The sequence below is a fragment of the Bubalus bubalis genome, chromosome 5, assembly GCF_019923935.1.
Source record: "Bubalus bubalis isolate 160015118507 breed Murrah chromosome 5, NDDB_SH_1, whole genome shotgun sequence".
Classification (NCBI taxonomy): domain Eukaryota; kingdom Metazoa; phylum Chordata; class Mammalia; order Artiodactyla; family Bovidae; genus Bubalus; species Bubalus bubalis.
The window spans coordinates 85190936-85335114 of record NC_059161.1 but is presented as its reverse complement, the minus strand read 5'-3'; the positions used below and the strand labels follow the sequence as shown (position 1 = coordinate 85335114).

General features: G+C 37.5%; 1 long non-coding RNA gene across 1 annotated transcript; it reads right to left on the bottom strand.

Moving 5' to 3' along the window:
* Nucleotides 1-25850: 25850 nt before the first annotated feature.
* LOC112584985 lies at nucleotides 25851-113955 on the bottom strand. The gene is made up of 3 exons (XR_003109277.3): nucleotides 113651-113955; nucleotides 98417-98577; nucleotides 25851-28685 (listed from the first exon to the last, which is right to left on the bottom strand). It is a non-coding gene; the product is annotated as an uncharacterized LOC112584985 (long non-coding RNA).
* Between the last annotated feature and the right edge of the window lie 30224 nt (nucleotides 113956-144179).

Here is a 144179-nt window from a genome sequence, read left to right as displayed (position 1 = left end):
TGAAGATCATGATCTTCATTGATCATTACTGGTGTGAAGCTGATATCAATTTATATTGAGCTCAAATCAGTCACAGAAGCTTCCTACTAGTTGAGTGACCATATAATAAATTTTTTGAGGGTAAAACTGGTGCTGTTAATAAAGATATCAGGGCAGCAGAATTAACTGGGATTGTCCTAAGCCAACAAAAGTGCTTGGTTAGATTTCAAGTGTCCTGAGAACATGACCATTGGCTTTCATGCATGACCTTGCTCCTTGTAAGAAAAACAGATGGTCATTCCAGGGCAAATTAATGATAAACATCTTACACTAATGGAAGCAAGACACTCCCTGGTAAGTTTCATCATACCAGCTTTGTTTACAAAGGGAGCAGGCTTCATATTTTAATCACAAGTGCTTCCATTCATCATTAATCCCCTGAAGAACAGAAAGCTCCTGAAATGTGTTTTAATAATAAATATTTTCATTGTAGCTTCAATCTCCTCACTGCCCTATTTATCTGGTCAGTGGAATCATGATGTTTCCCTTGTTAAGACTTTGAATAGATTCTTCTAGCCTGTCACCAGCTATGTGCTTGCTAATTTCCCCTTGCTAGATGGCCTGCAGAGTGGAGCCCAGATTTCAAACACTAGCTCCAAACAGAATGGCAGCGGGAAGCCAAAGGAATCTACCAAGGAAAGCATATCTGAAGGATGTTTTAAAAAATTATAATGGCTTGTCTTGATTTTGATGCTAATCTCATATTAAACCCCAGAGCGTTCTTAAAAATAATGGTATGAAAATGACTTCAAGGAATTTTACTCTCCCCAGGACCTTCTCTTCCTGGTTAATGTATTTATTAATGCTGCACGTTTAGGATTTATTAAACTGTTTTAAAATATTAAACTGAAAAGATTGGTCTGTCAATTAATAGAATGATAGAACAGCAGGCAACTTTTATTGTAATGTTTATATCACTGTTTCTTTTGTTCAAGTTTAGCCTTAAGCAAAGTAATAGACTCAGCTAGACTTTTCTTTCATACACATGTGACCTTTTCCAGTTTCTGCTTCTCCAATTTTGTGTCTTCTAGGTCACTTTACTTTTACCTGTTACTCCTAGGTCACGGTCTCTCTGCACTGTCTGGAGGTACTTTCCTTAGTTCTAATTAATGTAAGTCTAAGGGACTCCTCTTCCTAAGATTTCACACTTTTATCCTAGGCTCTTAAAGTGTCCCCTTTTCTTTTTTTTTTTTTTTATATTCAGCTTTTTTTTAAATTTTATTTTTAAACTTTACATAATTGTATTAGTTTTGCCAAACATCAAAATGAATCAGTGAGATTTATCTGTGATAGTGTAGCTTTAGGTGATACGGTGGGCAATGCCAATAATCTCAGGAAAGCTCCTGGAAACTATCATATCATACCATCCATAGAAGTGATAATTGCTTCTTAAACAGATTTATGTAGTTTGAGAGCACTGATGATTTGCAGATCAGAGGAGAAATTGTAGAGGGAACTGAGATAGCTTTCCACTTAGGGACAAATATGTACCACTTTTCTCCAAAATATTTACCAAAAGCACATCAACAGACACAAATCAGAGATAAGCCAATATACTATGAGACTTATTGATGGGCATAGGTGACATTTTATATTCATTTTCTATTTGTCTTTGCAAGTGGCCTAACGGCAAGCATATCTAATTTACTCAGGCTTGTTTACTCACGTGTGTGTGTATGTGCATGGATATGTCCAAAGAAGAAAGAAAGGAAGAAAAATGGAAGCGCTGGGATTTGAACCAAAGTCTAAGAATCTGCCTGCCAATGCAGGAGTTGCAGGAGGTGTGGGTTCTATCCTTGGGTGAGAAAGATCCCCTGGAGGAGGAAACTCGCTCTAGTGTTCTTGCCTGGACAAACCCATGGACAGAGGAGCCTGGTGGGCTACAGTCCATGAAGTCACAAAGAGTTGGACACAACTGAGCCACTGAGCACACATGCACACACTATGCTTTTTATCTTGAAATTTCCTTGAAAATTGAATCTTGAGGGCTGATTGCTACTGCAATTTCCCTCCTCTTTCCCACTTTCTTTTATACTTATAAAAGAAACCAGAATGAAACCTGGTTACTGAAAGAAGATGATGATTAATAAAAAAGAGTGTGTTCTTTTTACCCAGAGCTATTCTGGTAGATAACCTAAAGATTAGAAAATCTGAAGTCTCTGTGTTGAGTATAAGTTTGAATCATGAAAATTTGGGTTTTGAGTATCACTTGTTCAGTGAGAGAAGTCTAAAACTTATAAAGATGTGAGAGAATGAATTTCTGATATACAAACATCAATTTCATTAAGGGGTACATGTAGTTAATTCTTTATTATTGGCTGAATGAGTGGATGAATAAATAACATGATGGATTTTTATCAAAGAATATCATAGTCATTCTTTCTGTTAACTGATATTTATGACTTTACTCCTTACAGTTCTGTGTTAGGATGTCTTTTTCCACCTCCTTGAAGATGTGGTCAGATGGCTTACTTTGGCCAATGAAATGGAGCTGAACTAATGCATCACTGTGACATATGCACTTTTATTTTTATTTTTTTTTAATTTTATTATTATTATTATTATTTTACTTTACAATATTGTATTGGTTTTGCCATACATCAACATGCATCTGCCACGGGTATACACGTGTTCCCCCTCCTGAACCCACCTCCCTCCCCATACCATCCCTCTGGGTCATCCCAGTGCACCAGCCCCAAGCTTCCTGTATCCTATATTGAACCTGGACTGGTGATTCATTTCTTATATGATATTATACATGTTTTAATGCCATTCTCCCAAATCATCCCACCCCCCTCCCTCTCCCACAGAGTCCAAAAAACTGTTCTATACACTTTTAGATTCATTATGCTGTTTTCATTATTACTGTCAGTTCAAAGTTATATTTCCTTTTATTTTATTTTTTAATTTAAACTTATTTATTTTAATTGGAGGCTAATTACTTTACAATATTGTATTAGTTCAGTTCAGTTCAGTCACTCAGTCATGTCTGACTCTTTGTGACCCCATGAATCACAACACACCAGGCCTCCCTGTCTATCATCAACTCCCGGAGTTCACTCAAACTCATGTCCATCAAGTCGGTGATGCCATCCAGCATTTCATCCTCTGTCGTCCCCTTCTCCTCCTGCCCCCAATCCCTCCCAGCATCTGAGTCTTTTCCAATGAGTCAACTCTTCGCATGAAGAGTACTGGAGTTTCAGCTTTATCATCATTCTTTCCAAAGAACACCCAGGACTGATCTCCTTTAGGATGGACTGGTTGGATCTCCTTGCAGTTCAAAGGACTCTCAAGAGTCTTGTCCAACACCACAGTTCAAAAGCATCAATTCTTTGGTGCTCAGCTTTCTTCACAGTCCAACTTTCATATCCATACATGACTACTGGAAAAACCATAGCCTTGACTAGACGGACCTTGGTTGGCAAAGTAATGTCTCTGCTTTTTAATATGCTCTCTAGGTTGGTCATAACTTCCCTTCCAAGGATTAAGTGTCTTTTAATTTCCTGGCTGCAGTCACCATCTGCAGTGATTTTGGAGCCCCCCAAAATGAAGTCTGACACTGTTTCCACTGTTTCCCCATCTATTTCCCATGAAGTGATGGGACCAGATGCCATGAGCTTCGTTTTCTGAATGTTGAGCTTTAAGCCAACGTTTTCACTCTCCACTTTCACTTTCATCAAGAGGCTTTTTATTTCCTCTTCACTTTCTGCCCTGAGGGTGGTGTCATCTGCATATCTGAGGTTATTGATATTTCTCCCGGCAATCTTGATTCCAGCTTGTGCTTCTTCCAGCCCAGTGTTTCTCATGATGTACTCTGCGTATAAGTTAAATAAGCAGGGTGACAATATACAGCCTTGATGTACTCTTTTTCCTATTTGGAATCAGTCTGTTGTTCCATGTCCAGTTCTAGCTGTTACTTCATTATCACTGTGCTAGATTATAAAAATGGTGAGATGCCAGTTGGTTGGAGAAGGCAATGGCACCCCACTCCAACACTCTTGCCCGGAAAATCCCATGGACAGAGGAGCCTGGTGGGCCACAGTCCATGAGGTCGCCAAGAGTCAGACACGACTGAGTGACTTCACTTTCTCTTTTCACTTTCATGCATTGGAGAAGGAAATGGCAACCCACTCCAGTGTTCTTGCCTGGAGAATCCCAGGGACGGGGGAGCCTGGTGGGCTGCCGTCTATGGGGTCGCACAGAGTCGGACACGACTGAAGCGACTTAGCAGCAGCAGCAGCAGCCAGTTGGTGGAGAATCTATCAGCTCATATTTCTGAATAAGGATGATGTGGAATAAACTAATGAAAATGAAAGAAAGGAGCTATTACCAACTGATGTCTCTGAGATTTGAAAAACATTTGTTATTGTAACATATATGAGTCTATTCCAAGCAAAGTATAGATTAAAGAGAATCAGGAGTTGACACTACCTGTAATGTGACCACCAAGTATCTTTATATGAGTCCAAGAGGGAGAGAAGTTAATGACATAGTGGGATTTAGCAGTTTAATTCCAATTTTCTTAAAGTATCTCCTGCATTATCTCCCTGTATGGCAATTAAAAAATAGTGCCAATTTGCATTTAACCTTATATATTTACCACATTGACCTTATTTGAATTTATAAGAACCATGATGATTTTACTTGGTAGGTATTTCTTAAATAAACATTTTATTTGAGAAGAGTTTTAGATTTACAGAAAACCTGCAGAATCACTTTATATTAGTATTATTAATTTGTTTTTATGATGAAACATTACTGATACATTATTCTTTTTTATTTAGATTTCCTTAGTTTTTACTTAATGTCAGTTTTCTTCTCTAGGATTGCATCCAGGATACCCTATTACATTTAGCTGCAATATCTCCTTGTGTGCTTTAGTCACTCAGTCATGTCGGACTCTGTGATCTTTTGGACTGTAATCCCCCAGGCTCCTCTGTCCATGGAATTTTTCAGGCAAGAATACTGGAATGGGTTGTCATTTCCTCCTCCAGGGAATCTTCCCAACTCAGGCACTGAACTTGTATCTCCTGCATTGCAGGTAGATTCTTTACCCACCAACCCATTGGGAAAGCTTGTGATTATCTCCTTAGACTCCTCTTAAAATCAGTTTTTCAGACTTTTCTTATTTCAATGATCTTGACAGCTTTGGGGAGTACTGGTTAGATATTTCATAGAAAGCTTCTCAACTGGAATTTTCTTGATGGCCTGATTTTTTTTTTTTCTCTCATGACTAGACTGGAGTTGTAAATTTTGGAGTGAAAGATCACAAAAGTAAAGTGATATTTTTATCACATCATATCAAAGTACATTCTACAGCATGACATCACTACTGATGTTGCCTTTAGTCACCCTGATATTTGCCAGATTTCTCCACTATAAAGTTACTTTTTTCTTCCCTTTTCACATTGTACTTTCAGGAAGAATGTCATTATGCACATCCCACACTTAATACTTCGGTGCTTAATGATAGAGTATCTACATAAATTATTTGTGATTTTTCACATGGGAAATTGGTCTATTCTTTTTAAATTATTTGTTTATCAAATATTTTATTTGTACCAGTAAAATACATGAGGGTAATATTGGAATAATAATTCAATATTACTATGTTTTATTGTGAAATCATCCCAGTATTGCCCATTGGAAACTCTTTCAATTCGCTCCTATGTCCTGTTACATCCATCCATCATTGGGGGTTGTTTTTAGTACATTCTGGCAACTACTAGATCATCTAGGCTCATATTATACATTTCTTGCCCTAGTCCTATAATTGGTTATTTCTCCAAGGAGCTCTGGTTCCTTTTATTGGAGAATGGTATTAGAAATTAAGATCTGAGTGGTAGATGTGCTTATTCCTACTGGATGTCATTGATTCTTGGTCATCTCAGAGCAAAGAAATTTATGTTTGTATAGGAACTTCTATAAACCCACCTGTCTACAAATATAACCAGCTTTATCTTTATTAAGCTAACATAAATTTGTACTGATTTCTCCAACTCTAATCTATTACAAATGCATCATTCTAGACATTTTTACTTTCTTTAATCTGTACTATCTCAATCCAATAGTGAGAATGAGTCCCAACCTAATAAGATTGTTTTGTGTGTCGTAGTATAGATATGAATACTGAAGATTAGAGAGATGTTATGAATTATTGAACATCTATAACTAATAGGTACCAACAACCAACCCCAAATGCAGTCAAAGTTTTTAGTTTAAATTCAAAGCAGAAAAAAAAATGCCCTCATTTTCAGTTACACAGTATTTTCTACATTGGGATGTGCTAAAGAGCAAATGAGCCAGGATGGATTTATTATGAATTATATTAAACTGTTTTATCATTAGAATTTTTGAGTTAGCTAAAAAATGCTACCTGGTTAGTACTAATTTTTTATGTTTTAGTTGCCAGTTTTCTAATAATATTCATGAAACCAGGCCCTTGGTTAATTTTTTATGCATTGGGAATTTTTTTTTTTGATATCTCACCTTTAAAGGCTGACATATGCTGTTTACACATATCCATAAGAGAAACGGACATTTCAGTTTTATTTTCCCTAGAAGAGTGTCAGAGATCTTTGTTTCAGTTTTTATGGGGTACAGTTAAGTTTTCCTGTGATAATAGTCTCCTTTACATTCTAGTGGCATCCTTGTATAAATTTCAGGTTATCTTTAAATTGTCATGTACACAGCTATCTCATGGCTTGAAAGCAATTCTGGCAAGAGGCAGGGAGACTAACCTTTGGACATCTCTTCAAGCTCTGGGTTAATATTCGGAAAGAATGTTTTTCTAGTAGAATGTTTTTAAGAGGTAGTAAATCTCCTTTCAAAGTTTAGCAGGACCAACTGAGGGACTTAAGCCTATGCTTTGATTGAATGATACGGGAAGATGAAGGGACTATTCTATTAACTTCTACTTCTCTTTTCAGTTAGTCTGTGAGCAGGCTCCAGTGCAAATGTATTTGGCCTGATTTGCTCTCACATTCCAATAGGTGGGTTATTCCAGTCTTTCTGCCAGTCTCCTGGCATCTCATCACTCCATCAGATTGCATTCACATATCAGGTTAGTCTTCCTAAAATGTGACCTTCATCATATCACATTTCCATTTTGAAAATCTCTATAGCTCTTCATTCCCAAAATCTTGATCTCACTTCACTTCACAGTAGGATTTTTGCTTCTTTTCCCATAACTTTTCAAGAGATTCTTTGAAACCATTTAAACGATCTCTTCACTGTCCCCAAATTTTCCATGTAGGAATCTTCCTACACTCTTCCCAAAACGTGTACATTTTTTACAAGCCCTATGCCTTCTGATTCTTGATATTGTCTTGTGAAGTGTTGATAGCATAACAAATACTCAACACAGATGGTTCCCAATTAAAAAGCACTTGATGTACAAATGATCTGTACATATTAGCAAGTGTCATTCATTTCACCTTCATTTTCAATAGACTGTTGAATTGCTTCTGTGGCTGAGAAGGTTGCTGTGGAAAAACCAATTTAGAGTTTTGGGAAATACATTAATCAGAAATTTAGGATACAGATAAATGGTTTCAAGTTATGACATAATATCATAAGAGATTCCTACACTGGACTACCTGTATGGTAGTCTCACACTTTCTGGTTTTTTTTTTTTTCATTTTACTTAGTAAAAAATAGTATGAATTTTATTGCTTTTTGTGATATTGACCTTGACTTCAATGTTGTTTCAGAGTAGTTTCTGTTATTGAAACCAGGAATTTCATTTAAATAATGGAATACATATTGGACTGCATTGAGAGAACAAGATACAAGCATTTGAGCAAATAAAGAGGCTATTGTTACAACTGTCTTGAAGAACCTTCACCTTACAGATGATTTTTAGAATAAATTTCATAGCTGAAAGGAGTTACTTCCATATTTTTGTTTTCTTTAATTGACAATATCTGGGATACTAAATTGTGTTGGCATGAACTGAAGGTATGAAGTCTTTTGTCAATCAGCTATCTTTTCTGCAAAAGTATTTAGAGAGGGTTTTCCTAACAGTTTCTTCATAGGAAGTAAAGCTATTTCAAAGGAGTAGCAGAGTTATGAACTAAATCATGGAGAAGGAAATTGATTTTTAAAAAAGAGTTCATCTGGGATTAGTGTGATGGAAACCATAGATGCCATGTACACTGGGGCCAGGACTGCTGTGAAATCTGTTTCTTAGATTTTATGTAGAGGTACCTCTAGTGATGGTGAAAGTGGAGCTCAGGCATTGGTGTTTTAATGTTCTGGTTAGCTGCAGCCATGAAATTAAAAGGCGCTTACTCCTTGGAAGGAAAGTTATGACCAACCTAGATAGCATATTCAAAAGCAGAGACATTACTTTGCCAACAAAGGTTCGTCTAGTCAAGGCTATGGTTTTTCCTGTGGTCATGTATGGATGTGAGAGTTGGATTGTGAAGAAGGCTGAGCGCCGAAGAATTGATGCTTTTGAACTGTGATGTTGGAGAAGACTCTTAAGAGTCCCTTGGACTGCAAGGAGAGCCAACCAGTCCATTCTGAAGGAGATCAGACCTGGGTGTTCTTTGGAAGGAATGATGCTAAAGCTGAAACTCCAGTACTTTGGCCACCTCATGCGAAGAGTTGACTCATTGGAAAAGACGCTGATGCTGGGAGGGATTGGGGGCAAGAGGAGAAGGGGATGACAGAGGATGAGATGGCTGGATGGCATCACTGACTCGATGGACGTGAGTCTGAGTGAACTCTGGCAGTTGGTGATGGACAGGGAGGCCTGGCATGCTGCGATTCATGAGGTTGCCAAGAGTCGGACATGACTGAGTGACTGATCTGATCTGATCTAGTGTCACCTTATTTCCTGGAACACCTTATTGTCTTCTTAATTGATCAGTAGAGAATATTTATATTCTGAATATAGCCTTTCATAGGCTATGTTGCCAATAACTATTCCATTCTGTGGCTTGAACTTTTACTAAGTAAATGATGTATTTTAATAGAAAAAAGTCTTAATTATAATGTCCATTTTATTAATTTATTTCTTTCAGAGTTAATATTTTTTGTGTCTTGTTTAATAAATCATGTTTCACTCAAAAGGTATGGAACTTTATTCCTCTACTATCTTCTAAAACATTCATTGTTTTCTTTGCACATTTAAGGCTATTGTCTATCTGGCTTTTATTTTTATATGTTTATCCATTTGGCTCCAGTAGTCCTAGTTTCTTCTGTTAAGAATACTATGATTTTCTACCACTCTGTAGTGCCAGTTTGGTCATAAATTAAATGTTCATAAATGTTTATTTCATTTTCAGGATTGCTATTCAGCTTCTTTGGTATATTTTCTATCCTTTCCCCAATGCAGTGTTTCACCGCAGCTTTTTTCTGTTAACAGAGCAAGTGCTCTCCCTTTGCTTTTTGTTGAGTCTTTGCTGTTTTTGTTCCTTTCACTTTATATATGATGACAGAGGATGAGATGGTTGGATGGCATCACTGACTTAGTGGACATGGGTTTGGGTAGACTCTGGCAGTTGTTGGTGGACAGGGAGGCCTGGCGTGTTCCGGTTCATGGGGTTGCAAAGAGTCGGACATGACTGAGCGACTGAACTGAACTTACTGTTTTTGTTCCTTTAACTTTATATATGCATTTAAGAATACTTATTAATTTTGACTGTAAGATACCTGGTGGGATTTTCACTGAGTTCATATTGAATCTATAGATCAATTTAGAGACAACTGACATTGTATAATATTGAGTCTTCCTATTCATAAGCATGCATATCTTTTAATTTTTTTATAGATTATTCCAGTGATGATTCATGGCGTCTCAAAGAGTTGGACACAACTGAGCGACTGAACTGAATTGAACTGAACTGCATAAATGTGTGTTTATACCTATATATGTGTGTTATCTGTACCTCTATGCTTGTGTGTGTGTATTCAGTAAATATCATTAAACAGAATTAAAAGGTTCTTGTCTATTCCTGGTTGGTTAAGAGATATTTTGTCTTTGTTTATTTTTGTTCTAATAATGAATGGTTGTTGATTTTGTCAAAACTTCTGCATATATTGAGATAATAATTTAATTTCTCCCTTTGCTATTAATGTGTGAAACTATTCTATCTTATTTTCTAATGCTAAGCCAATTTGGTTTTTTTGATATAGACTCAGTATAGGTGTGATAATATCATCTATTTATATTGTGCTAGCATTGAGTGCAGATATATACATATATGTATGCATGTGTATATACATATATATGTATGGATATATATATATATATATGTATCTATATATATAAAGAAAAGCCAGCCAAATTGTAGGGTTTCATATGTTTTTATTACTTACTTCCTTTTATCTTCTGGAGATTATTATGCTTTTATTTTTCTAACATATTACACTGGAGGCTTGCTTCATTAATTTTTAAACCTTATTCTATTCGACTACATTATTTCACCTTATGTTTTCCTTTGAGAACTGACTTAATGGTATCTCATAGTTTTGATATACAGTATTTACATTATTATTTACTTTAAATATTTTGCAACTTCTATTATGCTTCTATTTAGCAATAATAAATACATAATAAATAATCTCTGAGTACATGAGGATTGCTTATTTATATTTTTTATTAGTTTATAGCATAAATACAATATTAACAGAGAATTATTCTCTAAAGAGTTCCATCTAAGGAATTTTTCTTGGATTTTCTCTTAATCAATACATTATCATTAATCTAAGAGCTTGGAGAAGCTGTGAATTCAAAGTCGATATCCTGGAACCCTTGCAGACTCAAACTCTGAATCTGATGTTAATCCTCTACAAGATCTTAGCTACAAGAGATGAGAGATTTACTTTGTCAGTCATAAAAAATTGACTATCCCTTGAAGTGAACCATGAGGTCTCATGGCATTTGTAGCTGGTTTGCCTACATTGAAAAATTTAAGGATGACCTCAAGAAGCTACCTGTGCAAGGAGCTATCAGTTGTCAGAAGCCTCAGCCATAGAATCCCTTATTGCCTCTAGATCCATAAATGGAGTTAGATTCCATCAGACTCCAGGGAAGGCAGATTAAAAGTCAAAATAAGGTGGGTGTGTTTTATATTTTGTGAAGAAGATACGTTAATTATATTGAGGAAACATGCTGCTGTGCTATAACATCATGTTAATTATAAGAGGAAATATGCTGTTAATTATGAGTAAGCACATTGTTCCCTCTCCTGCTTTTTATTCCCAGAAGTATACAGAAATACAATTATTTATCTCATCTCTATATTCCACTCCTCCTCCACTTAATTTTTTCTACTACCATTTATTGAAAAATCCTGAAAAGAATTATGCATACTCAGTCCCTAATTCTTCTCTTCCCGAATCTCTTTTGTTCTTAACAGAAGTATAGTTGATTGACAATGTTATATTAGTCTCAGGTAAACAGCAAAATGATCCAAATACATATGTATACATATATACACATATACATATATATTCTTTTTCAGATCCTTTCCTGTTACATCTTATTATAAGATATTGAATATAGTTCCCTGTGCTATACAGTAGGTCCTTGTTTATCTATTTTATATATAGCAGTGTGTCTCTTTTATTCCCAAACTCTTAATTTATCCCTCCCCTTCCTTTGCCCTTTGGTAACCAACCATAAGTTTGTTTTCAGTGTCTGTGGGTGAATTTCTGTTTTGTATCATTTGTATCATTGTTCATTTGTATCATTGTTTAGGTTCCACATATAAATGATTTCCTATGATATTTATCTTTCTTTGTTGGACTTACTTCACTTATTATTATCATCTCTATATCCATCTATGTTGCTACAAGTGGCCTTATTGCACTCTTTTTATGGCTGAGTAGTATTCCATTGTATGTATATATATACATACACACACACACACACACACACACATATATATATAATATTTCCTTAAGTTATTCATCTGTTGATGTAGATTTAGGTTGCTTTCATGTCCTGACTATTGTAAATAGTGCTGCAGTGAACATTGAGGTGCATGTATATTTTTGAAGTATGGTTTTCTCTGGATATATGTCCAGGAGTGGGATTACTAGATCATTTGGTAACTATTTTAAAGTACATATAGCTAAACTTACACCAAGTTCCTACCCACTACTTGAAATTGCCCTCACTAAGGAGTCTAATGATTTCTGTGGTTATTAAATAAACAAATTTACATCTCAGTCTTCACCAGTCTTGAACTTTCAGCATTATTGGGAAAAATTTGTCACTCCCACCTCCTTAAACACTTTTAACTTCAGGATCAGTTCAGTCACTCTGTCGTGTCGGACTCTTTGCAACTCCATGGCCTGCAGCACACCAGGCAGCCCTGTCCATCACCAATTCCCGGATCTCGCTCAAACTCATGTCCTTCAAGTTGGTGATGCCATCCAACCATCTCATCCTCTGTTGTCCCCTTCTCCTGCCTTAATTAATCTTTTCTAGCATCAGAATCTTTTCCAATGAGTCAGTGCTTTGCATTAGGTGGCCAAAGTATTGGAGCTTCAGCTTCATACCTTCCAATTAATATTCAGGACTGATTTCTTTTAGGATTGACTGGTTTGATCTCCTTGCAGTCCAAGGGACTCTCAAGAGTCTTCTCCAATACTGCAGTTCAAAATCATCAATTCTTTGGCACTCAACTTTCTTTATGGTCTAACTCTCACAACTATAAATGACTACTGGCAAAGCTGTTTAGGTTGGTCATAGATTTTCTTCCAAGGAGCAAGCGTCTTTTAATTTCATAGCTGCAGTCACCATTTGCAGTGATTTTGTAGCTCAAGAAAATAAAGTCTGTCACTGTTTCTCTTGTTTCCCCATCTATTTGCCATGAACTGATGGGACCAGATGCCATGATCTTAGTTTTCTGAATGTTGAGTTTTAAGCCAACTTTTTCACTTTCTTCTTTCACTTTCATCAAGAGCCTCTTTAGTTTTTTGCTTTCTGCCATAAGGATGGTGTTATCTGCATATCTGAGGTTATGGCAGGTTATGCCAGGTTACCTGGCAACCTTGATTCCAGCTTGTGCTTCACCCAACTTGGGATTTCACATGATGTACTCTGCATATAAGTTAAATAATCAAGGTGACAATATACAGCCTTGACCTACTCCTTTCCCAATTTGGAAACAGTTCGTTGTCCCATGTCTGGTTCCTCTGCCATTTCTAAAACCAGCTTGAACATCCTGAAGTTCACAGTTCACTTCTGTTGAAGCCTAGCTTGGAGAATTTTGAGCATTACTTTACTAGCATGTGAGATGAGTGTATTTGTGCAGTAGTTTGAGCACTCTTTGGCATTGCCTTTCTTTGGGATTAGAATGAAAACTGACCTTTTCCAGTCCTGTGGCCACTGCTGAGTTTTCCAAGTTTGCTGGCATATTGAGTGCCACACTTTCACAGCATCATTTTTTAGGATTTAAAATAGCTCAACTAGAATTCTATCACCTCCACTAGTTTTGTTCCTAGCGATGCTTCCTGAGGTCCATTTGACTTCACATTCCAGGATGTCTGGATATAGGTGAGTGATCACACCATTGTGGTTATCTGGGTCATTAAGATATTTTTTGTATGCTGCTGCTGCTAAGTCGCTTCAGTCATGTCCGACTCTGTGCGACCCCACAGACAGCAGCCCATCAGGCTCCCCCGTCCCTGGGATTCTCCAGGCAAGAACACTGGAGTGGGTTGCCATTTCCTTCTCCAATGCATGAAAGTAAAAAGTGAAAGTGAAGTCGCTCAGTCGTGTCTGACTCTTAGCGACGCCATGGACTGCAGCCTACCAGGCTCCTCCGTCCATGGGATTTTCCAGGCAAGAGTACTGGAGTGGGGTGCCATTGCCACCTCTTCTTAACAACTTCTGCTTCTGTTAGGTCCATACCATTCTGTCATTTATTGTGTCCATCTTTGCATGAAATATTCCCTTGGTAACTCTAATTTTCTTGAAGAGATCTCTAGTCTTTCCCATTCTGTTGTTTTCCTCTATTTCTTTGCATTGGTCACTGAGGAAGGCTTTCTTATCTCTCCTTGCTATTCTTTTTAACTCTGCATTCAGAGTGCTTTATATTTCCTTTTCTCCTTTGCCTTTCACTTCTCTTCTTTTCTAAGCTATTTGTAAGGCCTCCTCAGACATTGCCTTTCTGCATTTCTTTTTCTTGGGGATGGTCTCCATCACTGCCTCCTCTAACATGTCATGAACCTCCATCCATAGTTCTTCAGGCACTCTGTCTATCAGATCTAATCCCTTGAATCTATTTGTCACTTCTATTGTATAATTGTAGGGATTTGATGTAGATCATACCTGAATGGTCTAGTGGTTTTCCCTACTTCCTTCAATTTAAGCCTGAATTTTGCAATAAGGTGTCCTTATTTTTACTTGGTGTCCTCAAAACATTCATGTCCATCTTCAACCTCAAGGGTATGACCTTGTTTGGAAACTGGATCTTGGTGGATGGAATTAGTGCAAGAGGAAACAGATACAGAGACACACAGAGAAGATGGCCATGTTAAAATGTAGACAGAAGGCAGAAGTTGGAGTAATGCAAGGCTAGGAAGCCAGGGATTGCTGGCAACCACCAGAGGATGAAATAAACATGCTAGGATTCTCCCCAGAGCCTCCAGAGCAGGCATGGCCCTGCCAATACTTGATTTCATGCTTCTGATCTTCAGAACTGTGAGAGAGTCATCTTTTGTTGTCTTAAGTCAACTGGTTTCTGATACTTTAATAGGGAAGCCTCAGGAAATGAATACATTTGACTTTTAGAGCCTCATACATCCCTGGTGTATCAGCATCCCATTGGCCTTTTTTTTTTTCTTTGTCTCCTTGGCAGGTCCTCTTTCAAAATTGTTGTGCTCTAGGCCTGTTTCACTACCTCTTATTTTAACCTACTTAGTGATTTTCCCCAGTCCCATGGCTTTAAAAACCCTGTATTCATGAAAACTCTCAAATGTGCATTTCCAGCATGGATTCTCCTCTGATCTCAAGTCTTCTAAGCGATCAGCTGCCTTTTGACTTCTCCACTTGTATTTACAGATAATGAAATATATTCTAGCTAATTTTGATTCCATTACAAATCAAACACTGCCACAAGTGTATCTGACTGGTAAAATTTAACTTTATTGAATCAGTTATTCATTAATTTGTCTGTCAAATATTATGGGCCAGTCATATTTTAGGTGTTTCATTTTTAGCAACTTCTGAGCCTAATTTTCTGGTATTCCCATCCACTGATTATATATATATATATATATATATATATATATCCTCTTACCAAGTTATTACTATCATTATTAAGTTAAATTAGCCACGTGCATGCTCAATTGCTCAATCGTGGCGATTTTTGGACTCATGGACTGTAGACTCCCAGACTCCTCTGTCCATGTAATTTTCCCAGCAAGAATATAGAGTGGGTTGCCATTTCCTCTTCCAGGGAAACTTCTTGACCAGGAAATGAACCCAAGTATCTTGAGTCTCCTGCACTGGCAGGCAGATTCTTTACCACTGAGCCACCTGGGAATCCCCTAAAGAAACCATACCCGTTGCACTTTTGTTAATGGGAATTCAGATACAAAATCCCTTGAAACATATTTAAATCTTACATAGATTTCCTCCAAATGACCTTTCAGCAGCAATAATTAAGACAGAACTAAGTTTTATCCATAAATATGTTAGAAAGGTAATTTTTCTAAAACTGCTATGAACAGGAATGACTTTGTTTCCATAAGCCACCACTAAGAATAAAAAATAATTTTATTTAAGTAAGAGTGGACAATGATTTAAGTTTCAGGGCATGAAATATTAATAGTTCACAAATTTATTCTACTTCTGAGCAAGCATCTTTATTGATCATAAGCATTACAATAAGAGAGGGTATAAAAAATGCATGTAGTCAGAGAAATGGTGTGCTTAGGGACACTTAAATTATTGTAGACCTTTTCAGCAGTCATGTGGCTTTGTATTAAATGGGAATTCAATGATAAATGTTGTGATCAAGAATTTAACCTGGCAATATTATATGAACTGTACACAAATAAAGAAAAAATATTGGTTGCAAAATATTTTAAGAATAAATGTATAGATTAGAAATAGCTATTTAAGTAGAGAATCCTTATCGTATTTTTTAAAGAATGTAGGGTGCTGAAAAAAAGGTTTTAACTATTGTTTATATAGACTGAAAGAAGTTTTGGTGCTCTTATTCTCTTATCTATATTTTGAGGCCATAGTTTCTTTGTATATTTTCTGAAACGTATAAACACCATTGAATTCATGGCTGGCATGCTGACTTAGCTCTAGTTTTGTAGCAAGATCAGATAATCTTGGTGTTTGCAGAGAAGTGGTTAAAGATTATTTTTTATGATTTACATAAGACTGAACAGTCTCATTTTACTGACTAGTCATAATCAGCTCTAATATCTTTCTGCCAGTAAAAAACTTGTGTTTATTGTCTGGCTGTAATGTTACCAACCTAAAGAGAAAATGCAATAATTAATGGTTGTATGCACATATATGGGGCATCCCAGGTGGCTCAGTAGTAAGGAATTCATCTGCCAATGCAGGAGACGCAGGAGACACGGGTTTGATCCCTGGGTCAGGAGGAAATGGCAACCCACTCCAGTATTCTTGCCTGGAAAATCCCATGGACAGAGGAGCCTGGCACGCTGCAGTCCATGGGGTTGCAAAAGAGTCAGTCACGACTTAGCTGCTAAACAACAACAACATACACATATACATCGATTATTGGATGGCGTGTGCACAACAGAGTAAAATCAGAAAGCAGCCTATTTCCTTTTTCAGTCCACTGTCTTTGGGCTTCCGGGTGGCTCAGATGGTAAAGAATTGCCTGCAATGCAGGAGACCTGGGTTTGATCCCTGGGTTGGGACGATCCCCTAGAGGAGGTCATGGCAACCCACTCCAGTATTCTTGCCTGGAGAATCCCATGAACAGAAGAGCCTGGTGGGCTACAGTCCATCGGGTCACAAAAAGACAGACACGACTGAGCGACTAAGCACAGCACAGTCTTTCAGTTGTGAGAACATACCTCCATCACATGTTGTAGTGTCTACCACAATTTAAACAAATATTTTAAACTTGATTTTTCCTTCTCTCCAGCTAATTCTTGGTCTAGAGGGGAGGAGGGTGTCTGGACTTGTTCTTTTATTGTCCACGTTCTACTTCCTCTTAGGCCTCCCTTTTGGTCTCTAGTGTTGCATGGGGTTGTGAGGGGGAGGAAAGGAAGGCCAGCCCCCTCAGCTGCTGCTGCTTTTGGCAGGCAAACGTCTGTCACTGCAGACTTCAAGTTAGATCCATGGTGATGTTTTCGGAACTCTTCCTGTAAGGAATAGCTCTTGGCTTTGTTTCTTCACAGGTTTTGGGAAAAACTCTCCAGTTGTTCCTTGTTAATGCTTATGTGTGTGCATGCATGCTGTCATTTCGTGTCTGACTCTGACTCTGTGGACTGTAGCCCATCAGGCCCCTCTGTCTGTGGAATTCTCCAGGCAAGAATGCTGGAGTTGGTTGCCATGCTCTCTCCTTCAGGGGACCTTCCTGACCCAGGGATCGAACCTGCATCTCCTAAGTCCCCTGGGTTGGCAGGCAGATTCCTTACCACTAATGCCACCTTCATGCTCCTTGTTAATTCCTTTCTGCCAAGCAGTGCCCTATGGCGTCTTTTTGTTGAGAAGCCCATGAGTAGCAACCAGAACTTTGGGGACAGCTTCAAGCTCTGTTCAGTCCCACATAGCCTACAGGAAAACCACCACAGACATGTGGTTATCCAGCTACTGCTAATGAAGTCTCTTGCAATCAAAAGTTCTTAGGGACACATGTCAGATTTTTCCAAAAACACATTCATGCTTAGTCAGTTTAGGTGCCTAGACATGTCATACAAATTTCTGCAGTTCAGTATGTAGCCCCTAGAAATTGAAATGTCCATTTTCTCTCTGTAATTTTCAATAGTTATGATCTAATTTCTGGAAGCTTCTCTACTTAGATAGGATTAGGAAAGACGATTACTCCTTTTCCCCCTACAGTAATTTGCTCACTATTTTCTAGTAATAGTTCTGAGTGTATTGCATGTATGTTGGGATCTCAAAAATACTCAACAAAAAGTGTCTTTCTTCTCATAATGAGCTATGAATCAATTGAAAAATATGACACAAAAGCAAGAAAATGAACATTAAAATTAAACCTTTATTTTATGATAGACCGAGGTTGGATGATATAGCTTAAATGTGAAGGCAAAATGGGTCCTCCTAATGCCTAGCACCGAACCTAGAACCAGGCATGTGTGCTAACCTGATCAAGGAGCTCAGAACTGGACTGTAAACATACTCTTCCCTGGAGCAGCAGAAGAGGATGTGTTCTCTGAGAGCGCATTTACCTTTCCAGGAGGAACAACGTGGGAACTGGGCTCAGTATCCTGAGTCCAGTAATGTGGTATCGAACGGCCAGGACTGAGGCAACAACTGAGTGTCTTCTTTGAAGGAATCCTCAGAGGAGGAAAGAAGCATTCTGCTTAATGATGAAGTAATTCCTTTGTGCCAAATAATGACAAGAAAAACTAAAACATTAATATACAGTATAGTAAATGGTGTTATAGGAGTATGAACAAGATATCATGTTAGTGCAGAGCATCTATTCTAAACTGGGAGTTAAGATAACAAGGATATAATCACACAATATTTAACTATAAGATAACATCTCATTACCTAAATATTAAATATTTACTTTATGCCAGGCCTGTTTTGGGAATTCCCTGGTAGCAAAGCTGGTAAAAAAAAAAATCTACCTGCAATGCAGGAGACCCCAGTTCCATCCCTGGGTCAGGAAGATCTACTGGAGAAGGGATAGGCTACCCATTCCAGTATTCTTGGGCTTCCCTGGTGGCTCAGCTGGTAAAGAATCTGCCCACAATGTAGGGACCTGGGTTCAAATATCCCCTGGAGGAGGGAATGGCTACCCACTCCAGTATTCTGGCCAGGAGAATTCCATGGACTGTGTAGTCCAAGGGGTCACAAAGAGTTGGACATGACTGAGCAACTTTCACTTTTTAGGGCTTCCCAGCTGGTGCTGGTGGTAAAGAATCCATCTCTCAATGCAGGAGACCCAAGAGATATGAGCTTGATCCCTGGGTCAGGAAGATCCCCTGGAGGAGGACATGGCAACCTACTCTAGTATTCTTGCCTGGAAAATCTCCTGTACAAAGGAGTCTGGAGGGCTACAGTCCATGGGGTCACAAAGAGTCAGACACAACTGAGCACACACAGGCCTGTTTTGTAGATGGAATAAAGTAAAGCTCAAGACAGGATAACTTTCCCAAATCTCAAACATGTATATAGTATGTGGTAGAATTAAGACTCAAATTTGGATCAGTCTGATTCCAAAACCAATGCATTAAGACTTTCTGAAAAGGTGCTTCTACTGAATTCTAAAGGCCAAGTTGGAGTAGTTAACTATGTTGGGAAGGTGAGAAAAGAAACTACAATAAAATAAGTGTCTCTTTTAGCTTTGCTATGTAACAAACCACCTTAAATCTTACTGGTTTAAAACAGGGGTCAGAAAACTAATGTGATGAACTTTTACTGGAGCTATAAATTAAGTCTAAGTGAAGTTTAATTGATACACAGCTGTATTCATTCAATTGTCTGTTGTCTATGACTGCTCTCTTGCTATAACTTTAGAACTGAATAATTGAGAAAGGGAGAAAATGATTTACAAAATTAAAAAAAAATTCCTATACTCTTTACAGAAAAAGTTTCCGAACCCCTTGTTTAAAACAACACATCTCTATTACTTCTCATAGTTCGCTGGGTTGACTGGGTGATTTTCTGGTCTGATTCAGTAGGGCCACATGGATAATAATAATCTTGTGCAAAGGGTTCAGTAGTGGACAGAATGGTTGACCATGGACAGACTTCAGCTGGGTAAGCTAGTCTCTACTCTGTGGGGTTGTGCAGTCTCATCCTCTAGTAGACATATCTATTTTTTTCCACCCACCAATGTGAGGGCTCCAAAGACTTGTAAGAGAGAGTAAGCCCCAATGTACAAGAACATTTCAAACCTTCCCTCACAGCCTGTTTACTAATGACCATTTACTGAAGCAAGGCACAGAGTTATAAATATTTGCCTCCATTTATCCTGTTCTGTGGGCTTCCCAGGTGATGCAGTGGTAAAGAATCCACCTGCAAATCCAGGAGACACAAACGATGTAGGTTCAATCCCTGAATTGGGAAGATCCCTGGAGTAAAAATGACAGAAACCTACTCCAATATTCTTGCCTGGAAAACTTCTTGGGCAGAGGAGGCTGATGGGCTACAGTCTGAATAGTCAGAAAGATTTGGACATGGCTGAGCAGACACACAGTTACTCACAACTTTTTCTGTATTAAAGTGTTCAGAAATAGTTTTAACTACTTGATAGACATTACTTCAAACTCATAGTGTGTAGGGGACATGCATAAATGGACGGGATGAATGTATGGCCCTTTTTGCAACTGACCATAATGGGATTTTGGGAAATGCATGAAGTATTCATAAATGGAGTTTTCTGGGCTTGGGCTATGTGTTTGATGGCACAAAAATATTAGATGATATGTATAAAAACCTTGAGAAGATTTCTAAAGTAAGGTATGTATGAAGAAGAGGAAGAAATGAAATCCTTCCTTATAGAATAAGAAACTGATAAACTGCTTTACACTTACCTACTAGCATTTACAAAGTGGTGTTCCAAGGAGTATTATCAATTTCACAGGGTGATTCATGAGAAAGTAGTCTTTCAGTGGAGCTGAGGAGCTTCGCAACATTCCTGTGGTCACATTGGCATCTGAGAGAGGCTGTGCAGAAATGAGCGTTTGTACTGAACTGGCTTTAGGGGTAGTTGTACGTATGTTTTCCAGGTGGCAAGGAGCAGGAATAAACTATGTTTGGTACATAGTTGGAAGACAAGGAAGAAGACTTAATTCTCTGAAAATGGGCCCTCAGCCTGCATGGAAACAGCATGGCCTTTCAGAGGTCAGGATTCTTTTTGTGGTCTGAGGGCAGTTCTGTGACTCAGAGCAGAGACTTTTACTAACTGGTGCCTTAGAAGGAAGAGAGATCATTTCCTTCTCAGGAAAATGCATTACATCCCTAACTTAACATGTCCTTTTCTGATTTTTTTCTATTCATGTGTTTTTCCTATTCAGCTTTTGATATTTCTTTCTCTCTTTCTCCCTTTGTCGTTTTCTTACCCATGTTTTCTGTTCCCTTGTAAATCTTATTGCTGTATTCTTAAAGACTTTCCATTTAAAAAAAAATCTTTTTTTGTATTTTTGTATTTTTTGAAAGTCTTACTTACATCAGGCCCTATAGAATGGTTGTAATTTAGTCAGCCAGAAAGAGTGCAGTTTAAGATACTTCTTTTTGTCAGAGTTCTCATGCTAAATCAATTCATAGTTGTGAATGTGCCTCTAGATTGCTGCCTTTAGGTCAGATGATGTAATCTCACAGTAAAAACACAAAATGAAACAACAAAAAACTTATCTCTTTGGAAGGAGTGCCCCATAAAGGTATTGTTTTATAAACTGAAAATTTCCAACAGACACATGCCATTGAAATATAGCTTTGGGCTTCCCAGGTGGAAGAGCGGGTTAAAGAATCTGCCTGCAGTGTGGGAGGCATGGGTTCAATCCCTGGGTTGGGAAGATCCCCTTGGGGAGCGTATGGTTATCTACTCCATTATTCCTGCCTGGAGAACCCCATGGACAGAGGAGCTTAGCAGGATACAGTCCTTAGGGTCTCAAAGAATTGGACACAACTGAAGTGACTGAGCGCACAAACACAGCTTTAAGTGTGCTAAGATGGACACCCTCAGGAAGGTACCCAGGCAGGGCCTGGAATAATTAGATCCCTTGACTGGTTACTTCTGACCCATTAACTGTTTCTCAGTTTGCCCTAGTGAGTTTATAAATATTATGTGTGTGCCATATCATGAAAAAGAATTGAAAACACTGAATGAACTGACTTTGCAGTTTTCCCTGCTTAGCCTGTTCAATTTAGTGTCTGATGGCTGTAAATCTTTCCAATTCAGACTTTTTGGTGGGTAATTATCACATTATTTTCTTCCAGGTTTTTGTAATATTTTTAATATTTAGCATTTTCTTCAAAGCTATTGTGTGTGTGTGTGTGTGTGTGTGTGTGTTCCTTAAGTGTCTCACTTACTCATATATTTTACTGCTATATTTCAGCCAAATTATGTGCTTTTTCCTCAAGGAAAATGAAAACATTGAGAAAACAAGAGCATTTCTTCTACTTCCCTTTGTATCTCTCATGGTGCTTAAAATGCCACAGTACGAAAATATCAGGACAAGGCTGAGTACAGCTGCAGATGCATTTGCGTGGGGATGAGGGCTTTTGTGGCAAAGATCTCCCTGGGCGCTGGCAGGAAGCTCACCTGTGAGGGGCACAGGTGAGAAGGGAGGCAAGACTGCTGCCTGTGGGAGGTGTTGCCTTTTGAATAGAATTAGAAGTTTGAAAATAGGATGGCGGACTACAAATTTTACAGACAATGTGGGAGTTTCAGTAAAGAAAACAGTATACAATTGCTTTAATAATTTTAGTAATTGTACTTTGCCGACAATCGTGTATCTATGTTAAAAATGTATGAATATCAAAGCAAAAAAAGAAAAATTCTGCAAGTCTTCATTCTAGGACATGATGGCTATTCAAACCATCTGAGACTTCTCAGATTTAAGTTTAACAAGATGATGTTCAAAGAGTATGTTCTTCATGCAGAAAATCCCTTCACAAGGCTAGGTCTCAGCTTGATTTCCAGTTCATTATGGAATGACTCCTTATTTAGAGGTTACATGGTGATATGGGAGGTGTTGCATCTAATCATGATCAAATAATCGTCAGCTCATTCACTGTCAATAATTTCATTTTTCTGCCATTATCAATCAAGTTTCTCTGGGGTCTGCTCATGCTTTAATAATTCATATTTTACAGTTGTTACTTTATGGCTATGAAATAAAATCCCCAGATTCTAGGACCATGGATCTCGAAGTTTCAAGTGGGGTATACAAAATTGTTCACATCTGTTGTTAGGTCTACATTATTTTTCTTAAAAAAAAAAAAATCACACATGCAAACTTTTTTATAAATTGGAGTATAGTTGATTTACAATATTGTATTAGTTTCAGGTGTGCAACATAGTAATTTGCTATTTTTATAGATTATGCTCCATATGAAGTTATTATAAAATATGGACTATATTCCCTGGGCTGAAAAATATGCCCATGTAACTTATTTATTTTTTACCTTTATCCCTTCATCTATTAATATTTTGCTCCTCCCCCTAGACCTGTCCTCTCAGTTAACCACTAGTTTGTTTTTTTGGTCTGTGAGTATATTTTTGTTATATTTATTTATCTGCTTTAATGTTTAGATTCCAACTATAAATGAAAACATACAGTATTTGTCTTTCTCTGTCTGACATTTTATTAAGCATTATACCTTATAGGTTCATACATATTGTCTCAAATGGAAAAAAAAAATCATTCTTTTTTATGGCTGAGTAATACTGCACACAACTTTAAATAATGAAGAAGACAAAAAAGTATTTACTCCCAGGAGCTTCACTTAAGTTAGATGGATACAGATACTGGGTAGAAAAAATAGTTGGTGACGAAGAGAAGAAAAGATTACTGTGGGAGATGTCAGAATTCTGAATTCTTTATTTGTTTACTACTTTGTTCCCACTTTTTATCTTGGCCCAGAAGCCCAGTGAAATCCCAGGGCAGAAGTACTCACTTCTCCATGCTCCCAAATGACATGACTGGCATTAAGATAGTTAACATTTCCTGATAGAGATTTTTCACTGGGCCCAGAGATGGTTTCCAAAATAATAGAGAGAAACTTAGACTGTATTCATCCTTTTGTTTGTGGGAGCAGTTATACAGTTTCACTGAGAAAGAGTCTATAGTTCACACTAGTCTCTGGACTAAGTGTATTAAAAATGCTATCCAATTCAAAATATAATGTGAACCACAAATGAAAGCCACACATGCATTTTTATATTTTCTAGTAGCCACACTATGTAAGTGAAAAACAGGTGATAAAATTAACTCCAATAATGATTGTATTTAGCTCAAATACACCCCAAATATAATTTCAATATGTGGTTAATATGAATTATTATCAAATTTTTTCATTAAAGCCTTCAAAACCTGGTAATGTGTTTTATACTTGTGGCACATTCTTTTGTGACAAGTAAAATAAGCATGTTGTAAGTGTAAAATATATACTATTTATTAGCTATTGTAAGTGTAAAATATATACCAGATTTAATTAGCTATTATCAGGCTGATAACTAGCCATTGCCTGGCTGGGTCTACCATATTGGATAGTGCCTCACTGTAGTCCCTCTTTTGTGCTATCTTTCCATATGTCATGGTTTCCCGGTTTACAACCCACCCACAGGCTTTCAGTTACTCCTGATACTATTCTCTCTCTCTCTCTCTCTCTCTGTCTCTCTCTCCCCCTGGTTTGCTCTCACTCCAAACCTGGAGAAGTCACAATTGCTTCAAAGTTGTTGCTTCAGAAAATCACTCCACAAGAAAAGACTTGATGCAGTACATAACAGCCTGGATGCTCAATATTAAGCTATTGTAACAAAAATGTTACAATCTATTATTCTAAAGCTATTCTGAGTTTCCTTCAGACTTCACTGCAATTATTCCAGATTTTTAAAATTCATTTAAAAAATGCACTGGGATTTCTACCTCTGGCCACATTGGAAGAATAGGAGACAGATCAATGCAATCAGTTGAAACAATCAAAAATTAAATTGTTTGCAAGACATTGGGTAGGTAGCAAAAAAGAAAAGTAATTCCTTAAAGATAAGAAACAAATGAGTTCTGCAGTTTCTCCAGCTTAATGTCATGAGTTTTCAGGTAAAGACACAGAGAATAAGCATCCAGGTGGTACTCATTAACGCTTTGAGTCAAGTGGGTAGAGCCAAGAGTCCGGAAAGATAAAGATGGCCAGACTATCAGGAAGAAGAAGACAGCTGCACAAAGGACTCTGGAAATCTGCAGAGGGTTCTCAAGTATTCAGCTGAGTGACATTATGCATGTGAGGAAACACACGAGGCCTGAGAAGGACCCACATCAGACTCTGTTATTAGAGGGAGCAGTGTCTAGTCCTTAAACAGATCTGTGAACAGGCCTGTTTCCAACAGACTGAAAAATGTCATGATTCATGGAGCATTGAATAGAAAACACAGTTCTTGCCTCAGAATGAGGATATAAACCTAGGCTAAATGTTGCATTACTACTGCCACAGGAAGATTAAAAACAATACCTATGAGGATCAAACCCCTTCCCCAGTGACTTAAGTGAGTCCTCTCAAAATAGCTTGAATATTTATAAGAATTCAAAATATCTCTCTCCCCAAAAGACAAATTTCTTAAAGTCTGGTGCCTGATCAAAAATTGCTCAGCAAGGTTTACTGAATTAATGTACTAGTTCTAAATTTTTTTTCCCCTGAATCTTTAGGATTTTCTACATATGTGATCATGTCATCAGCGAATAGGAACAATTTTACTTTTTTAGCCTTCATTTAAATGTCTTTATTATTTTTTCTTGCTATATTGCTCTGACCAGGATTTCTAGTACTATGTTGAATAGAAGTGGTGAAGTGATCATTTTTGCCCTGTTCTTGATCTTAGAAGAAAAGCATTTAGGTTTTCACCACTGCATATGGTGTTGTCTATGAGCTTTTCATAGATAAAGTGCTTTCCTTTTATTCCTAGCTAGTTGAGAGTTTTTACCATTGAGTGTTTTTTGTCAAATTCTTTTTGTAAATCTGTTGAGACAGTCATGCCATTTTAATGCTTTATGCTAATTTTTTGCTTTGTATTATTAATGTGGTATGTTATATTAATTGATTTTCATATGTTAACTATCCTTGCAGCCCAGGGTAAATCCCACTTGGTCATGGGTGTGACCTTGATATGATCCTTTTCATGTTCTGTTGGATTCAGATTGTTAGTATTTCACTGAGGATTTTTGCACCAGTAGTCATTAGGGATATTGGCCTGTAGTTTTCTTTGTGGTGTCTTATCTGACTTTGGTATCTGGAGAAATAGAGAAACATATACACATGAAAATTGGAGGAAAATGAATGTGATAAAAAATAATATTTTAATAAGGATCTTCTCAAATGGGATTCTTTGAGTGTGATTTTCAAGAGGTAAATCAGTCTTTAAAGATATTCAGTGCAACTAAGGGATGCCAATTTCTCATGCATTATTTTATGATGCAATATTTAATTTGGAATAAATGACATATTGTAAGTATGTCATTTCACCCTAATTAAAAATTGATATTTAAAAAAAAAGAAAGAAAAAAAATTGATATTTAGAGTAATTAAAACACACATGGAATGCATTCTTGTATTTGTATAAACTCGTTTACGTTTTATTAATTTTTATAAGAAATTCATAATACTAAGCATCATACTCATTTTTAAAAGAATTTATTCATTCTTTCCGATTACTTTTACTAATTGTAAAGACTATAAAGTTCTTAATTTTGATCCTAATACAGAGCACTGGAACCTGTGATAAGTCACTTCATCAAAACAAGCCTCAGTTTCCTTTTAAGTACATACGAGAGACAATGCTATCATCTCTAAGATTCCTTCTGGGACTTAGACTCATTTGATAATATATGAAGACATGGCTTCACATTAAAGTGCTCTAGGGCTTCCCCAGTAGCTCAGTGGCTTCCCCGATGCAGAATGCATGGGTTCAATCCCTGATCCAGAAATACCCCAAAATAATAAAGTGCTCTAGAACTTTCTGATTTGGAATCTACAATAAAATTAAAACCCACCACAAACTACAACAGAATCATTCACCAGGATTCATAGGTGACCAGACCATCAGAGATGGGGCAATTCTTGTCTCATAGCTTTTTTGTGCTTTTTTTTTTAATATGCTCATCAATGAGTATCATTTTGTAGGTGATGGATGAAATAACTTTTTACATTGTTCAAAGTAGATTCCAATAATTCTGTACAGTATTACAAAATAAAGCACCATTTTTTCATTAAAACCGTACTCAGTAAGGAAACAAACAAAAAAGAAAACAGAACCCACAATGAGAGCAATCGATCAGTCAACACCACTCCAGAAGTAACTTAGATGTTAGAATTAGAAGATCAGGATATTAAAAGTTATAATTGTATTAAGTACTGTGAGAAAGTTAACCAAAGACATAGATATGAAAACACATTTGAGGGATAAAGACCAAAATTGTGAACTGAAAAATATACTAATAGAAATAATGGTAAGAATTAACATCATAGAAATGAACTATTAGGAAGTTAAAAGACATAACAATAGAAATAACCCAAAATGAAATACCAAAAAAAAAAAAAAAAAAAAAAAGAAATTAGAAAACAGAATTAAAGAAAGGCGCATCAGTGAGAGGGAAGACATGTGCACTTCAGTGGCCTAATATATGTGAAGTTGGAGTCCCATAAGGGAAGGCTAGAGATGAGATGGGGGCCAATAAGCTATTTTTAAAATAATAGATATTTTTTCTAAATTCAATGAAAACTATAAGCCAACAGATCTAAGGAACTCAGTAAAATCTCATCAAAAGAAATATGCCAAAGTGTCATTCAGGCATATTGTAATCAGAATGTTCAAAAAAACAAAGAAAAAAAATCTTAAAAGCAGCCAGAGAAAAATGTTACATACATGATCATAAAATATAACTTACAAAATCTGAGAGAAGGAAAATCTAGTGCCGATACCCTATTTATTATTTATTTCACTATTTTCATTGTTATTTCTAATGTTCCAAGTTTCCTTCTTTTGCTATATTCTTTCTGTTTAGAAAACTTCCTTTAGTTATTCTGATGGTAGATATGTTGTAACATAATCTCTTATTATTTCTTTTCATCTGTAAATGTCTTGATTTCTACAGAAGAATTTCTTTTTCTGGAGATAAATTTGGATTAACAGCACTTGAAAAATGTATGATGTCATAGGTTTAACTTGTAATTCTTTCATATCTTCTTAGAAGTTTAGGCCACTGGTTTTATACTTTTCTTCTTTACTAATATAGGCATTTGGAACTACAAATATCTCTCAAACACTATCATAGCTGCCAACTCTAAAGTTTAATAGGTTCTGTTTCCTTGAATTCATAATTAAAAATAGTTCTTATTTACTCTGTGATTTCTTCTTTGATCTGTATATTTTATAGGGTTTAATTTCCACATGCTTGGGATTTTCTAAATATCCTAAGAGTTTCTAACTATTGATCTAACACCACTGTGGTCAGAAAACATACTCCATGTTATCTTTATCCTTTCAACATTTTTGAGATATTTTATTACCTAGTACATGGTCTACTTGTGAATGTTCTAAAGTATAATGGAAAAGAATGTGTATCACCTAATTTCTCTGAATTACAGGACTCTAGTATCATTGCTTTACATTGTTTGAGGTCTGAAATATTGCAGGAGCATTCTTTGAGATCCCCTTTCTTGCCCCTAGTCTTCAACTGGTTTCCGCCTGAAACTTGTCTCAGAGGGAAGCTCCTTCAGTTCTTGCTTTGGTCTCAGTCTTCAGTGTGCTTCTTCCATGCACTCAGTAAAGCACCTGTAAAGAAAAAAAAAATGTTTTTCTGTGTAAAAGAATTAGTAGGTGAGTATGGATTTATTTTGTGGTTTGAGCTCATTCAGTTCAGTTCAGCGGAGAAGGCAATGACACCCCACTCCAGTACTCTTGCCTGGAAAATCCCATGGACGGAGGAACCTGGTAGGCTGCAGTCCATGGGGTCGCTAAGAGTCAGGCACTACTGAGCAACTTCACTTACCCTTTTCACTTTCATGCATTGGAGAAGGAAATGGCAACCCACTCCAGTATTCTTGCCTGGAGAATCCCAGGGACAGAGGAGCCTAGTGGGCTGCCATCTATGGGGTTGCACAGAGTCAGACACGACTGAAGCAACTTAGCAGCAGCAGTAACAGCAGTTCAGTTCAGTTGCTCAGTTGTGTCCGACTCTTTGCGACCCCGTGAACTGCAGCTCGCCAGGCCTCCCTGTCCATCACCTACTCTAGGAGTTTACTCAAACTCATGCCCATTGAGTTGGTGATATCATCAAGCCATCGCATCCTCTTTCCGCCTTCAATCTTTCTCTGCATCAGGTCTTTTCCAAGGAGTCAGTTCTTCGCATTAGGTGGCCAAAGTATTGGAGTTTCAGCTTCAGCATCAGTCCTTCCAATTAATATTCAGGATTGATTTCCTCAGTGTTCTACAATTTCATTTCTCATTTCACTTGTTCTCTTGATTAGTGATGGAGAGATATTCTATTCAATGTTTCTAGATTTTATTCGTAAGTGAAAGTTCTCTACTTGAATATCATTTACAATTTCATTTCAATTTATAATTTCTAAGAAGCTATCTGTCTTTCAGATATAGTCAATTGCTCCTTACTCTATCTCTATGGTAACATTTGGAAATGTGATTTAATGATTTAGTCACATGTTTGTCTCCTTCACTTAACTGTTATGCTCATTCAGGTTGTTTTGTTTTTATTGTTTTTTTTTTTTTAATTTTATTTTATTTTTTAAACTTTACATAATTGTATTAGTTTTGCCAAATATAAAAATGTCTAACAGTGTATGGAGCATCTATAAAATTTTAAAATTTTTCTTGGCCAAATTGGTATTGAGAAAATAGCAGCGTCACTGCCAGTGTCCTAGAAAACTGTGGTACTTTGATTGAATTTGGAAAATACTGACATTCAATAATTTGCCTGTGTATGAGAGAAATAATTAACTACTTTATGCTAATATTGGATTATCAGGCAAAAGATTTCTTAATAGCTCAAGTTTTTTTAGGTATTACTTTAAAAAAGTATCATTATGAGATTTTGAAACACTGATCCATTTTGAATGAACTTTTCCTGAGGGGTTCATATATTGATGGCTGTTCAGTATGGCCATCAAACCCTATGTTAACTTACCATATGAGTTCCTAATTAAATGTAGTTCTTGGTGGAAGCAATTTATCATCAACCAATTTTTCTTGTTTCCCAACTGTAGAGATACTAATCCTATCTACGAGTGGAAAACATTTACCAACTAATTTTAGTCTAATCTTTTACCCCAGTTTTACTTATTATAAATCTTCTCGATTTGCATGATCAACTCTCAACTACATTCTTATGTTCCAGGAAATCTATTTCTGCCCTACTCCTTTGATTGTCATTATACTGTTTTATTCTGAGTAGTAATTCTTTCAAAATGAATACTAATTTTGACGCGGTGCCTCATGAACAAAATCTTGCCTTGGAACCGTAACTGCAAGTTTTTGGATTCAACATGCCTTGCGAGATGTCTGAGACTTCCAAATTGGAGAAATTTATTTATTTATTTTTTAATGATTCAGAAAGAACATTTAAAAGTGAGTCACTAGGCAGAAGACAAGATATTTCTTTTAGTTTTTTCAACTATTATGTATTTGTGGAAAGGGTTTCTTTGAGTTAAAAAAAATAAGCAAAACAAAACACAATAACAAAATGTAACTTTATGAGGGTAATTGAAAATGTATAAACATTTTGATGGCTTAGAAAACTATGTCTGTGAGATGGGCTTATACATACAATATCATTTGCTAACTTTCATAAAGGGGCATGTTAACTTTTCTATTTGATAGTCTGGTTCTCAGATACTATGAACTACTTTGATCCTTATTGAAAGACATTTATTTCAAACATATTAAAATTCTCTAACTCTCTAAAAATTCATAAGCTGTGTACATTTTCTCCAAGAGAAATACTAGCAGAAACACAAATGGAATGTACTTTTTGCAAAATATCTTTAAAATGAAGCAAAGTTTGCCAGGTCTCCTTTGCAGTCATTCCTAGTTTCCAAGTATAGAATTTAGAAAACACACATTTAAAAATGGCACATAACATTTGAATAGTGATTTAAAGTTTACAGATTGCCTTTCTTAATGTATTAACCATTGAGCTTTTATGCCATGAATGAGAAAATAATTAGAAATTTTATTTTATTTTTTTTCCTTTTTTTTAAATTTTATTTTTAAACTTTACATAACTGTATTAGTTTTGCCAAATATCAAAATGAATTCGCCACAGGTATACATGTGTTCCCCATCCCAAACCCCCCCTCCCACCTCCCTCCCCATTCCATCCCTCTGGGTCGTCCCAGTGCACCAGCCCCAAACATCCAGTATCGTGCATCGAACCTAGACTGGCAACTCGTTTCATACATGATATTTTACATGTTTCAATGCCATTCTCCCAAATCTTCCCACCCTCTCCCTCTCTCACAGAGTCCATAAGACTGTTCTATACATCAGTGTCTCTTTTGCTGTCTCATACACAGGGTTATTGTTACCATCTTTCTAAATTCCATATATATGCGTTAGTATACTGTATTGGTGTTTTTCTTTCTGGCTTACTTCACTCTGTATAATAGGCTCCAGTTTCATCCACCTCATTAGAACTGATTCAAATGTATTCTTTTTAATGGCTGAATAATACTCCATTGTGTAAATTACTTTAAGGAACAATTAAGTCAATAGCAACGATCTTAATTTACAATGGATGTAATAGAGATCTCATCTAAAAAGGTTAAATGAAATAGTAACCATATTAAAAAAACAATCAAAACATATTACTTATAATATTGGTAATTTCCAATTGACACCCAAAGAGAATGATGTACCAAGAGGAACCTTTACTTTTACAATGAATGAGATTGTTCAAGCTCAAAAAAAATCCTTCAATAGAAAATCATTGTATAATATTAGTAATCAGATCAGATCAGTCGCTCCGTCGTGTCCGACTCTTTGCGACCCCACGAATCGCAGCACGCCAGGCCTTCCGGTCCATCACCAACTCCCGGAGTTCACTCAGACTCACGTCCATCGAGTCAGTGATGCCATCCAGCCATCTCATCCTCTGCCGTCCCCTTCTCCTCCTGCCCCCAATCCCTCCCAGCATCAGAGTCTTTTCAAAAATAATGAAATAATAAGAAATATGACAAATATATAAAGGAAATGAAATATCTGAAACAAGATTGGATAAAAGATAAAATGTAATTAAAATGGATAGTATATGTTTTTAAATATATATTTCATTGGAGATACAGTTGAATCCAGTCTGGATCTTCAGACAAACTTTAGAGGCCATTAATACAGCAATGCCAATATTTGTATTCTTAGAGCAAGCAGACTTATCCTCATGATAACTATATTTTTCCCATGGCAATTTATGCTGCCAGAAGTAAGGAATCCAATACATTGCATATTTTAATGGATATTCAGTTGTACATTCAATATTGTAATGATTTATAATATTAACTCCAATATTGAGGTTTAGATATTTGTTCCCTTTAATAGATTTTTGGTGCTGCAAAGATAAGCTCAGAATCAGGTTTTTTTTTTTTTAGTAAAAATCTAAGTTTTAATTTGGACCCAGACAATACGGTATAATGGTTTCTTCCCAGATAATATAGTACAAGGGCTTTGGTGGTAAAGAATCCACCTGCAATGCAGGGGATTTAGGTTCAATCCCTAGATCAGAAAGATCCCCTGGAGAAAGGAGTGGCAACCTGCTTCAGTATTCTTGCCAGGAAAATTCCATGGATAGAGGAGGCTAGTGAGCTATAATCCATGGGGTTGCAAAGAGTCCTGTGCAACTGAACACACACACACATGGCTTAATTAATCTTCTATTCTTTTCTTAAAGGGTGAAAACACAGTTTTCCAAGTTTATATTGCTTCTTTACATAATCATAACATGATCATACTTGCATCTCAGTTTGAATTGGTAGTAGAATTCCTTTGATTTGAAAACTTTATTAATAATATAGGGCATTAAACATTCAAGTTGTGACAGGGCCCACCTACTGGTTTATCTTGAGATCAAAATAGATTTTGCTTGAAATTCTCCACACAATCACTTTTGTTTATATATTTTACACTCTCTCATTCTTGATCCTGCCTTTCTCTTTCTTTATCTCTCTCCCCAACCAAGACAAGAAGATATTACAGGAGTTCTCTTATTTGTATGTTTCTTATACTGGAGGCTATGAAGCCTAAATAAAAATTATCTATTACTTTTTCCTTTCCTAGGAATGCATTCCTAATTTTACTTCATTTCACTGAGATCCACGTGGTTGATTTTATCTGTCCTTTTTAATCACTTCAGGCCTAAAAATACTATTCTGTAAATTAAGAGATTTCAAGCACCGGAAGAGAGTGGTAAGAACAGGATTAAAAAAATCCTATATTGAAATCACTATGTAGGGCATCTAGTATTGCTCTCGACACACAGTCAGCATCCAATAATGTGAGTTTCCTTCCTTTCCTTACCTTTAAAGAAAACATTTTGGAAAGTGACAGTGGAATGCATTTGTATTCATGTAATCATATCTCCTCAATTTCCTGCATTAGTAAGGATTTGCTCAATAGCAATTAGCCTTAGAAATAGGTCAGGCAATAGAAATATGGTTGATGAGCTGCTGTGGTTAAGTCACAATATGTGGTGCTGAACTTTATGTAATTGAGGAGAGTGAAACTCAGATATTGCCATGTAAGAGATGAGGGCAAGATGAGTTTCTGGACAAAGGAAGCCAGAGAAGAAAGAAGACTGAGCAAAACAGAGGAGCCTCCCTGTCATCAGCCAGGGAACCATATTATCAATCTAAAATGAAACCCAATATTCAAGGGAACCAAATTAAGGACAAAGGTTTACAATTGCAGGATTTCTAGGTGTGGGGGGCAGTGTTTCTCAAAAATGGGTATTTTAAGTATAGATAGAAGATGAATCCCAGTGAATACCAGAGATTCTAAGTGTGAGATGATTTAGTAGGGTGAGGGGGGGATCTGGCATTGAACTAGTCTTGTTTCAACTGGAAACTAGTTTGGAAACCAGAAATCAGGGGCATAGGTAAAACCTTATTAAGGGAGAATTGTTCCTCACAGCTAAGGAACCTAAATCTCAGTGATGGAGGAGGGGGCGTGGTGGTGGTGGTCATATTTGGCACACCAGTCATTTCAGACTCTCTTTCACTTTAGACTCATTTTACTATTGATGCTACAAAAATTACACTAATTGCACCACCAGATTGAGACTTATTAATTCAGCGACTTGGCAAGAATGAGTCTACTGGTAGCTCGTGAAAGAAGGACCGGATTGGGAGCAGCATCAAGATTGCTGGCTAAGAGATTCATAACACCCTGGAGCAGTGCACTCGTCACGTGCACTCAAACTTCAGTGCACATCCAAGCAACAGAATTCTTAAAAACAGAAACTTCTGCACTCCAGCCCTAGAACACCTCATTCAGTGGTTTTGGGGAATGACCTGAGAATCCACTGCATGTTTCACAAATTCTCAAATAGTGCTAACAGATTCAGCAACTAAAAACACAGTTAAAATTAAAATTTTTATGTTTCATGCAATATTTAGGACTCATTTGTACTAAAATATTGCTATCTATCTGAGTACAATTTTAATTACTTATTGTGCATTTTATCTGCAATCCTATTCCCATACCATATTGTTGCCACTGCTCTTGGGATTACAGTTTGAGAACCACTGTTGTAGTGAATAGGCACTTGTAGATTCTAGAACCCATCACAGATTTATTCTTGTAAGATATTTTAGAATAACACACACACACACACACATATATATATAACAAGATATTAGTGGGTAAGTTTTTGTTGAGGTATCAGTGGACAGTAAGTATTACATTTCAAAAGAGCACTGGAACATATGATGTAATTACAAAGAAAATTCTTGAAGCATAGTTCTTTATTATTTACTGCTCTGTAATAATCACATATAAAGAAAGCTGAGCACTGAAGAATTGATGCTTTTGAATTATGGTGTTGGAGAAGACTCTTGAGAGTCCCTTGGACTGCAAGGAGACCCAACCAGTCCATCCTAAAGGAAATCAGTCCTGAATATTCATTGAAAGAACTGATGCTGAAGCTGAAACTCAAATATTTTGGCCACCTGATGTGAAGAACTGACTCATTTGAAAAGACCCTGATGCTGGAAAAGATTGAAGGCAGGAGAAGGGGACGATGGAGGATGAGATGATTGGATGGTATCACTGACTAAATGGACATGAGTTTGAGTAAACTCTGGGAGTTGGTGATGGACAGGGAGGCCTGGCGTGCTGCAGTCCATGGGGTCGCAAAGAGTCAGATATAGATATGACTGAGTGACTGAACTGAACTGAACTGAATAATCACATGGACTGTAAAAAAAAGACAGTATTGAAAATCTGGTGACAATTTTTAAAAAAGTTTTCTTTGGCAACAGCTTTTTATGAATCCAACTAAGAGGGAAAGATAAAGCATTATATCTCCAATCTAAAGGTATGATAAGAAGACTTTTAAGATAAAGGATTCAAGGGTGTAATGGGGTAGAAATCTGGGGTATGCCCAAGTGTAGTTGGCTTATTATGTGCATAATACAAGTAATAAATTTAAACTGTAAACTTGAAGTGATGATAGTGTGTTTTATTCTATAAGATGAACCAGACAAGTCATGGGACTGCCAAAATATTTATCTGGAATCAATGAAAGAAATAGTTATCCTAAATTAATAAATTTAAATAAGAGTAATAGATAAAAATAAAGCTGATTTTGGTGTGAAATCTCAAGCATTACTATTGTATAATGCAATATATATATGCTTCCATGGTGGCTCAGTAGTAAAGAGTCCACCTGTCAATGCAGGAGACGTGAGTTCGATCCCTGAGTTGGGAAAATCCCCTGCAGAAGGAAACGGCAACCCATTTTCAGTATTCTATCCTGGAAAATCCCATGAACAGAGAAGCCTGGTGGGCTGCAGTCCATTTGGTTACAAAAGAGTCGGACAAGACTTAGCAATTAAGCAAAAACAACAATATATATATGCATGTATATGTATATATATATCAGATCAGATCAGATCAGTTGCTCAGTCGTGTCGACTCTTTGCGACCCCATAAATCGCAGCACGCCAGGCCTCCCTGTCCTACTCAACTTACATTTCCAATAGAACTGATCTTGTTTATTCTATAATGTGGACCAGAACATTGTCAAATAACTATTTTCTGTTGGCATTAAGAAATCTTGAGCTGACTTAGCCTTTCTCAGCACTGTTAATGTTGACCTTCATCTCCTGTCTGAGGCAGTGTTTGTTGGGTTTCTCCTCTGTAGAGTTCCTTTTTTTCCTCTCCTTCCATGCTGTATGTTCCTGTCTTAGCCAGTTAATATTTATGTAGGGTTTCTGGTGAATACAGATGAAGGTCTGTGGTGACTAGTGCTTCTTTTATAAACCCAATTGTACGTGAAAGAGATTGAGCCTGACATAGGTATTAAAAGATTCATTAACTTAAATCCATCATGGCTTCAAAAAATCCTTTTAAAATCCTTGCATTCCAAGGGTGGGATTTTCCAAGGTGAGGAGCCTTTCTTTGTAGTGTGACAGAAGCATTCTCATATTCTGTGAAAATGTGCTCTAGACTATATCCTATGATCTAGTCCCCATCATTCAAACTGAGGACTTTAACAGTGGCTTTGCTTATATAGTAGAGTTTTTCTGTTTTCTGTATTTTCTCTTAGCAATTCTATATTGCTAAGAGTTTTTCTGTATTTAAAAGTAAAATTGATCTTCTGATAATAATTGCTACCCTAGGGAATGTTTAATAATTAGCATTGCTTTTAGCAATGTATGGCTCTGGCCCACTGTTCACATGTTTCCAATTCTTACCTCTAAATATTTAAAACAGCATCCTGAATGTTGAGCTTTAAAGCATATTAGCCACTGTTATTGTTAATGAGTCAACTTTAGGATACTTCATATTACCAAAACTGCTCCGTCACATTTCTTGAGTTACCAATAACAATCAGTTTATTTTTGAAACCTTTCTAATTTTTTTCCTATGCCATCTCACTCTGAAAACAGGCAGAAAATTTATACATTATTAGAATTGTCAATAGGAGTCAGGGACAAAATACCAGCTAGCAGTGAAAGGGAAACAGCAAAGTTTGTTAGAAATGGACGAGTATTTAAAGCCCGAGCTCAAATCCAAAAGATAGAAGCCCACAAAATTAAAGCAGATCAATTTCTGAGTGGACTGAAGTGCATCCCAGAATGTCCATAGTCTAGGAATTTATTATAGTGATTTTTACACTGGTAGCACTGGTGTCAAAGAATCTTACGAGTTTCAGGATTAGAATGCCAAGTTCTTTATAAAGGCGGTTTAACCTTGCGAAGTCCTTCTGCAGATTGTCCACAAAGCACGTGCTTATTGAGTTGGTCTGCCAATTTTCTCCCTAGGTTTAGCAATTTTGGGTTTAGGAGTTATCTTTAGAGTAGAAGAAAAAGCCATTTAACAATATCAGATTTAGCCTCTTTGCCTAAGGTCAGGATGTTTTATAATCATCCCTAATTAAGAGTGAGAAAAATGCTGAAATAGATAAAGCAGAATTTAAAGACGCTAAATAGATTTAAAGATGCTTATTTCTTTCTTACACTACATTAAATCCTGTAGTTTCTTTTTTCCTTTTTTTTTTTTTAAGGATAAAATGAAAATAGTAGAATAGGGGAACAAAATGTGGTATAAATCATGAATATAAAATGTGAACCACAGTGAAACAAAATGGGGATGTTCACTAAACAGGTTTACCCATTTAATGGGTTTTTTAAATGGGTTTCTAATAAGTAACTCCTCAAAATTACAATATATTGCTCATCAATTATTAGTCACCTTATAGATGATGCTTTCCTGTCTGTAATTACACATTTGCCCATTACTAAAGGCTGCAATAATTATCTACCCCCAAATACATATGTAATACTTTTCTGTACATCTATGTGTAATGTGTATAGGACAGAGAAAGAGAGAGAGAGCCACTTCTCCTGGTTATAAATGTCCTGAAAATGTATGTCTAATCTCTGAGTACTTCACTTGAAATAAATTATGATTCTAATTGTGGCCTTGATTATTTATCATAGATCCTTTAATTATCAAACACTGGATAGTACACTGATGTTAAATTAAAATAACATTGATGATCCTAGAATTATCTTTTCTATATGTAAAAAATTCAACATCCATAAACACTCAACAGATATTTACTGACCCTTCTTATACAGTAAGCACTACTCTAGATGTGGGGGAGTAACATGGAGTATTCTAAAACAGTGTCTGTAGGAATATCCAATGATTGGGAGGTGACACTAAGCAAGAAATTACAAGCATACGTTAATTGCGATTATAATAAATGTCCAGCACATATGGGCGGATGAAGAAAGTGTAAATAGGATAAAACACAGTTTGCTGTGAGGCCTGTGACAGAGGGGTTAAGTTTATTTAGATACTGAGGTGTGTCAATAGGGAAATGATCCTTGAGGAAGTAACATTACACTGAGAAAGTAACAATAAAAATAATTAGCCAGGAGAGAAAATGAGTGGAATATGGTGGCAGTTGAGAGTCAGGCAGAAGACATAGTTCTCTGAAGCAAGAAGATACACATACTGTTCAAAACAAAAGTGGCTATTTGGAAATGAAGAATATTAACTCAGAGGAATTGTCCTAAAAGTCGTTACCTAAAATCTTGGCAATCTCTACAACAGTAGAGGACTGAACAAAGAAAAGATAACATTTTTTACTGTTTCCCCAACTATGTAGTCTGTGCTCTGTAATGTGTGATGTGGTAATAGTTTTAGTCTTCAAAGACCTTAATAAGTCATTAGATACATTATTAAGTGGAGAAATTGGAGACAAAAAAAATTCCTTTCCAGGATCACTCAGATGGCAGGCTGGGCATACATACCCAGATCTCTCTGATTCTACTATTTATATTCTTCCCATTCTCTCGCTCTTCTCCTGACACCTCCCACCTTTAGTCTTTAATTCAATATAGCTATTTTCTGCTTTTTGTCTCATGAAGTCAATATTCCTGACTCTCTAGATTGCTGAGTCAATATCTCCTTCCTTCCAGCTTTCAACTCACCTTTCCCTCAAAACAAAGAAAGGATGGTATGAGAAGTCTCCTGGCTGCTTCCTTTTAACTGAAATGCTTTACAAACGGTTCATGCCATAGATTAAGGAACAGCAGAACAAGCATTAAAATAGTTTTGTAAGTGAAGGCAGAGGACATTTCCAGAGCCCCTGTCTGTGGTTATTTGATTTGTTACAACCCAAAGGGATAGCTTCATATTAGATGATCTTAAGGATCAAGGATTTATCTCAGTCTTTTGATTTGTCCCATAGTCACTTTAATTCTTTTAGGAGAAAAATTGCATAAATAAATATCACAGATCAAGCAATTTTCAATTGCTTGTGTATGATTTTAGCTTACCAGAGTGCTAGAGGATATGTTCTTTGGTTGTGAAAGAGTGGAATCTCCTTTATCTCAGTAAGACTTGTCTACCAAAACCTAGACAGCATACTAAAAGGCAGAGACAGCACTTTGCTGATAAAAGTCCGTATAGTCAAAGCTATGGTTTTTCCAGAAGTCATGTACAAATTGTGATAGTTGGACCATAAAGAAGACTGAGTGCCAAAGAACTGATGCTTTTGAATTGTGGTGCAAGAGAAGACTTTTGTGAGTCCCTTGGACAGCAAGGAGATCAAACCAGTCAACTCTAAAGGAAATCAACCCTGAATATTCATTGGAAGGACTGATGCTGAACCTGAAGCTCCAATTCTTTTGCCACCTGATGCAAAAAGCCAACTCAGTTGAAAAGACCCTGATGCTGGGAAAGAGTGAAGGCAGAAGGAGAAGGGGATGACAGAGGATGAGATGGTTGGATGGCATCACTGACTCAACGGACATGAGTTTGAGCAAAGTCTGGGAGATAGTGATGGACAGGAAAGTCTGGCATGCTTCAGTCCATGGGGTTGCAAAGAGTTAGACATGACTGAGTGACTGAACAACAACCAAAACATAATGTTATTGATGTAAATGCTGTCTGCCCATTAAGTATTCCACTTGTAATCAAAATGAGATCCACTAAGAATGACTAGATAATTATACTTTTCTGTGGGAAAAAATGTAAAGAAAATCATCTCACATTCTTCACTGTATAATTTAGAAGTGATGGATATTCTATAGACTCCAGGATGAAATGAAGTTTTAATTGCTCAGTTGTGTTTGACTTTTTGTGACCCCATGGGCTGCAGCCAGCCAGGCTTCTCTGTCCATGGAATTTTCTAGGCAAAAATGCTGAAGCAAGTTGCCATCCCCTTCTCTAGGGGATCTTCCTGACCCAGGGACTGAACCCGGGTCTCCTGCATTGTAGGCGGATTTTTTACCATTGGAGCCACCAGGGAAGCCTAAGGTTTTTCTCTCTGAAATGTCACCTGCCGGGAGCCAGCATGGGAGTCCCCACCCATGACAAGGCCATGTGGGAGAGTTCTGGTGGGCAAGGCGAGCCAGAACTCGAGGGGTGCCCCTCAGGGCCTACCTGAGCGTCTACCCCCAAACCAAAATCTGTCTGTTTTACTATTTCACGACTTTCACCAACTCATCTGACATTAACGGGGGGGCTATCCCCGACCACCTTTCTCTGTAAGAAAATCAGCTTAAAACTCTATTAATAATTCTCCTGGGCATAATAGGGGTGTTTCAATTCAAACCCCTCTGATGACTTTCTAGCTTGCCTGACAGATTTGTTCAGATTCACAGCCTCCCAACTACGAAAGGCACAGGAAGCTTAAGATATTCTAACAATGCAGAGCTTCTCAGAGAGTTAAAATTGTTAAAATAGAACTAGTAAAGGATTTCTTTGTTGAGCTAATGCTTGCTGCCAAGTTTCCATATCCCTTACCAACTGTGTCCCTGTGAGTGTATTGATTAATATAGTTGATGTATAGAAATGTAAGTAGTAGCTTTAATGTTTGTAACCTTAGACCCTTGAGTTAATTCTTTTCTTGTTATAGCCCACCACTTTTTGCCCTATAGGTATGCAACTTTATCTAATGCTTTTGGAGGGTGACGCCTGAGTTTAGAATAATCACCTTTAGAGAAAAATAAGTATTCTGAGGAAAAGGGTCATAAAATGTTAACAGGTTTCCTGGCCAGAAGATGATGTAAATCACCTAAAACTTTTGCATATGATAAGTTTGCAGGAAGAAAGCCTGGCTTCGATAAGGATCAAGGACTGCTGACCTTGCATGACTACCCCTTCCCCCATTATCTCTATGCACAACTTAATGTATAAAAACTACTTTGGAAAATAAAGTGCGGGCCTTGCTCACCAAAGTTCGGTCTCCACGTGTTGTTCTTTCTTGCTTTCCTTTCTCTCCTTTTGTCTCTACTCTTCCTTTGAGCCAAAATAATTGGAGCGTGGGGGCCTCTGGGACCACTTACTTGCCTGGGCTTCTAAGACCCACTCGAGAAGGTGCCTAAGGTGGGGCACCTTCTGCGATTTGAGAGAGCGCCTGTGGCCTATGTGGTCAGTGCAAGTCCCGTGCTGGGGCTTTATTGATTTCTCGTGTATACCAGTTATAATGAGCCTCTAATAAATCTCTCTATTCTAATCGCCAATGCAGTCCTTCTGAGGGAATTCCTGGATCCAACCAGGGCTGGACCCCAGTTGTCACCTTTCTGTAAGTTATTGCTTTTTACGTATGAAGAGAACATGTACTAGGGGTCATAAACTTACTGAGGGCAGGATGTGGGTCTCATGTCACCATTGTTTTTCTGTTTTGGGGCACGTCTTCAAAATGACCAGCATATAATTAAGAATCCTAATTATTAATATTTAGAGCATTTATATTTATTCCATTTGAGGTTACCCATTGCTTGTGGAATATAGGGATTTTTTCAATATTTTATATTAGGCTTCATAAATAAGCAAGCTCTACCATCTGCGACAACATGAATGAACTTTGAGAATATTTTACTAAGTAAAATAAGCGGGTCACAGAAGAACAAATACTGCATGGTTCCATTTACATGAGATATCTGAAGTAGTCAAAGTCAAAATGTAGAACGGCGCTTGCCAAGGGCTGGAGAAAGGAGAAATGGGACGTTGTTCTGTGAATATAATGTTTCAGTAATGTAAGATGAATAATTTCTAAAACAGAATGCCTACAGTTAGCAGTACTGTATTATACAGCTAAAATTTTGTTATAAAGGTAGATCTCATGTTAAGCATGATTACTGCAATAAAATATCTTATATATTCAATCTGTTATTGAATTTTCTTTAATCAAGACTGCAAAAAAGTCAAATTATGTTGCACTTTGAAACTAAGGAGAAAGAATGGAGATGAGTTCTTGTTAAAAGTTTCCTCAACCTGGACAGGGTGCTCAGGGCCAATGCACTGGGATGACCCTGAAGGATGGGGAGGCAGGTGGGCAGGGGGTTCAGGATGGGGACACATGTACACCTATGGCTGATTCATATCAGTGCATGGCAAAACCCACTATGATGTTGTAAAGTAATTAGCCTCCAATTAAAATAAATTAATTAATTTTTAAAAAAGTTTCCTCAACCTGTACATGTAAAGAAAGTTCTGGGTTCAGGCTAGTTCTGTCATTACATAGCATTCAAGTCTTTTAATTTAATACTTTAAATAAAATTTCTATACTGAATAGAAATAGAAAAACTTCTCTGTATAATAGCTTAATTTAAGTTTGTACATTTAAGACGCGAAGTTCATTCTCTGAATCAGTTTACTAGTAATTATAAGTAACTTTTTCAAAAACATACAATTCAAAAAAAATAAAGAATGTCAGTTTCCACGTAGCAGAAACAAAAAATATTTTAAACTCTCTCCCACTGGACTCCTCTGAAGGGACAGATTATAAACAATTTTTTTTCTGTTTTCTGATCAGGAGAGAATCAAATAACTGTATATGAAAATGCCTGTTGCTGTTAAGTCGCTTCAGTCGTTTCCGACTCTGTGCGACCCCATAGACAGCAGTCCACCAGGCTCCCCCGTCCCTGGGATTCTCCAGGCAAGAACACTGGAGTGGGTTGCCATTTCCTTCTCCAATGCATGAAAGTGAAAAGTGAAGTTGCTCAGTCGTGTACGACTCTAGCGACCCCATGGACTGCAGCCCACCAGGCTCCTCTGTCCATGGGATTTTCCAGGCAAAAGTACTGGAGTGGGGTGCCATTGCCTTCTTCTGAAAATGCCTAATTGTTACTATCCAAACTTATACTGCTGGCTGCATGACAGGCCAGTAATTCTTGAGACAAGTTGTTGGGGCAATAGATATTTTATTCAGAAAGTCAGCAGACTGAGAAGGTGGTAGACCAGTGCCTCAAAGAATCATCTTACCTAAGTCAGAATTCAAGCTCTTTTTATGCAAAAAGGGATAAGGGTGCAGTTGTTGGTTGCAAACTTCTTGGTACCAGAATCCTTTATTCTTAAAACTATCTACATAGGTCTGGTCAGAGTATTTCTATAAACTTCCAACAAGACAAATGTTTTCCTCTGTTCTGCAACTTTTTATTTCTATTGTAATGGATAAGTTTTATGCCTTTGATCATCAGATCTTTGGGAATGGGCTATCCTGTGTATTTCAAACTATAGGCAACATTCTTTTAGTGATTAACTTACAGCAAAATCAATAGAGTACAAAGGCTACAGCAAAAGAAACAGACCCAATATTAGAGTCAGATTTGTACTTCCCCATTACACTACCATGGTGCTAGTTTTCCATATGTATTGACAATATTATAATCCTAAAATCAGAGTATATGATCAGATAATTAAAAAATTATAAACTAATTTGTTTTTTTAAAGTCTTAAAATTTGTAGAAATGAATTCACCTTGTTATGCTTTAAGAGAATGGTTTAATTGAAAATAATAAAATGACAGGAAAGACTGTCCTGTAGAAGCCAATACTTATGGTTACCATTGCTTTTATTAAATGATCCCCTGAAGAATAACTTACAGCCCTTTGCTCAATTTCAGTTTAATTTTGTTAGGCAATGGGCCTTGCATCCCTTCCCTTGGGAGAAACAGCTTAAATAGACTCTTGCCATTAGAAGGTTTTCTGTAATGCGATTCCTCCTATCAAGTGGATTCCCACTGTATTCTAATCCTATCTTAGTCACTGCTACCTAAATAGTGAGAGATGTGATTTTTTAGAAGAGATGATTTAGGTATGGTTAGAGGGAAAAAGAAAAATTGCCAAATAGCATATTCAATAGCAGTTCTCATGAAATTTTTAGAGGAGGCAATTCCAGTCACCGGACACTTCAATGGCAGTGAGACCCTGATACCCTGAGTGGTGTTTTGAAACCATGGAAATACTTAAAACCTTTTCTTCTGCTGTAACAATAGTTCCATTTCTATTGTTATTTATGCAATGCTGCTTACTGCCATTCTCTGAATTTACATCTATGTGTAGTCCTCGCCTTTTAAAATAGCTATTAATCGGTAACATTTCTACTGGATGAACATCTGTTTATGAAACAAGCCAGCCAGTCTGTCTTGGGTTTTCACACTCTTCCTGGAAGCTTTTATAATTTCTTTGAGGCTTTCCCATAAATTATGGCCAACCTTAGAACAAAAGCACAGATAAATAAAATGATTAAAAATTCAAACTAGCTTCCATTGGCCAAGCACTTTCTATAGGATAAGAATATTTTATAATTGACCTTGAATTGTTTACTGCAATAATAGGAGAAAAATATCAATCCTTTCAATTTTCTTAAGGAAACTGATTTTTGACAAGGTTAGCAAACGCATCCAGGAGTACACAGTCAGGGCATGAGTGAGCTGAGATCAGACTCTAAAATCTGCAGTCTTTCCATTAGTCACAAGATCTCTTTTTAATGATAAATTGCTACTTGGTGGCAGCAGGAAACACATAGAGGGCAATCAATTATTTAATTATAGTTAATCAGTTATCAGAAACAAATAATCGTGAAAAGGCATTCTTTTTCTTTAAGAATGCAGTATGAACAGAATAAGCCACTAAAACTGTATTAAACCACCAGAGTTTGGGGCTTTCTTTTCTAAGCCTTTCTTTTCTAAGTTTCTCATCAGTAAGATAGAGATAAATGCCTCATTCACAGGGATGTTACAAGGTGGACAGTTGTACTTGCTTAGATCAGTGCCTGGCACACAAAAATTAACTCCTGTATTTGAGATGTGCTCTAGTCTAGTGGTTAACAGTATAGTACTTCTTGGGATGACTATTCACAAGCTATTGGCTGAATGTACGTATGCAACTTGTTTGACTTTTCTGTATCTCAGCTTTCTTATTTGTAAAATAGATTCAATAGCAGTGACTGGGGTTTGGTGATGAGAAGAAAATGAATTTGTAAATGTATATTTCTCGGAAGAGTTCCAAGTCCACATTGCTGCTGCTGCTACTGCTAAGTCACATCAGTTGTGTCTGATTCTGTGCGACCCCATAGGCGGCAGCCCGCCAGGCTCTTCCGTCCATGGGATTTCCCAGGTAAGAGTACTGGAGTGGGGTGCCATTGCCTTCTCCATCCAAGCCCATATTAAGGAAGGGTTAAAGAGGTCAGTTGTTAATAAATAATCACTGTCATTAAGTCTAGATTTTATTTCTGCCCCTTTTCAATGTTAAGCACCTGGTTTTGAACTGTGGTGGTGAAGACTCTTGAGAGTCCCTTGGACTGCAAGGAGATCCAACCAGTCCATCCTGAAGGAAATCAGTCCTGGGTGTTCATTGGAAGGACTGAGGCAGCAGCTGAAGCTCCAATACTTTGGCCACCTGATATGAAGAACTGGCTCACTGGAAAAGACCCTAATGTTGGGAAAGATTGAAGGCGGGAGGAGAAGGGAACGACAGAGGATGAGATGGTTGGATGGCATCACTGACTCGATAGACATGAGTTTGAGTAAACTCCAGGAGTTGCTGATGGACAGGGAGGCCTGGTGTGCAGCGGTCCATGGGGGTCGCAGAGTCAGACAATGAACTGAACTGATGCTTTTCTAAAAAAATAATCTTTGTTTATTTATTAGTTTTGGTGGTGCTGGATCTTCGTTGCTACACAGGCTTTTCTCTAGTTGTGGCACGTAGGGGCTGCCCTCCAGTTGCAGTGTGTGGGCTTCTGCCCTGGAGCACAGGCTGTAGGGAAAGCAGGCTTCAGCAGCACGGATCCCAGGCTCCAGAGCGCAGGTTCACTAGCTGTGGCCCATGCACAGGCTTAGTTGCTCGCAGCTTGTGGGATCTTTCCAGATTAGGGGTCTAACATGTATCTCCTACATTGGCAGGTAAATTCTTTACCGTGGAGCCACCAAAGAAGCCCCTCCTCTGCTTTTTATTTTTGGCATAGGGTTTATATATGATGTATTTGGTGGTTTGTTTTCTTTCCCTTGTCTTTGGCCCCCTCCATTTCCTTTCAAATGCTAGTTTATTTGTTTATTCCCAGGGTATTCTATTTCTCATCTGTGCAGACTGGCTTTGAAATTCTTCACTAACAGGTCAAGGTAAAGAACTGGCCTCACTGGAAAGACATACCGTCTTGTTCTTCAGACAGCACACGTCTTCAAGAGCCACTTTTGGAGTCTGGAATCACTGTCTGGTCTCATTGCCTACTTTTTTCCTAAGATAACTTGAGATAAGCTTTTTCCTCTCCAAAGAAATTCTTAGCATTTGGCAAATTCGTAAAAAAAAGAAAACTGTCCCCCACCCCACCCCGTGTAAACTTTCATTTGGATTTGTTACATTTCCATAAAAAAAATGGAGACAGGAATAGACTTGTTTTTTAATATAGTATATATATATTTTAAAATTAAAGTATAATTGACTTACATTATATTACATTAGTTTCAGGTATAGTCATTCAATATTGTCATACATTACAAAATGTTCACCATGATATTTCAAATTGCCATCTGTGACCATATAAAGTCAATACAATATTATTGATTATGTCATACATTACATCCCTGTGATATTTATAAGTGGAGGTTTTTACTTAACCCCCTTCCCTAATTTTGCCCACCTTCTCATACTCCTCCTCTCTGGAAGCCACTAGTTTCTTCTCCATACCTGGGTTGGTGGCTACTGTTTTCAGATTCCATGTGTAAGTGAAATTATATAATATTTGTCTTTCTTTGTACGACTTGTTTCACTTAGCATAATATGCCCTATGTCTGTCCATGTTGTCACAAATGACAATTTCATTCTTCATAAGCTGGAATAATATTCCACTGTATATCACATGTTCTTTATCATTCATTCATTCATCAGTGGACACTTAGGCTGTTTCCATGCTTTAGCTATTTTGAATAATGTTGCAATAATGAGTATGGGTTTACAGATATATTTTTGAGTTAGTGTTTTTGTTTTCTTCAGATAAATACCCAGAATTGCAGGATCATATGACAGTTGTATTTTCACTTTTTAAGGAACCTCCACACTGTTTTCCATAGTGGCTGCAGTAATTTAAATTCCTACCGACAGTACACGAGAGTTTCCTAGTCTCCAAATGCTTGCCAACATTTATTTTTTGTCTTAGCCATTCTAACAGGGATGAGGTGACATCTCATTGTGGTTTTGATTTGCATTTCTTCTGATGATTAGTGATGCTGAGCTCCTTTTCCTGTACCTGTTGGCCATCTATATGTCTTTTTCTGAAAAATGTCTATTCAAGTCCTCTGCTGTATTTTAATCAGATTTTTTTTTATATTGAGTTATAGGCATTTTTTTTATAGCTTGGATATTAACCCCTTATTGACCATATCATTTGCAAATATCTTCTCCCATTCAGTAGGGTGGCTTTTTGTTTTGTTAATAGTTTCCTTCACTATGCAAAAGTTTTTTAGTTTGATATAGTTCCATTTGCTTATTTTTGTTTTAATTGCCCTTGCCTGAGGAAACAAATCCAGAAAAATATTGCTAAGATGGATGTCAAAGAATGTTCTGCCTGTCTTTTCCTCTAGGAGTTTTATGGTTATGTTCAAGTCTTAATTTTGAGGTTTTTTGTATGATGTAAGATAGTGGTCCAATTTCATTCTTTCACAGGAAGCTATTCAGTTTTCTCAGCATCATTTATTGAAGAGGCTGTCTTCATCTCCCCCTAAACACACACACATCATATAGTCCTGCCCCTTTTGTTGTAGATTGACTATATGTGTACAGATTTATTTCTGGGCTCTATATTCTGTTTCATTGATCTGTAAGTCTTTTTTTGTGCCAGTGCCAAATCATTTTGACGACTGCAACTTCATATTTTAGTCTGAATTTAGAGAGTGTGTTATCTCAAGTTCGGTTCTTCTTTCTCAAGACTATGTCTATTCAGAGTCTTTTGCATTTCCATACACATTTTAGAATTACATATTCTAGTTAGATGAAAAGTGCCATGGGTATTTTGATAGGGATTTCATTAAGTATGCATATTGCTCTGATTAGTTTGGACATTTTAGCAATATTAATTCTCTCAATCCATGAGCATTCTATGTGCTTCCATTTATTGTGTCATTCTTTCATCAATGTCTTACAGTTTCAGATCAGGTCTTTCATCTCCTTGGTTAATATTCCTACATATTTTACTTTATTGTTTGATGCAATTATAAATGGGATTGCTTTCTTAATTTATTTTTCTATGGTTCATAATTGGTTCATAAAATGCAACAGATTTCTATATATTAATCTTGTATTCTGCAACTTTGTTGAATTCATTTATTCTAATAGTTTCTGTGTGTGTGTGTGGAATTTTTAGAGTTCCTATGTGTAGTATTATGCCATCCGCAAGGGAGACACTTTCTTTTAATTTACTTCAGACTTCTCAAGTGATATTTTAAAAAGAGCAAGCCATAGTTTTATTGTTTGGCTTGCTTATGCCTTCCTTTTTTTCTTTCCCTTGTATTGGCAGTTTCATCTATCATACTTAGTGAATTTTTGCAGAATAAAATTTATTTTACTATCTCTATGGAATGTTGACAGACAGAAAGTTTAATGTTCACTTCCACACAAGAAAAGCTGTTTTCTTTTTTTTTTTTTTTCTCAGCGTTTAGGAATAATAGGAATAAGTGGAAATATTTTAATATAATGCATAAACTTCAGTGTCAAGGTCTGATTTTTCTACAACACAAATTGTCGATATTGAGATAATATCAGTGGACAATGGCACAAGTTTAGGGATCCTCTCCAAACTTCTTTTTCTTCACCAAAGCAACTTGGAATTAGATTCTAGCACTAATCAGAAGGAATGTCTGTAGGTAAGCAAAATCAAAGCCAAGTAAACTGTCCAGTCCATAGGCTATTCATATGGTTCAAACTCTACTTTCATTTAAAAAAAAGAAAAGAAAAGTAAAGTCTTGCTACATTAATGCTATGGAATAAAATTCTTAGGTTAGCTTTAAATATCTGTCAATTAGTAGTCAGGAAATGATTTTTTCCAGTTAAAATTATCTTAAATTTAAGTTGATGCTTCTTATTTCATCTTATTTCTCTGAACTATGTATCAAACATTTCCAAAGCCATGTGAGTGAAATAAATACCATTTTAGAAGCAGCTAGTCAACTATGCTAGTAGAGAGGCAGCTTTTATTTTTTAAGACCCATCATGTGAAAGCTAATCTGCAATGCTTATAGGTTCAATAATACAGCAGCAGCTGTTGTAAAAATGCATTTTTACATGTTGTAAAATCAAAGTCATTTGTGACACTTTCATTTGAATGCTTAAAATGAGGTGTAGTTTGGGAGGCAAAAGTAAAAAAAAATGATTTGCTTTTGGTTACTTTATAAATGACATTTATTTAAGGGGGAATTTGATAAATATTTTTTGTACTTGTCACCTTTTGAATAAAGGCTGGAAGTTTTGAATTAACCATATCTGTATGCATTTGGAAGAGTCTTTTGTGAGATACATCATACTGACATGTTTGCTGCTAGGTGTCACTATTGCTTCAGTGTTGTCCACTCCGGGATGCTTTCTTGCACTGTGGTGAGAGGCATTTGTCTGGTCTCACTTGATGGTCAGCAGATGACTCACCAAAGGAAAAACTTGAAGTACCATCTTTGTCAAGTAAAAATTCTTTTAATACTTAGAGCACCCATTAGAGATTTAATTTCACTGGAGATTTCTTAATGACACTTTTCACGGTGTTGACTATGATCATGACAGAAGATAGTAGGGGTGGTAACTGGTGGGAAATCTAAGCTTTGACTGTATTCTAAACTTACTGTTAAAAGTCTCTTGAAAATATTAAGAACAAATGTTGTTTTTTACCTCTAAACCTATGTGTTGTTGTTTTTTTTTTTTTTTGGTTTTAAAAATACCCTAATATGTTTATGTTTTTTTTATATATTTGATTTACTTTCATGTATATGTAACAGAATATATTTTTCTGCCCCACTATACTATTCCCTGCAGGCTTTCATAGGTTATTAAATCTATTGTTCTGACATAAGTTACTAAAGGCTCCTCAAGCTCCCTCCAGTTGGAAACCACTTTTAATACTTTATTCCTCAACAGCATCTAATACGATTAGCACGTTAGGGGATTAAAAACAAATCTTTATTAAAGCACAATTTCTAACATTTAGGAGAAGAAAGTGGTCCTGCACAATAGAGGCTGCACATGTTTGGACACTGCCCATGACTTTAACCTAAAATCATTTGATTAATTTGTCTTGTTAAACAGCTTACTACTTACCTATAGGGTGATGAGACGAGTCCTTTTGAGTTCATAAATTGTCTTATAAACAATGCAGCACATCATTAAACCCAAATAGAGTTATTTATTTTTCTTAGAAAGATAATTATGAACTTCCATGGAAGCCTCCCTATGTGAACAAAAGGTAGCACTGTATATATGGTTCAAAAAATATTGTAATTTAAAACAAAATGAGAATGATAACTCATAATTTTCTCTATGAGATCAAGGGCTTTCAAATCTGTTAATCTATAGAGTGGAACCTGTCAGGATTTTCTTTGACCCACCACACAAAGCACATTAAGTATCATTTATGTAAAATAATACAGAAATGGCATCTTCATAATTAGGTGAGGTAATTTGGTACAGGAATAATCTAAATGGCAGTTCAACATAATGTGATTTGATGTCTGGCTAGAGTTTCAGAATGTCAGTGGCTTCACAGGAAACAACTCATGAGTAGGGATGGTTAACTTTTTTCTAAATTAAGCAATCATGAACTTCCAGGTGTGATTTTATTTTTCATGAATTTTTTTGTTCAGAGTAATTTAATGATACAAGTAGAAATACTCTTGCATTTTAATTCTTATTTCAAGATGTAAATATTCAAACATATATGAGCTATTTTTGTTTTTAACAACGCAAATATGCAGATCAAAATCAAGCAAATTTATATCTATTATAATACATTATAAATATTATACAAAGAAGAATTTGCTTCTGTGCTAAGATATACTATGATGAGTTCACAGCAATTGCCTAAAGGATACAGAAATTAGTGGGATAACTCCTCTTGGCCGCCGCCCCTCAGGCATGGGGTATTCCCGGCTTCTGCCCCTGACCTCGGACGTAGGGTAGCTCCTCTCGGCCATGCTGTGTGCCCCGTCGCAGCCGCCCGTGCTATGTCCGAGGTCAGGGGCAGCGGCCGAGAGTGCCAGGCTGCGACGGAGCAGGAAAAGCAGAGAGGAGCTACCCCACGTCCGAGGCCAGGGGCGGCAGCCGAGAGGAGCTACCCAGCGTCTGAGGTCAGGGGTGGCGGCCGAGAATGCCAGGCTACGACAGTGCAGGAGCAACCGAGAGGAGCTACCCCACGCCCGAGGCCAGGGGCAGCGGCAGGGAGGAGCTACCCCACGTCCAAGGAGTGGTGGCTGCGCGGGCACAGGAGGGCCTAGAGGAGCTATTCCACATTCAAGGTCAGGAGAGGCAGAGGTGAGGAGATACTCCTAGTCCAAGGTAAGGAGCAGCGGCTGTACTTTGCTGGAGCAGCCGTGAAGAGATACCCCACATCCAAGGTAAGAGAAACCCAAGTAAGATGGTAGGTGTTGCAAGAGGGCATCAGAGGGCAGACACACTGAAATCATAATCACAGAAAACTAGTCAATCTATTCACACTAGGACCACAGCTTAATGAAACTAAGCCATGCCCATGGGGCCACCCAAGATGGGTGGGTCATGGGGGAGAGGGCTGACAGATGTGGTTCACTGGAGAAGGGAATGGCAAACCACTTCAGTATTTTTGTCCTGAGAACCCCATGAACAGTATGAAAAGGCAAAATGATAGGATACTGAAAGAGAAACTCCCCAGGTCAGTAGGTGCCCAATATGCTACTGGAGGTCAGTGGAGAAATAACTCCAGAAAGAATGAAGGGATGAAGCCAAAGCAAAAACAATACCCAGTTGTGGATGTGACTGGTGATAGAAGCAAGGTCTGATGCTGTAAAGAGCAATAATGCATAGGAACCTGGAATGTCAGGTCCATGAATCAAGGCAAATTGGAAGTGGTCAAACAAGAGATGGCAAGAGTGAACATTGACATTCTAGGAATCAGCGAACTAAAATGGACTGGAATGGGTGAATTTAATTCAGATGACCATTGTATCTACTACTGCGGGTAGGAATCCTTTAGAAGAAATGGAGTAGCCATCATGGTCAACAAAAGAGTCCAAAATGCAGTACTTGGATGCAATCTCAAAAATGACAGAATGATCTCTGTTCATTTCCAAGGCAAACCATTCAAATCACAGTAATCCAAGTCTATGCCCCAAGCAGCAACACTGAAGAAGCTGAAGTTGAACGGTTCTATGAAGACCTACAAGACCTTTTAGAACTAACACCCAAAAAAGATGTCCTTTTCATTATAGGGGACTGGAATGCAAAAGTAGGAAGTCAAGAAACACGTGGAGTAACAGGCAAATTTGGCCTTGGAATATGGAATGAAGCAGGGCAAAGACTGATAGAGTTTGCCAAGAAAATGCACTGGTCATAACAAACACCCTCTTCCAACAACACAAGAGTAGACTCTACACATGGACATCACCAGATGGTCAACACCGAAATCAGATTGATTATATTCTTTGCAGCCAAAGATGGAGAAGCTCTATACAGTCAACAAAAACAAGACCAGGAGCTGACTGTGGCTCAGATCATGAACTCCTTATCGCCAAATTCAGACTTAAATTGAAGAAAGTAGGGAAAACCACTAGACCATTCAGGTATGACTTAAATCAAATCCCTTATGATTATACAGTGGAAGTGAGATAGATTTAAGGGACTAGATCTAATAGACAGAGTGCCTGATGAACTATGGATGAAGGTTCATGACACTGTACAGGAGACAGGAATCAAGACCATCCCCATGGGGAAAAAAAAAGCAAAAAAGCAAAATGGCTGTCTGAGGAGGCCTTACAAATAGCTGTGAAAAGAAGAGAAGTGAAAAGCAAAGGAGAAAAGGAAAGATATAAACATCTGAATGCAGAGTTCCAAAGAATATCAAGAAGAGATAAGAAAGCCTTCCTCAGCGATCAATGCAAAGAAATAGAGGAAAACAACAGAATGGGAAAGACTAGCGATCTCTTCAAGAAAATTAGAGATACCAAAGGAACATTTCATGCAAAGATGGGCTCGATAAAGGACAGAAAGGGTTATGGACCTAACAGAAGCAGAAGATTTTAAGAAGAGGTGGCAAGAATACACAAAATAACTGGACAAAAAAGATTTTCACAACCAAGATAATCATGATGGTGTGATCACTGACCTAGAGCCAGACATCCTGGAATGTGAAGTCAAGTCGGCCTTAGAAAGCATCACTACGAACAAAGCTAGTGGAGGTGATGGAATTCCAGTTGAGCTATTTCAAATCCTGAAAGATGATGTGAAAGTGCTGCACTCAATATGCCAGCAAATTTGGAAAACTCAGCAGTGGCCACAGGACTGGAAAAGGTCAGTTTTCATTCCAATCGCAAAGAAAGGCAATGCCAAATAATGCTCAAACTACCGCACAATTGCACTCATCTCACACACTAGTAAAGTAATGCTCAAATTTATCCAAGCCAGGCTTCAGCAATACATGAACTGTGAACTTCCAGATGTTCAAGCTGGTTTTAGAAAAGGCAGAGGAACCAGAGATCAAATTGCCAACATCTGTTGGATCATTAAAAAAGCAAGAGAGTTCCAGAAAAACATCTAATTCTGCTTTATTGACTATGTCAAAGCCATTGACTGTGTGGATCACAATAAACTGTGGAAAATTCTTCAAGAGATGGGAATACCAGACCACCTGATCTGCCTCTTGAGAAATCTGTATGCAGGTCAGGAAGCAACAGTTATAAGTGGACATGGAAAAACAGACTGGTTCCAAATAGGAAAAGGAGTCTGTCAAGGCTGTATATTGTCACCCTGCTTATTTAACTTATATGCGGAGTACATCATGAGAAACTCTGGGCTGGAAGAAGCACAAGCTGGAATCAAGATTTCTGGGAGAAATATCAATTACATCAGATATACAGATGACACCACCCTTAGGGTAGAAAGTGAAGAGGAACTAAAAAGCCTCTTGATGAAAGTGAAAGAGGAGAGCGAAAACGTTGGCTTAAAGCTCAACATTCAGAAAACGAGGGTCATGACATCTGGTCTCATCACTTCATGGGAAATAGATGGGGAAACAGTGGAAACAGTGTCAGACTTTATTTTTGGGGCCTCCAAAATCACTGCAGATGGTGACTGCAGCCATGAAATTAAAAGACGCTTACTCCTTGGAAGGAAAGTTATGACCAACCTAGATAGCATATTCAAAAGCAGAGACATTACTTTGCCAACAAGGTCTGTATAGTCAAGGCTATGGTTTTTCCAGTGGTCATGTGTAGATGTGAGAGTTGGACTGTGAAGAAAGCTGAGCACCAAAGAATTGATGCTTTTGAACTGTGGTGTTGGAGAAGACTCTTGAGAGTCCCTTGGACTGCAAGGAGATCCAACCAGTCCATTCTGAAGGAGATCAGCCCTGGGATATCTTTGGAAGGAATGATGCTGAAGCTGAAACTCCAGTACTTTGGCCACCTCATGCGAAGAGTTGACTCATTGGAAAAGACTCTGATGCTGGGAGGGATTGGGGGCAGGAGGAGACAGGGATGACAGAGGATGAGATGGCTGGATGGCATCACTGACTCAACGGACGTGAGTCTGAGTGAACTCTGGGAATTGGTGATGGACAGGGAGGCCTGGCGTGCTGCAATTCATGGGGTCACAAAGAGTCAGACACTACTTAGTGACTGAACTGAACTGAACTGACAGAAATTAGTAACTGTCTCTGCTTTGATGCTGCTCTGTGGAGTAAAGGAGCTGGCCAAAGAGGCTAAATTTTTAGATATGTTTGTTTGCTACAGAGAGGCAGAAAAGCAAAACCACAGGTTGTGCAAACCAGGTCCTCATGGACTCCAATAATAAGCAGTCCAACCAAATGATAACCTGAAATCTGACACAGAAATATTTCCATCTTTTTGTTCTAAAGAAAAGGTAGCAAAGCCTTGCATGTATGTTAACATAGTTGAAGGAACCAACTTCTTGACTTCAGACTATATTACAAAACTAGAGTCATCAAGACAGTATATTACTTGTACAAAAACAGGAACAGACCAATGAAACAAGTTGGAAAGCCCTGAGACAAATTCATGTACCTATGGGCACCTTATCTTAGACAACTTCTGCTGCTAAGTCGCTTCAGTCATGTCGAACTCTGTGCGACCCCATAGATGGCAGCCCACCAGGCTCCCCCATCCCTGGGATTCTCCAGGCAAGAACACTGGAGTGGGTTGCTATTTCCTTCTCCAATGCATGAAAGTGAAAAGTGAAAGTGAAGTTGCTCAGTTGTGTCTGACTCAGCAACCCCATGGACCGCAGCCTACCAGGCTCCTCCATCCATGGGATTTTCCAGGCAAGAGTACTGGAGTGGGGTGCCATCGCCTTCTATCTTAGACAAAGGAGGTATGAAAATACAATGGAGAAAAGACAGTCTCTTCAATAAGTGGTGCTGGGAAAACTGGACAGCTAAGTGTAAAAGAATGAAATTAGAGCACTTCCTAACTCCATACACAAAGATAAACTCAAAGTAGGGTACAGACCTAAATGTAAAATAAAAACCTATGAAACTCTTAGGGGAAAATATAGGCAGAATGCTCTTTGACATTAATCACTATGATCCTCTATGACCCACCTTCTACAGCAATGGAAATCAAAACCAAAAATAAATGAATGGGATCTAATTAAACTTAAAAGCTTTTGCACAGCAAAGGAAACCATAAACAAGATGAAAAGACAATTCTCAGAATGGGAGAAAATAATTGCAAATGAAGTAACTGCCAAAGGATTAATCTCCAAAATATACAAGTAGCTCAGGCAGGCCAATTTCAGAAAAACAAACAACCCAGTCAAAATATGGGCAGAAGACCTAAACAGACGTTTCTCCAAAGAAGACATACAGATGACTAAAAAGCGCCTAAAAAAACGCTCAACCTCGTGATTATAGAAAAGTGAAAGTGAAAGTTGCTCAGTCATGTCTGACTCTTTGCTACCCCATGGACTGTCCATGGAATTTTCCAGGGCAGAATACTGGTGTGGTTAGACTTTCCCTTCTCCAGGGGATCTTCCCAACCTAGGCATCGAATCCATGTTTCCCGCATTGCAGGTGGATTCTTTACCAGCTGGAGTGGGTAGCCTTTCCCTTCTCCAGGGGATCTTTCTGACCCAGGAATAGAAGCCGGGTCTCCCGCATTGCAGGCGAATTCTTTACCAACTGAGCTATCAGGGAAGCCCATAATACAAATCAAAACTACAATGCGGTATCACCTCACACCAGTCAAAATGTTGTTTTGTTGTTATTCTTGTTCAGTAACTGAGTCATGTCTGACTCTTTGCAACCCCACAGACTGCAGCATGCCAGGCTTCCCTGTCTTTCACTATCTCCCAGAATTTGCTCAAATTCATGTCCACTGAGTTGATGATGCTATTGAACCATCTCACCCTCTGCTGCCCTCCTTTCATTTTGTCTTCAATCTTTCCCAGAATCAGGGTCTTTTCCAGTGAGTCACATCTTCACATCAGGTGGCCAAAGTATTAGAGCATCAGCTTCAGCAACAGTCCTTCCAATGAATATTCAGGGTTGATTTCCTTTAGGGTAGACTGGTTTGATCTCTTTGCAATCCAAGGACCTCTCAAGAGTCTTCTTCAGTATCACAATTTGAAAGCATCAATTCTTTTTTTTTTTTTAATAAATTTATTTATTTTAATTGGAGGTTAATTACTTTACAATATTGTATTGGTTTTGCCATACATCAACATGAATCCGCCACGGGTGTACACGTGTTCCCCATCCTGAACCCCCCTCCCTCTTCCCTCCCCGTACCATCCCTCTGGGTCATCTCAGTGCACCAGCCCCAAGCATCCAGTATCATGCATCGAACCTGGACTGGCAATTCATTTCACATATGATATTATACGTGTTTCAAAGAAAGCATCAGTTCTATCGTGCTCAGCCTTCTTTATGGTCCAACTCTCACATCCGTACATGACTGCTGGAAAAACCATAGCTTTGACTATATGGACCCATCATCAAAAAATATACAAACAATAAATGCTAGAGAGATAGTGGAGAAAAAGCAACCCTTTTGCACTGTTGATGGAAATGTAAATTGATACAGCCACTGTTCTGAATAGTGTGGAGATTTCTTTAAAAAATTATGTGTAAAAGTACCATATGACCCAGCAATTCCACTACTGGGCATATTCCCTGAGAAAACCACAATTCTAAAAGACACATCTACCCTAATTTTCATTGCAGCACTCTTTACAATAGCCAGGACATGGAAGCAACCTAGATGTCCATCAACAAATGAATAGATAAAGAAGTTGTAGAACATATACACAATGGAATATTACTCATCATAAAAAGGGAAGGATTCAAGTCAGTTCTATTGAGATGGATGAACCTGGAGCCTGTTATATGAGTGAATTAAGTCAGAAAGAGAAAAACAAATATATTAATGCATATATATGGAATCTGGAAAAATGGTACTGGTGAACCTATTTATAGGGCAGCAATAGAGAGGCAGACATAGAGCATAGATTTGTGGACACAGTGGAGGATGCAGAGGGTGGAAGGAATTTAGACAGTAGCACTGAAACCTATACATTACCATATGTTACATAGATAGCTAGTGGGAATGTGTTGTATGATGCCAGGAGCTCAGTCCTGGTGCTCTCTGACAACCTAGAGGGCTGGGATGAAGTGGAAGGTAGGATGGAGTTTCGAGAGGCAGTGGGCATATGCATACCTATGGCTGATTCATGGTGATGTATGGCAGAAACCAACAGAACATTGTAAAGCAATTAACTTCCAATTAAAAATAAGTAAATTAAACAAAAATCATGCATTCATGAGATATGACAATTAGAATCAGATTGTTAATCTAGTGTGTTCATAACTTCTACTTTAATGTTGATTCCCAATGATATTTTATGGAAGAACAGGTGATTTTTTCTCAACAATACCCTAACAAAGACTTATGATAAATACATATTATTTTCTCATGAAAATAGAAGAGTTTTCCTTGGTTGCATTCAGTGCAAAAAGAATGAAAAAGTAGATATTGAAAAACTATTCCAGAAGTTGCACTAGAATGCATTATTACTCCAATTTTTAAGCTATCATAAAATGAATCAATGCTCATTGAATTTAAGATGATAAAAAGTTACTTAAAACCAAAAGATGCTTCTGGAATTGAAAAATAAAATTGATGAATAAGGAAGCAATCGTTTCATATATTCAAACATTTTTAAGCAATATTTTCAGACATAAAATTCTGTTTCTCTTAACTAGTTTTCCTCTCCCTAACAATTGCTTTTCTTTCCCTTGGCACTTCCTCCCATTCTGTTTCACATTTAAATCATAAAATTATTTTTAATAGGAAAATTCATGTTGAGATTCATGTTCCTATTGTTCATATTGCTAGGTCTAATGGTCAGACACATTTTGTTTTAGAAATAATATATCTTTGGTTGAAAATATTTTTATAAAGGAAGAACTAGATTGATTAAGATTTGCTACTAATACATACAATGGAAATGCTTCTTCTTTGTGGGGCCTACAATTATCTTCATATTATTTTCCCCTGGGTGTCAATGTGATGATGTCACTGAGTAGTTAAGTGGAGTATGGAGTATGGCAGACCACTCTGGTTTTGATGCTGTATCAGTTGGGCAAATTACTTACCCTTTTGAACTACATGTTCTACAATGCGGAAAAGAGCAAAACTTTTATTAGTTGAGATTTTTATTAATTAGAGAATTTTATTAGATGGCTATACACAGAAGTGGAAGGCAACTGGGTACAGAAGTAAGCTGTCGAATGCTGAGGGAAAAATGTGGCAAGGAATTATGGTTGAGAGAGAGAACAAAATTGAATAAACTTGAATATGTGTCTAAAGGCAGATGAACATGTGCCATTTGTTTGGGCAAGTCATTGATTTTATTGGTAATCTACATAGTATATAATGGGAATTCATGCCAGAAATAACAAAAACAACAACAAAAAAACATTTTGACCTGGAATTGCATGAATTTAGAGATGCTTTTGTCAAACGGACATGCCTTTAATCATACAGGGGACAGACTATAATTACATTGATCAGATTCTATTGTTGAGTCTTTTGATGTCATCACAACCAAGAAAGCTTTAATTAAATGAGAAGATATTTTTCATATCTTTTAAGAAACAATTTTGTGTCAAAAATAAAACTTCAAGGTAACACTCTGTCAATAGTGAATATTCCATTACTTGGATTACCGTGGATGTGACTTCTGATGCATCTGAACTTTTTACATACTAGTATTGCACAGATGATACATTTCCCAGGTGGCTTTGTGGCAAAGAATTCACCTGACAATGCAGGAGACATGGGTTTGATCCCTGGGTCAGGAAGATCCCCTGGAGAAGGAAATGGCAAGCCACTCCAGTATTCTTGCCTGGGAAATCCCATGGACAGAGGAGCTACAGTCCATGGGGTCACAAAGAATCAGACATGACTTAGCAACTGAGCATGCATGCACTGCACAGATGACTTCTTTTCTTGGACTTTTCACTCCAAGGATCACTACAGAAGTCACCTTTACTAGGGTCCCTTCTTAATATCATTTATTTGCCCTCAGGCTGGACTGAGTGCTCATATTAACCAAAATCTTTGGATACAGACACTAAAATCAGTCTAGATAGTTTCAGCATAAAGGAATTTATTAAGTGTGATCAACTTTTCACAGTGCTGTTAGGAAGCAATCACAGTATTTTCAGGAAGGATAAAGAAAGGACTCTCAGCTAAGCCTTTAGAAAAACTTTCAAAACCACGGCACAGAACAAAGTCAAAGTCAAGGAAGCTACTGCCTTTACCATGGTTGCAGATCCAAGAAACTGACCCTGTGGCCATCGACTCTAGTACAAGCCATCTCTGTGCAAATGTGCATGGGTGTTAAGTCACTGCCTAACTGGTGGTTTAGTCGGTAAGTTGTGTCTGACACTTGCGGCCCCATGGACTGTACCCCGCCAGGCTCCTCTGCCCGTGGGATTCTCCAGGCAAGAATACTGGAGTGGGTTGCCATTTCCTTCTCTAGGGGATCTTCTCGATCCAGGAATCGAACCTGGGTCTCATGCATTGCAGGGAGATTCTTTATTAACTGAGTTATCAGGGAATATTACTGTGTGGAGCCTACAATTTTTAATCACTTTAGATATGCAAGTTCTATCTCATAGTAGTAAAATAAAGTAAGACCTCAAATAAAATAAGTACATGCAAATATTTCAGCACAGCATAATTCACATGGTAGAAATGCCAAAAACCTATCATCATGACCATTGTACTCTTACTTGTATATCTACCTGTTCTAGACTATAGATTCCTTGAGGATACTGACCATTAAGGATACTTAATTTTATATTCCAATGCCTATTGGAGTATCTTGGAGAAGGAAATGGCAACCCACTCCAGTGTTCTTGCCTGGAGAATCCCAGGGACAGGGGAGCCTGGTGAGCTGCCATCTATGGGGTTGCACAGAGTCGGACACGACTGAAACGACTTAGCAGCAGCAGCAGCATTGGAGTATCTGGCAAATATTAGATGGTCAATAAATATTAGATGGCCAGTGAAAGGAAGACTGCATGAGGAAAATAAGTGCATTCTGTGGGGATATCGTGGAGATTAATAACATGGGAATACTAAATAGATGCACTGGCATTTATTGAAGAGTCTTGAATTTTAAGAAATTAGGACAGCTTGCATACATAATGAAATCAAATTACTCATTATTATTTATTTGCAATTCAAGTAAAAAGAAGTGGTTAATGAATATGCTTTTTAAAATATTAGCTATATATTAAAAATAGTGGCAGACTTTTCTGTTAACTTACCTATTACTTAATCAGCAACATTAAAGAAGTTTTAAGCTAATTAATCATCAATACATTTATCTGTATATTATGGAAGCTATTTTTCTCAAAATAAATTTAGCCTGCTAGGTGCTGTACTATTTATTATTCATGAATCAAATGGAACTCCATTGGCTTGTAAGGGATGATACTAAATGTATTTGATTTAAGGGATTTGTTGGGAAAATTTTTCAGTTGATAATATAAATTTGAAGTTTGAAAATCAAGAAATAGCATTGAAGATTTCCTTATTCAACTTTTTCCAAATGGTTTAGTTCTGATAGTTTAAATCATTCTAGCCTCTCAGAGTTAAAAAGGAGTTTTACTATCTGCTGATACATTATTCTCAGAATGGAAGTCTCCTTCACATAATTCCTATTGGGTGATTGTCCAGTCTTGGCTGGGCTATCTTCTTGAAACACTGAAGATGGGGAAATTATCAATTGCCTTTGCCTGGTGGTCCAGTGGTTAGGACTTCATGCTTCCACTGCAGGGGGCCTGGGTTAGATCCCTGGTTAGTGAACTAAGATCCCACATGCCATATGGCATGGCCAAATAAAAGGAAGAAGATAGGGAAATTAACACCGTACAATGCAGCTTAATTTCCCACAAAATTTCAAGTTTTTATAAAATAATTTCAAAGGTCAATGGAAGTCCTGCACTGTGTCTCACAAGCGTTAGTCTCATTTTACTAAGAAATAAAGGCTTCAATATATTTCACTGAATCTATAAAAAGTGCATTTATCACTTTTACAATTTGAAAGCAGCTTTCACTTCATTCAATATTTTCCACATTATAATGATAAATTCTACACTAAATGTTCTTTGAAAAATTGTTGTTCATCTGAGCTTCTTCTTCCTGGCTTATTCTCTTATTCCAGGAAGGAAACTGTTTTCCCAAGTAAGAAGTCCCTACTTTAGCACTTCTATGTAGAAGTTTTCCTTTAGGACTTAAAAACCACATATCTGTGGCTTAGCTCCCAATTGCACTATTGTTATGTGCCTAGGAATTATATGCCTCCTTTAAACCTATTTTGTGAAAGCAGCACTTTTTTTTTTTTTGATTCCTTCCTCACTGGCACAAAGGGCAAAGTCTTTTTGACCCTCCTTATCCTATACTAGCCAGAGGTGTGGCAGTCGTGGGGCATCAGAAATGATCCTCCAGTCTCTTTCTCCTTGGTGCTTTGCTACAAAATGGAAAGAGTTATGGTTAGTATAAGGCAATATGGGGAGGATAAATCAATGGCTTTCTAGAGGCAACACTAAGAAAGAGGAACCAGGAAAAGGGAAAGTCAAGAGTGGGCCATGGAGAAGATACATCATGAGAAGGAGTGCTTTAAATCACTGTAAGATGTCCTGGAATCCCCACAAAGCTGCACATGCTTCATACAAATTAGAAGGAGGCCAGAAAAGACTTTGAGATTTGAATTACAGTGAAAGCCATGCCCATATTTCAGAACAACATTTAGGAGGTGCATAAGAAGTAAAAATCATGATAGCACTGAAAAGTCTCTATAGACTAAAATAGTATGGGATTGCTTGCCCACAGAGGGCAGGTCAGGAACTGTTATCTGAATCTAACAAGATTGACTAATCTCTTAAAAAAAAAAAAAGATTAACATAGTCCATCAAATCCAAACACTCTTTTTCATATACAAAGAAACATGTTTTGAGAAACATAGAATTAGAGGGAGGTGACTGATATATGACTGATATATCAGTATATATATCAATCAATTATATATATATATATATCAATTATATATATATTGCTATATCAATATATATAATTGTGACTGGTTTGCTTTGTTGTACAGCATAACCATCACAGTATTGTAAAGCACTTTTCCTCCAGTTAAAAATATATATAAAAATGAAATAAAATGAACAGGATGGAATGCAAAATGACTATATGTGCAAAGAGACAGGAAAAACAAAACAACTTTCAAGAGGGGAAAGCAAGCAAGCAAACAAAGAAAAGAAACCTGCACATATTGTGCCAATAATGACAGACTGAAATGTTAGACTTTTTGGACAAATATTTTAAAACAGCTGTAGTAACAATACTCTGAGAAGTGAGAGAAAATATTCTTGAAATAAATGAAAAGAGAGAATTTTTCTGAAAAGTAATAAAAGCTATAAAATGAAACAAGTGAAAAAAAACCTATAACTGAAAATACAGTAATAGTGATAAAAATTCACTGAGGAGATTCAATAGCAGAGTTGAGATGACAAAGAAAAGAACAGTGAACTTGAAGTAGATTGACAGAAATTATCAACCTGAATAATGGAGAGAATAAAAAACTGAAAAAAATTAATATAGTTTCAGGAACCTATTAGATAATATCAAAACATCCAACCTTAGCCTCATTGGAGTTCCAAAAAGAGAAAAAAAAAGATTGGTACACAAAAATATTTGAAGAAGTAATGACAAAAAATCCCTAAATTTGGTAAAAAACATAAATTTAATAACCCAACAAGCTCACTGAGCTCAACAGGATAATTTCAAAGAAAGCCATACCCAGAGATGTCAAAATCAGACTGTTGGAAATCAAAGATAAAATTTTTTTTTTCCCCAGAAATTATCATCACATGTCATATAAATAAACAAAGGTTTTCCAACAAAAATCATGGATGCTAGAAGACATTTGAACAACATTATTTAAAATACTGTTAACACTAATAGAAGATAAATGTCATTTAAATCCTATTTCTAGCAAAATTGTCTTTTAGGAATTAAGTAAAAAAATATATATCGTCATATGAGATTTTAACATAAGGAAACCTGATCTCTCATAAATGAAGGAAGAACAAAAGAAAATGTAAACATCTAGTTAAATAAGAGACTAGTTTTGCCTGCTAATTTTATTAAATTATGTATGGCTATTGAAAGCTAAATATATAATAACACTTTCTGAGGTGAGTTTCAATGTAAGCAGATATACATGAAAGTTACATCAAAAATGCAAGAGGGTAAAGCCTTATATTTAGTCATGAAAAAAAAGTGTTAGTCGCACAGTCATGTCCAACTCCTTGTGACACTATGAACTGTAGCCCGCCAGGCTCCTCTGTCCGTGGGATGCTGCAGGCAAGAATACTGGAGTGGGTTGCCATGCCCTCCTCCAGGGAATCTTCCCCACCCAGGAATTGAACCCACATCTCTTACATCTCCTGCATTGACAGGCAGGCTCTTTACAACTAGCGCCACTTTTAGTCATAGGGTTTATTTATTTTACCTGAAGTGCTAAACACAATAATTCTAAGTAGTTTGGGTAAAGATTTGTATATATGCTGTAATCACTAGATCAGCAATTTTTCTTTTCTTTTTTTGGCCATGTTGAGTGGCATACAGGATCTTCGTTACTGACCAGGGGTCAAACTTGTGCTCCTTGCAGTGGAAGCATAGAATCTTAACCAATGGACCTCCAGGGAAGCCCCAACATTTTTTTTCTTGAAGACAATAGGAAGATTAAAATAAAATTCTAAAAAACAACTCAACTTTTAAAATGTGGGGAAGAGAAGTCACACGACCAAAAACAAAATAGACCAAAAAAAAAAAACAAAAAACTAATGAAATTGTAGACCTAAATTCAACCTATAAATAATAACATTATAGGTAAATGATCTAAACACACCAAATAAAATCTAAGAATTCTTTTGATTTTTAAAAATATCCTTCTATGTGCTATCAGAAATAAACTGGAATTATAATGATATAAATAAAAGGATGCCAAAGAAAATACTATGCCAACAGCAATTTTAAAAAATGCTCAGGTCTTTATTAACATAAAATAAAAGCAAACTTTGGAATAAAGAAAATTATCAAGAGTGAAAAAGTACATCAGAAAATGATAAATATACATATATATGCATATATATCAGTTCAGTCGCTGAGTCATGTCCGACTCTTTGTGACCCCATGAATTGCAGCACACCAGGCCTCCCTGTCCATCACCAACTCCTGGAGTTCACTCAGACTCACATCCATCAAGTCAGAGATGCCATCCAGCCATCTCATCCTCTGTCGTCCCCTTCTCCTCCTGCCCCCAATCCCTCCCAGCATCAGAGTCTTTTCCAATGAGTCAACTCTTCGCATGAGGTGGCCAAAGTACTAGAGTTTGAGCTTTAGCATCATTTCTTCCAAGGAAATCCCAGGGCTGATCTCCTTCAGAATGGACTGGTTGGATCTCCTTGCAGTCCAAGGGACTCTCAAGATTCTTGTCCAACACCACAGTTCAAAAGCATCAATTCTTCATATATATGCATATATATATATGTATATATATATATATATATATATACATACACACACATACATATACATAGTGGAATACTAGTCATCCATAAAAAAGAATGAAATGTTATTTGCAACAACATGGGATTGCAGGGTATTAAGCTTAGTTAAGTAAATCAGACAAGGAAAAACAAATACTGTATGTTATCACTGACATGTGGAATTAAAATATAAAATTAGTAAATATAACAAAAATGAACAACAAATTGTGAATCACTATGCTATGTACCCAAAACATATAAAATGGTAAATCAGTTCAGCTATCAGTTCAGTCGCTCAGTTATGTCAGACTCTTTGTAACCCCATGGACTGCAGCATGCCAGGCTTCCTTGTTCATCACCAACTCCCAGAGTTTACTCAAACTAATGTCTATTGAGTCAGTGATGCCCTCCAACCATCTCATCCTCTGTCACCCCTTTCTCCTCCTGCCTTTAATCTTTCCCAGCATTAGGGTCTTTTAAAATCAGTCAGTTCTTTGCATCAGGTGGCCAAACTATTGGAATTTCAGCTTCAGCATCAGTCCTCTCAATGAATATTCAGGACTGATTTCCTTTAGGATGGACTGGTTGGATCTCCTTGCAGTCCAAGGGACGCTCAAGAGTCTTCTCCAACACCATAGCTCAAAAGCATCAATTCTTTGGCACTCAGCTTTTTTTATAGTCCAACTCTCACATCCATACATGACTACTAGAAAAACCATAGCTTTGACTAGATGGACCTTTGTTGGGAAAGTAATGTCTCTTCGTTTTAATAAAGTGTCTAGGTTGGTCATAACTTTTATTCCAAGGAGAAAGCATTTTTAATTTAATCAGCTATACCTCAAAAAAAAAAAAAACAAACAAAACTGTACACTGGGGTTGAAATATTAGAAACCAAAAATTAGAAAAAATTTTTCTATTACAAAATCCTCCCCATCCAAGTGAAATATTTAGGTATTAATTTAACAAAAATGTGCAAGATTTGTATGTTGAAAACACAAAATATTCATGACAGAAATAAAAGAAAATCTAAATAAATGGAGAGGAGTGATACTGTTGAGAGAAAGATGTGATATCAATTCTCACCAAATGATCTGTAGATTTAATTCAATTCCAATCAAAATGCTAGCAGGATTCCTTGTACAGAGAAGCTGATTCCACAATTTATGTGAAAAGCTCTAGAAACTTGAATATTCATAAAAAATTAATCAAAATCAAGTTGGAGAACTCATACTACCTGACATTAACACATTATAAACTGTAGCAATGTCTAGACAGTGTGACATTGGTCAAAAGATGGACATACATACCAAATCAATCAAAATACAGAATCCTGAAATAGAACTTCAAAAACAATCAATTTATTTTTGACAAACAGGCAAAGAAATTCAAGGTAGAATGGGCAGTATTATCAACAAATGATGATTGGACAATTGGACATTTATATAAAAATGAACCTATATTAATATCTCGTATCATAAACAAAAATTAATGCAAAAGAGTCCATAGACATAAATGTAAATTGTGAAACACTGAGAAAAATATAGGAAGTAATCTTAATGATACTCAGTCTAGCAAACAGAGTTTAAATACAAAATTAAAAGCATGATCCATAAAAATAAACAAATAAAAAAGATAAACTCTATAGAATTTAAAAAATCTTCTCTCTAAAGTACAGCATATAGAAAATGACAAAGAAAACAACTTAGTAGAAAATATTTACAAATTACAAATTTGAGAAAGGACTTTTACCCAGAATATATTTTAAAACTCACAAAAATTAATATAAAAAAACAATAAAAATGGCAAAAATATTATATAGGCAATTCATTAAAAAGAATACCTGGTTTTAAAATAATCACATGAAAAGATATTCAATATAATTAGTCATCTGTTGTTTAACCGCTAAGTCCTGTCCAACTCTCTTGTGAGACTAGCTTTGCCAGGCTCCTCTGTCCATGGGATTTCCCTGTATTTATATAGGACTGATTTTTACCATAGGTTAAATGAATTATGCATTTTTAATATAATTATACAAACCTTCTCTAATGAGAATAAGTCCTCTGATAATGAACCGTTTCCTATGGCTCGTCACATGTGCAGGGCCTCTGACAGGATATTATTCAAACTTTCTATCCAACTCTGCAGACGAGATTTCCAATCAGCCTGAAGCACACTTTATAAAACATATACTCCAGGTAGATAGACTAAATTTACTTGTGCTGGGATATTAATTCTTCATGAATCCTGTAAACTATTCCCCTGGAGTCTCTGATTCATTTGAGAACCTTATAATACGGGAAAGACCGCGAATAGATGCCAGTTACGCTGGATGTGGCGTCCTACTGAAGGCAGCGCATTTACAGTGATTGGAGCTGTGCCGCACCCTAGCATCAACCCTGCATGAGCCACGTGTCACTGGTTCACCATATGGACAAGTCACCTAACCGCTCAGAAGTTGTGTCCTCATCACTTCATTTACTCCTGTAATGTAGCCTATCGTCTCATTTGTCTTGGGGGCAGCTGTAACATAACTGAAACTCAATTATCTGTCAGAGTCCACAAGATTTCAGGCTCCGAGTCAAATGACATACATTTAATCCTAGCTCCAACTCTTTCTGAGTGTAAACTTTGCAAGTTACTGTTCATCTCTTTGCCTCCATTTCTTAATCTGTAAGACAGACATGATGCCGAAACTACCACATAGGGTTTTGGGAGAGTACTTAAAATAATATATATGTATATATAACATAACACAGTGCCAGACACAGAGAAGACATATAAGAGGTATGATGATATAGAAGGTGATAATGATAACATTGGTATCATACTGCAAGAATGCCAGTTTCCCTCCCCATGTTAAGACAGTGCTTTCGTACCAAGGAGAACAATGTTATATTCATCCCATAAATGCCATCTTGTTTTTCAGTTTATTATTCAATCTTATTGAGAAACTTGTGTGTCTTTTTTCTGTCATCACCTTCATATGTGTTAAATACTGCCTCCCTTAAAGATAAAGGGCTTCCCTGGTAGCTCAGATGGTAGAGAATCTGCCTGCAACGGAGAAGACCTGGGTTTGACACCTCGGTTGGGGAGATCTCCTGGGGAAGGAAATGGCTACCAACTCCAGTATTCTTGCTGGAGAATTTCATGGACACAGGGGCCTGGTGGGCTATATTTCATGGAGTCACAAAGAGTTGGACATGACTATACTGAGTGACTAACACTGTAAAGATAATAGCATGAATCAAGGCAAGTCTGAGCTGCAAATAAAAGTGGCAAAGTAGTAAAACTGTGTAAGACTTGAGTGAGAAGCCTTTCCCTTCTCAAGGGGATCTTCCCAACCCAGGGATTGAACCCAGGTCTCCTGCCTTGCAGGTGGATTCTTTACCAACTGAGCCACAAGGGAAGCCCAAAAATACTGCAGTGGGTAGCCTATCCCTTCTCCAGCTCATCTTCTTGACCCAGGAACCAGATCTGGGTCTCCTGCATTGCAGGCGGATTCTTTACCAACTGAGCTATCAGGTAAGCCCTAATATGTCAGACAGTGTTAGTTAATTTGAGGTCCAACATTTGTAAACATTTTCAAAAACACTGGATATTTACCATATAACTATTATTATGAAACATGCAGTTATCCATATAAACCACAAGAATATAAAGAGAAAAGAATCATATGCCTTGATTCGTGATACTTTAAGCATTTTCTAATTTGCTGTTAGAGTTCTTCCATTTTAGAAAAACCTAAAATTAATATATACATCTTAGCAGACTGCATGGATAATAGTGCTACTGAGACTGATAATACAGGAAGAAAAAATCACAGGGAAAGGTGATGAGTTCAGTTTTATATGAAAAGCCTGGATATGGGAATTTATCCTGTAGATACATAGTTTAGAAGTCTATTCTTACAAGAGATACCTAGAAAAACAAATGTAGGTGATATAATCTTTGATAGGCCAGGGTTAGCCATACTGTAAGCCTAATGAAGCAGTATATAATAGGGGGCAGAAGTATATGAATATAGAAGACTAAAAGTTTCTTTGTATATGTGTTAACAAGACCTTTATCCTAGCCTAATGACCCAATGGCAGCAAGCTCAGTTTTGGTCTCCTCTATGATAGCGGCTAAAATAATTGAGCTTCCTCAATACTCTGGATCTAGGGAATAGTGAAAATGACAAATTTGTCCATATTTTGGATTCCTTTATCTTGTATATATTATTTTTACTCTTTTATGATTAAATAAAACAGAAGTGAAAGCAATTTTTAAACCTAGTGTGATTGTTCATTCTTGCCAAATTTGTAACCAAGATCTGATTCTGTGGTCTGGATTAACTCATCATGGTATTTAATGTTTAAAGTCATGACTATGAACAAAATAATGTAGAGTGTGGAGAACAATGAGTTGAAAACCAAACTCTATGTTAGTGTCATAGTTACTTTTAGAACTTGGGTATTAATATGCTTATTGAGACCTCTAGTGGCTCTGGAGGTACACCCATCAGAGTCCCTTAAAGAGGACTTGCTATAAGGAATGTAGTTAACTGGCGACCCCCAATCACTGTACCTTTGGACCTGCATCAGTATTCACACTGATGCTTCCTGCTCCCTCAAGCTCTTCACTCCTTCTGACAAACAACACAGTGGGGGTGATAGAACAAGTCCCTTTCTGCTTGAAGCAGGGCTCCTCTGACCTGTACTCTCTGCTCTGGGACTTCCCATGGGGCTGGGACTTTCCCAGAGCTGCACTGCAGTTGGACTCTTCTGACCCAATCAGTCCTCCTTCCTTTCTGCTTTCACAAGCGTCAGGTCTGGTTTGCTCTAGGGAGATTTGCCATGCCTAAATCTGCTCCATCTGCCATTTATCTTTCACAGACATGTCCTCCCATCAATCATGTGTGGGTGCAACTCGTTCTGTCTTAGCATCTGCATATAGAGGACTCAAACCATATAAAACAGTCTTTAGAATGAAAACAAAAGCAATAGTGTTGTTCTTTAATCCTTACAATTGTGCAGTATAAAGTTTCATCCACAATCATACACAGACTATCTGAAATGAATAAATGATGGACAATAAAAATCCCAGTTGTAGGATGAAATTATCCACTTTTTACTATTCCTTGCATACAGTGTGGGGCTAAGTATGACTATTTGAAATGGTTATTGTGAAGATGAAATTATACAAAACGTGTCAAAGCATAAAATTCTGAATTACTTATGAGGCTTTCTTCCTTTTTCCAACTCTATATTCCGCTTCATTCTCAGGCCTTTCAAGTTCTTTGAACTTTACCTTGGTCCTTTATTTAATTTATAAGTAAATAGACTTAACATCATTCCTCAGAAAGTTCAAGAAGATCTATCTAGGACTGGAACCCAGGACTCCAAATTTCTATGCCTTGCTCCCATAGATCTTGTAACATCAAAGACAGGCATATGTGAAACTTGGGTACATTTTACAGCAAGTTAATGCTGAAATAGGCCAATTTTACATAGACAGCAAATTCAAGTAATACCAGGTTGATATAAAATAGTGGCATCTTAGTGGGCCATGTCTTTTTCCTTTTCATTGCTGTTATTTCTGGAAAACATAATCTGAGGGCAACTATTCTTTCCCATTATTGATTTTTCTGCACTTTCATTATTTCAGATCAGGTAAATGCTGGTTTCTTTTGTGGGCTTACACAGAGAACATATCAAACAGAGATTTACAGCCCCCAAAGAGACCAGCTTTAAAAGAATACTTCAATGGTGGTGAATAAACAGACAAATATCTAATGGGGTAAAGCCAGGCTTACTTGTTCCTTTTGATCAGAAAACTTGGTGTTAGTATTTATAATAACAAAGAGTTGATTTATTTATTTCGGAAGGCCTGCACCTAGCTGATGTGCTTTTTATGTGGTAGAATGATATAGAAAAAAGAGCAAATGCTTTAGAATTACACAGACATAGGTTTGAATGTATGCTGTACTATTTTTTAAAACTATGTGAATGTAAGTGTCTTTAAACTCCACGGTCTTCAGTATTTTTACTTATAAAAGGTGATAATTATAGAGTAAATCTACAAGAGTTTATATTTAGATTAAATGGGATAATTTTTTTAAATATCAAATGTTCTGCTAGCTATACAATACAGACTTAAGCAATGGGCTTTTAATCAATTGAAAATCATCCATTTTTTCACTTATTCACAAATGTTTGTCGAGGAGATGACAATCTAGATGTCAGGAGGCAGTGCTAAACAAAACAAAGACCTTGCTCACAAATAAACATATTACAACAATATGTGATACAAAAAAGAAGTATATTATGTGGTTAGAGTTTGTAATATAAATCTATTGTTTTAGATCAGGTATTCAGGAAGACATCTTTGAGAATGTGACATTTTAACTGAGAACTGAATGACACAAGCAGGCAAATCATACAAACAAGAGATGAATAGTGTTCCAGAGAGGGGAAGAGAAGAAAGGCAAAGCCTAGAGACTGTAGCATGCTGCAGATGTTTGAGAAATAGAACCTGGTTGAAGTGAAAGGTGTGAAAAGGATGATAAGAAATAAGGTGGAAGAGATAGTCCAGGGCAGGATCATTGAGGGTTATATTGAAAAGTTTATTCCAACTGTTACAACATTTCCTTAGGGAGTTCTGAGCAGCAGGCTGCCTGATCAGCCTTACATTTTTAGATTCCTGGAATGAGAACAGGCTGTTGGGGGACAAGAGATAAAGTGGGGAAGCTAGGAAGGCCATGGAAGAATCCCAGGCAAGCGATGATGGAAGCTTGGTCTGGTACCACTGATAAAGTTTGGTAGAAATGGAGAGATTTGGGGACAATTTGAAAGCAAAGTGAACAAGGATTAGCTGATAGGTTTTATGAGTGTTTGGGAAAAAAAAAGATGTCAAAATGAAACTCATATTTTATATCTATTCTTTGAACTTCTAAAGGCATTATGCAAATGTTAAAAAACACAACAGTGAAGCAGATTTACTCATCATTTAACACCTTTCACTTTTCACTTTCACGCATTGGAGAAGGAAATGGCAACCCACTCCAGTGTTCTTGCCTGGAGAATCCCAGGGACGGCGGAGCCTGGTGGGCTGCCGTCTATGGGGTCACACAGAGTTGGACACGACTGAAGCAACTTAGCAGCAACACCTACAACTTGAGCACGCAGCCAAGTTATGTTACCTTGTTCAACACACACTTTCCATGAATTGCTTTGAAGCAAACTCCAGATATCTCATCATCCATATGTAAATATTTACTTTAATATGTATTTCTAAAATATAAGAACTCCTTAAATCTTTAATCACAAGATCATACAATTATTACTGCCACTAAACTTACATAATACCAGTAAATTAAAAATAAAATCATCAAATATGGTGTTTACATTTGTCTCAAATTATAATTTGTTTAATAGTGTGTTTATTTAAATAAGTATCCTAGAAAATATATATACATTGGTACTTATTGATATTCCTGTTAAGTCTCTTTTGAGCTAAGCTTGCAATATTCTACTTTTTGTCTCTCTCTTTCAATCTTTCTATGCCTTTTATTTTTCTGACTGAAGTTCATTTTTTACATATCCTGTAAATTGACAGATACAGACTGAGTTTTTGCTTTCTTTTTGGTTAGGCTGTTTCATAGCTAATGTGATTTATAATCATCAGGTGATAACCAGTGTTCATCTTTTTGTAATATTATTAGTCATTAATTGTATCTACCAGATACATTAATCTGACAATTCAGATTTATTCTTCATTTTTGGCTAGAATACTTTTAGGAAAAGATCTTTGCTCTCTGCAACTTTTGATTATACAAAGGTACAGAAAAAAGTTTAAATCTTTCTTTTTATTGATTCCTAAGTGTCCTCTAAGTATTGTGTGGATCACAATAAACTGTGGAAAATTCTGAAAGAGATGGGAATATCAGAACACCTGACCTGCCTCTTGAGAAATTTGTATGCAGGTCAGGAAGCAACAGTTAGAACTGGACATGGAACAACACACTGGTTCCAAATAGGAAAAGGAGTTCGTCAAGGCTGTATATTGTCACCCTGCTTATATAACTTCTATGCAGAGTACATCATGAGAAATGCTGGGCTGGAAGAAGCACAAGCTGGAATCAAGATTGCCGGGAGAAATATCAATAACCTCAGATATGCAGATGACACCACCCTTATGGCAGAAAGTGAAGAGGAACTCAAAAGCCTCTTGATGAAAGTGAAAGAGGAGAGTGAAAACGTTGGCTTAAAGCTCAACATTCAGAAAAGGAAGATCATGGCATCCAGTCCCATCACTTCATGGGAAATAGATGGGGAAACAGTGGAAACAGTGTCAGACTTTATTTTTTGGGGCTCCAAAATCACTGCAGATGGTGACTGTAGCCATGAAATTGAAAGGTGCTTACTCCTTGGAAGGAAAGTTATGACCAACCTAGATAGAATATTCAAAAGCAGAGACTTTACTTTGCCAACAAAGGTTCATCTAGTCAAGGCTATGGTTTTTCCAGTGGTCATGTATGGATGTGAGAGTTGGACTGTGAAGAAAGCTGAGCGCTGAAGAACTGATGCTTTTGAACTGTGGTGTTGGAGAAGACTCTTGAGAGCCCCTTGGACTGCAAGGAGATCCAACCAGTCCATTCTGAAGGAGATCAGCCCTGGGATTTCTTTGGAAGGAATGATGCTAAAGCTGAAACTCCAGTACTTTGGCCACCTTATGCGAAGAGTTGACTCATTGGAAAAGACTCTGATGCTGGGAGGGATTGGGGGCAGGAGGAGAAGGGGACGACAGAGGATGAGATGGCTGGATGGTATCACTGACTCAATGGACGTGAGTCTGAGTGAACTCCGGGAGTTGGTGATGGACAGGGAGGCCTGGCATGCTCCGATTCATGGGTCACAAAGAGTCGGACATGACTGAGCAACTGAACTGAACTGAAGTATCCTCTGAAGGTGATCAATAAGATTTATATGTTTGTTTGTTTGAATCATTATGAGTTTAGGGATATAAAAACATTTTAACACAAAACTTGCATAACTTCCACATTTTTCCAGCATGATAAAACAAATCCAAGCTTATCAGGTATAATTCCTACTGGAGATCTGGAATTAGAAATTTCTCCATTGAATTTTCATTCCTTTCAATTGGAAATAATATTCAAAGAGCACAATCTAGAATCGGGACATGTTACTCCTATTGGGTTTTTCATCATTTTTAGATTTTTCAGTGAATGGAATAAAAAAAAAATATAAATCTTTAAAAGTTAAAAATGTAACAGAAGTCCTACTGATATTTTTATTTCAAAGTTCAGACTACAGAGGTTTCACTTAAAGCTATTGATTTTTTACTTTATCTCTTTTAAACCACACTCTCAGAATCAGACATGACTTAGAGACTAAACAAACAACAAAAGCACCCTACAAAATTGACTTTTAATGATATCAACATAATTATTTGATATTTCCCACTGCATAAGTGTGTGTGCATGCACATTTGTGCACATACATAGTAGGCTTAGAGTGAAAGTACAAATACTATCCTAAAAGATACAATTAGCAAAAGTAGTTTAGGATATTTTTGCATTTCCCAGTGTCTTTAAGGAACATACTGTCAAATAATTTAATTTAAAAGTTATGTGGAATACTTCTCTGTGTGTAGTTATGAACAAAATTGGGTTAATTTGTCTAACTTCTTTTTTGAGGTTTTTAGTTCAGTTTAGTTCAGTCGCTCAGTCATGTCTCACTCTTTGCGACCCCATGGACTGCAGCACACCAGGCCTCCCTGTCCATCACCAACCCCTGGAGTTTACCCAAACTCATGTCCATTGAGTTGGTGATGCCATCCAACCATTTCATCCTCTGTCATCCCCTTCTCCACCTGCCTTCAGTCTTTCCCAGCATCAGGGTCTTTTCAGATGAGTCAGTTCTTCTCATCAGGCGGCCAAAGTATTGGAGTTTCAGCTTTAGCATCAGTCCTTCCAATGAACACCCCAGGAATGATCTCCTTTAGGATGGACTGGTTGGATCTCCTTGCAATCCAAGGGACTCTTAAGAGTCTTCTCCAACACCACAGTTCAAAAGCATCAATTCTTCAGCGCTCAGCTTTCTTCACAGTCCAACTCTCACATCCATACATGACTACTGGAAAAAGTATAGCCTTGACTAGACAGGCCTTTGCTGGCAAAGTAATGTCTCTGCTTTTTAATATGCTATCTAGGTTGGTCATAACTTTCCTTCCAAGGAGTAATCGTCTTTTAATTTCATAGCTGCAATCACCATCTGCAGTGATTTTGGAGCCCCCCAAAATAAAGTCAGCAACTGTTCCACTGTTTCCCCATCTATGTGCCATGAAGTGGTGGGACTGGATGCCATGATCTTAGTTTTCTGAATGTTGAGCTTTAAGCCAACTTTTTCACTCTCGTTTTTCACTTTCATCAAGAGGCTCTTTAGTTTTTCTTCACTTTCTGCTATAAGGGTGGTGTCATCTGCATATCTGAAGTTATTGATATTTCTCCTGGCAATCTTGATTCCAGCTTTTGATTTTTACTTATTGCTTTTTAAAAGTTTACTTAATTTTTATAATACTGCTAAGGTTCTTATTCTTCTCAGTAGTCTTATTTGATAAAATATCCAGAAATGCTGAATACTGAATCATTTATCTTAAAAGAAATACCGGTTAGGTTCCTGTGAGCCTCTGGTCACATTTTCATCAGCTAATCAATACATAACCTTGTAGTAAGCATGTTTCTGTTTAAAGACATCTTAAGTAACATATACTGTTGGTTCATTAATGTTGAATTTATAGCCAGCACCATTATAACTCATTCCTGAATGAGTTTATCTATTATTTTCATAAGACATATCACGGCCTTCTTGCATTTAGGAAAACTGGACAGCACTGCATGCTAGACTTCAGCCACTTTAAACAGTGAAGTCACTAACACGAGACACAAAAAGCAGAAAACGTGGCACTAAGTAAACTGAAGAAAGGGTATTTGTTTACAGTGCAAGAGCTGAAATAAGAAAGCAAGTGTTCCCTTGTGGGACCTCAGCTGGGGTACGTGAGCCATGAGGTAAAACTCAGATTTTCTGCTGCTCTTTTCATATCAACCAATGACTTAGAAGGGCTTCCCTTGTGGCTCAGCTGGTAAAGAATCTGCCTGCAATGCAGGAGACCTGGGTTTGATCCCTGGGTTGGGAAGATCCCCTGGAGAAGGGAAAGGCTACCCACTCCAGTGTTCTAGCCTGGAGAACTTCATGGACTATGAATGACTGACCTGGGAAAGGAGCATAAACTTTTATCCATGAAAAGAAGGAAGATCATATAGATACAAATATAAGTAGGCTTACACATGTTATGGTTGAAGCAAATTGAAATTATATGTGGTTGAAGCATTTATTCACCTGATTTTGAGTATTTAGATATTCTGTCATGCTTTTATTAAGTAATATATCTTTTTCTTACACTGATGAGTCCAAGATTTATAAAAGATGAAACATTTACTTAGAATAAATTTCATAGACAAATGAAAGAAATTGTCTACTTAGAAATCAGTGAAGTCAACTAATTAACACGCTTTTATTGAGGCTGTTTTGTGTGCCCAGCATTATGCAAGCTGCCCTTTTAGGAGACATGTTTAAGAAAAAAAGCTTTCTTACAATTAAAAATCCTTAAAGATTCTTTGGGCATCCCAGGTGGTGCTAAGAGTAGTCTTCTACTCATACCGCAGGAGACATAAGAGATGCAGGTTCAGTTTTTAGGTTCGGACGATCCCCTGGAGGAGAGCATAGCAACCCACCCCAGTATTCTTGCCTGAAGACTCTTATGGACAGAGGAGCCTGGCAGAGCACAGTCCATAGGGTTGCAAAGAGCTGGATATGACTGAAGCAACTTAGCGCACACATAACATCTCTTAAAAAAATGAACATTTTGTGTACGATAACGCAATGTGCATTTTCCTAGTCCTGTCGTTGGCATCTCCCTTAAAGTAGATTTATAATATAAATGCTTGTGGTAGTGACTTAAGAGTTAAAATTACTCAGCGGAGTCTTCTGTATTAACCAACTACTACTCTATTTCAATGTATTAAAAGGAATACTTTTCTCTACTCATAGTGGTACCAATTTCTAAAGTAAGAAAACTTTAAATTGAAAGATTAATATCAATATCATTTTGATATTTGGCAAAACTAATACAATTATGTAAAATTTAAAAATAAAATAAAATTTAAAAAAATTAAAAAAAACACCAAATACTAAATATATGTGTTTATATATGTATACAGGTTTATGTATCAAATAAAGGAACATTACCAAGTTAAAAGAGGTGGAAGGTAGGGAAGAAAGAGATTTAAAGAAAGTAGAAAGAAAAGTCTTTGGGTTGTTCTCTGTAGGTCTATTTCATGGATACTTGGCATCTTCCCTCTGATATGAATAAATGCAGCTGCAGCTCTCTGCCAACTATAATTTAGTTGGCAGTAATTCTAACCTAGCAGAGGGCACATGATTGTTACTTATCCAGCAGAAACAAAAGCAGTGTGATGTGTAATTCCATGCTCATGCTACTTCTTTATTACTATACTTTATAAATCATTTCTTCTTTCTGCTTTATTCTAAACCCCAGGTATTTGAGCATGGCATGACTTGTTTTACTCTAATTATAATAGTGAAATCGACCAAAAATAATCATCATAATAAATTAAGAAACTGACATGTATTGGGTGGCTATTACTATTTTCCATTCAGGGTGCAAAACATGTTGTGTGTATTACCCATATAATACAGTAACTTACAAAATATCTGTGTACGCACTGCTGTATTTAAAATGGATAACCAACAAAGACCTACTGGGACATGCTCAAGCATGTGTGGGACTCTGCTCGATGTTATGTGGCAGGCTGGATGGGAGGAAGGCTTGAGGGGGGAATGGATACATGTATATGTGTGGCTAAGTCCCTTAGCTGTTCACTTGAAACTATCACAACATTGTTAATTGACTATGCATCAACTGGCTGTACAACAAAATAAAAAGTTTAAAATTAAAAAAAAAATCCATTACTCTTACCATTTTATGGATGAAGAAACTGAGGGTTATATAAATTAACAACCCTGCCAAAACCTGTATACTAGTACATCATAGATTAAATATTGGCTTTCCATCATTGTTTTGGGGAATACATGGTGTTTAAATGATATATTTAGTATCTCTTCAAAAGAATGAAGAGAAGACTGATGAGAATGAAAAATACAGAATACATTTAACTACTTACTTAAGCATTTAAATCTCAATAAGGGAAACCTCAAGGCGCAAATACTTTAAAAATGTAATATATCACTGATTAGTTCAGTTCAGTTCAGTCATTCAGTCGTGTCTGACTCTTTGCAACCCCATGAACTGCAGCACACCAGGCCTCCCTGTCCATCATCAACTCCCAGAGTTTACCCAAACTCAAGTCCATTGAGTTGGTGATGCCATCTAATCATCTCATCCTCTGTTAAGCACTATTAATTTTTTCTAAGCCAGTTAACAGCATTTTAGAGGGTTTCCCTGGTAGCTAAGCAGTGGGGAATTTACATGCCAGTATAGGAGGTTTCTGGTTCCATACCTGGGTTGGGAAGATCTTCTGGAGAAGGAAATGGACACCCACTCCAGTCCTCTGGCCTGGGAAATCCCAGGGAAGAGGAGCCTGGTGGGCTACAGGCCAAGGGGTTGCAAGAGATAAGACAACTTACAGACTAAACAACAACAGCATTTTAAATATTAAGGGATTTGTATCAAAACCTTAGGATACTATAAAGACCAGCATAAAAAGGATATTAAGTAGTAAATCATTAAATGATTTTTAAAAGGTCTTAGTGAAATAAGATCTCTATAAGGCTTTAAATATGATAAAATACCTAGCAATTGGAAGTACCACCAAATTGTTTTTGAATACTAACATTATGTGGATATTTTCCATTTAGTACACAAAATGAACATCAAAAGTTAAGATTACTGTATTTCCATAGGGAGATGAAAACATGAATTTAAGCTCAAGGAGGAATTAAATAAAACTTTGTAATATTGTGGCCAAACTACAGTTTTTCTGCATAATTCTACCTTAGCTTAGATTCTTTAGTTTTTTTCTCTTTCCTTTTTCTTTTCCCGCCAAGCAGATATACTTTTCTTTTACCCTCAGATGGAAATTTTGAGAATGTAACTGTTTTCTTTTATATTCATGTGTTCTTCACCATCAACAACACAGTCTTAGACTCAAAATAGAGATTCACTAGGATTTATCCTGGGCTTCCGTGGTGGCTCAGATGGTGAAGAATCTGCCTTCAATTCAGGAGACCTGGGTTCAATCCTTGGGTTGGGAAGATCCGTTGGAGAACGGAATGACTATCCACTACAGTATTCTTGTCTATAGAATTTCATGGAAAGAGGAGCCTGGTAGGTTACAGTCCATGGGGTCGCAAAGAGTTGGACATGACTGAGTGACTGGCACTTTCACTTTCACAGAATATATCCTAGATGAAATATTATGATAGAGCCTGGTTTGGTGGTTGCTTGATGGCATAAGAAGGCAAGAAAAATGTTATGTGAGAGAGGTAAGAATGAATTTTCAGTAAGTGCATTGAATAATGTTTTATTGACTTTTCAAACACTGTTCAATTTGTTTTGTCTAGTAATACATTCAGAAACTTATTATACATCCATATGAGATTCAAGCTCAGGATCTGCATTCCCCCTTACACATCTCTTTATTAACATTTCTCTAAAAACACTCAGTGGTAGAGAATACTCTTGCAATGCAGGACCCACAGGAGATGCAAGTTCAACCATGGGTTGGGAAGATCCCCTGGAGGAGTGCATGGCAACCCACTCCAGTATTCTTGCCCGGAGAATCCCATGGGCAAAAGAGGCTGGTAGGCTACAGTCCACAAGGTTGCAAAGAGTCAGCCATGATGGAGCATGCACACACGCAAGAATGCTCATAGTGTACTTGTAATAATGAACTCATAATACTTTAGTCGTGACTGCAGCCACGAAATTAAAAGACGCTTACTCCTTGGAAGGAAAGTTATGACCAACCTAGACAGCATATTAAAAAGCAGAGGCATTACTTTGCCAACAAAAGTCCATCTAGTCAAGGCTATGGTTTTTCCAGTGGTCATGTATGGATGTGAGAGCTGGACTATAAAGAAAGCTGGGTGCTGAAGAATTGATGTTTTTGAACTATGGTGTTGGAGAAGAGTCTTGAGAGTCCCTTGGAGATCTCAAGGAGTCTCGAGGAGATCCAACCAGTCCATCCTAAAGGAAATCAATCCTGGGTGTTCATTGGAAGGACTGATGTTGAAGCTGAAACTCCAATACTTTGGCCACCTGATGCAAAGAGCTGACTCATTAGAAAAGACCATGATGCTGGGAAAGAATGAGGGCAGGAGGAGAAGGGGACAACAGAAGATGAGATGGTTGGATGGCATCACTGACTTGATGGACATGAGTTTGGGTAAACTCCGGTGGTTGGTGATGGACAGGGAGGCCTGATGTACTGCAGCATGGGATTGCAAAGAGTCAGACACAACTGAGTGACTGAACTGAACTGAACTGAACATTTTAGTCAGTTTGCCTGCCTTCTGCCATAGACCAAGCCCCCAGAAAGCAAAGATATCTTTGAATCCTACACACTAACTCCATGACAGGCATACAATAGATGATAAAATATTTGCTTTTCAATTGATGATCACACAATGTAAAATAATAAATTTGATACTTTAATATATTTTTATACTTTTGGGCTCTTTATCATTCAATATATAACCAAAAGATGGCTTCCTTGGGGATGATAGTCATTTTATGTGATATATAATATGAGGGCTGATTGCATTAACTTACAATATTTTAAAAGTATAATTTATATATTTTTATTATTATGAAGATAAAATATTTTCATTATTACAATTGGAAATACAATGAAATCAAAGTAATTTAAAAATTGATACTAACTCTTACTATGTAGTGGGGCTGGGAGGGAGTGTAACTCTGGGGTTGGTTATGAGCATCAAACCCTTGAATTTGGTTGTTGACAGGAGAGAGAAAAGCAGATGAGTGGGGAGTGTTGTTTTAGTGGTTAATCACAAAGACTGGGAGGGAGGTATGGCACTTGTTTTCTGATGTCCTCACTGGAGTGGACGTACAATCTAAAGATGGTCTTGCCCATGAAGGTTCTGCCAGTTCGGTATCCATGGATTTCTACAATGTAATATTCACTGTCAGGATATTCTTTATAAAATTATATCTCACCAAAACACTAATTTCACAGCTTAAGAAATGTAACAATGGGTGATGGTTGAATTGCAAGTAAAGTAACAGAGCCCTAAGGTAAAAGTGTATGACTGTTTTCCAGAGATGAATATAATGACCGCTTGCACTTTGAAAAGAAGTTGTGAACCAAAAAATTGTTGCATCATGTTGCTTGGAATCTAAAGTTGCTACTGTTTTTTCTTGAAATTTAAATATGCACAGTCTTTTTAAAAGTGATATGAATGAACTTATTTACAAAATCGAAACAGACTCCCAGACTTAGTGAATGAACTAATGGTTTATAGTTGCAGGGAGTTCTGCTCTGTATTCTTCAATAACCTACAAAGAAAATAATTTGAAAAAGAAAAGATACAAGTATAACTGAATCACTTTGCTGTACAACTGAAACTAACACAACACTGTTAATCAACTATGCTGCTGCTGCTGCTAAGTCACTTCAGTTGTGTCTGACTCTGTGTGACCCCATAGATGGCAGCCCACCAGGCTCCCCCGTCCCTGGGATTCTCCAGGCAAGAACACTGGAGCGGGTTGCCATTTCCTTCTCCAATGCATGAAAGTGAAAAGTGAAAGTGAAGTCGCTCAGTCCTATCCGACTCTTAGCGACCCCATGGATTGCAGCCTACCAGGCTCCTCCGTCCATGGGATTTTCCACGCAAGAGTACTAGAGTGGGGTTACTCCAATACAAAATTTAAAAAATAATGTAGGTTGAAGGGTGTTTTAGTTTCTGAAAAGGTTGAGTTAGGGTTAGTTGCTCAGTTGTGTCCAGCTCTGCAACCCCCATGGACTGTAGCTTGCCAGGCTCCTCTGTTGATGGAATTCTCCAGGCCAGAATGCTGGAGGTGGTAGCCATTCCAGGGGTTCTTCCTGACCCAGGGACTGAACCCAGGTTTCCTGTATTGCAGGCGGATTCTTTAATGACTGAGCCACCAGGGAAGCCTATACGCAGGTGGAGCACACCAATTATTAAGCTATTGCTTCTCATCTTAAAAGTCATTGTTCTGTACTCTGTTTGTGATGCTGAGACTGGGATTCTGCAAACCATACCTTTGTCACCTGGCTTCCTAAAAGGCTCTACCAACGTGATGCTGATTGGAGAACAAACCAACCAGCTGGAAGAAAGGTCAGGGATATTCTTCACCCAGTTTTCTTCCTATTTAGTTGTGGTTGGATTTCCTGTTTTTATCAGCCTCACCAACAAAGCTGCTTCTTTGCCCTGGCAGCACCAGTTTGTTTAGAAGCAGGTGAATATGGACCAGAGTTTTTTCAGCCTTCAGAGACATCAGCACAAGCTGGCTGAAAGCACTCCCTAGAGGCTTGGGTGCCAGCACCTTCTCCAGATCTTTGTCCATGCTCACAGACACCAGCGCCTGGTCACTTACAGAAAAATGATTTTTAGCTCCTCTTCCCGCTGGTGCTCCTTCCCTGCCACCTCAGTGTTCCTTTTTAATGCTCTGCTGCTGCTACTAAGCTGCTCAGTCATATCCGACTCTGTGCGACCCCATAGATGGCAGCCCACCAGGCTCCCCCATCCCTGGGATTCTCTAGGCAAGAGTACTGGAGTGGGTGGCCATTGCCTTCTCCGTTTTAATGCTCAGTTACCTATATAATAATTTTTTATACCTAGGTAACAATTTCTTATATTGAATTATCTCTTTAAAAACAATTGGTGTGCTTTTTCTGACTGGAGCCTAACTTACAACCCAATCTTTGGGAAGTTTCAGTTTCTTCAACTTGTAAGGAGAGAATAATACAATCCACCTCATAAGATTATTTTTAAGCTAAAAAAGTAATGCAAACAAAGAACTAAACACAAACTTTGGCACAGATTAAACTTTCAGCAAGCTTTCTTGGTGGTTCTAGTGGTAAAGAACCCACTTGTCAAGGTAAGTGATCTAAGAGATTCAGGTTCCATCCTTGGTGGCTCAGTTGGTAAAGAATGTGCCTGCAATGCCAGAGATCTGGGTTCAATCCCTGGGTGGGGAAGATCCCCTGAAGGAGGACATGGCAACCCACTCAAGTATTTTTGCCTCAAGAATCCCATGGACAGAGGAGCCTGGTGGGCTACTGTCCAAAGGGTTGCACAGAATCATACATGACTGAAGTGACTGAGCACATACCCATACAAACTATCAGTAAATATCATTATTTAAACAAACAAAACAAAACAAGATGTTACAGTAGAAGGAGAAAAGAAGACTCTGAAGGTACATGAATGAGAACATTGAGACAAGAAGTAGGGGTGAAAAATGAAGGGCCGAGTCCTTAGAAGCTGAAGATGATCTGGGAAGGCTTTGGGTCTCTTGGGGCTTTGAAGAAGATGAATGGATCAAAAAACAGAAGAAACCTCAGGTATTTTGGAGATAAAGTGTTGACTGAGAACAAATTTGGGATATGTTAATGCAAAAGGAAACTCATAAAGAATGTTGGGGGTCACGACTATAAGGTAAATCCAAGTATTTTTCAAGTTTTGTTTTAGAATATAAGGAGTTCTCAAAATCTCTATCATAGACCTTACTGCTAATCTCTATGATTCATTTCTATCCAGAAATGAAATAGGAAGACACTTAACTCTTTTAAAGGGTGTAATTAAAACTGTCATAGCATGGATTAAAGCAACAGGTTAAGTTATAGGTATTTCATTTTTATTGGCAACTAAAACTTCCTGAAACATAAATTGAGTTCTGGACACCTCATTATCTAAAGATAAAGTCAGACCTATTGCAAATTTGGGGAAGACTTTTAAAAATCATGATTAATGGATTGGATGAAAAGGTTTATAGAGAAATGGTAAAAAATGAATGACCAAAGCATGGTTTAGAATTTATGAAAAATGTGTTAATCTCAAGTTTCTCACATAAAGTAAATTTTTTTTGACGAATTTGATTGCTTCCATATGCATAAAGAAAAACTCATGTTATCTGTCAGAGGTCTCAGTGTACTGCAAAAGCATGCATTGTTTTAAAAAATGCAAACCAAGTAAAAGCACAAGAATGTTCCAGTTCCTGGAGGAGAGAAATTATGCTAGGAACATTGCTAAATGTGAAAAATTTTTTTAAAGAGGGGAAATATTAATTTACAAATCAGTTAGTAAAGTTCTCAATCTTTAAAAGTATCAGTAGTATCAGACTTGAAAAAAAAAGTATTTATTTGCCAAGAAAATTAAAAGTTATTCAACTGACAAGGAAGATAATTGCTACAACTTCAAGGTCAATTTAAGCATCAGATCATTTTCTTTTTTTTAATTTTATTTTATTTTTAAACTTTACATAATTGTATTAGTTTTGCCAAATATCAAAATGAATCCACCACAGGTATACATGTGTCCCCCATCCTGAACCCTCCTCCCTCCTCCCTCCCCATACCATCCCTCTGGGTTGTCCCAGTGCACCAGCCCCAAGCATCCAGTATCGTGCATCGAACCTGGACTGGCAACTCATTTCATACATGATATTTTACATGTTTCAATGCCATTCTCCCAAATCTTCCCTCCCTCTCCCTCTCCCAGAGAGTCCATAAGACTGTTCTATACATCAGTGTCTCTTTTGCTGTCTCGTACACAGGGTTATTGTTACCATCTTTCTAAATTCCATATATATGTGTTAGTATACTGTATTGGTGTTTCTCTTTCTGGCTTACTTCACTCTGTATAATAGGCTCCAGTTTCATCCACCTCATTAGAACTGATTCAAGTGTATTCTTTTTAATGGCTGAGTAATACTCCATTGTGTATATGTACCACAGCTTTCTTATCCATTCATCTGCTGATGGCCATCTAGGTTGCTTCCATGTCCTGGCTATTATAAACAGTGCTGTGATGAACATTGGGGTACACGTGTCTCTATCCCTTCTGGTTTCCTCAGTGTGTATGCCCAGCATGGGATTGCTGGATCATAAGGCAGTTCTCTTTCCAGTTTTTTAAGGAATCTCCACACATTTTCACATTAAAGAAGAGTTCTCTGAACTTTTTTTAACTGTAAAATGTGGACAATGGCACAATCTACTCCCTAAGATGATATAAGCAATCCCACTTTGTTGTTTTTGTTCAGTCACTCAGTCGTGTCTGACTCTGCAACCCCATGGTTTGCAGCATGCCAGGCTTCCCGGTTCTACATCATGTCCATTAAGTCAGTGATGCCAACCAACCATCTCATCCTCTGCTGTACCCTTCTCCTCCTGCCTTCTATTTTTCCCATCATTGGGGTCTTTTCCAATGAGTCGGCTCTTTGCATTAGGTGGCCAACATATTGGAGCTCCCCTGCTGGCTCAGGTGGTAATGAGTCTTCCTGCACTGCAGGAGATCCAGATTCAATCCCTGGGTAAGGAAGATCCCCTGGAGAAGGGAATGGATACCCACTCCAGTAGTCTTGCCTGAAAAATTCCAAGGATAGAGGAGGCTGGTGGACTACAGTCCATGGGGTTGCAAAGAGTCAGACACGAGTGAGCAATTACTTTCACTTTGGGCTTCCCTGGGGGCTCAGATGGTAAGGCCCACTTTGCATACTGTGAACAAAGCTAGTGGAGATGATGGAATTCCAGTTGAGCTATTCCAAATCCTGAAAGATGATGCTGTGAAAGTGCTGCACTCAATATGCCAGCAAATTTGGAAAACTCAGCAGTGGCCACAGGACTGGAAAAGGTCAGTTTTCATTCCAATCCCAAAGAAAGGCAATGCCAAAGAATGCTCAAACTACCACACAATTGCACTCATCTCACACACTAGTAAAGTAATGCTCAAAATTCTCCAAGCCAGGCTTCAGCAATACATGAACTGTGAACTTCCAGATGTTCAAGCTGGTTTTAGAAAAGGTAGAGGAACCAGAGATCAAATTGCCAACATCTGTGGGATCATTGAAAAAGCAAGAGAGTTCCAGAAAAACATCTATTTCTGCTTTATTGACTATGCCAAAGCCTTTGACTGTGTGGATCACAATAAACTGTGGAAAATTCTTCAAGAGATGGGAATACCAGACCACCTGATCTGCCTCTTGGGAAATTTGTATGCAGGTCAGGAAGCAACAGTTAGAACTGGACATGGAACAACAGACTGGTTCCAAGTAGGAAAAGGAGTTCGTCAAGGCTGTATATTGTCACCCTGTTTATTTAACTTATATGCAGAGAAATGCTGGACTGGAAAAAACACAAGCTAGAATCAAGACTGCCAGAAGAAATATCAATAACCTCAGATATGCAGATGACACCACCCTTATGGCAGAAAGTGAAGAGGAACTAAAAAGCCTCTTGATGAAAGTGAAAGTGGAGAGTGAAAGGGTTGGCTTAAAGCTCAACATTCAGAAGACAAAGATCATGGCATCTGGTCCCACCACTTCATGGGAAATAGATGGGGAAACAGTGTCAGACTTTATTTTTCTGGGCTCCAAAATCACTGCAGATGGTGACTGCAGCCATGAAATTAAAAGACGCTTACTCCTTGGAAGGAAAGTTATGACCAACCTAGATAGCATATTCAAAAGCAGAGACTTTACTTTGCCAACAAAGGTTCGTCTAGTCAAGGCTATATTTTTTCCAGTGGTCATGTATGGATGTGAGAGCTGGACTGTGAAGAAGGCTGAGCACCAAAGAATTGATGCTTTTGAACTGTGGTGTTAGAGAAGACTCTTGAGAGTCCCTTGGACTGCAAGGAGATCCAACCAGTCCATTCTGAAGGAGATCAGCCCTGGGATATCTTTGGAAGGAATGATGCTAAAGCTGAAACTCCAGTACTTTGGCCACCTCATGCTAAGGGTTGACTCATTGGAAAGGACTCTGATGCTGGGAGGGATTGGGGACAAGAGGAGAAGGGGACGACAGAGGATGAGATGGCTGGGTGGCATCACTGACTCGATGGACGTGGGTCTGGGTGAACTCTGGGAGTTGGTGATGGACAGGGAGGCCTGGCGTGCTGTGATTCATGGGGTCACAGAGTCGGACATGACTGAGCGACTGATCTGATCTGATCTGATCTGAAACCCTAAGAAAGATGAGTTAGCATGATGAATATCTGAGAGAAGTTTTTGGACCAATGAATACTATGACTAAGCTTAGTTATATTTCAAATTTAGGACCATTTGAATGGAATATGCAAAAACTCAATATTTTGTGATGCCCTTTCAGAGGAAAGGAGATAAGATAAAAATTCATTGAATAATTACCACGTGCAAGATGTATTGATGCCTCACATAAGATTTCATTTACACTTCAAAATAACCTGGTATTTACATTATATCACTTATTCTAAACAGATAAAAAACTGCAGCCTAGTATTTTGATACCACATCTACGTATGGTATTCCTATGGGTTACATAAGAAATCGAGGTCTAGAGAAATTAAACACAACCCAGTTTGCCCAGGTAGTGTATGTAAATCTGTCTGATTCTGTACTCTATAATCTTCTCAGTAAACCTTGCAAGACTGGTCTTGTATCTCCAAACATCTCTTCTGTCAGCATCACATCCAGTTTGAATGATTGTAAGTAATTATTTTTCAGATTAAGCAGTTAAATTTTTCTTTCAAAATGTAATCTTAATTAAAAAAAAGCAAAAACCAAAAAATTTTTAAGTAAAACATAGGTGGGTTATTATGAGCAATGTGGTGAACATAAAATACAAAACAAAGAATTCAGCATCTAGGAATTTACTCTAAGGAAAGATGTATCAGGAGATGAAAAGATCCAGTGGAATTTGGGCCCATATTAAAGTGTGGGTGAAAAACCAATGGTTTGGCTTCAGATCAGTATAATGCTGAGCTGCTGTTAATAAGTATCTGAGATAAGATTCCTTTCTATCACTTTTTACATTCACCACATAGATAAGCATCTATGCCCTATGTATACAATTGATCCTATTTATAAGAGTTGTTGGTTCAATTTTTAGTTGCTAGTTCAATGTTTAGTTCCTAGTGAAAGGTTGTTGCTAAACCATGAAAGACGCTGGGATTCTTGGCCTCCAGAGGAGAAGAATTCAATCCGGGGCCAGAGATGAGGCTTGATCGCTCAGAGCTTTTGTGCAATAAAGTTTTATTAAAGTATAAAAGAGATAGAGAAAGCTTCTGACAGAGATATCAGAAGGGGGCAGAAAGAGTGCCCCCCCTGCTAGTCTTCAGCTGAATGTTATATAGCTACTAGCAGTTTGCTAATTAAAGAAAGGAAATGTCTCAAAACTCAGAGAATGGCACCAGGCCCCTCACCCACAAGATGCATTTCGAGATGACATTGGCACCAGGTGAGTCATCCAGGGCCATGAAAGGATTGACAGGAATCTTGAAGAAATACAGATTTCCATACAAATATATAGTTTCATTAACATAGAGTAAGAGAACAATGCATGAGTATAACATACGGGTTTGCAAGTCGGTTCTGAGCCTTTAGGGGGAACCGACCTGAAGACAGAGTCTGGGGTAAATACACAGCATATTAACATAGCTTAAGACAGACATTTCCATTAGAAAAATGCACTGGTTAGCTCAAGGCTTGAGAAAAGTTAAGTTCAGGTGGGACCAGGTGTCATTATGACAGCACAGAATTTTAAGAGAAACCTCTTTTTAAATTTGTATAGAGAAGGGAAAAAAATGTAACACTAGTTCACTTCCTCCTGATGCTTAAGAGAGCGATAAAAAATGTCTGACACTTGCAGCCTATTTCTTCCATTTGGAGACTCCTGGCCTTCCTGCCTGTTACCCTCTCACTAGGACTGAGGAAAATTTTTGAAATTAATCTTCCAACTTACACCTTTTTCTATACATTATTCTTGCTTGGTACCCTTTAATACCCTTTTCCTACTCAATGATCAAATCTTCAATCAAGAAAAAAGTTGCAAAAAATTCCTTTTTCCTCAATCCTCAACACTGTTTTAATTAATTTATTTTTTATTGCAGGATAATTGCTTTACAGAATTTTACTCTTTTCTGTCAAACCTCAGCATGAACCAGCCATAGGTTTACATATGTCCCCTCCCTTTTGAAACTCCCTCCCATCTCCATCCCCAACCCACCCCTCTAGGTTGACACAGAGCCCCTGTTTGAATTTCCTGAGCCATACAGCAAATTCCCATTGGCTATCTATTTAACATATGGTAGGGTGTTTCCATGTTACTTTCTTCATACATCTCAACCTCTTCTCCCCTCTCCCCATGTCCATAAGTCTATTCTTTATGTTTGTTTCTCCACTGTTGCCCGGTAAATAAATTCTTCAGTACCATTTTTCTAGATTCTGTATGTATGTGTTAGGATATGGTGTATATCTTTCTCTTTCTGACTCACTTCACTCTGTATAATAGGTTCTAAGTTCATCCACCTCATTAGAACTGACTCAAATGTGTTACTTTTTATGGCTGAATAATATTCCACTGTGTATATGTACCTCGATGGGCATCTAGGTTGCTTCCATGTTCTAGCTATTGTAAACAGTGCTGCAATGAACAATAGAAATGTGTCTCTTTCAATTTTAATCTTTAATGTTTTACTTCTCCCTGAAATATCTTATTTTCAAAGACATGAAACAAACAAACAAAAACACCCTGAAGCTAAAGATATCAGTTTCTCACTGTACAGTACAAGACAAGATAGTTCAAATGTGCTGGAACAAACCAAACTAAACAAGATATTCAGAACCATCTCTGTCTCTTTTTGTCTATAGTTTCTGTTTCCTTTGTGTTGTGTTCTTCCTCTCTCAGGGTCTGATAGGGATGATCCCTGCTATGGACTGAATATTTGTGCTCCTCCCCACTCAAATTCATATATTAAAACCATATTCTTAAATCTAAGGTGCTATTAGGAGGTGGGGTCTTTGGGAGGTAATTATGTTTAGATGAGGTCATGAAGGTGGAATTCTCATTATTGGATTTGTGTTCTAATATGAAGAGACCAGAGAGCTTACACTCTGTCTTTGGTAGAATCCAGGACGAAAGCAGTCATCTGTAAGAGCATTCACCAGGAAACAAATTGGCTGACACTTTGACCTTGGTCTTCTCACCCTCCAGAACTAGGCAAAATAAACATTTATTGTTTAAGCCATCCAGCCTATGGTACTGTCAGAGCAGCTTGAACTAAGACAATCCCCGACCACAGGCCCAGTATTATCTGATCCCTAAATTTTACTGTATCAGACCTAGAGACCCTGTCCCAGAGCTCATGTTAATCGCTGCAGAGGGCCTCTCATTGGTCTTCCTTGGGTCATGTACCTGTCCACCTCTGTGGTGCAGAGGCAGAGGCCCTCTGGGATCTAACACCTGATGGTCTATGAGGTGGAGCTGATGTAATAATGATGGAAATAAAGAACACAATAAACATAATGCACTTGAAACATCTCCAAACCATCCCCACCCTCTCCCCTGGTCCCTGGAAAAATTGTCTTCCACAAAACTGGTCCCTAGTGCCAAAAAAGATTGGGGACTGCTGCTCTAGAGGATTAAAAGAAATATAAAAAAATAGCATGCTCGGAGCACTGTGTCACTTTGATGTGTTCAGGAAATTTTAATTCTCAGAATTAATAGTTATGTTTTGGATGAGAGTCTATGCAGAACTACTGTTATTAGGAGAGGCAATTAATGCAATATGAGACCCTTTTTAGCACTTTCTATCACTTTGGGATCACTTAGAGATAATCATAGGACTCTAGAAGAAGCAGAATCCACATTTGAATAGAACTGACATTCTACAATATCCAGTGATTAATGAATTCTCCTCCTTTTTATGGAATGAAGCACTCTTTTATAATAAAAATATCATTGATTTATTGGAAATACATTCAATGACAAGATTACTAGGAATTTAGTAAATCTATTTGTAACTTGTCAAGTATGCTTTTAAATAGTAGAGAATATACAATTTGAGGCAGTTTACTTAAAGGGTAAATATCTTAAGTTTACAGACCACATAGTCTCTTTTTAAGCTATTCAGCTGGCAATGTAGTTTGAAAGCTGGCCTAGACAATACATAAGTGAATGAGTACGGTTATGTCCCAGTAAATCTTTAGAAATTCAGGCAGTAGGCTACACTTAGCCCAGGGACTAAAGTGTGCTGACCCTCCTACAGACAATGGTGCTTTATGTACATACAGAGTTCAAAACTGCTGGAAATACTTCTATAAGAAAATCTCAGTATGGTACTTTACTTTTCACAAATTTTTCAGTTTCTTCTAGAGCAATGTAAACATGTCATGTGTCCCTTCTGGGTAGAAACGTTAGAAGCCAGTGTATGATTTGCACCCTATTCTACTGTCCCAGAGGCTTTAGAAGCATGTATTGAGATTCTCTGTTTAAGTGTTATGAGGAGCAGTTTTCCTGATGCCCTGCTTTGGGCACACGGATGAAAAATATAATTTTGTTTTCCTAAACTGCTAGCATTATTGATTTGCTTTCTTTTTGGACTTTTTAAGTCATTTTTCAGAGAGAAAGAAATAACTCAAATTTTTATATATTAAGATGCTTACTCCTTGGAAGGAAAGTTATGACCAAACTAGATAGCATATTAAAAAGCAGAGACATTACTTTTCCAACAAAGGTCCATCTAGTCAATGCTATGGTTTTTCCAGTGGTCATGTATGGATGTGAGAGTTGGACTGTGAAGAAAGCTGAGCACTGAAGAATTGATGCTTTTGAACTGTGGTGTTGGAGAAGACTCTTGAGAGTCCCTTGGATTGCAAGGAGATCCAACCAGTCCATCCTAAAGGAGATCAGTCCTGGGTGTTCATTGGAAGGACTGATGCTAAAGCTGAAACTCCAGTACTTTGGCCACCTCATGCGAAGAGTTGACTCATTGGAAAAGACTCTGATGCTGGGAGGGATTGGGGGCAGGAGGTGAAGGGGACAATAGAGGATGAGATGGCTGGATGTTATCACTGACTCAATGGACATGAGTTTGAGTGAACTCTAGGAGTTAGTAATGGACAGGGAGGCCTGCTGTGCTGCGATCCATGGGATCACAACGAGTCGGACATGACTGAGTGACTGAACTGAACTGAACTGAATTGATATATATATATATATATATGTTAAAGCTCTGGCATGCAAATTAAATAAAATTAATCTGAAGTAGTTTATCGAAGAATTTTTAGAGTAATTGTGGGATATCTCTTATCAGTCATTTCCCTTCCTTCATTTATCTAACAAATAATTATTGAGTGCCCATTATGCCAGGCACTATCCAAGCACTGGGCTTCCCTGGTGATTTGATGGTAAAGAACCCACCTGTTAGTGTTTCCATTGTTTTCCCATCTATTTGCCTTGAAGTGATGGGATGGATGCCATGATCTTCATTTTTTGAAGCTTTCATCAGTCTTGACTAATACTTTTATTTTCTTTGACATTAAAAAAAATCCTTCAAGGGATTTTTTTCACTATATTTATGTCCTTGGCAGATACTACCTAACAATAATAGCTAATATTCTTAAGATTCTGTTGTCAAGAGTGGGCAAAACCAGGTAAGCATCCTTTTTATAGAATTTAATAAAAATTATTTCTATTTGGTGGCTCAGATGGTAAAGAATCTGTCTGCAATGCAGGAGACCTGGGTTTGATCTCTGGCTTGGGAATATCCCCTGGAAAAGGGAATGGCATCCCACTCCTGTATCCTTGCCTAAAGAATCCCATGGGCAGAGAAGCCTGTCGGGCTATACAGTCCATGGGGTTGCAAAGAATCAGACACGGTTGAGTGTAACATTGCAATATTAGATTACTTGAAGAATCACACTTCTCAATTGCTTAAACTATGCTTGGAAAAGGAATAGTGTCTACCTTCAAGGTTGTCCTGCCTGGGCCTTAGAGTACCTTTTATACTTTGGATATTCAGTGTCTAATACTTCTGGCACATACACAATATGCTGTAAACATTTATTGATGGAAATAATCATTCAAGAAAAAATGAATAGCGAATCTCACAAACTATTAAATATTATCTGCATAAAAATATAATTATTGAGGAAAACATTCTGAAAGCATTATTAATTTTTATTGCTAGGTCTTGTGATATAGTGGAATGAAAGAAGGTAGGCATAAAAACAACTCCTGAATCAATCTCTGATTTATTCTTAACCATGTGAATGGAGATAAAAAATGGTGAGAAATGTGTGAATGTGGTGCTTCTTGTAACACTGTGTATGCAATCCCTGTCAAATGCTATAGATATTTGTGGCATGCAAAGGAAAGCCTTGGGAAATATTTACTGGGCAGTTGTATCAAGCCCAAGAGCAGACATCTGTCTGTTCTTTAAATCAGCAAAGAAAGAGAGGCAGTTAGTACTATATATGGAAATGGAATTCTTGATGGAGCTCAGTGAGTACAATCAATACTCATAATTAAGGAAGAGCACTTCAGACAGCTGCTTGCAGTGTGACGCAGTTCCTCATGATCACAGAGGCCTTAGACAGCTGCCAAAGCTTCCTATTCCTCGAGGACATGCAAACTCAGACGCAAGCTGTTATTGAAGGTGAGACTGAGCTAGGCTCGGAAATTCTCCAAAGCCTGGGGATGCTTTTGGAAAGAAAAGACTATCGGCTAGAGAAATATTCTATAATTGGGGCAAATAAATAGACATTTTCTACTTGCTCAAGTATATGGTAGCTTCACTGACTAAATTGTAAACATCTTGGGAACAACATTAAGTGTTTGTTCTAAGAAAGACAGGATGGAATGTTGGTGAGTCAGAAAGCTGGCAGACGTATCAAACGGAGGCCCTTAGGAAGATGCAGACACTGGCTTTTGTAATTTACGCTTCTCAGATGCTGATTAAAGAAAAACACTGAAGAAGAGAGGATTCTATTTTAGCTGCTGCATACTGTACAGTTGGGTGTTGGTGCTTACTAAATGTGTCTCTTAGCCTTCCCATGCGCCTCATCTCCTCCCCTTTTCTCTGTGGCATATAAACTTGTCAAGCTTTTTTTTTTTTTTTTTTAATTCCAAAAGCATTTAACTGAATTTCTCAATGTTTTTCAAAAGCAAAAAGACCCAAATTGGAGGTAAAAAGGAACATGGGAAATTCAATTAAAGTAGTGTCATAATCTCAGGGGTTGTGTTCTGGCCTTGGCAGAACCCAAGAAGGCACAGTACCCACCCTGGGCCCAGCCTACGCCAGCTGGCTACCTCAGTCCGCAGTCCACAGCCAGAGCTCTACCCATCAACCTCACCAAGGGCGGGAGCCTGAACACGCCACGGGCAGACGTGACCTTGCTTGGTGTAGGCCGTCCTTTGGCCTTCAGTGCTACCCCACCTGGGCAAGGCTAGCTTAGCTAAGGGAGACATTTGAGATGTCTCATGAATGGTTGTCATTCTGAGATAAAATAATCCAGACGACACTAGAGGAATAGACCATCACAGAACTGCTTTTTAACTAAAGTTCTCTACTGACGCTGATTTTCAAGTATGTTTGTGTCCCTTTTCAGAAGAATGCTATTTCTCTTTGCTCAATTCTACTTCTAACCTATCTTACTTATTTCTTTCTTTTTAGTGGACCACGAAGGGAGAAGAGAAAGAAATGAGAGACTTTGGTTTACATTCCAGCTCTCTTTACATGAATGTGGAAAACTCAGTTTACTTCCCTGAATATATTTTCCCATAAAGAGAGACAAGGATTTGAATTGTGGCTAATAAAGTATCATATAGCACTGAGAGTATGATGTAAATAAAAACAAACAGAAAAGGAAATCTATAATGTTTTGACTTTCATTAGGAGAATGACTTGTATGTAGCTGAACAACAACAACAAAAGTCACAAGTGTGGTAAAAGGGTAAGGTAAATTCAAGATTGTGTTAGAGATAAAATAAAAATTCTATCAAAGTTAACCATGATAGTAACTGGGATAGGAATAGCTTCCTCCCATAAATAACTATAGAAATAGACATAAAATGGAAACCAAATTGTTTTCTAAATTGGACAATAGGGCATAAATTTAATTCCTGAAGGAAGACAAATAAATGATAAGTGCCCTACCATCAACCTGGTTCTCTGCCTGGAGGCAGTTTCTTGCCATTGGCACAGGGAACTTGTATCCAAACACAGCACGTAACCTTGCCGAGTAGAGAAGACAGAGACTGGAATCTGGAGTTGCGTAGCTGGTAGTTTCATTCTTTTAAGAAACTGGTCCATTGCATCTAACTTTTCAAATTTGTGGGTGTAGACTTGTTCAGAATAATGGCTTATTATCACTTTAATGTCCATGGGAACTGATGACATTCTCTCATTTCTGATGTTGATAATTTGTGTTTTTTGCTTTTTTTGTCTTGGTTAGCCAAGCTAGAAATTTATCATATAATTTTTTTAGTTGGCATTTGTTTTTCTTTTTTTAATTATTGTTTAAAATTCATTTAGCAATTTCATATATCCTCTAAAAGAATCAGTGTTTAGTTTTATTGCTTTAATAATTTAAAAATTATTTTCCTATTTTCAATTTCTTTGATTTGTACTTTAATTTTAATTATTTTTATTCCTTCATGCTTTAGTTTAAATGTTCTCTTTCTCCTAGAGTTCAAGAGTTCTTAGATGGAAGTTGTTGGTTTTAAATTTATCTTCTCTGTAATGTATACATTTAATATTGCATATTTTCCTCTAATTACTGCTTTTGCCACACTCCATATATTTTAAAAAGATCTAATTTCATTTTAACTTGGTTAAAATATTTTAAAATTTCTTTGAGCCTTCTTTGATCAAATGTTACTTGAAAGTGTATTGTTTGGTCTTTAAATATTTGGATACTTTTTCTTATATTTTTCTATTAATGGTTTCCAGTGTAATTCTATGAGAACATACTTTGTATAATTTTGATTTTTTAATTTGTCAAGGTGTGTTTCATGGTACAGAATGTGTTCTATCTTGGTGAATGTTTCATGTGAGTTTCAGAAGAAAGTCTATGCTTCTGTTTTGGTGGGATAATCACTAGTTTGCTTTCTATACCTGTAAGTTTGTTTCTGTTTTCTTATATTCATTCTTTTGTTTCCTATCTTAGATTCCATATATAAGTGATAACATACAGTAAATATATTTCTCCGTCTGATTTATTTCACTAAGTATAATGCCCACTGTGAAACTCCATGCTTTTTGCAAATGACAAAATTTCATTCATATTTATAGCTGTGTAATTTCCATTGCATATATGTATATACATCTTCTTTATCTATTCATCTGTTGATGGACACTTAGGTTGCTTCTGTATCTTTGCTTTTTTAAATAACGATGGTATGCACATTGAGGTACATATGTCTTTTTGAATTAGTGTTACTGTTTTATTCAGATGTATACTCAGGAATGGAACAGTTGTATCATATGTAGGTTTCAGTTTTAGTTTCGGAGGAAGCTCCCATATGATTTCCCATAATGGCTGCAACTAATCTACATTCCCACCAACAGTGTACCATGGTTCTCCTTCCTCCACATCATCACCAATGTTTGTTATTTGTGGTCTTTTTCACTATAGCCATTCTGACAGGTGTGAGTCAATATCTCATTGGGTTTTGACTTGCATTTCCCTGATGGTTAGTGATTTTGTGCACCTTTTCATGTTCCTATTGGTTATCTATATGTCTTTTGGAGAAAAATGCCTATTCGGGCCTTCTGCTCTTTTTAAAAACAGATTATTGTAGTTTTGATATTGAGTTGTATGAACTGTTTATATACTTTAGACATTAATCTCACATGGGTCACATCATTTGCAAATATTTTCTCCCATTCTGTATGTATCTTTTCATTTTCTTAGTAGTTTCTTTTGCTGTGCAAAAGCTCTTAATCAGGTCCCATTTTTTATTTTTATTGTTGTCATTGCTTTTGCCTGAAAGTTATATCCTATGTCAAGGAGTGCTCTGCCTACCTTTTCTTCTGGGAGTTTTATGGTTTCCAGTCTTACATTTAGGTCTCTAATCCATTTTGAGTTTATGCTTCTCAGAACAAACTCAGTTGATGGCTTCATGGGGGTTCCTTGTACATGACTGTTTTTCTCTTACAGTCTTTAGAGTTCTCTCTTTTAATTGTTGCTATTCTAATTATGATATTTCTTGCTTTGAGTCTGTTTGGATTCATTTTGCTTGGGATCCTCTGTCTTCCTGTTTTGGGATATTTGCTTTCTTTTTCAGGTTTGGAAACTTTTTAGTCATAATTTTATCAAATAGATTTTCAACACCTTTTTCTCTGTCTTCTCCTTCTGGAACCCCTATAATGCCAATAGTGATACATTTGAGGTTGTTTGGGGTCCCTTAAATTGTTCTAATCTTTTTCTTTTTGCTATTCCAACTGAGTGATTTCCATTTTTCTATCTTGCCCTCTCTTTGCCACAGTCATGAAAGCTTTTAGAATCTTAACCATGATCAGCTGGTAGAGTTTATGGAAGTAAAATCCCAGAACTTGTAGGAGACACCTAAGATTGTCACCCTGGGGAGTTTTTTACTCTTACATTAGTCCACACTCAACCTCCACCAGTTTATCAAAATCACCATTAAATGTACTTACTGGTTTATGAGTCTAGTGTCTTCTCCTTCAGTGAAACAGATCTCAAATATGCTTTCTGGATGTGCTCATTTCTTCAGATTTTGGGGTGGTGGTCCACCTTGTAAACTCAGTTTTCTGAGAGTCCCAAGAAGTCAGTGACTTGCAGTTTGTCATGTCTTTTCCTGTAAGAATGGGAGTGAGGACGTCAAAGCTCTTTACAAGTTATAGTCAAAAACAAGAAATGTATATGTTGACTAAAGTTTTCAAAATAACACAATTAAAATTAGGCATACTTTTCACATTCATAATATCAGAGTATGTTCTACCAACCACCAGAAAAAATATTAAATGCCCTTGGTACTGTGGGAAGTATTTTCCTTTATTATGAGGTTCTTCTATGACATAATTACTTATGCTCATTGAGGTAAAGACTGGGAGGTTGTTGGATATAATAAAACATAAGTTAGAGTAATTCTCTTTATTATCAGATCTATTCATAACCTTAGATACTTAACACTTTTAAAAATACCTTAGGTATTTGGCACCCAGAGCTGAATTTATAGTGGAACTTTTTATTTCTGTATCACTATGAAAAAAGGTATTTACTTTCCTGTACTTTTATTTTTATATGATTTGCAAAACATACTGCCCAAGGACTTATGTCTGGGATATATGAAGAATTCTTATAACTCAAAAATAAGAAGACAAAGAGGCTAATTAAAAAAAAAAATATATATATATATATTCTCCACTAATAATGTATAAGAAGAAAAATAAATATATGGAAATTTACTCAACCATAGTAGTCATTAGAGAAACAAAAACTGAAACCACAAGGAAATATTACCATATCCCTGATAAAATGACAAAAGAAACCATAAAATCTGACTACACCAAATGTTATGTAGTATATGTGGAAGAACTAGAACTTTCATAGATTGTTGGTAGCAATGTAAAATGGTAAAATCATTTTGGAAAAAAGCTTGAAATTCTTAAAAATTTAAATATATGTCCACCATATGACCTGGTTATTCCATATATAGGAATGAGAAAGAGAAATGTAAAACTATATGCATATCATTCTTGTTCATAAATATCCATGGAAACTTTCTTTGGAGCAGCACAAATATCCACAGACAGAGAAAAACATATTCAAATTGTAACATAACCATTAAAAGAAATATTATCAGTCATAAAAGAACTGGGATATTGATACATGCAACCACATCTTTGAATCTCAAAACAAGCATCCTGAATAAAATAAGTCAGACAGAAGACTGTATGTTATATGATCTCTTTCATATACGATTCTAGAACTTACAAATTAATGACAAAAATCAGATCAATAGTTGCTTCTGGATGGGCAAGGGAAGGGAAGTAATGGAAGAAGTAAAAAGAGGCGTAAGGAAGTTTTCAGTGTGATGGATGTATTCATTATCTTGATTGTGGTGTTTGTTTCATCTGTGAATGCTCATCAAAGTGTACTCTTTGTATATGAGCACTTTGATGAATACAAAGTATATATTAATAAAGCTTCAATAAATGAATAATTCAGTGCCTGGTTTCAAGAATGGCCTGTCAATAAGATACAATATTGCTATGACAAAAATAAATACAAGATAATTTGGGACTACAGATAGAGGAATCCTTACCCTCTTTTGGGGATTTCTTATACAAATCTATTCTAAAATATTACTAATGTTATTCATATTAAAACACTATTGGACTATTTCTTTGTCTTAGTTTCTATATGGCGATTAGCTCAATTATACATTTTCATTTCATACTCAATATTTTATAGCAATTGATTTATTTTGCAAACAAATGTTCTTTTCTAACATTTCCCAGTGTTAGGGAAGAAGTTTGGATAATTTATTTAAACACTAGAATATGATAGATTCCATATTTAGCTGAAGTTTTCACTGCTGGCACACATTTAAAAAATGATCATCCCTACAAAATCTTAAAATATGCAAAGATTACATAAGCCTCTGATTCCAAAGCCACTATAAAGGAGATATAGTTTTTTGAAGAGACTGGAATATATTAAACACTGCGAACTTGATAATTAGCGTACCAATTTGAAGGAACACTAACACATGTTAGGGTTTCTTCATCTACATTTGTTTGGTCTGTTAATTAAGTCTTCTTTATTTTCCTCCACTGCTATAATGCACAGTGATCACCATTAACAATAAAACTGCATTATAGTATAAAAGTTCTGTTCTAAAAATATTTTACTGAAGTTAATTCTATCAGTGGGAGAGACTTGCCGTGTAAAGCTGTATGTATGTATACACTCTCTTGTATGCTGTATGCTATGTTTTTGGAAAACTTTGAAAGCATGGTTGACTAGTGAGTATTCTCTTAAAATTTTACAAGTGGGACTTCCCTGGTGGTCCAGTTATTAAGAGTCAGCCTTGCATGCAGGGGGTGTGGATTTGATCTCTGGTCAGGGAACTAAGATCCAACGTGTCACAGAGAAACTAAGCCCACACACTGTGACTCCTGAGCCCAGGCACCACACCAGAGCATCCATGTGCCACGAAGAAAGATTCCACATGATACTACAAAGATCCTGCATGCTCCAAGACTCAACACAGCCAAATAAATAAATGTTTAAAAATATTTTTAAAGTGTCCTCAAGAATATTAAATGTGTACTTTAGACAAAGTTTGCATTCTGAATTTATAATTGACAGATCTTGTCCCATTGAATATTTGCTGTATTATTATTGATTTTTTATTTTTTACCAGTACTAGTTTTCTGAAATACTTTTAGTCAGTCAGATTTGCTCAGACATGCATATATAACCTTCTTTTTGTGTATCATAATGTTCTTAAATATTAGGTATGAGCAGAATATATATTAAATGCAGTACAATCCATACTGTAAAGGTGCTTAGTAAATCACTTTGGAAACTACAGAATCCATAAATGAAAGCCTATGTTACAAATACTAAAGTTCAATCTGCCTGACCTTTAAAGGAGAGGATATGCATAAGGAAGTCATGATAAAGTGCTTTAGTATTACACTCACACACACACACTCCCTGTTAGTTTAATGAAGTTGATTCTTAGTGGTGTGCTTCCCCAGGAAATGTGCCAAGGTAGATTAGTGATGTCTATCTTGGTCACAGAAGAGAGATTTTAGCAATATTTCTACAGACTACACCAGTTGGGGAGAAATTATACTGTAATTATTGGTGACTGATAAAAGACTTTTGTGAAGGAAATAGATATTTGTCTTTATTTCCCCAGGAAAGAGGCTTCAATAATTCAGAATGTTGAACTACTACTATATGTTGTATTAAAAGTTGCTGTCATTCTTTTTTTTTTCTTTTTGGGTTTCATAAATTTTATTTTTATTATTATTTTTTCCATTTTTATTTTATTTTTTACTTTAAAATATTGTATTGGTTTTGCCATACATCAACATGAATCCACCATGGATGTACACGTGTTCCCCATCCTGAACCCCCCTCCCACCTTCCTCCCCATACCATCCCTCTGAGTCATTCCAGTGCACCAGCCCCAAGCATCCTGTATCATGCATCAAACGTGGATGGGCGATATGTTTCATATATGATATTATACATGTTTCAATGCCATTCTCCCAAATCATCCCCCCTCCCTCTCCCACAGAGTCCAAAAGATGGTTGTATACATCTGTGTCTCTTTTGCTGTCTTGCATACAGGGTTATCGTTACCATCTTTCTAAATTCCATATATATGCATTAGTATACTGTATTGGTGTTTTACTTTCTGGCTTGCTTCACTCTGTATAATAGGTTCCAGTTTCATCCACCTCATTAGAACTGATTCAAGTGTATTCTTTTTAATGGCTGAGTAATATTCCATTGTGTATATTATACCACAGCTTTCTTATCCATTCATCTGCTGATGGACATCTAGGTTGCTTCCATGTCCTGGCTATTATAAACAGTGCTGTAATGAAGATTGGGGTACACATGTCTCTTTCAATTCTGGTTTCCTTGGTGTATATGTCCAGTAGTGGGATTGCTGGGTCATAAGGCAGTTCTATTTCCAGATTTTTAAGGAATCTCCATAGTGGCTGTACTAGTTTGCATTCCCACCAACAGAAATAGTTATAATTTCCAATTTTCTTCTAGACTTAATATATATTTTTAGCATTTTAGAATACTTATTAACTGAAAAAGGATTCTATTCCATCATTCCCTTCAAAAGATCTAGAAATAAATGGCAAAACACTTTCAGTTTGAAAGTCAGTATTTATAAAACTCATTTTGAGTTATTTTTTCCTTTCCCAAGATAGATATATCCCACAGACTTTTGGCTGGAGCAAAACAGAAATGGAAGCCTACATTTTCATCTTCTGACATAGGGTTAAGCTCTGAATACAATATTGGTCCTAGAGCCTCAGTTAAGATTATAGCCATTGCTCAAAATGAAGAGTCCATATTAAATTATTGTATATTTACTCAAATAAAAGAATATACACATACATATATAGGTTATTTATTTGATTTTTGCCAAAATATATTCTCAAGTTGGCAATGAGGGGTGAAAGAAATTTAAAGTATACTGTGCTTAAACAATATGATTAAACCATGCTTAAACCAATAAACCACTTGGCATATGACAACGGGTAGCCAGCATGTTTGGGTGATTTCAGAGGATGCTTTGTTCTCATTCACTGGTGCTTATTTAGCACATGGAGATCATGTACTTTTATCTCTCAATGAGACAGTTGTTAAGTGTTCTAGAGAAATGGGAGTTGGGGCAACTCCATTATTGGGTCAATCTAAAGCACTATGGGCTAACATAGAAATAAGGCTCAAATTTGAAATTTATTATAAATTTTACTCAGATCTAAATTCTGGTTCTTCCTGATAAAACTGTGATTTTAGACAAATAGTTTACTTGAACCTCTGTTTTTTTTTTTTAATTTATAAAATGATGATGATAGTCTTTTCTCCAAGCTTGACTACAGGAATTAAATAAATGAGTTAAAGTACGTAGTTTCATTGAGTTAGACAAGGCTGTGGTCCATGTGATCAGATTGGGTAGTTCTGTGTGAATGTGGTTTTCCGTCTGTCTGCTCTTCGATGGAGAAGCATAAAAGGCTTATGGAAACTTCCTGATGGGAGAGAAGGACTGAGGGGGAAACTGGGTTCTGGCAGGGCCACGCTCAGTTCAGTTTATTTCAGTTCAGTTGCTCAGTTGTGTCTGACTTTTTGCGACCTCATGAACTGCAGCGTGCCGGGCCTCTCTATCCATCACCAACTTCCACAGTTTACTCAAACTCATGTCCATTGAGTCGGTGATGCCATCCAACCATCTCAGCCTCTGTTGTCCCCTTCTCCTCCTGCCCTCAATCTTTCCCAGCATCAGGGTCTTTTCAAATGAGTCAGCTCTTCGCATCAGGTGACCAAAGTATGGGAATTTCAGCTTCAGCATCAGTCCTTCCAGTGAACATTCAGGACTGATTTCCTTTAGAATGGACTGGTTGGATATCCTTGCTCTCCAAGGGACTCTCAAGAGTCTTCTCAAATCACCACAGTTCAAAAGCATCAATTCTTTGGTGCTCATCTTTCTTTATAGTCCAACTCTTACATCCATACATGACTACTGGAAAAACCATAGCCTTGAGTAGACAGACCTTTGTTGGCAAAGTAATGTCTCTGCTTTTTAATATGCTGTCTAGATTGGTGAAAACTTTCCTTCCAAGGAGTAAGAGTCTTTTTATTTCATGGCTGCAGTCACCATCTGCAGTGATTTTGGAGCACAAAAAAATAAAGTTTGTCACTGTTTCTCCATCTATTTGTGATGAAGTGATGGGACCATCTGCCATGATCTTTGTTTTCTGAATATTGAGCTTTAAGCCAACTTTTTCACTCTCCTCTTTCACTTTTATCAAGAGGTTCTTTAGAACTTCTTCACTTTCTGCCATAAGGGTGGTGTCATCGGCATATCTGAGGTTATTGATATTTTTCCTGGCAATCTTGATTCCAGCCTGTGCTTCATCCAGCCCAGAGTTTCTCATGATGTACTCTGCATATAAGTTAAATAAGAAGGGTGACAATATACAGCCTTGAAGTACTCCTTTTTCTATTTGGAACCAGTCTGTTGTTCCATGTCCATATCTAACTGCTGCTTCCTGACCTGCATACAGGTTTCTCAAGAGGCAAGTCAGGTGGTGTGGTATTCCCATCTCTTTCAGAATTTTCCACAGTTTATTGTGATCCACACAGTCAAAGGCTTCGGCATAGTCAATAAAGCAAAAATAGATGTTTTTCTGGAACTTTCTTGCTTTTTTGATAATCCAGGGGATGTTGCTTGGGCCATGCTCAGTAAATCTTCAATCCAATTTTCTGTTGATGGGTGGAGATGTGTTCCTTCCCTGTTATTATTTACCTGGGGTCAAACTAGGTTTTCCTGGTGGCTCAGACAGTAAAGCATCTGTCTGCAATGGAGGAGACCTGGGTTCAATACCCGGGTTGGGAAGATGCCCTGGAGAAGGAAATGGCATCCCACTCCAGTACTCTTGCCTGGAAAATCCCATGGATGGAAGAACTTAGTAGGTACAGTCTACAGGGTCTCAAAGAGTCCAGCACGACTGAGCGACTTCACTTTCACTTTCAAACTATGGTGGAGGTAATGAAGATAATGGTGACCTCCCTCAAAAGATCCCATACATGTACTGCTACACTCACTGCCCCCAACCCTGCAGCATGCCACCACCGACTGTTGCCTCCACTGGAGATTCCTGGACATTCCTGGGCAAGTCTGGGTCAGTCTCTTTTGGGGTCACTCCTCCTTTCTCCTGGGTCCTGGTGCACAAGGTTCTATTTGTGCCCTCCAAGAGTCTGTTTCCCCAGTCCAGTGTAAGTTCTGACAGTTCTATTATGGGGTTAATGGCGACCTCCTCCTGAGGGCTTATGCTGGGTCTACTGCACCTAGAGCCCCTGCCTCTGCAGCAGTCCACTGCTGACATGTACCTCCACAGAAGGTTCTCAAATACAGTTCTGTCTCAGTCTCTGTGGGGCCTCTGGGTCCTGGTGTGCACAAGGTTTGTTTGAGCCCTCTGAGTGTCTCTGGGGGGAATCGGGTTTGATTCTAAATGTGAATTAGCCCCTCCTACCATCTTGTTGGGGTTTCTCTGACCTTGGATGTGGGGTATCTCCTCACAGCCACTCCAGCGCCATGCTGGACTAACAGGCAAATTTGGCCTTGGAGTACAGAATGAAACAGGGCAGAGGCTAATAGAGCTTAGCCAAGAGAACACACTGGTCATAGCAAACACCTTCTTCTTACAACACAAGAGACGACTCTGCACATGGACATTACCTGATGGTCAATACCAAAATAAGATTGATTATATTCTTTGAAGCCAAAGATGGAGAAGCTCTATACAGTCAGCAAAAACAAGACTGGGAGCTGATTGTGGCTCAGATCATGAACTCCTTATTGTCAAATTCATACATAAATTGAAGAAAGCAGGGAAAACCACTAGACCATTCAGGTATGACCTACATAAAATCCCTTACAATTATACAGTGGAAGGGAGAAATAGATTCAAGGGATTAGATCTGATAGAGTGCCTGAAGAACAATGGACAGAGGTTCATGACATTAGCCAGGAGGCAGTGATCAAGACCATCCCCAAGAAAAAGAAATGCAAAAGGGAAAATGGTTGTCTGAGGAGGCCTTACAAATAGCTATGAAAAGAAGAGAAGGAAAAAGCAAAGGAGAAAAGGAAATATATACCCATTTGAATGCACAGTTTCAAAGAATAGCAAGAGATAAGAAAGCCTTCCTCAGTGATAAGTGGAAAAAAATAGAGAAGAACAATAAAATAGGAAAGACTAGAGATCTCTTTAAGAAAATCAGAGATACCAAGGGAATATTTCATACAAAGATGGGCTCAATAAAGGACAGATATGCTACGGACCTAACAGAAGCAGAAGACATTAAGAAGAGGTGGCAGCAATACACAGAAGAACTACACAAAAACTTCACGACCCAGATCATCACGATGGTGTGATCACTCACCTAGAGCCAGACATCCTCGAATGTGAAGTCAAGTGGGCCTTAGGAAGCATCACTATGAACAAGGCTAGTGGAGGTGATGGAATTCCAGTTGATTTATTTCAAATCCTGAAAGATGATGCTGTGAAAGTGCTGCACTCAATATGCCAACAAATTTGGAAAACTCAGCAGTGGCCACAGGACTGGAAAAGGTCAGTTTTCATTTCAATCCCAAAGAAAGGCAATGCCAAAGAGTGCTCAAACTACCACAAAATTGCACTCATCTCACATGCTAATAAAGTAATGTACAAAATTATCCCAGCTAGGGTTTAACCGTATGTTAACCATGAACGTTCAAGCTGGTTTTAGAAAAGACAGAGGAACCAGAGATCAAATTGCCAAAATCCGCTGGATCATGGAAAAAGCAAAAGAGTTCCAGAAAAACATCTATTTCTGCTTTAGTGACCATAAAAAGTCTTTGACTGTGTGGATCACCACAAACTGGAAAATTCTGAAAGACATGGGCATACCAGACCACCTGACCTGCCTCTTTAGAAACCTGTATGCAGGTCAGGAAACAACAGTTAGAACTGGACATGGAACAACTGTCTGACTGGTTCCAAATAGGAAAAGGAGTATATCAAGGCTATATATTGCCACCCTGCTTATTTAACTTCTATGCAGAGTACATCATGAGAAACGCTTGGCTGGAAGAAGCACAAGCTGGAATTGAGATTGCCAGGAGAAATATCAATAACCTCAGATATGCAGATGACACCACCCTTATGGCAGGAAGTTAAGAAGAACTAAAGAACCTCTTGATGAAAATGAAAGAGGAGAGTGAAAAAGTTGGCTTAAAGCTCAATATTCAGAAAACTAAGATCATGGGATTTGGTTCCATCATTTCATGGCAAATAAATGGGGAAATAGTATAAACAGTGGCAGCCTTTATTTTTCTGGACTCCAAAATCACTACAGATGGTGATTGTAGCCATGAAATTAAAAAACGCTTGCTCCTTGGAAGAAAAGTTATGACCAACCTAGACAGCATATGAAAAAACAGAGACATTACTTTGCCAACAAAGGTCCATCTAGTCAAGGCTATGGTTTTTCCAGTAGTCAGTATGAATGTGAGAGTTGGACTATAAAGAAAGCTGAAAGAAAAGTGAAGTCGCTCAGTCGTGTCCAACTCTTTGCGACCCCATGGACACCAGGCTCCTCCGTCCATGGGATTTTCTAGGCAAGAGTACTGGAGTGGGTTGCCTTTTCCTTCTCCAGGGAACTTCCTGACCCAGGGATCGAACCCAGGTCTCCTGCATTGTAGACAGATGCTTTACCATCTGAGCCACCAGGGAAGCTGAACACCAATGAATTGTTGCTTCTGAACTGTGATGTTGGAGAAACTCTTGAGAGTCCCTTGGACTGCAAGGAAATCAGTCTTGAATATTCACTGGAAGGACTGATGTTGAAGCTGAAACTCCAATACTTTGGCCACCTGATGCAAAGAACTGACTCATTTGAAAAGACCCTGATGCTGGACAAGATTGAAGGTGGTAGGAGAAGGGGACAACTAGAATGAGATTGTTGGATGGCATCACCGACTCAATGGACTTGAGTCTGAGTAAACTCTGGGAGTTGGTGATGGACAGGGAGGCCTGGCATGCTGCTGTCCATGGTATTGCAAAAAGTTGGACACGATTGAGCAACTGAATTGAACTGAAAGTATGTAAGATTCTAAGCTGAGAATCAGGAACATGGGAACATTTAATAAAACTTACTTTTGTCAGTTATTTTTCAAAGCAGTTTGGCTCAAATAACAGTTACTCTGTGAAGCTTTGCTTTCTTATTTTTCTTTACTCATGATTAAAACTTTTTTCCTCTGGCAACTTTAGGATACATTGTTTATGCCACTGTGCTAGCTAATCATAGTTTGTATTTTGTCTATTCTGTCTTAGCTTATGATTGATTCTGTAGATGTCCATTTTGTCTAGAATTCAGGGCCTTAATGTCATGTCATATCTGTCTTTTTATCTCACACTGGGTCTATCCTGTGCCTTATACAGATTTAGGTTTTCGATGAATGTTGAATGTATGGCATTGAACTCATCATAACCTGATGGATTTAACAGCCTTTATTATTTGGTTTATTTTTCAAATTTGATATAGAATTTCTATACAATCAATGTCTTTCCTAAGGGCTTCCCCCATGGCTCAGTGGTAAAGAATCTGCCTGCAATGCAGGAGCTGCAGGAAATGTGGGTTTAATCTCATGGTCAGGAAGATCTCCTAGAGGAAGGCATAGCAATCCACTCCATATTCTTGCCTGGAGAATTCCATGGATAGATGATTCTGGTGGGCTACAGTCCATGTGTTGCAAAGAGTCAGACACTACTGAAGTGACTTAGCACACACAAGGAAGCTATGTGTTCTGTTGATGATTGATTTACTATTTATTTAAAATGTGATGATTTAGGGGGAAAGTAAGAATTTCTGAAAACAAGTGTGTATTTGAAGATAAACATATTTGACCTTAACATAAAAATAAACAAACTGAAGCAGAGGTATGAGTGTACAAAGGGAAAACTCAGAATTGAAGCTAATTAAGCATTTTCTCCTGTAGTCATAAATACAAATGAGTGAGCCTGGCTTGGCTCTTAAAATACTGATGTTGACCATTAATCCTTTCTAGGCTTGCATGAGTCTAATATTTGGTACTGCTGTCAAGCGATGCCATGTTCAGCAAAATGGTAGAATGATATTTTTCCCAATGGGGGAGAACAGAGTGGGCTAATTCATTTATCTTTTCACTCAGTCAAGAAAATTTAATTTTTCACTAAGTGCCAAGTATACAAAGGGATAAAAAAATGAATGAAACATAGCACTTATTCTCAAAATCTAAAGGGAAGAGACAGGAATAAACAAGTAATTATAATCTACTGTGTGTGACAGGATAGAGTTCCATATAGATTGAACAACCAGGAGTGGCTTCTAACTCAGATATTTAGGATTCGTTTATGTTTAAGAAGCATTAGACTTAAGGACAAGTGTGTAGATGATTTATTGACAAACAATTCTGGAAGCATAGCAAGTATTTTTTCCATTGTGATAAGAATATACAGAGTATTAAAATTAAAATGATGAAATTACTTCAAAACAATTCTAGTTAAGCTAGGATTTAGGTTTGTGTGCAGTGATTTTTAAATCTAAGATTTTTTTATACCTTATGTGTCTTTTATATTAATTAGTTATTACATGTTTGCAATTTAAACAGTACTTTTATTTATTTATTTATTTGGCTTTTTCTTTCTTTTTTTTAAAATTTTTTAATGATTATTTTTTTTTTTACTTTACAATATTGTATTGGTTTTGCATACATCAACATTCATCCACCACGGGTGTACATCCTGAACTCCCCTCCCACCTCACTCCCCATACCATCCCTCTGGGTCATCCCAGTGCACCAGCCCCAAGCTTCCTGTATCCTGTGATTGAACCTTGACTGGTGATTCATTTCTTATATGATATTATACATGTTTTAATGCCATTCTCCCAAATCATCCCCCCTCCCTCTCCCACAGAGTCCAAAAGACTGTTCTATACATCTGTGTCTCTTTTGCTGTCTCGCATACAGGGTTGTCGTTACCATCTTTCTAAATTCCATATATATGCATTAGTAAACAGTACTTTTAAAATTTCAGATCAGTTCATCAACTAGCAAATGGATGAACAAGTTTTGGTATATCCACATGATGGAATACTAATAAGTCATATAAAATGATGAAATACAAATGCATACAATATCATGGATGAAGCTTGAAAGCAGTACTCTAACTAAAAGGAGCCAGACACAAAAGACCACATATTTTAAGATATGTTATATGAGTTTCCTAGGACTAGTATAACAAAGTACCACAAACTGGGTGACTTAAAACAAAATGTTTTGTTTCACAGTTTTGGAATCTAAAAGTATGAGATCAAAGTGTTGAGAGGACCACGATGTTCTATCTGAAATCAGTAAGGGTGATTCCTGTACATCTTGCAACTTCTGTTGATTTTTTGGTAATTCTTGGCAATCCCTGACTCAGAGCTGCAGCCCTTCAGTCTGGGCCTCTGTGATATTACATGGCCTCCTCTCCTGTGTATGTCTCTTTTTTATAAGGATAGCAGTCATATTGGGGTAAGAGTTCAGTCTACTATTGCTGTTGTGCTCAGTTGTGTCTGACTCTTTGCGGCCCTATAGACTGTCACCTGCCAGGCCCCTCTGTCCATGGAATTTTCCAGGCAAGAGTACTGGAGTGGGTTGCCATTTCCTATACCAGGGTATCTTCCTGTCTCAACCAAGGGATCAAGCCCATGTCTCTTGCATTTCTTGCTTTGGCAGGCAGACTCTTTACCACTAGCGCCACCTGGGAAGCATTGGTCTACTACAGTATGACCTCATCCTAATAATATTACTATTAGCAACAAACTTATTTTCAAAGAATATTTTGAGATACTAGGGGTTAGGACCTCAACATATATTTTAGGGAAAAATAATTCAACGCATAGCACCCATTTATATGAATTATACAGAAAAGCAAATTCATAGAGGCTAAAAACAGATTAGTGGTTGCCAGTTGCTTCAGGGAGGAGGGAATGGACGTGAAGGTTTAGTAGATAAGGAGTTCTCTTCTCCATATAACAGTGTAACTGTGTTGGAGCTATAGTTTCAATAGTTCACACCATTGTGGGTGTGCTAAATGCCATTGAGCAGTATACTATAAGATGGAAAAATGGTAAATTGTATGCTGTGCACAAAGCGTCAATAATGAGTGAATGAATAAATGCTAGGTCAATTTATTCTAGTTTCTTTGGATCACACTTTACACATATTTGCCCACCATTTTTTTTTTTGCTCTATTTTGCCATTTCCTGCCCTATTGCCTACGTACCACAAACCCTAGGGTCAGCTTATTGTCTCTTTACTGTAGTTCTCTTACTTTACTGAAGTGCCTTGCACTCTGTACATTTCTTTTCCTCATTTAAACCAAATTACTCTAAATACTTTATTTAAATTTCTATTCTCAAGTTTTGTTAGAAACTAACTCTCTTTGTGTGCTAATGACTGAAAAGAACAGTGTGATTTTTCCTATTCCTATCAGGAATTCTCCTCTATCCTTCTCCTGCTGTGGTAGAATTTAATATCCACACATAAAAAATGGTCAAAGGTAAGAATTTCCTTTCCCTGATATAAATGTACAGAATTATTTCTCTACACATCAGCTTTAAGGTCTCCCCAGTGTTAAGCATAGTTCATGTTATTTTGCTCCGGGAACTCACACTGGTGGGGACCAATCCCTGCTGGACCATGAATTTTGGCAGCATGCAGCTGGGGAGTACATTAGGAAGGCAACCAGCAAAAGAGTTTGTTTCCAAGTGGTGTGAAAAATAACTTTAATGAAATAACATATGCAATAGGAGTGTTAAAAACCTCCTTGCTTCCTAGGATGGCTTCTACTCCACTGCTTGAGTCAATAAATTTTACTTTCTTTACTTCTAAATTTTTAGCTGAATAAGAAAATAAAGGCCACTGTACATTTGTAGTAGTAGTAATAATGATAAATAAAAATAATTAATGTTATTTCCCCTCAGTCTGGTATTTCTATATGGAGGAATTTGGACTAGAATTACACTCCAGCAAATTGCTGAGTGAAATTCACTGGTCCATGTTCCTGAGTTATCTGATTAAACTGTGGCGGTCACTGGGGACTCATTCTCTTTATTCCTTTCCTACCTGCCCCAGACCAGTATAAGACAGGATTTGAGGGTAAGATCTGCTCTCTACACTCAAACATTCCTTGAAGGTACTTCCACTGTATACTCTTATAAAAGACCCTGGGAGAATGCTGCTGCTGCTGCTGCTAAGTCACTTCAGTCTTGTCCGACTCTGTGTGACCTCATAGAGGCAGCCCACCAGGTTCCTCCATCCCTGGAATTCTCCAGGCAAGAACACTGGAGTGGGTTGCCATTTCCTTCTCCTGTGCATGAAAGTGAAAAGTGAAAGGGAAGTTGCTCAGTCGTGTCCGACCCTCAGTGACCTGATGGACTGCAGCCTTCCAGGCTCCTCCATCCATGGGATTTTCCAGGTAGGAGTACTGGAGTGGGGTGCCATTGCCTTCTCCAGGGAGCATGCTAACAAGCCCTTTCGCCTTTAGATCAAAGCTACATCACGTTTTAGCTTACTAGAAATAAAGCTGACACTTCCCACCTACCCCCAACTTATTTTTTGTAACTGGTTCCAAATTAAGAAGATACAAAAGGGAATAGAGATATGCATTGACATTCTAATATTCCAGATAACATTTATGGTGCATTTGTCATGTGTAAGTCATTGTATTAAGCTCTTTATCTCATTAATCCTCTCAACAACCTTATGCTTACATACTAGAGGCAAAGGAAAGAATTTCTTCTTTTTGAAATAATTCCCCTTCAGCCTTCATTTTTTATTTCTTTAGTTCCTTTCTCTATCAAGAATATTAATTAATATGACCTTACTTTGTTTGGAGAAACTTATCACATCAATCTAAATTCTATTTCCCGAGGATGGAAAAGTTTAGGAAAGCAGGTTACTCAGGGTATCCGAAAGCAAAGTTTAGACATCCTAGAAATACTTAGATGGTCACCAAGAACTATAATTCGCACTTACCAGTCTGTTAACTTTCCTGGGAAAAGATTAATGCTCACTGGAAATGGAATCTTTTGCCAGTCTTAATTATTCAACAGGATTATTTGTCAAGCCACAGATATTTCAAAAACCTCTCTTTCAGTGAGCTGACTAGTGTTTATTTGACATATATCCTATCGAGTGCGTGCTACAGCATTATTGCTGAATAAGTAATAACACAAATCTGTATTCTTATACACCGGAGAAACTTTAGAATCGTCTAAAGATTTTTTAAATGACTTTAGATTAAAATCAGGCATAACAACATGTTCATCAATACATAAATATCCAAAACCTTAAAACATATGGTTAGGAAAGGAAGCATCATAGAAAGTCCAAGTAAAGTGTCAATATCTTGTACCATATGTCATGCTGATGTTAAGAACATAGAGACGTGAAAATTAACATCTCTCTTGCAGGGAAACAAAGGAACAACTGTGGGGGGAAAAATCAGGAGAGATGTCTCTGATAATGAACCAAGGAAAACCACAGCCAAAAATCTGAGGAGTGGGAGAAGCTAGTCCATCAATAATCATTTTACCTTCAAAAAGCTCCCGCTTTGCTCATCCCTCATGCAATTCACACTCAACTCCTCAGGAACCCAGCAGCAGCATTTGGCTCAAGATGAATACATCTGCGTAGATTTCCCTGTGGGTGACTTTACTAATTTTTCTGCTTTGTCTTCCTCATAGTAAGCACTGACAAGTCACAACACCACTGTGGCTTTGGCAAGCATGCAAGTCTTATCTAGAGTTTCCTTAAAAAAAAAAAGCAACAACAAAAAAAACGGTGGCGATACCTTGAGAATCAGTTCAGAACACAGTAGAAAAGAGACAAAGGGCTTGGTCCTCTAACTCAGGAGTTACCAGGCAGCCCTATAAGCATATACATTCATTGTATAATTGCAACATGTGAAATCAGCTGTGTTTAAATGAATAACATATGCTACCAGGGAACTCAGAGTCTCAAGAAGGAAGGCGATTCCTGCCAGCTGCACAGCATTAATGCTTGCTCTCTGGAATGGAACCAATGTGCCCTTTTGCTTTTGCATCAAGAAGCGCAAAGAGCAGAGCGGTTGTTTCCAGCAGCCAGGACTGGCATTTTAGTGTTCTTGGCTCCAGGTCTTGGGATAGCCTGCCTGGGAGCCCCCTAATCAGTTAGTAATTGCCAGGGTCTCCCCACATGCTTGTGTTATAGAGCCAAATAGGGAAGCTAAGCAAGTTGTCTCTGGTTAGAAAGAAAGGGAACATTTCTAAGCTGTTTCTTTCCTTTTTTTAAATAGAGGAGTCAAGCAGCTCTGAACACTAGAGGGAGTTCTGATTATGCTCAGAGTCTTGTTTTCATTTTTGAAATAATTACATATTAAAAGAGAAAAAGTCAACTTTAAAAAGGGACAAATTTTTTAACTTCAGGTTACTAATGCATATCATTTTTTCTGTTGGGAGATGAGGAGAGGTTTCACTTTCATCGCGTGGAATGAGGCAGAATACAGACTCTGAGTCCTAAAATACCGATGTGGATAGACGCCTGTGAGACCTCTCTTGTCTATTCAGTTTGAACCATCCTCAGCCTCAAAACATATACATTTATTTCATGATTTTTAAAAGTATGATATGTCTGAACCAAGTAATGAAATGTTTAATATTGCCAGAATTGGAACAGCAATTAGAAGCATTGGGAATTTGCCAGTTTAGAATTTTTATTTCTTCCAGAAAATGATGAAGAACAAAGCATGAATTATATGTCTTTTTTTCCCCTAAAAACATTAAGATGAACCAAATTATGATTTATCCAAGTAATAATAATTCCACAAAATGAACTTAACTGATTAAAAGTTAATTTAAGTAGTTCCTTGTTCTACATATAAAAATATGGACATGTAAGCTGCATTTTGAGAGCACACTTTGAGATCTAAACTTCTTTCATGTATGAATGCCAATAATGGATGTGTAAAAAGAACAGAGATTCTTAGTTAAATAACGTGTCAGTGCTGCCATATATATCATGTCCCTCATTACACAACTACAAGAAAAGGGTCTTTATGAAAGGAACTCTGTACTTAATCTTTCCAGTTTATACTCATCTTTACAACACAAATTTATCACTTGAAATTCTTTTCACAATGCTTTTTGTCTTAGAACAGAACAAGACACACGAAACTTAAGATTAAGATTTTGTTCTGTACATGTACAGAACATTTGAATTTTATTCCACAAATGCAAATATTAAGAATTATCATATTATATATTTTAATTCAGTGGAATCTAACTTCAAGCCCCATTCTTGGCTGATGAGAAATTGTTTCCCAATTATGAACTGCCGTTCTCCTACCTCACATCACATGAATATCCTGTGGAGTTTGGTGTATAAAGATGGAGGTGAAAGATTGGGCACAAAACAGTTGAAAAGCCTTTCTAGTATCAAATTTTGGTAAGCTGTCCATTGTGTAAGTCTCCGTGGTCTTCTGAAATCTTAGAACTCTATTTTGCTCTGTGGGTTCAGAACACTTTTAAAACCGGGTGCATTTAATTTACATGCACGGTCCCCTAAGACCTGTCACTTTTTCTTCAGGTACCATAAATGTGTCGTGTGTCCCAGTCCCTTTCAAACCCAAGATCTTGCATGTGTTTTATCACCTTTCATTGTCTTAGGCCCATTGCAGCCACTTTTTCTTCCTAAAAGCATTCATTTCTCCTAAGAGTAGCTTTTGCCCCAGGAACTCAGGCTTTCTGAAAACTAAATCCAGGAAAGGAAATTTTCAGCCAACAACAGCTTCTCCTTTCAACTTTGTAACAGAGATCTTTCCTGAGTAAGAAAGAACAAAGAGTTCTAACTGTTCTCTTGGAATACAGGGTGGAAAAACATTTTAAGCTCAAAATGCAAATTAAGATTTTAAGATGTTATTTTGCCACATATGTTTCTGTGTTTTCCAAAATTTGTACATTCAACATACATTATTTTCTTAATTAGGAAATATATTTTTATAGAGTACACTTCCTTTTTTTAAAAATAGAAGTGTTTAAACAAAAGATGCAATAAAAAAGACTTTTTCAAAGGGAAGTCTAATCAACTACATGGTCTTCAGAGTTTTAAAACCATGTATGATTTTTTCCAATTCCATTCAATTTTAATAGCATTACTTTTCTACATGTTACTAAAACAGCGATTTTTTTTCTTAACTGCTTTTGGAAAAGCTTGAAATATTTAAACCTTATTGAATGTCTTTATTATTTCTAAGTATCAATTTTGAAAACCAGAGCTCTGAGACAAAACAGAAGGCAATCAACAGGTCAATCAACATTCTAATTTGCAGGTATCTGGTAAAGGTAGGAATTAACTTAGAATTCTACAAAATGAGGAGACTCCTCTGGTGGTCCAGTGGCTAAGACTCTGAACTCCCTATGCAGAGGGCCTGGGTTCTATCCCTGGTCAGGGAACTAGATGCCACTAAGAGTTTGGATGCCACAACTAAAGATCCCGCCTTCTGCAACGAAAATCAAAGATCACACATGATGCAGTGAAGACTCGACACAGTCAAATATATAAATAAATATTTTGGGGGCTTCCCCTGTGGCTCAGCTGGTGAAGAATCCACCTGCAATGCTGGAGACCTGGGTTCAATCCCTGGTTTGGGAAGATCCCCTGGAGAAGGGAAAGGCTACCCACTCCAATATTCTGGTCTGGAGAATTCAAGGGATCACAAAGAGTCAGACACAACTCAGCGACTTTCACTTTCACTTTTCTACAAAATGATTCTTGACAAACGGTGATATTTAAATGATGATACTTAACGACTAGTAGGTCAAGAACAACCAATCAAAGCAGACAGATACCATTATTCTTTAAGGGTTAGTCAAACAACAACCTCGATCCTTAAGATTATATACTGATAATATTCAAAGTCCTAAGAAGACATTTAAAATATACTTTTGATTAAATAAATGCTTTCCTGATAAGGATATTATAAAAAACAGAAGTACTCCAGCTCATGGTGACCACTAATCATCAAATTATATCTGGTATCTATATATTTTGTTACTTTTCCTATAGGTACAATCTAGATATTGACTACCATTTTCTTCTGAAACAAGTGAGATTTAACTGTGGAACAATGCATAGAATCCCACCAAATCTAAGACATAATCAGATAGGGGGAGGCAGCCAGACATTTAGAAACTCAAGGGTGCTTTGCTAGGAGCCTTAGTGAGATCTGTACTCAGCTGTTGGTGAAGAGTGTAGATGGAGATGTGTGTGTGTGTGTGTGTGTGTGTGTGTTTGCTCAGTTGCTCAGACATGTTGGACTCTTTTGCAACCCCGTGAAGTGTAGCTCTGTCCATGGAAATTTCCAGCCAAGAATACTGGAGCAATGATGCCAAATTCAAGTCTGCAAAAACCAGGATTGAGATGCACAGAAAATAAAATTCTCTGACAAAAATAGTATTAATAACAGCAAACATTTGCTTGCAGGAATTATAGTCGCAGGGTCCTGTGCTGAGTACTGTCGACATTTCAGAACTAGCAGAAGTAAAACCACTGAATTAGCGACATAGTAATTTGTAAAAGTTTATTGTGCACATAAAAATCACTTCATAAACTGGGATTATTCAAATCCAAAGATAGATATGATGTTCAGCGAAGTGATGTTACAAAATGACTTATCAAGTGAAACTAAGGAAGCTGTTTAACCTTTACACTGATTGGTTATTAAAATGGGGTTACCAGACACCAGGGGATTCGTTAAAATTGACTACCTTATACTATTTTAGGAAGATGACTTATGTTTCTTTTATGATTGTCAGAGTCATTTGCCCTAAGTGGTCCAGATTAAGTTTTGCTTATTTTGCAGAATAAGTTAAATTAAATTTCACTTACATGGCTTAAATGGTTTCATCTACTAAAAAATTTTCAACTTTGGTCTCCATTTTTATATTTAATTTTAACAGTACATAAAAATGCTGCATTATCTTTCACCTGACAAAAACCCAATTGAGCAAGTACTAGTAACATCCCCATTTTATAGCAATTAAGTATTTTATTCCATAACATGAAAGTCAAGAAACAAATTAGAAAGATTGGAGTGGGGTTAAGGGAGCTGGAGTAAGGAAACATGGGTGTGTAAGGATGGACACAAATTTGAAACCAGATTAACAGGGCAATGAATTATAAAAATATTGAAATAGAGCAATGCAATATTGGAGCTGGCAGTAGTTGGTAGAGTGTACAAACAACTCCACCTTAAAAAACATCCAATTAAAAACATAGTTTGTCTGTCACCAGCCAATCCACTAGGAGGTACTTTGTGGATTTATAACAGCTCAAAACTTCCTATTTCTCAGGGGAAGGTAATTAGACTTCCCAAGGCTGTATATAAAGTCTACTGACAGCAGCCTCACTGCTTATAACAGCTGTTCAATGTGATCAGAAAAATAATGGAAGATCTGTCATTGACTTATTCGCTTATAAATTGCAATGAGATGCTCTAATATGTTAGCTTTTTAAAACTATCATGCATTTTAAGATTTAATGTCAGGTAGATTAATTCTGCTTCTCTTTCCAATAATTGTGTCTATCAGAAGCCATCGTACATTCTATTAAGTTCAGAAAAAAGAATTGGAAAGAAATAGCATTAAGGGGAAGTAACAAGAGTGAGTCCTGATTGGCAGTTATATAATCTGAAGCAGTGATCACTAAACTGCTGCGGCAGTTGGCAGAGAGGGCAGAAGAGAGACCTCCCCACACTTACACCCTACACACACACACACACACACACACACACACACACACACGTGCGTGCATTGAAGCATTGAATACCTTCCCTTGGTCACCTGAATTTAGAATCCAGGGGATTTAGGTGACACCTGCTAACAGCGTGCATCACGGTATCAGGAATCCCGAAGATCGTATTATGTCCATTCCACAGCCTATGCTGCTGCTGCTGCTGCTAAAAGAATAGCAATGTGCATTTTATAATATCTCCAAACACTGCAATGTCAAAGCACACTGATCTCAGGGTTCATTAAAAAAACAAAAAAAAAAACTAACAAACCAAAAAACCTTTCAGCATAGATTCCAATCTTCTGGAAATGGGTTATTTTGGGGGAGAACTCTGTGGGTGGCTCTAAGTTCTTATTTTTGTACTAGGAACACAGCTGTCACTTGTAACAGAATTATAGAGAGAAAAGTCATGGTGTAGTTGGCCATTTAGCGTACAGCCAGGAGGCAGCTCTCCACAGTGTATTCCCTGACTTGTCCAATCTAGTTAAAAATGACTAAAATGATGAAGCCAGAAGCACTTTCACTGAGACACTGTTAAACAGTCTAACAGAATTTAATTGCTCCTCTAGTTTTACCAGATTCATCATCTGGTATGAAGTTCTTTCCTGGTGGCTCACTCAGTAAAGAATGTGCCTGCAATGCCAGGGACCTGGGTTCAATCCTTCGGTCGGGAAGATCTCCTGGAGAGAAGAATGGCTACGCACACCAATATTCTTGCCTGGAGCATTCCATGGACAGGGGAGCCTGGTGAGCTACAGTCCGTGGGGTCACAAAGCGTCAGACATGACAGAGTGACTTACACTTTCACAAAGAAATAAAGCATATTTTGAACCTTTAGTTTTGAAATTTGTTCTTTAAAATGCATATCGCTCTTTGTAATCCCAAAAGTCAACACAGAAATCATCAGCATGGGAATTAATTTGAAATATTTAAGTGTGGAAATCAAGAAAAGTAACAAAAGACTTCAACAATAATATATTTCTGTGGCTTAACAGACTCAGGAAGAGTATGTTGGCTGTTTTAAAGTCAGGTGTAATGTTTGCTTAATATCGTAACTAGACATAAGCTATCAAAACCAGCCCTAGACTAGACTGTTAAGTAGGTAAAAACATTCTCCACTAGGCTTCATTCATTTCTTCTCCTTTACTCTCTGCTTCATTGACCTTATGACTTCTGTCATATAGTTGCTAAATTTACTTTGTGCATTTAAAACTCATCCCACACAAAACTTATTCCTTTCTTTTCTACAGCCCTTTATTTCTGATTCTTAAAATATCAGTTCTCTTTTCCTTCACTGTGTTAGCTATTTGCTTCTTATCAGGTGACCAATGGAAAATCTGACAAGCAAATTATAGCTTATGAAAATAATAAGCTCCCACTGCATATTTCTACCCTTGGTAAGCACTTGTAATTTAACATGTTCTTTGTCATAAAAGGGAGTGGCAGTGTGATGACAATATAGCAGACACCATCAGGAAAATGTGCATTATTATGATAATTCATTCAAAAATAGCAGGTTTAAATCCTAGCATATTTTACCCATGAAATCAATTTTATAAATTCTGGTTAGGTGACCAGCTGGCCTTTATAAGCCTAATTAACTCATAATATGTTTTCTATCATGTCACTGTGTTCTGTTGTTGCTAAGAACTCTCCTCAATTTCAAATGAGAATGTGTGACTACTGAACTGAGCAAGTAGGCCATCTCCCTGGCCAAAGTATGTTTCCAGAAGAGAACCTCCCTTTACCAAGCAAAACTTGCAGCCAAAATCATCCACCTTCATGGATACAATGTTAATAACCACAGTAGGGATGTTGAGTCTAAAAGAAATACAAAGAGTTTGACCAGAAGGTGGTGAAAAGGTAGATATGGTATTAATAGTTGAGCTAACATCCGTTTGATCATAAAAAAAGCAAGAGAGTTCCAAAAAAACATCTACCTCTGCTTTATCCAAAGCCTTTGACTGTGTGGATCACAGCAAACACTGGAAAATTGGGAATACCAGATGGAAATACTAGATCAACTGACCTGCCTCTTGAGAAATCTATATGCAGGTCAAGAAGCAACAGTTAGAACTGGACAAGGAACAACAGACTGGTTTCAAATAGGGAAAGGAGTACGACAAGTCTGTATATTGTCACTCTGCTTATTTAACTTATATGCTGAGTACATCATGAGAAACGTTGGCCTGGATGAAGTACAAGCTGGAACTGAGATTGCCAGAAGAAATATCAATAACCTCAGATATGCAGATGACACCACCCTTATGGCAGAAAGCGAAGAACTAAAGAACCTCTTGAGGAAAGTGAAAGAGGAGAATGAAAACGTTAGCTTAAAGCTTAACATTCAGAAAACTAAGATCATGGCATCTGGTCCCATCACTTCATGGCAAATAGATGGGGAAACAGTGGAAAACAGTGTCAGACTTTATTTTTTGGGGCTCCAAAATCACTGCAGATGGTGACTGCAGCCATGAAATTAAAATATGCTTGCTCCTTGGAAGAAAGTTATGACCAGCCTAGACAGCATATTGAAAAGCAGAGACATTACTTTGCCAACAAATGTCTGTCTAGCCAAAGCTATGGTTTTTCCAGTAGTCATGTATGGATGTGAGAGTTGGACTATAAAGAAAGCTGAGCACCGAAGAATTGATGCTTTTGAACTGTGGTGTTGGAGAAGACTCTTGAGAGTCCCTTGGCCAGCAAGGAGATCCAAACAGTCCATCCTGAAGGAAATCAGTCCTGAATATTCATTGGAAGGACTGATGCTGAAGCTGAAACTACAATACTTTGGCCACCTGATGTGAAGAGCTTACTCATTGGAAAAGACCCTGATGCTGGACAAGATTGAAGGCGGGAGGAGAAGGGGACAACAAAGGATGAGATGTTTGGATGCCATCACTGACTCAGTGGACATGAGTTTGAGAACTCTGGGAGTTGGTGATGGACAGGGAGGCCGGCATGCTGCAGTCCATATTGTTGCAAAGAGTCAGATACGACTGAACTGAACTGAACAACAACAACAACAAAAATAGTTGAGTGAACAATGAAGCATCGCTTCTGAAAGTAAAAGTGTTAGTCGCTCATTCGTGTCTGACTCTTTGAGACTCCATGGAATGCAGCCTGCCAGGGTCCTCTGTTCATGGGATTTCCCAGGCAAGAGTAGTGGAGTGGTTAGCCATTTCTTTTTCTAGGGGATCTACCCAACCAGGGATTGAACCAAGGTTTCCTGCATTGCAGGCAGATTCTTTTTTTTTTTTTTTTTTGTAGGCAGATTCTTTACCACCAGGGAAGTCCTGAACAGCAAAAGCAAAACAAAATGACATTTCTGTGTACATCATGATTAAAATTTTTTTTATCATATTCTTTCTCTCCATTAGGGGACTGTTAGAATTCTAAATTGATTCTCATCTAGAATGTTTTCTGATGTCCCATTTTTTAAAACTTTTGTTTATTTACTGACTTTTGTCTGTGCTGGGTATTTGTTGCCAGAGGCCTTTTCTCTCTCTAATTGCAGACAGCGAGGGTGGGGGTGGGGTGGGGGAGTGGGGGTGAGGGCTGCTCTTTCAGTGCAGACTTCTTATTGCTCTCGTTTCTTCTGTTTCAGAGCCTGAGATCTAGGGTGAGTGGGCTTCAGTAGCTGTGGACGTGGCTCAGTAGTTGCAGTTTCCAAGCCTTAGAAGCCAGGCTCAACTGTTTTGGTGCATGGGCTTAGTCACTCTGTGTCATGTGGGCTTTTCCCAGATCAGGGATCAAACCTGTGTCTCCTGCATTGGCAGGCAGATTGTTTACCACTGAGCCACCAGAGAAGTCCCTGTTGTCTCAGTTTTTAAAAGTTGCCAAATAGTAGTTGAAGTAAATTTCTAGGCCCAAGGTGGAGCTGCTCCTGCCTGGGGTGACATGTCAGTAAACTGAAACTTAGATAACTTCCAAGTCCCTGAAAATGCCCCATTTGACCTGAACCTCAGAATATACAGTCAGCCAATCCCCATTGACAAGTCAACACTGGGCTTTCTCACCCCAAACAAGATTGACTGTGTGGCTCCACTCAATCAGATATTTTCTACTTTTCTCTTTTTTGTTCTTTATTCTTTATCCTATAAAAGTGTTCTGCTTTCTGCTTCATTTTGCAGTTCTTCAAAAGAAGACTTCCCATTTCTTGAAGTGTTAGATAAAGTTTATGTGTATTACCTCAGTTGTCTTCTATAAACATTTAAAAACAAATATGTAGTTGTTTTTATACACTTTTGCTTTTACTAATAATGTGCATAAATATCTATTTCTTTTTTTGGCCATAATCAGTCTTATTTTCCTTACTCTGAACACTGCTGCCAAGTCGCTTCAGTCGTGTCCGACTCTGTGCGACCCCATGGACTGCAGCCTACCAGGCTTCTCCATCCATGGGATTCTCCAGGCAAGAACACTGGAGTGGGTTGCCATTTCTTTCTCCAACTCTGAACACAGGCAACTTGATATAATTTGAAATAAAATTATAGCATTTAATGCATTTTCTAAATGAAACATACAAATTTTTAGTTCTTAATTTAACAAGTTAGCATACATTAAATTAAAATACAAACTACTTTATTAGCTAATTGATTAGTTGAAGAACTAATTAACAAAGCAAGGTTATTTCTAAATGTGTAAGCTACTTAACAAATTTAAAGGAGATACATAATATACTGGTTAAAAAATTAGCTTTTATTATTAAGGTAATAATTTATGTATTTTACTTCACTATATCCTAAGTAAACTTATGCAGCATTTTAAAATTATGCTTAAAGTTTTATATATTCTCTCTAACACCCCATTAAGCAGATTATTTTGTTAATGGGGTTTGCTGACCTGTTCATGATCACACTATTAGCATCAGAACAGGTACTACAAAACCAACTTTCTCTGCCTCTGTATTAGTTTCTTCCTTTTCCCTTCTTTTGAATTCTTTTTCTTACCTCAATTCTGGCTTCCCTGGTAGCTCAGCTGATAAAGAATCCACCTACAATGCAGGAGACCCCTGGTTTGATTCCTGGGTCAGGAAGATCCTCTGGAAAAGGGATAGGCTACCCAATCCAGTATTCTTGGGCTTCTTTTGTGACTCGGCTAATAAAGAATCCATCTACAATGCAGGAGACCTGGGTTCGAGTCCTGGGTTGGGAAGATCCCTTGAAGGGAATGGCTGTCTACTCCAGTATCCTGGCCTGGAGAATTCCATGGACTGCATAGTCCATGGGGTTGCAAAGAGTCAGATGTGCCTGAGTGACTTGCACTTCACCCCAGCTTATGACTAGTAGATAATACCTTCATAGATAATGTTGCCTGGACTCTAAAAAAAGAATCTAGTGCAGAAGGAAATTCAATAACTTGAAGCTCTGTTAGAATGAAGGGATTTTTATGTAGAATAGGGTTTTCATGGGTGGCTATAGGTAAATGGACCATTTACTAGAGAGCCATCACACTTAACTCTACATGCCCAGAAGCTTGCAGCTTTTCCACTTTCTTTGCAAGTGTTAAAAATAAAAATATGCACCTTATAAATGTGCATTACAACAATGTAGACAGGGTAAATTAGAGGTCTGTAATTGCCTCTTTCCCCTCTTGGGTTTACCCAATGACTGTTAGCAACAAAATGCTCTATTGTTGTATGCTATTATCCAGAAAGAGAATAAACCCAGAAACTACATAAAAATTGTTCTACCTCTGGGTCTCTATTTTATTTGAAAAATGAACCAATGAACAGAGAACATTTAAAGAGGAAAACAGTGTCAATGTGTAGCACATACCAATTTAGGAAATCTTAAATATTAGCTAATGTCTTCCTACATTTCTACATTGTCTACAATGAGTTAGAAAAACTATATGAACTAAACTATGCAAAAAAAGTTAGGCAAGAAATATAAATCAGTAGAAATGAGAATTTTGAACTGTAGAAACCAAACACTAACAAATTTGTGTTAACTGCAAACAATGTTATAGGCTTGCAATTATTACTGAATTTATATAAACATTCTAAATTATAGTGACTCTAGCCACTGCTTTGCCAATTCCTTAGAAAGTGGGGTCATTTCTTGGAATTAATCTTCCTAAATCTTGAGAAACCTATATGCAGGTCAGGAAGCAACAGTTAGAACTGGACATGGAACAACAGACTGGTTCCTAATAGGAACAGAAGTATGTCAAGGCTGTATATTGTCACCTTGCTTATATAACTTCTATGCAGAGTACATCATGAGAAATGCTGGGCTGGAAGAAGCACAAGCTGGAATCAAGATTGCCAGGAGAAATATCAATAACCTCAGATATGCAGATGACACCACTTATGGCAGAAAGTGAAGAGGAACTAAAAAGCCTCTTGATGAAAGTGAAAGAGGAGAGTGGAAAAGTTGGCTTAAAGCTCAACATTCAGAAAACTAAGATCATGGCATCTAGTCCCATCACTTCATGGCAAATAGATGGGGAAACAGTGGAAACAGTGTCAGACTTTATTTTTGGGGACTCCAAAATCACTGCAGATGGTGATTTCACCCATGAAATTAAAAGACGCTTACTCCTTGGAAGGAAAGTTATGACCAACCTAGATAGCATATTCAAAAGCAGAGACATTACTTTGCCAACAAAGGTCCATCTAGTCAAGGCTATGGTTTTTCCAGTGTTCAAGTATGGATGTGAGAGTTGGACTGTGAAGAAAGCTGAGCGCCGAAGAATTGATGCTTTTAACCGTGGTATTGGAGAAGACCCTTGAGAGTCCTTTGGACTGCAATGAGATCCAACCAATCCACTCTAAAGGAGATCAGTCCTGGGTATTCATTGGAAGGACTGATGCTAAAGCTGAAACTCCAATACTTTGGCCACCTCACACGAAGAGTTGACTCATTGGAAAAGACTCTGATGCTGGGAGGGATTGGGGGCAGGAGGAGAAGGGGACAACAGAGGATGAGATGCCTGGATGGCATCACCAACTTGATAGACATGAGTTTGAGTGAACTCCGGGAGTTGGTGATGGACAGGGAGGCCTGGCATGCTGTGATTCATGGGGTCGCAAAGAGTTGGACACAACTGAGTGACTGAATTGAACTGAACTGAAAGACTTTCTTGCCTATATCCTTGACTCAATCTATATTATCCTATTGACATAGAGATATATTGGAAAGCATTTTCCTTCAGGTCTGATTCTCCAGCAAAGGTTTTTTTGTGTGACGGTCACCACCACTGCTCTCGTCTTTATGGTGGGGCAGAAGGTGCTCTTCTGTTGGTACTACAACAACTATGCTTTCCTATAAAGTGCTATGGTAGCTCAGAAATTTTCAAAGAAGAAGAAGGCTTTGCCCCCCTCCCTCCATTATTCTCAGACATGGACAACCATCTGCTAGTCAGCTGATCCCTAAATTATGAACTGGTTTAATTCTCTCCATGGAAACACAACATCAACCGTAACAAAACTTTACATTTTCTCTATCTACATTTACTTTCTATGTGATATCCTCTCCCATGAATTTAAGTAGAATTTATATTTTGATAGATTTCAAATTTATTAACCCCAACCTCATTGTCTCTTCTGCCCTCCAGACATAAAAATACAAAACTCAATCAGCTTGTCCTCTCACATATCCAATAATCCTGTCAGCATCAATATTTCCAAAACAGACATCTGAACTTCTTTCCTCATGGATTATTCCAGATATTAAAAAAAAAAAAAAACTCCTCCATTTCCCCCCAATTTCTAAAGCCAAAATGTTTAGAGTTTCTGGACTACTCTCTCTCTCTCTCTTAAAAAATCCATTCTTTCAATACATCCTATTAGTATGGCTTTAAAATTTATCCAGAACCTGACCATTTCTTACCCTCTCTCCTTCACTGCTATTACTCCAACACAAGCCATTCTCTCTACCTGGATTGCTGTTATGGCCTTCTTACCAGTCTTACTACTTCTATATTTGTCTCTTGTCTACATATTCATGCAAGCTGGTCTTTTCAAACATTAAGTTGGATAATGTTACCTTTCTCTTAAAAACTGTAACAACTCTCTTGTCATTCAAGATGCTTTGCTAAGGCTTCTAAGACCCACATGATGTGGCCCTTATAGTCTCCACCCATTAACTCTGTTTTTTTTTTTTTACCCATTAACTCTTTGAGTTCAGCATCTAACATTTTTCTCTCTACTTCCTGTATGACAGCCACTTCTTCATGGCTTGTTCTTATATCTGTTTCATGCATGCATGCATGTGTGCTAAGTCGCTTTAGTTGGGTCTGACTCTGTATGACACTATGGACTATAGGTCTCCAGGCTCCTCTGTCCATGGGATTCTCCAGGCAAGAATACTGGAGTGGGTTGCCATGCCCTCCTCCAGGGGGTCTTCCTGACCCAGGGATCAAACCCATGTCTTTTATACCTCCTGCATTGGTGGGCAGGTTCTTTACCCCAAGTACCATTTGGGATGCCCATTCCTTTCATATATCTGACCAAATATCTGGTCACTTAGGAAAATCTTCCAAAATCACCTTACATAAAATAGTACATGCTCTACTACTCTTAATTCCTTTTATTCTGCTTTATTCTTATTTACCACAAAATCTGGCGCCAATCTCCTTGGATTGGACACTGCCGTTTAATAACTATTAACTTGGCCAAGTAATTCTGTGTATTTCTTATATCTATAAAGTGAGAATACTAATAGTATCTCTCAAATGGACTAACAAGAATAACATTTTTAAAGAACATTACCAACATCTGGCATATAGTAAATATTGTATGAATGTTTATAACTACTATTATTTTCCTTACTAATATCATTATTATTATTCCTGGCACTTATTATCAAGTGACATGGTATATATTTCTTTGTTAATGTATTCCTCCCATTGAAATGTAAGTCTATGGTAATTCTTTGCTTTGCTCTGCTCACTTAATATCTGTCTCCTTGTAATGGTTTCTGGCACATGGTTAGTATTCAAAATTTGGATGAGTAAATTATAGAAGGTGATTATATTGGGATAATTTTTAGCTTTATTTGTAGGCTAGCTCCAAAATTATCCTTTATAAGAATAAGCTTCCTGCCTAAATATAACAAGGGTCAAGAAACATAGTGTTTTGTATTTATATGGCTCTTATTCTTCACCAGGAAAATGCCTTCAAAGTGCACTGGAAGGAAATACACACAAATCATGAGTGCAGCAAATCTCTCTAACCCCTCAGACTTTTATGGTCACCATACAGAAGGTTATGATGTGGAATATTTTGTATGTTTTATTGTAAATTACTGTACATATTTTACTGTGAATAATATTCTCTAAGGGTAAACATTACCTTGAAAGTTTTAGAGCAGAGGTGAGTTTACTATGATAACTTTAACTGAGCTTTCCCTATAATGATTCCCTGAATTATAGCCCAGCCTGAGAATGCAGAAAGACTTCCATCTTAAAAATAGCCTTACTAAAAGAATAAAATACTTAGAAATAAATCTACCTAGAGAGACAAAAGATCTATATATAGGAAACTATAAAACACTGACAAAAGAAATCAAAGATGACACAAATGGACAGAGAAATACACCATATTCATGGATTGGAAGAATCAATATAATGAAAATGAGTATACACCCAAAGCAATCAACAAATTCAATGCAACCCCTATCAAGCTATCAATGGTATTTTTCAGAGAACCAGAACAAATAATTCCACATTTTGTATGGAAATATAATAAACCTCAAAGAGCAAAAGCAATCTTGAGAAACAATAATGGAACTAGAGAAATCAACCTGTCTGACTTCAGACTATACTACAAAGCTACAGTCAACAAGACAGTATGGTACTGGCACAAAGACAGAAATATAGATCAATGGAACAAATAGAAAGCCCAGAGATAAATCCACACACCTATGGACACCTTATCTTTGACAAAGGAAGCAAGAACATACAATGGAGAAAAGATAATCTCTTTAACAAGTGGTTTTGGGAAAACTGGTTAACCACCTGTAAAAGAATGAAACTAAAACACTTTCTGACACCATATACAAAAATAAACTCAGAATGGATTAAAGATCTAAACGTAAGAGCAGAAACTGTAAAATTCCTAGAGGAAAACATAAGCAAAATACTCTCTGACATAAATCAGAGTAGGATTCTCTATGACCCACCTCACAGAGTATTGGAAATAAAAGCAAAAATAAACAAATTGGACCTAATTAAACCTAAAAGCTTTTGCACACTGAAGGAAACTATAAGCAAGGTGAAAAGACAACCTTCAGAATGGGAGAAAATAATAGCAAATGAAGCAACTGACAAAGAATTAATCTCAAATATATACAAGCAGCTCATACAGCTCAATATAAGAAAAATAAATGACCAATCAAAAAATGGGCCAAAGAACTAAACAGACATTTCTCTAAAGAAGACATACAGATTGCTAACAAACACATGAAAAGATGCTCAACATCACTCATTATCAGAGAAATGCAAATCTAAGCCACAATGAGGTACCATCTCACGCCGGTCAGAATGGTTGCGATCCAAAAGTCTATAAGCAATAAATGCTGGAGAGAGTGTGGAGAAAAGGGAACCCTCTTACACTGTTGGTGGGAATGTAAACTGGTACAGCCACTATGGAGAACAGTGTGGAGATTCCTTAAAAAACTGGAAATAGAACTGCCATACCACCCAGCAATCCCATTACTGGGCATACACACCGAGGAAACCAGAATTGAAAGAGACACATGTACCCCAGTATTCATTGCAGCACTGTTTATAATAGCCAGGACATGGAAACAACCTAGATGTCCATCAGCAGATGAATGGATAAGAAAGCTGTGGTACATATACACAGTGGAGTATTACTCAGCCATTAAAAAGAATACATTTGAATCAGTTCTAATGAGGTGGATGAAACTGGAGCCTATTATACAGAGTGAAGTAAGCCAGAAAGAAAACCACCAGTACAGCATACTAACACATATATATGGAAGTTAGAAAAATGGTAATGACAACCCTATACGTGAGACAGCAAAAGAGACACAGATATAAAGAAGAGATTTTTGGACTCTATGGGAGAAGGCAAGGGCAGGATGATTTGAGAAAATAGTACTGAAACATGTATATTACCATATGTGAAATAGATTACCAGTCCAAGTCTGATGCATGAAACAGGGCCCTCAAACCTAGTGCACTGGGACAACTCAGAGGGATGGGACGGGGAGGGAGGTGAGAGGGAGGCTCAGGATGGGGAGCACATGTACACTCATGGCTGATTCATGACAATGTATGACAAAATCCAACACAATATTGTTAAGTAATTAGCCTCCAATTAAAACAAATTAATTAATTTAAAAAATAGACTTACTAGTGTTCAGAGACTTTATCAAGCTCTTTTCTTTATCTTTTACAGAAGAAGGAAAAGGTATGTCTAAGCCAGCAAGGCCAAAAATACAGCAAAAGTAATTGATAATGTAGCTCTTTTTTCATCTTGTGTTCAATTTACCCTTCATGGACGTATACTGTTGCCCTTAATTCACTATTTCCCATACCCATCCATAGTAATCTAATCATATTTTATCTTAATACAGAAGTAGAAAGAAAGTGAAAGTTTTAGTCAATAAGTTGTGGTTGACTCTGCAACCCCATGGAGTGTAGCTCACCAAGCTCCTCCGTCCATGGGATTCTCCAGGCAAGAATACTGGAGTGGCTGCCATTTCCTTCTGCAGGGGATCTTCCCAACCCAGGGATCGAACCGCCATCTCTTTGTTCAATCACTCAGTAGTGTCTAACTCTTTGTGACTCCATTGACTGCAGCATGCCAGGCCTCCCTGTCCATCACCAACTCCCAGAGTTTACTCAAACTCATGTCCCATTGAGGCAGTGATGCCATCCAGCCAACTCATCCTCTGTTGCCCCTTCTCCTCTTGCCTTCAGTCTTTCCCAGTAGCAGGGGCTTTCCTTACAGGGCATTTATTCACATCAGGTGCCAAAGTATTGGAGCTTCAGCTACAACATCAGTCCTTCCAATGAATAATCAGGACTGATTTCCTTTAGGATTGGCTGGATGGATCTCCTTGCAATCTAAGGGACTCTCAAGAGTCTTCTCCGACAACACAGTTCAAAAGCATCAATTCTTCAGTGCTCATCTTCCTTTATAGTCCAATCTCATATCCATACATGACTACTGGAAAGACCATAGCTTTGACTATATGGACCTTTGTTGACAAAGTGATGTCTCTGCTTTCTACTATGCTGTCCAAGTCTGTCATAGCTTTTCTTTCAAGGAGCAAGTCATGTCTTGCGACTCTTGTATTGGCAGGCAGGCACTTTACCACTAGTACCATGTGGGAGGATTATCTTCATTCATTCATCTGCATTATCAGCAGACTCCTAAGTTATATAAGTTTTCTGAATAATTTAATATGTAAAAGATCAATCACTTTCCTTCTATAATCGCCACCTCTCCCTTTGCCTCAAAAATGTGTAATTATACTCCACCTTCTTATCCTGTTACACTGACCAATTTTCTTGTTTACAGCTGCTGATGGGTTTTAAGGGCTTGAAACCATCCCCAATGGCTCAGTGGTTAAAGATTCATCTGCAATGCAGGAGACACGGGAAACAGTGGTTTTAAATAACAATCAACCTATTGCCAACCTGGGTAAAATATTAATTTTGATGTAGGTGGAGCCCACTGCAAATACTGAGATGTCTATGTTCCAGGAGTACCAGAGAGGAGTACCAAAACCACTGGTGCACTCTGTTGTGATTAGACACATCCGCAATGTTATAGACTCAAGTCTACAATACAGGGTGAGCAACTCTCTCATTTTACCTGGTTTTCTCCAGCTCACTGAACTTTGTTTTTCCCTTTGCTTAATCTCTGTGAAAAACAGGGTGAAATAATTAAATCTAAATTAGATTCTGTCTCATGGAACTCTCTGCACCCTTATCTCAAAAGGCAAGAACTGGTTTGCAGGTGCTCATTGCTCTGTTTTGAATACGTGATAATGATGCCCCATGGAGCTATATATCATCCAGTAAATCCACTAGCACTTACCTTATGAATTCTTAAAGAGAGCCTAGAAATCAAATTACTGCTCCTTGTATTTTTTCTTTCTCAGAGGAACCTTCAAAGAGTTGCACTTGTATCTTTGAAAACACTTAGAGCCTAATTTATAGCTGTATAAGTTAGAATTAAGGTTAAATAGGTAGCTTTTATTTCCTAAAATGATATTTAATATTCAAACAAGTATGTGAATTTCAAGTGCCTTTTGTCTCCCTGGAGATAGCCTGCAATTTGCCTTCTTTTTAGTAGGAAATAGGTTTTACTTGATCTCTGAAGAAGTCATACCCAGCTGGAAAAATGAAACTTCTCTTTAAATTAGAAAATTTGAATATGTCTGAAAAATGAACAGAAAATCCTATTTTTGAGCCCTTGTACAGATCTATGTCAATCATTTTACCTGTCATTAAGTCAAAAGTCACTTTCAAAATGCCCTAAAAATTTTGGCCTTTTTACTATGGAAAAGATAAATTAGGGAAAGGCCTTCTGGAGACACTTACTAAGCACTTTTTGATGTGGACCACACAATTTGAAATTTTTTTACTGAGTAAGCATGCTTTAGTGCATAAAGATTTTCATTCACTTTCAGATACTTAAAATTTTGAACACTTTATACTTTATACCCTTAAATTACATCTGATACAAGCACAAATGCAGTGCATTTCAATAAAAAAAAAAACACCCTGTCCTTTACTGACACTTCACAATGAACAGACACTACAGGGCATCCTGTAATTATCCTCAGTTTGTAGGTAAGAAAATTGAGCTTTGTGAAGTTTAAGTAATTTGCACAAGGCTAGACTTCACTTCCACTTTTCACTTTCATGCATTGGAGAAGGAAATGGCAACCCACTCCAGTGTTCTTGCCTGGAGAATCCCAGGGATGTGGGAGCCTGGTGGGCTGCCGTCTATGGGTCGCACAGAGTCAGACACGACTGAAGCGACTTAGCAGCAGCAGCAGACTATACAGTAAGTTGCTGAGACTGGTTTTGAACACATCCAATTCCAGAGCTCAGTTCACACACTACATTATAGTACCTCTCTAAAGGTCCATCTAGTCAAGGCTATGGTTTTTCCTGTGGTCATGTATGGATGTGAGAGTTGGACTGTGAAGAAGGCTGAGCACCAAAGAATTGATGCTTTTGAACTGTGGTGTTGGAGAAGACTCTTGAGAGTCCCTTGGACTGCAAGGAGATCCAACCAGTCCATTCTGAAGGAGATCAGCCCTGGGATTTCTTTGGAAGGAATGATGCTAAAGCTGAAACTCCAGTACTTTGGCCACCTCATGGAAGAGTTGACTCATTGGAAAAGACTCTGATGCTGGGAGGGATTGGGGGCAGGAGGAGAAGGGGACGACAGAGGATGAGATGGCTGGATGGCATCACTGACTCGATGGACTTGAGTCTAAGTGAACTCCAGGAGTTGGTGATGGACAGGGAGGCCTGGCGTGCTGCGATTCATGGGGTCGCAAAGAGTCATACACGACTGAGCGAATGATCTAATCTGATACAGAATATAGTCTTAAAGCAATCCAGTATCTCATTATGAAGCTGAAGTTACTGTTAATGACAAAATGTTTTGGTATCAAGACTATGATCATTATCTTAATTTTGTGGTTTAGCTTCTAAAGACATGTGCTTTAAAAATTATTTTTAAATGAAAAAGTAAGGTGTAAAACAAAGACAAAATATCAGTAGTATTCTAAGATTAAATGTGTTCTAAATTTTTAGGGAAAGAAGAACTTATACATATTTTAATTAAACCTTATTTTGAGATAACTGTGGATTCACATATGAAATTTTGTTTACTCTTCATCCATGTTTCCCCCAATAATAACATCTTCCAAATTTTCCAGACAACAATCAAGATTATTACAAGAGTAGCTACTGTTAGAAAGAAAGAAGGAAAGGAGAAAAAAAAAAAAAACTTAGTGACTTAAAACAACACAAATTTATTATCTTCCTGTTCTGGAGGCTGCAAGTTTGAAATGAGTCAAATGGGGCTAAAATGCGGCTAGTCATCAAGGCTAGAGTATCTAGGGGAAAATGCATTTTTTTTTTTGACTTTTCAAGCTTCGAGGTGTTGTCTGCATTCTTCAGCTCTCAGCCTCCTGACATCTTCATAGCGAACACTGTCCTCTGCAATCTTCCTCTTATCACATCATTCAGACTCTATTCTGCATTCTTCTTCCACATTTAAAAGACCCAGATGCTGCTGCTGCTGCTTAGTTGCTCAGTTGTGTCTGACTCTTTGTGATCCATTGGACAGTAGCCCAGATAGTATTGATCACCAGATGGTCAACACCAAAATCAGACTGACTATATTCTTTGCAGCCAGAGAAGGAGATGATCTATACAGTCAGCAAAAATAAGACTGGGAGCTGACTGTGGCTCAGATCATGAACTTCTTATTGCCAAATTCAGACTTAAATGGAAGAAAGTAGCTCATAGAGACAGATAGATGGGTCTCCTGCATTGAAGGCAGATTCTTTTTCATCCAAGCCACCAGGGAAGCCCCTTTAGTCCCATTATTGATTCCCAACAATTGGGGGGCACTCCGTAAAAAAAAAAAAGAAAGTAGGGAAAACCACTAGACCATTCAGGTATGACCTAAATCAAATCCCTTACAATTATACAGTGGAAGTGAGCAATAGATTTAAGGGACTAGATCTGATAGGCAAAGTGCCTGATGAACTATGGATGGAGGTTCATGACTTTGTACAGGAAAAAGGGATCAAGACCATCCCCAAGAAAAAGAAATGCAAGAAAGCAAAATGGCTGTCTGAAGAGGCCTTACAAATAGCTATGAAATGAAGAGAAGCAAAAAGCGAAGGAGAAAAGGAAAGATATAAACATCTGAATTCAGAGTTCCAAAGAATAGCAAGGAGAGATAAGAAAGCCTTCCTCAGTGATCAGTGCAAAGACATAGAGGAAAACAATAGAATGGGAAAGACTAGAGATCTCTTCAAGAAAATTAGAGATACCAAGGGAACATTTCATGCTAAGATGGGCTTGATAAAGGACAGAAATGGTATGGACCTAAAAGAAGCAGATCTTAAGAAGAGGTGGCAAGAATACACAGAAGAACTGTACAAAAAAGATCTTCAAGACCCAGATAATCATGATGGTGTGATCACTGACCTAGAGCCAGACATCCTGGAATGTGAAGTCAAGTGGGCCTTAGGAAGCATCACTACGAACAAAGCTAGTGGACGTGATAGAATTCCAGTTGAACTAGTTCAAATCCTAAATGATGATGCTGTGAAAGTGCTGCACTCAATATGCCAGCAAATTTGGAAAATTCCAAAGTGGCCACAGAAATGGAAAAGGTCAGTATTCATTCCAATCCCAAAGAAAGGCAATGACAAAGAATGTTCAAACTACTGCACAATTGCTCTCATCTCGCATGTCAACAAAGTAATGCTCAAAATTCTTCAAGCCAGGCTTCAACAGTAAGTGAACTGTGGACCTCCAGATGTTCAAGCTTGATGTAGAAAAGGCAGAGGATCCAAGGATCAAATTGCCAACATCTGTTGGTTCATCAAAAAAGCAAGAGAGTTCCAGAAAAATATCTACTTCTGCTTTATCAATTACGCTAAATCCTTTGACTGTGTCAATCAAAACAGACTGTGGCAAGTTCTTAAAGAGATGAGAATATCAGACCACCTGACCTGCCTCTTGGGAAATCTGTATGCTGGTCAATAAGCAACAGCTGGAACTGGACATTGAACAACAGACTGGTTTCAAGTCAGGAAAGGAGTACATCATGGCTGTATATCATCACCCTGCTTATTCAACTTATATGCAGAATACATCATGGAAAATGACAGGCTGGATGAAGCACAAGCTGGAATCAAGATTGCCAGGAGAAATATCAATAACCTTAGATGACACCACCCTTATGGCAGAAAGTTAAGAGGAACTAAAGAGCCTCTTGATGAAAGTGAAAGAGGAGAGTGAAAAAGCAGGCTTAAAACTCAGCATTCAAATAAACTAAGATCCCATCACTCCCTGGCAAATAGATGGATAAACAATGGAAACAGTGAGATACTTTATTTTGGGGGGGGGTTACAAAATCACTGCGATGGTGACTGCAGCCATGAAATCCAAGGCTGCTTGCTCCTTGGAAGAAAAGCTATGATAAACCTATACATCATATTAAAAGACAGGGACATTACTTAGCTGGCAAAGATCTGTCTAGTCAAAGCTGTTTTTTCCAGCAGTCATGTATGGACATGAGAGTTGGACTATAAAGAAAGCTGAGCACTGAAGAATCGATACTTTTGAACTGTGGTGTTGGAAAAGACTCTTGAGAGTCCCTTGGACTGCAAGGATATCCAACTAGTCCTTCCTGAAGGAAATAAGTCCTGAATATTCATTGGAAGGACTGATGCTGAAGCTGAAACTCCAATACTTTGGCCACCTGATGTGAAGAACTGACTTACTGGATAAGCCCCTTCTGCTGGGAAAGATTGAAGGCAGGAGGAGAAGGGGGTGACAGAGGATGAAACGGTTGGATGGCATCACTGACCTGATGGACATGATGGACAGAGAAACCTGGCGTGCTGCAGTCCATGTGGTCGCATAGAGTCAAACATGACTGAGGGACTGAACTGAAGTGAACTGGAGTAGCCCACCAGGCTCCTCTGTCCATGGGATTTCCCAGCCAAGAATACTGGAGTGTGTTGTCATTTCCTACTCCATGGATTTCTTATTTTTAATCTGAAACACTGGTTGTTCCTTACCCAGTCATATACTATATTCATAGCTTTCAGAGAGTAGGACCTGGATATGTTTGGGGGATGAGGGGCATCAATGTTGCCTTCCCTACTAGTGTTGCCTTTCATAGTTACACCCACTACCTTATTCCCTCTCTTCCTCCATTCTTAACCCCTGTTAAACACTAATCTCTTTTTCATTTCTAGAGTGTTGTCATTTCAGGAATGTTATGCAAATGGAGTCAGGTAACCTATGGGATGAACTTTTTCGCTCAGCATATTTCTCTGGATATTTGTCTCTAGGTTGTTTCTTATATTAATAGTTCAATCCTTTTTATTGCTAAGTTATATTTCATGATAAGATATACCACAGTTGCTTCCCCTGTTCATTTTGCTGAAGTACTTCTAGCTATTTCCCATTTTTGGCTAGTTCAAATAAACCTGCTATAAATATCAGTGAGGGTTATTTGTGTGACTTTTATTTTGTCTGAGACAAATGCCAAGGAGTGCAATTATCAGATCATATGGCAGATGCATGTTTAGTTTTTTAAAAAACTGTCAAACTGTTTCCAGAATTAAAATTCCCAAAGCAACATATGCATGATCCAGTTTCTCTGCATCTCTGCTAACATTTGGTGTTGTCACTATTTTTATTTTAACTATTTTGATGTGTGCACAATGATAGGTCACTCTGATTTTAATATATACGCCCCTAATGGCTTAAGACGTTGAACGGTTCTTCTTGTGCTCATTTGTCATGTGTATATCTTCTTTGGTGAAATGTTTGTTCATATCTTTGCCAGTTTTCTTGTTGGATTATTATTTTTGTTGTTGAGATTTGGAGTTCTTTACATATTCTGGATATTAGTCTTCTGTTGGATATGTGGTTTTCAAACATTTTTCACCAATCTGCATTTTGCCTTCCCATCATCTTAACAGGGCCCTTTGCAGAAAACACATTTTTCTTTCTTGATTTTGATTAATCCTAGTTTGTCATTTGTTTTTTTTTTTTTTCTGGTATTGGAGAAGGCAATGGCACCCCACTCCAGTACTCTTGCCTGGAAAATTCCAAGGATGGAGGAGCCTGGTAGGCTGCAGTCCATGGGGTCGCTAAGAGTCAGACATGACTGAGCGACTTCACTTTCACTTTTCACTTTCGTATACTGGAGAAGGAAATGGCAACCCACTCCAGTGTTCTTGCCTGTAGAATCCCAGGGTCGGGGAAGCCTGGTGGGCTACCGTCTATGGGGTCGCACAGAGTCGGACACGACTGCAGAGACTTAGCAGCAGCAGAATATTCTGGAGATTTTCCCCTGGTTTGCCTTTTTTTTTTCCCCTAAAAGTTTTATAGTTTTCCCATTTGCACTTAAATATGTGATTCATTTAAATTTTGTATAAAGTGTGAAATTTAGATTAATGTTCCCCACCTCCACCCTTCATAGATATCTATGGGCTTCACCACCATTGGTTGAAAGGCCAGAGATCCTTTATTAAAAATCAGTTAAGCACATTGTTGTGACTCTCCATCTGGGTTCTCTGCTCTGTTTCACCGGTTTAAGTATCTATCCCTCTGCCAATCACACACAGTCTTAATTGCTTAAATTTAGGTATGTAAAGTTGATAATGTGTCTACGTGCATGTTATTTCAGTCATGTCTGGCTCTTTGTGACCCTATAGACCATAGCCCGCCAGGCTCCTCTGCCCATGGGATTCTATAGGCAAGAATACTGGAGTGGGTTGCCATGCCCTCCTCCAGGGGATCTTCCAGATCCACGAATGAAACTCAGTTTTCATATGTCTCCTGCATTGGCAGGCTGATTCTTTACCACTAGCAACACCTAGGAAGCCCAAAGTTGATGACTGCTGCTGTTTGTGCTAAGTCGCTTTAGTTGTGTCTGACTCTTTGCAACCCCATGGACTGCAGCCTACCAGGCTCCTCCATCCATGGGATTTTCTAGGCAAGAGGACTGGAGTGGGGTGCCATGGTCTTCTCCTAAAGTTGATGACAGTATACTGCAAAATCTGCTGTATACCCTGTTTCATTTCTGATGTTAGTAGTTTGTGTCTCTTCTCTTTTCTCTGTTGGTCTTGGTAATTTGTCAATTTCATCAATCTTTCCAAAGAACTAGCTATTTCATTGATTCTCTATTATGATTCACTCTATTGGATTTTTTTTTTGTTTTGCTTTTATATTTCCTCTAGGTTCTGATAAAAACCATAACGAGACAATAAAAACAATAATTAGATAGCACTCATTTTGTCAGGGCCTTTAGTTTTCGGGGAACCTAAGATAACATCCCTTCCTAGGATGGCTTGAATCCAGTGATTGATCACACAGAACTGGACAACACAACTCAACTGGAGAAAATCCAAAAGGGCCATTTTAACTTTAGTGCTTCCTGTGGTGTAATCCAAGCATGGCATTGGGTCTACATAGACATTTAAACTTTGGAATGCCCAATCCAGATTTCTTCTCTACCTTCTAGAGCTGTCCATAAAGACTTCTGTAATAAATGTATTTTGTGATAAAGTCGATGTCAAAGTCTCTTTTTGGTGAACCCAACCTGTCAAACAATTTGATAATAGTTGTCTTTTAACCAGAGTGGTTAGTCCAATTTTAACTTTTCAGTATTGATATACTTTATTTATTTTTGCCATCCTAATTTGTGCTTTCAATTAATCTGCTTTTTCTTTTTCTATTTGCCCTATTTTGCCTTTTTTTGGATGATGATGTTTTCTTCTTTTTCCTTTTGTTTGATAGATAGGAAGTCTTATTCTATTATTTTCCCTTTGTCAGTCTGCCATTTACATTATTTACCTATTCATTTAGTAGTTATTCTGGTTCTTTCATTTTATAGGGTTAAAAATTCTAAAATTATTCAAATTCATTTCTCTTCTATAAAGTATTATGAGGAATTAAAGGCCCTATTACTTTGATCTTTATGTAACCACATATTATTCATTATTTTAATTTTTTCAGTTTCAATCTTGGAAAAAAGAATTACTATGCTTTATATGGAGAAGGCAATGGCACTCCACTCCAGTACTCTTGCCTGGAAAATTCCATGGATGGAGGAGCCTGGTAGGCTACAGTCCACGGGGTCATGAAGAGTTGGACACGACTGAGCGACTTCACTTTCACTATTCACTTTCATGCACTGGAGAAGGAAATGGCAACCCACTCCAGTGTTCTTGCCTGGAGAATCCCAGGGACGGGGAAGCCTGGTGGGCTACCGTCTATGGGGTTGCACGGAGTTGGACACGACTGAAGCGACTTAGCAGCAGCATGCTTTTATAAGGCAATATTTGTTTACATTTACACCCATATTGACCAGATTTTGTTGTTGTTGTTGTTGAGTGTTTCCTTAGCTTCTGAGAATATCCATCTTTAATCCTCATGCCTTTGGCTGAAGACATCTATTGGAAATTCCTTTAGTAAAACCTGATTGATAATAAGTTCTCAGCTTTTACTGGTTTAAAAATGTCTTTACTTCACCAACCTTCTTGAAATCTAGGTATATAATATTAGGTTGACACCTAATATTTTCTTTCAGCACCATGAAGGTAGTGTTTCCCTCCATTTTGCTTATACTGTTATGTTTGGAAAGCCAGTTTAATTTATCTTTTTGTCTTATTGACATTAAGTTATTTTAAGTTGTCTTTGATATTTGCAGTTTGATTTAGACACATTCATGTATTTCTTCTTAAACACATGCTTAAGATTCATTGGGCTTCTTTATTTTCATGATTGATGTTTTATGATTTTAGAAAACTATCATCCTTTAAATATATAGCTTTTTCAGAATTAATTTGATTATTTTAGGGTGGTAGCAATTTTTCCATAAAATTAAGAAGGAAAAACAGATTTCCCAAATGCCTACTCACATACATGTGCACTGCCTCTCTCATTACCAACATCTCGCACCAGAGCAGAACATTTGTTGAAATTGGTAAATCTATTCTGACACATCATAACTACCCAAGCTTCATGGTTTACTCTTCACTCTTGATGTGATCAATGCGATGATTCGGACAAATGTATAATGACATTAATGTATCATTATGACACCATGCAGAGTACTTTCACTGCCCTAAAAATCCTCTCTGCTCTCCCTGTCCACCTCTCCCTGCCTACCCCTAGCAACCAATGAACTTTTATCATCTTCATAATTTTGCCTTTTCTATAATGTCAGATGGTTGGAATCAAATAGTATGTAGCCTTTTCAAATTGGCTTCTTTTACTTAGGAACGTGCACATGAGGTTTTTCCATGGCTTTTCATGACTAATAATTGCTCATTTCTTTTTAGGGTTAAATATTATTGCATTGTTGATATGTACCAGGTTTTATTTTTTTCCATTTGAAGACAAAGTACATCTCATTTGCTTCCAAGTTTTGGTAATTAATAAAGCTGAAGAAATATCTCAGGTTTTTATGCAGACACATTTTCAACTCTTTTGGATAAAAACTAAGGAGGTTGATTGTTGGATTGTATGGTAAGAATATATTTTCTTGTATAATAAACCACCAAGCTCTCTTCCAAAATGTCTGAACCATTTTTCACTAACACTGACAGTAAATGAGGGTTTCTGATGATCAACTTCTCTGTCAGCATTTGTTGTTTACAGAGTCCTGGATATTGACTTTTCTAATAAGTATGTAGTGGTATCCTATAGTTGTTTTTTTAGTTTAGGGCTTTTGTTCGTTTGTTTTTTGGCAACAAGCACATTTAATATTCAGACCTTGGTTTCTAAAAACCATTATTTACTTTAAAACAGCAACAGTAACAACAAGGCCTCCTTGGAGGATGGCTAATTCCAGGGCTGGAGCAGGAAAAGTGCAGGTTGAGCCTGGAACATATTTTTATGCCAGCAAGTAAGGAAGTCCTCAAAGAATGATAAGGACTTATCAAAATAATTCAGAAACCAGCTTGAAGAGGTTACCACAATAATCTGAACATCAAAACAAGTAATGACAGTAAAAGACTATAAAACGTTGAATAAGAATCCATGAGTCTAAACTGGTATAAATGATTAATGAAACAAATAAATGAATGAATAGGCTAGAAAGAGAAGCTTTTTTTTTTTCATTTCTGAGTGATATATGTATGTATTTATTATTTTTAAATTTTATATTGGAGTATATTGATTAAAATATTGCATTAATTTCAGGCATACAACAAACTTATTCACTTATACATATACATGTATCTATTCTTTTTCAAATTATTTTCCCAATTAGATTGTTGCAGAATATTGAGCAAAGTTTCCTGTGTTAAACAGCAGCTCCCTGTTAAAAATAGCAGTGTGTACACATCAATTCCAAACTCCCTAACTATCCCTTCCCCCAACACTCCCCCACCTAGGAACAATAAATTCATTCTCAAAGCCTGTGAGTCTATTTCTATCCCATAAATAAGTTATTTTGAATCATTTATTTGAGATTCTCACAGTGAGTGATATTATATATTTGTCTTTCTTTTTCTGATTTACTTCACTCAGTATGACAATCTCTAGGTCCATTCATGTTGCTGTAAATGGCATTTCATTTTTAATGCCTCAGTAATAGTCCATTCTATATATGAATCACACCTCCTTTATCTATTCCTCGTTCATGGACATTTAGGTTGCTTCCACGTCTTGCCTATTGTAAACAGTGCTGCAATGAACACTGGGGTGCATGAATCCTTCCAAACCATGTTGTTCTCTGGTTATTTACCCAGAAGTAAGATTGCTCGGAGAAGGTAATGGCAACCCACTCCAGTATTCTTGCCTGGAAAATCCCATGGACGGAGGAGCCTGGAAGGCTGCAGTCCATGGAGTCGCTGAGGGTCGGACATGACTGAGTGACTTCACTTTCACTTTTCACTTTCATGCATTGGAAAAGGAAATGGCAACCCACTCCAGTGTTCTTGCCTGGGGAATCCCAGGGACAGGGGAGCCTGGTGGGCTGCCGTCTATGGGGTTGCAGAGTCGGACACGACTGAAGCGACTTAGCAGCAGCAGCAGCAGCAGTATTGCTAGCTTATATGGTAACTCTATTTTTAGTTTCTTAAGGAACCTCCATACTGTTATCTATAGTGGCTGTACCAATTTACAAACTAACAGTGTAGGAGGATTGCCATCTCTCCACATCCTTTCCAGCATTTACTGTTGGTAGATTTTTTGATGATGGCCACTCTGACTTTCTATCTTCAATTTCTTTCATCTGTGTCTTATAGTTTTTGGAGTACAAGTCTTTTGTATACTTGAATAGCTTTATTTCTAGGTAATTTATTCTTTTTGATGTGATGATAAATGGGATTATTTCTTGAATTTCTCTTTCTGATGTTTTGTTGTTAGTATATAGAAATGCAACAGATTTCAGTGTATTAATTTTATAACCTGCAACTTTTCAGTCCTTTGTCTCTCCATATAAACTTTAGAGACAGTATGGCAATAACCACAAAAAACTTTCTGGGATATTGATTGGGATTATACTGAATATATAGATTACTTTGGGAAGAATTGGTATCTTGACAAAACTGAGTCTTCCTATCCAAGAAAATGAGGTATCTCTCCATTTATTTAGTTTTTCATTCATTTCATCTGAGACTTCGTATTTTTCTCATGTAGATCTTATAGGTATTTTGTTAGATTTACATCTAATTAATTAATCTTTTGGTATACAAATGTATATATTATATATATATATTTAATTTCAAATTTCTCTTGTTCATTACTGGTATTGTTAGAAATGATTAAATTTTGTACATTAACCTTGTCTTTTAACTTTGCTCAAGTCACTAATTACAGTTCACCCTTGAACAAAGCATGGATTAGGGTCACAGACCTTGGGCACAATAAAATATCAGCTTATAACCTGATGTCTATTCTCTGAATCTGTGGTTCTGCATCAGCAGATTCAACCAACCACCGCTCATGTAGTACTGTAATGTGTATTAAGTGGACCTGTACCTTTTATGTGTTTAAAATAGTGCATATAATATTAGTTTCAGTTGTACAACATAATTTGACATGTGTTGATATTATAAAGTGACTACTACAGTCTAGTTAACACCCATTATTGCATAATTAATGTGGTTTTTTTTTTTTGCCTATTGTTAACATTTGTTTGTCTTATTTTTGGCTGCACTGCCTTCGCTGTTGTGTGCAGGCTTTCTCTAGTTGCTGCAAGTGGGACTACTCTGCAGTGGTGGTGTGCGGACTCCTCATTGCAGTAGCTTCTCCTGTGGGACACAGGCTTTAGGGTGTGCAGGCTCAGGAGTTGTGCACAGAGACTTAGTTGCTCAGCAGCATGTGGGATTTCCTTGGACTGGGAGTCAGATCGGGGTCCCTAACATTGCAAGGCAGATTCTCAACCACTGGGCCACCAGGGAAATCCCTGTAGTTTTGAGCATTTTATATGATTCATTCCCTCTTACACTAGTTATACTTTATTATTATTATTACTTTTCTTAGTGGTTTCCTCCTTTATCTTTAAACTATTATCTCACCAATTTTCTCTGTCTTATCTATGGAATCTCCAGTTAGATACATAATGGGATTTT